At 46.0% G+C, this 144,179-nt stretch overlaps 2 protein-coding genes and 1 non-coding gene across 3 annotated transcripts; 2 read left to right on the top strand and 1 right to left on the bottom strand.

Moving 5' to 3' along the window:
- The first annotated feature begins 36,304 nt into the window (after window positions 1-36,304).
- TRNAA-GGC (transfer RNA alanine (anticodon GGC)) lies at window positions 36,305-36,376 on the top strand. Its single transcript has one exon. It is a non-coding gene; the product is annotated as a tRNA-Ala (tRNA).
- Window positions 36,377-90,567: 54,191 nt separating this feature from the next.
- POLR3GL (RNA polymerase III subunit GL) lies at window positions 90,568-110,912 on the bottom strand. Its single transcript, XM_054970294.1, has 8 exons — window positions 110,833-110,912; window positions 107,202-107,389; window positions 106,882-107,011; window positions 101,727-101,795; window positions 101,093-101,149; window positions 98,747-98,820; window positions 95,026-95,139; window positions 90,568-93,226 (listed from the first exon to the last, which is right to left on the bottom strand). Exons 2-8 carry the CDS (start codon window positions 107,325-107,327, stop codon window positions 93,140-93,142), a joined length of 657 nt encoding a protein of 218 aa, XP_054826269.1. The 5' UTR covers window positions 107,328-107,389; window positions 110,833-110,912; the 3' UTR covers window positions 90,568-93,139.
- A 22,273-nt stretch (window positions 110,913-133,185) lies between these two features.
- ANKRD34A (ankyrin repeat domain 34A) lies at window positions 133,186-134,740 on the top strand. The gene has a single exon (XM_055000349.1). It carries the CDS (start codon window positions 133,187-133,189, stop codon window positions 134,738-134,740), a length of 1,554 nt encoding a protein of 517 aa, XP_054856324.1. The 5' UTR covers window position 133,186.
- Window positions 134,741-144,179: the final 9,439 nt, after the last annotated feature.

Here is a 144,179-nt window from a genome sequence, read left to right as displayed (position 1 = left end):
GCTAAGGTTCAAAACTCCTTTCAAGAAGAAAACCAGGCACAAAGCTGGTTTAGAACCCAGTCTCCTTGCTGCACTAGTTTTCTATATTCAAAGTGGGGAGAGTTATAAACATGTAGGAGCACTCAAAACAGAGCCCACCCTCAAAAACCTGAAATGATGCAGTCCATTCTACCACCTTACTGGTTTCACTCACAGGTGACCAGGTTTCACTTGCCGTGGGCAGGACCATGTTACTCCATTTCATCTTCACTGGCAACAGCTTCTTCCCCATCTCCTCGATGGATGCTTCTTCCACCACTGCCGATTGCTTGACCGTCCATTGGTGCAAGCAAGCGGCAAAGGCAACAAGCAGCAGTGGCCAGTACTGTTCAAGATATAGCAGGGGAGGGATGGGTACGTGCTATTTTTGACCACCCTTGCTGCTCTCCCAACTATCCTCTAGAGTCAGCAGTGAGTCCTGTCAAGGCACTGGGGCCTTGGCAATTGCCTTGCAATGCTGACCTCAGATACGGTCCATGAATGCTTGCTGTCTGCACAAGCAGGGGACAGCTCCTCCCAGTTCTAGTATTATAGGAGAGAGAGAACTCTCCGTCTGTCCACCTTCTCCACCCCATGCATATAAAAGTCTGTCATGTCCTCCCCTTTGACTATCTTTTTTCTAGTGTGAAAAGTGCCCCACTCTTTAGCCTTTCCTAATGGGAAAGTTGTTCCAACCCTCTGAGCAGTCTCCCGCTAGAGATACCTGCAAAAGAGAACCCGTTTTTATCTCTTAGCACATTGACAACCAGCCTGCCTCCCCCACACCCTGCAAGAGGGATCTGTTAAAAAAAAACAACCCATGGAGGCAGAATCAAGGTCATGGTGTTGTACGCCTGGAGAGCTCTACCTGTAATTACCTTCATGTGATTCCAATTTAGCTTTAATGACTGAAATAAAAACATCACATGAATGCAAAGGAAGGCTGGGGGAGGAATGTTCCACTAAAAGACCCAGCTCCAAGTACGTAAACTAGTAGAAACCTCCCCACTGGCGCCATTTTGCCCTGCCTGGCCAACACAAACAGTTTCTGCAGACACCGGTGCTAAAGATTTGTATGCTGCAAAATGGAAGCCAGAGCTCTGAGCCAGTTTCTCAGGATAATGCGAAGTGTCCCTCTGAGCAGGGGTTATTTCGTAGAAAAAGAGCTGGAGTGACTCATTAGCATAACTCATTAGCATAACTCATCAGCATATGCCTTGCCCCTTGCCATCACCGGAAGTGGTTCATTAGCATAACTGATTTGCATATGCCACACCCCCTGACATCACCTATCCTGGCTGTTTTGGACCCAATCCTGGCCATTCAGGGCGGAAATTGGGCCCAAAATGGTAAAAAGGGCCTGAAAATGCCGTAAAGGGGCCCAAAATGATCAGTATCGGGGCGCTGCTGAGTGGGAGAGTGATCCACCACCCGTCAGAGGCCCGATCTGGGCCGTTTTGGCCCCAATCCAGGCTGAAACAAGCCCAAAATGGCTGAGAGTCAGGTGGGCGGGACCACCTGACATGTGACCTCTTTGGGGAACTGCAGGAACTGCATTCCTGCACATTCCCCCTTGAAATGAGCCCTGCCTCTGAGTATGTACAGAGTCTTTCCCACATCCCCGTGTAACAGCTGGCCCTTAATTCTGTTTTAAATCAGGCACCTAGGCAATCTAGATTTTGTACTCAAAAAGGCTGGATTCTTATTTATGAAATAAACAAAGTAGCTTAACAGTGCAGATTTCAGAACACTCTCTGCTTTTGCATAATTAGTTTACATATTTTTTTAACCAAAAAAATAATTTATTCCAAGGAGTTTATACACTAAAGCCCTTTTGCCTAAAGAAAGGCAACCTGAATTTTCCCACTGTTCTGGCTACTAAGACATTTTCAATTCCATTTTTGCAGCCATAAGGGCTAAAAACTTGCTTGAAAATAAAATAAAATGAAGATAACTAGGAAACTAAATCCAATCCCACACTTTTTCTGCCCTCCTGCAGAATCACAACAGAATACTCAACTGTCAATTATCTGAGATGAGGGGATTTTCAAGATATGGCTTCCTCTCCTTTTCCACCAGGTCTGTAGTCACCTGATTCACCCTTTTCCAGGAGATTCAGGTGAAGGCTTTCCACAATGTTGTCAGTGTGGATTGTTTTCATAGCTCTGCAATAATCAAACATTGGTGCCATCCAATGACGTTGATGGACAGCCAGCTTCTGGACACTCACAATATGAAAGAATTTCTTCGCACCACCAGGGCTTTTTTTCAGTGGGAACGCGGTGGAACAGAGTTCCGGCACCTCTTAAAAGTGGTCACATGGCCGTTGGCCCCGCCCCCTGATCTTCAGACAGAGGAGAGTTTAGATTGCCTTCTGCGCCAGCGACAATCTAAACTCCCCTCTGTCTGGAGGTCAGGGGGCGGAGCCAACAGCCATGTGACCATTTTCACCAAGGGAGATTTAAACTTTAAAAAACTCCCCCCTTGTTCCAGCTGACCCAAAGTGACATCATTGTGTAGTGTTGAGTTCCACCACATCTTTTCCCAGAAAAAAAGCCCTGCTCACAATGCTTACTTGGCTTGTGGAACTTACTGCCACAAGATGTAGTGATGGACTCTAGCTGAGATGGCTTTAAAAGAGGAATTGGCAAATGCAGAATGGATGAATCTATCAACGTCTGTAAGCCATGATGGCTGAGTTGAACTTTCATTTGAGAGGCAGTGTGCCTCTACATGCCAGTTGTGGGCGGTGGCGGGGGTATTAGGAGGAGGCTTTGGACTCTATGCCCTATTTGTTGGACCTCCAGAACATCTGGTTGGCCACTGCACAGAAACAGGATGCTGGACTAGAAGGGCCGTTTGCCTGATCTTCTGGTGTTCAAATTTTCTATGAAAATCTACAACATTTTGAAGGACATGCAACGATTGTAGACAGAGATAGCTGAGAAAGCAAGCCCAGGATACTAAGCGCCCTCCCTCAGGTCATCCAGTCCCCATTAGACAGGTTCAGAGGGGGCATTTTAGAAGGATGTATATTAAGCACACAGAAGCCTCTTGCAATTCAGAGATAGCTGTTTACTCAGACCAGCTGTTCAGGGAAGGGGGGGGGGTTAATCTATACACACATGCACACTTGCAGCCAAAGATCTTTCCTGGAAGTTGTTTACTTCCCCAGAGGCAAAATGGAGATCTGACAAGGGGTGGGAGGGCTGTGATCTCTCATCACCCTAGAAGGAGATGGCATTAGGACCCCGAGCTGGGATCAAAACCAACTTTGGCCAGCAAAGCCATTCCTAAGCAAAAACACACACAGAGAGAGGCGTAGCAGATCCCACCCTGTTGCTGTGCTAGGCAGGAAAGGGCTTACACTGAAATGAGGGCTCAGAGGGCAAAGCTTGGTCCCAAAATAGAAGCCACAAGAATAGAGGGTGTGTTCTTGAACCATGAAGGGGCAAACTTCAGTTGACATCAGAGAATGCCTACTTATTTGATCCAGAAGATTTAACTTAATGTACATTAGAGTTCAAATTTTGAGTCATATTCTAGAAAGAAAGAAAGAAAGAAAGAAAGAAAGAAAGAAAGAAAGAAAGAAAGAAAGAAAGAAAGAAAAAGGCTTTCGTAGCACACGAAAACTATCAAAAGCAGTAAGATCATTCTATCTAGGCAACAGATTTTAAAAGCAGGAGTCTCATACCGTCCAGTGTTTCACTGATAACAGAAATGTAGGTGTCTCCCACACATGAATGCACATGAAGTTGCCTTCTGCTGAATCAGACCATTGAGCCAGCAAGGTCAGTATTGTCTACTCAGACTGGCAACAGCATTCCCAGAGGACTTTTACATCACTTGTGATCTGATTCTTTAGCTGGAGCTGCTGGGGATCGAACCTGGGACCTTCTGCATGCCAAGCAGATGCTCTACCACTGAGCCAAGGCCCCTGCCTAATTCTCATCCCAGTGATCATAGCCCAGACCCGCCCCCCCCCAACTATTAACCAGTGCTCAGAGTAGGGGGATCTGCTGTTCTGTCTGCAGTGCTTGGTTACTCTCTGGTGTAGCCTGTCAATTTAAAATCAAGAGAAGGGGCTGCTTTTTAGACTAAAGAGAGAGCCTCTTCTCTACCAGACAACCCCAAGCAGGCACATAAAGAGGAATAGTGAAGGGGGTGTCAACACACCACTGTGTTTCAGCTTGCTACCATTCACTAGTAGTGTGGGAAGAGCCAGTGGGCATAACTTATGCCTGGTGTCATCATCTCAGAGCCATGCTGCTGCGGTCCAAGCCAAGTGTCCTGCTAGGGTGGCAAACCTGCTTGGGGTGGCAAAATGAGCTGAACTGGCACAGTTTAAAGATATCCATTATCCTGCATTTGAATGGCAACAGATCTCAGCAGCCTAGGGTTGCCAGCTCCAAGTTGGGAAATTTCTGAAGATATAGGGGGTGGGGGTGAAACCTGGAGAAACCTGGAGAAAGTGGGGTTTGGGGAGGGAAAGGACCTTGGCATGGCATAATTCCATAGAGTCCACCCCAAAAGTAGCCATTTTTGCCAGGTGAACTGATCTCTATGGCCGGGAGACCAGTTGTAATTCCAGGGGATATCCAGCCACTACCTGGAGGCTGGCAACCCTACAGCAGCCTCAAGGTGTGAAAGGATAGGCCATGTGCCATGTAGTGCCTTAGTATCCCAGTACACAGGCACTGACATGCATGCTAAAGAAGCTCTATCTTGCACAGATGCTCATTTCTGAGGGCTCGATGACATCGTTTATAGGTCCATACCATGTCCTTCCCAGCTGAAACTTAGATTCTCAAGCATGTGGAGGCCCAATTGGGCCTGTGGCGTAGGGGGAGATGTGGGCTCGAGTATTCCCATCCTGCCATTTTCCAGATCAGAAATGGCCCCGTTGGGGACGCTTCCCCATACTGATGGGCTACACGTTTACCAATAGGCCACATTACGTCAGTTTCCTCAGTAGGGCAAAAAGCGGCTCTCAGGAGCCATTTCAGGTTGGGGAAACAGCACTGCGGGAGGCTTAAGTCTTCTCTTCCAAGAGAAGACCCAGGGCAGACCTGTAGGAGAGGCCTGGGAGGAAGGTGAACTCTGAAGATGGATATTGCTAAGAACTCAAGCTAACAATATCCTATCAAGATAGTTCCAGGTGGTAGCCATGTTGGCCTGCAGTAGATGAGCAGGTTTTGAGAACTACTGCTACCGGACTCAAACATCCTAACAAGGCGTCCCCCAAAGGCAAAAATAGGAGATAAACAGGAGCAATGATTTTCCTGGGGCCAGGACCAGAAAACAGGATTTTTTCTTGCTAAATAAGGACACTTGGAATGTATGGCGTTTGGGTCTAATTCATCCAAGACCGTTTTGCAGCCCTACTTTGAAAGGAAAAGTGTTCCCTCTCCCTCCTATCTTGAGCTATGTGAAAATCACAGAGTTGGATTACATTTTATTGTCCGAATAAAATGTTTTATCTTGGTAATGAATTACAAGGCCTACAACTTAAAGAAAAGCAAGGTTATGAAAGAACGGCACAGATCAGATGATATGAAAAAAAATTCCACAGCTGAAAATCCTGTTAGTACAAAGAAACGCTTCTTTTGGAAGCACCTAACCTGCAAGCTTTCGAAGTATTACAGAGCTCTTCATCAAGCAGAAGAAGCCCATGAAACTCGAAAGGAAGTACATTTGGTCAAACTCTGCTGCCGCTGTCCTTTGGAAGCAAAACAGCCATCAGTGTGAACATTTTGTTAAATATTTCCACTTTTTTTATATCAGGCTTTCCAAAATAAAAATAGTCATGCCATTTCCTTGCTTATTTTGGTTTTTTAAAAAAAATATGTAGAGCAGATGACAACATTGTTTGTTGACATTAACCAGTGCCCTACTTTACTTCACTGTAGCCAACAGCAATTCCTCTCAGGACTACTGGCTCGCATTTCCCCTACTGCTGGAGGGACCAATTTTCACTGAGCATCTTTATGAAACTTTTTTTCACATAAGCACTAACTTGGGAGAAGGCGCTCCCAGCCATCTCCAAACAAATTGGCCTTTAACTGGTGGGTTGTTACGTGCTGGGCTTTGGCTTGACTTTTCACTTTTGCAGCTGTCTTCTGGGAGCCAAGCTACAAGTGACGCCTGACACAGGTTGGACACTTGTCAGCTTCCCTCAAGTTTTAATGGGAAATGTAGGCAGCTGGTCTTGCAGCTTGGCTCTCCATTTAATTGACGTTTACAGAAACCCACACATACACACCCAGCAGAGGGGAAGGGGGGCACCCGAGGAGAGCCCGACGCCTGCAATCCCTTCCCGACCGCATGTTTTCCCTCCCATAGACTGCCGCTCTGCAAGCTTCAATTAAATGGAGAGCCAAGTGGCAATACCAGGACGCCTACATTTCCCATCAAAACTTGAGGGAAGCTGACAAGTGTCCAACCTGTGTCAGGCATCACGTGTAGCTTGGCTCTGGGTTGTTCCAAGAGAATGAGTTAAAAGCTCCGAATAAGAGGCTGGAATTTTCTGCTTGCTAGTGGCCAGTAGCTGTGCCTCATGTCCTTCAAGCACAGGCAGGCTCTTCTCCTGGCCCACCAGATGCCTTCCATCACTAAACTCCACCCCCTGCTCTGCTAGGCACCATTAGTCTCCACCCCTCCACCCCCTGATCTGCCAGGCACCCTCCCTTAAGGCTCCACTCCCTCCATTTCAAGGTCTGAACATCAGACATGACAATCCTAATTGCAACTTCAAATTAGGCTTAGCCTGTTTTTAAGGAGTCTAGGGCCATTTTCACACTGCTTACCGGCCATGGAACATCACGCCAAGCTCCCACGACAGCATCTTTCTGGTGCAATTTTGCGTGAGAACGGCAGTTCTTGTGCGAAATTGCACCAGGAAGACGCTGTCGTTCCGGGAGCTTGGTGCAATGTTCCATGGCCGGTAGGCAGCGTGAAAATGGCCAACCTCTCTTGAGTATGATTACTGCTAAGCATGGTTCATGGGGGGTTTGGAGATTTACAAAAACTTGCCTGGCTAGAGAGGAAAGAGCAAGAGTCCAGTAGCACCTATAAGACTAATCAAGTTTGTAGTAGGGTATGAGCTTTCAGGAGTCACAGCTCCCTTTTTCAGATACTTCTTCAGCTCACTTCTTCATATCTTACCCTACCATAAATTTCGTTAGTCTTTTAGGTGCTCTTGCTCTTTCCTGCTGCTACGGACTGACTAACATGGCTACCCATCTTGATCTGACTAGAGGAACAAAACGGAACAAGTTGGAAAGCTATTCTGTGGACAACTAAGATTCTTTTCTGAAAGCATTTTAAGGTCTCTTAAATTTTATTGCCTTTAAAGAAAGAAAGAAAGAAAGAAAGAAAGAAAGAAAGAAAGAAAGAAAGAAAGAAAGAAAGAAAGAAAGAAAGAAAGAAAGAAAGAAAGAAGTCACCCTGCATTATCCAGCACTTAACTCCAATATGGCAGATAATGGGAGATGTTATCTCATATCCCTTTCCCTGATTCAAAGCCAATTAGGATAAGGGTCGAGAGCATTGTTTTCTCCAACAAATGACTACTGAAGTGTTTCCAACTGTGTGGACTATTTCCTTCCTCCCAAGAGACTTGCTGCCTTGCGAGGGGGCCAGATCTATTTTCCCCGTCGCAAGGCACAATTCGTTACCAGTACCCTCTGGGCTTGAGTTGGGGTATGGTCTCATCACCTAAGAGGGCCGCTCCATCACTCCATCTTTGTGTAACACGCTTGATAAGGAACAAACTTTAGTAAAAGTGGTCTCCAACACAGCCTCCAGCACAGCTCTTAACAGTTACTAGGGATGGTCAAATAATCATTGTACTAGTTCAAGAAAAAAGCCACACTCAAGGCTGTCTGGATCCTGCTGTATTAAAATTCTGCAATTTTAACCCAATTTCTCCACCTGTCCAATTCAGATACCTTTACAAATAAGTAATTTAAGCTGTCTTGCATAAGTTTTCGGGCTCTCCATAATTTTTTTTTTTTTGCAAAGGATGCTAAAGCTCCCGCTCTGCTGATCCTTGCTGGTTATCCAGATGGTCAGCTCCCATGCACCTGAAGAAATGGGCTGTATAAAAGTTTTCGCATGCAATAAAACTCATGCTCTTTAAGGTGCCATGGGACTCCTGTTTGTTTGTGATTTCACTAGGCATCACCCACAAACTTTCTTAAAGAAAGAACGAATGAAAACGAACGAACGAACGAACGAACGAACGAACGAAAGAAAGAAAGAAAGAAAGAAAGAAAGAAAGAAAGAAAGAAAGAAAGAAAGAAAGAAAGAAAGAAAGAAAGAAAGAAAGAAAGTTCAGCAAGGTTGCTGTAGCACTTGTCCTCCAACCATAAGTAAATGATCAGGTGACAAATAGACCAGGGGAGATTAAAAAGCCCCCCACTCCTCTGTCCTTTGCTCTGCCTGAACCCAGTTGCAGGTGCTTGGCATTAACAACAAGATTCATGAGGATGGGGGGGGGTGTCACAGAGCTACACAGAATGTACATTTTGGACCTCTCTGCCTGAGATTTCCAGAATCCTGAAACCCACCCTCAGTTCTAATCCTGTTTCTACTTGCAGCCCACTCTAGCTGTAACTGTTGGGCTTAAGAGGATGGCCCATCCTCGCTGAAGAGTGCCTGCTTCTTCATTGTTCCTGCCTCCTGTGTTGTTAACAACCTCCAAACAATCAGAAACTAGCAGGAGAAGCTTTTCCTATCGCTTCCCGCACCCAGAAACCTTGATCTATCAAGTGTCTGCAGTGTTAAGTGGCTGCTTAAGAATCTAAGGGTAGGACTATGTCCTGTCTTGAATCTACTGCCCATCATTTTCATTGGAGACCCTTGAGTTCAAGTATTTTCAGAGAGCGATAAAAAATGCTCCCTGTCCACTTTCTCTATCCCATGTATAATTTTATAAACCTCAATCATTCCCCTCCCTCCAATAGTCATCTCTAAACTGAAAAGTCCACTATTCTTCCTCTTTTCCTCATAGAAAAGTGCTCCAATCCCCCAGTCATCTTGGTTGTCCTCTTATGTACTTTTCCCAGCTCTGCAATGTCTTTTTTTGAGATACAGGGACCAGAACGGCACACAGTTCTCATGTGAGAAAAAAACCTCCAATTTATTTGCTTCATCTATAAACTTTCTGGGACTCAAAGCAAACTCCTGAGGTCCAGTTCTGAGTTCTGGGATTGCAAATGGGTCCTGGGGCTAACTTTAGCTTTCGCTCCAATGAAGCCCTGCCCGAAATACAGAAGGGCCTGGAAGTCAGGAAAAGTCAGCGGTGGGAAGGTATACCAAAGAGGTGTGGGAAGGAAGAGAAATTGCCAGGCACTGTTTTTAGTTTTGCTGAAACTGACACTCCCCTTTCCTGCCAACATGAGATTATGATGAAGGGTGATCTTATGCTGACTCCCACAGCAAAGGGAAGTCACCCGGATTGGCTGAAAGAGATGACAGCTGGCTGGCGATTGGAGGAAGCTACTTTTCATGTGAACATCCACGCTTCCACTGCATGCTCTTCTGCCTAAGAAGGTTGGAAAGGAAAGACTGGTGGATATTTTTTTTCACGTTTCATCAGCAACCAGCAGCTGCTTGCCCAATTTTCACAGCCTTGGGGGCGGGGATTTGCCCATCCAGGGAAAAAAAAATTATTTTTAAGCTTCCGAATGGGAAACTGACTAACTGCCCTACTCACTCTCAAATAATTCCTGTGAATTTGCCTGGAAACTGTACACTTTAAATCTAAATGTGGCGGACACAAGCTGTGTTTACTCAATGGTACTAGCATGGTACTTTGTACATGCTCAGAGAGGTCTTCCCATTTCTTACTCCCTTTGCTTGTAACACGGAAACATACAACAGTCAGCTGAAAAAAAATAAGAAGTAGGTAACCGTTGCTGAATGAAAGAATTATTTGAGTTGTTAAGTTGTTGATGGTAGTCATTCTGACGTTAAAATACACAGAGGCAACTGGGCTTGGCAAGACATTGACATATCCGTTGGCTATGATAAACAAGAATCTTCTGGCAACTTATGGAGAATTTATACATTATAAAGTCCTCCTGTTTCTCATATGTCTTGTAAACATGTGTGTTCCAGGAGTTCTGTGTTTGGAACTTAATTCCCAGCTATGAGCAGGCCCAATTCGGATTGGAACATGATGCACAGGGAAAGGCCCCCTTCCATGCTATTTTCTGAACCTCTAATAGCCCTAGGGTCACTGTTTCCTTTGTTGGGGAACAGGGCTGGCTAGGGTGGGAGATGCCAGGGCCAGCACTACTACTAGCCAGTACCACTTGGCTTAGGGCTCACTTTCTCACAGATGCAGCAGGAGAAAGTTGGAGGCTCTAGGAGCCCTCCCCCAAACTCTGTGGTGGAGACCATACATATTTTGGGGGTTCCTAGAGTGTCATGCAGAAGTTGCATCACTTCCAGGTTCTGACACAATTTAATCCCATATTTTCACCCACGTCATCTCTGGGTAAGTAAACTCTGAGCCATTGGCCAATGGGCAGACAGGCCAGCAGGAGGAAGGTGGTTAGACCAGCCCACCAAGGATGCAGAAAGCTCTTGGGCTGGCCCTGTTGGGGAACTTGTGTGTAACCTATTTGTATATTTATGTTTCCCCTACATGGAAAATAGCAGCTCCATGGGACCCTTACAGGCTGGGAAACTGAGGCAGGGGGGAAGGCTTAAGCTCCTTGGCCCAGTACTGTGGTTCCTGATCTAAAATTGAATACCTGAGTACCTGGGAATTAAGTTTGGAGAATGGAACTCCCAGAACACATCTGGATGACAGGAACCACAGTGTAGGTGAAAATTTTGTAACATGCAGTTAGGTGTGAGAAACCAGCTCAGGCAACCCCTCCCTCACAGTCCTTGGGCCACTTCAAGACCTGCAGCCTGAAGGAAAGGCAAAAAATGGCACCCAAGTCAAGGTGGCCAGTGTGTGGAAGATGAAGGCCACAGGTAACAACGAAAGCTCTCAAACCAAACAAAACATTGACGCCCCTTTGATCTGATTTCTGGTTCCTTTTTTGGAGAGTTCACCTTCTCATGGACACCCCAAGGAGGCTAAACCTCGAATTGCAGGGCAGATTCTGAAACTGGAGAACCCTACTTATCGCTTACAACCTCTTTGAAAATATTCTGGATTCTGGGAAACCCCAAACCTTGCTGATCAGAAACCATTTCTATTATGTAAGAGGTATTCTAATGGAAAGGGCTTGCCAGATGGATCTGGGTGAAGCACGCTGGAGTGAAAGAGAAATCTGCAGGATCTACACGTCATGTAGCAATTTAGTGTTGCTTGCAATTATCCTTACTCATATTGTACTGAAAGCAATTTCCCACCGAGGTCATTGCTTAAAGGAAGATTGGGATGAGTGGCATGTTTATTTATAGAATTCTTTTCATCATTATGGTGCCATTCCCCTATTCTGAAATTGTTGCTTTGTCATTTAAATTAACCAGTCATTAGAAACCCAGCCATTATAAACCATCAATACGCTCTGCTGCCCAGCCCCCATATGTTCCAACTATCTTCATTTATCACGGACGTTTTTAATGTCCTCCTGATTCTTAGAAAATCCTTATTTTTGCCTTTTGTAGACACTTTCTTCAAATCTGGATAGCGAGAGGGTCAAACTAGACGGTAACTTCTTGCTGCCACTGGGATGCCACCATTTTAAAGTGATTTAAAAACTGATTGGGACTAGGACTGGCAAGCCGAGGCATGCTTGTTTCCCCCCTGTGCCTTTTCAAGTGCCCAAACAGCCACAACTACAACCCCTACATGTCTGTTTCGGCACTTGAAAAGGGGGAGTGAAAATATTTGTAAATCACTTTAAAATGGAGGTGGTGTCTCTGTGGCTGTCATGTCTAGTTTGGCCCTGAGTGCCAAGGTTTTTGTCAGGGTTTGAGCCTTTCCTGTAGGTGTCCCTGAACCAAACTTCACATTATAGTGGCCACAGGTCCAACTGAGTGTCACTGAGAGATCCCTGTCTTTTGGTGCTACACCTCTGAAGATGCCAGTCACAGCTGCTGGCAAAACGTCAGGAAGTGACACTGAGAGATCTTTGTCTTTTGGTGCTACACCTCTGAAGATGCCAGTCACAGCTGCTGGCGAAACGTCAGGGACTACAATGCCAAGACCACAGCTATACAGCCCGGAAAATCCACAACAACCATCGTTCTCCGGCCGTGAAAGCCTCCGACAATACACTCTAATGTATAGTTTGGGTCTCTTTGTTGCTGGGTGTAGAATAGATACATCTTTTCTCTAGCACATAGCCTGGTAAATACATGCTCGTGAACATTTAAGCAGCCTGACATTTTACAGGCTGCTGAAGCTTGTTTTGAACTGTTAGTAACAGATGGTAGGATAATTATGTTTTTCTAGCATCTCTTTAACATAGAAGAATAAACAGATCTTAGGCTTTTAGAACAATACAAGGCTGGCCATGGCAGAATAAAGGAATAGATAGAGAACTGAGAAAAGACAGAGCAGAGCTCTCAGCAGCGTGTAATGAGGAAGCTCAGGCAGTGATCCTTGTTCTGAGAATAGTTGTGGCAAAAGAGTATGCCGCTCCACTCTTTCCACATACCATAGTGATTTGGGGAGTTCCTAGAATGTTGCCCAGAAATGGCATCACTTCTAGATTATGACATAATTCAACCCCATATTTTCTCCCACTGCATCTCCAGGTAAGTGAGCCCCGAGCCATTTGGCCAACGGGTGAGCAAATGTTTCTCCCCCCCCTTTTGTATTTGTTTTGTTCCCCTTTGTTTTGAACTGCCAGCCCTGAAGAAGAGCCCTGTGCGACTTGCAAGCTTGCTGTTTGCATTTTAAGCAAGTGTCGCCTCGTTGAAAAGGTTATCCTTTGTTCAGCGGGATTTGCTGAAACGCCAGTCTCCCTACCAAACTGGCTTTTCCAGCTGCCCTGGGTTTCCCAAGATGGTTTTGGAGCCAGCAGTAATCAGCATCCAGAAGCAATCCTTGGATTGTGACTCAGATGAAGGAGGGCACGGCATGTCCCTGGAACTCACAAGCGCATGAAATGTCTTCTTGAGTCAGTAGGAAGAGCAAGCCGCAGGCATCAGGCAAAGGGAGCGTGGCTGCCTTGTGAAAAGGGCCTCTGACCAATCAGGTGCTGCATGATCCAAGGAGCCAGCCAATCAGCTTTTGCCTTCCGCAGCATCTTCGGTCTGAGCTGGCTCAGCATGAACAAACTACTCCGAGCAGGAAACCCCAGCCTGCCTGTGGGAAAGACTAAAATGCGCATGAGGCTGTTGTCTTCTCCCTGAGAAATACCACATTCTCAACCTCAAGATAAATGGGCACAAATCAGGCCAAGGTGGGGAAACATTTTGCTTCTTTCCTTTGCTTCCTTGGGAACTGAGAATGTCTGAGGGCCATTCCAATCTTTCTGAACATTAAAAGCAAAGTTAACACCCTAAAGCAATTCCAGGAATGTGAAAATCACGTTTCCCATTCCACACTTCATGAGCTGGGCATTACATAACTTTTTGGGAAGTCTATAATTTCCATTCCTGAATAGATTTTGCATTTATTAAATATTTCTTTTCATCACACATAGAGCATAAGACTAGCTATTGGCTGCATTCAAATTTATTTATTTTTATTTATTTATAACACAAACAAAATCTCCATTTACTGGTGACAAGGATGAACCTAAGTCCTCCAGGTTGTGCACGTTCAATGTGAAAGCTTTAAGAAATTGCGGCAGAAAAAAACTGTGGTTCGTAGGAGATTAGGATCCTGGTTTATAAGAACATAACAAACACTTGCCTTAGATCAATCAGAGCTTTATGGTAACATGAGAATTCTCACCTGCATAGCATGACTTTCTTGCCTCTGGTCTCCTCCTGCAACATAAAATGCATCCAAAACGCTGTTCCTGGGGGTACCCTGGGGTTGCCAATGCTGGGTGGGGAAATTCCTGGAGATTTGGGGAGAGGGACCTCAGCAGGGTATAATGCCATACAGCCCACCCTCCAAAGCAGCCATTTTCTCCAAGGGACCTGATCTCTGTAGCCTGGGGATCAATAATAATCCTGGAAGAGCCCCAGGCCCCATCTGGAGGTTGGCAACTCATCCCCTGGCCCAGCATAGGAGGTATTTTGGGCTGCTGCAGGACCAGGGACGTCAGAAGTAACCCTCTGTCTGCCGAAGTCCTTCTGCACCCACAGAAAAGCTCTGGTGGATCCAACCCATAGCTTGTTAAAAGCACCGAATCTGAAATAAATTTTTGAATCAGCATCTGAAAGGGGAAAAGATAGGAGGTGGGAGCAAATGATCTAAATGATCCAGTGGCTTTGAATAGTTCTCATTTGCTTGCAGTGAGTGACTGAATGGAGGAAAGGTTTGCCATTCCTATACTCACCAAACATCATCTGCCTGCCTATAAAGTGATATCCCCGCATAACTGTCCCAACTTCCTCAAAGTATATTGATTTTGTCCTCGTACTCTGGATTTTCTGAAATTATTAGGACAGTGTCTCCTCCCTGCCCAATTCAAATCAATAAACATTTTTGCTACCACATTTATTGACTTGTTAAGTAGTTAGGTGATTCCGTACATGTTGGATAATGCACTTCCAATCCTCTTTGTAGATCATTTGGAATGGATTTTTTCGTGTGCGGAACAAAAAATCCACCTCAAACGATTGATAAAGTGCATTGCAAGTGCATTATCCAACGTGTGCAGAATCAGCTGTTATCTCACCTTCTTCCAAGCACCTCAACTGCTCCTGTGGATACCCCAACAATCCTGTCAGGTAGGTGAGGCTGAGTGAGAATGACTGACTCAAGGTCACCCAATGAAGTTTGTGGCAGGGGCGGGGGGAGGATTGAACATGAATTTCCCAAATCCTAAACTGACCCTAACTAGAACTCTACATTGGCTTTTGTATCACAACCATTTCAAGTTGTTTGTTACATTTTGTTTTATCCCACCCATATGTCAAGAAACTCAGAATGGAGTACATGAGTCTCCTGTCCTCCATTTTACTTTCAAAGCAACCCCTGTGAGGTAAACTAAGATGAGAAACAGTGGATGGCCTAAAGCCTCATCGTGAACTTCCTGGCTGAGTGAGGATTTGAACCCAAATTTCCTGTGTCTTGACCACATGACTGTCCAAGATCTGCTCAATATGAAATTAAAACAACGTTGGTGGTTATACACAGGCCTTTGTGTCCAAGAACTTCACAGGAGCACAGAAAAAGGTCAGCTTGTATTGTGATGAATTCAGTCTTCTGAGGAGAAGAAGAAGAAGAAGAAGAAGAAGAAGAATTCTATTCCTGGTGGGCTGGTGGAGGCTAGAAAGAAGTGACACCTACCTGAGCCCTGATGGCATTTGAACTGCTATGAGAGATATTATACTCATACCAAGAAGGCAATGGACTTCTGCTGCTCCCACAGGAATGTTTCCTCACAGCAGGACCATCTAAAGGATGTCATCCTCTTTTCCTCCTGCTTCCATGATTTTCCTTGCTTTGCTGCAATCAGTCCCAAACCTCATTTGATGTGATCTTCCAGGAGAAATCATCGTTAAAGCTCCTCCGCATGCTGTGTCGAAGGACAGGTGTGCATTTTTGCTGCTGCTGCTGCCCACATCAGCACTAATTTCCTGGCCTAGGTCTCCCCACAACCACTATTTTAAATTAAGACTAACCAACTTTATTGAGGCATAAGCTTTCGAGAACCACAACTCTCTTCATCAGATGCCTCAATAAAGCTGTTTAGTCTTAAAGGTGCTACTAGACTTTTTACTGTTTTGCAACTACAGACTAACATGGCTAACTTCTCTGTATCTATTTTAAATTAGCAATTGACATGTGATGTAGTGGTCAGAACATTGGTCTAAGATCTGTTAGACCCAGGTTCGAATCCCCACTCAGCCATGGAAACTTGCTGGCTGATCTTGGGCCGATCAGACACTCCGAGACTAACCTACCTTACAGGGTTGTTGTGAGGTTAAAATGGAGAAGAGGAGAACAACGTGGATCCCATTGGGTCTCCATTGGAGAGAAAGGCTGGGTATAAATAAAATCAAATAAATAATACTGCTATAGTATTAAAATCATATCCGTTCCCTATTTTGTTTTTTGAAAAAGACAGAAAGTGCCTTCCAGTGGTGCAAGGGAGGGAAAGAGGGCCACACAGGGCTGGGGAAACAGAAAACTCCCTTGCGGCTTGCTTGCTTGTTGCCTTTTCTTGTGCTGACACAAGCTAAGCAGCCCCTGCTTTGACAAGCCTGCACTTGTTATCTTTGCCCTGATCTTGCACATTGGCATCATTGCAACAGCCTTCCAGTTTGCAGCCTCTGACTTCCTCGGGCACAGATCTCCCCCTGTCTTTTATCGTAGAGGAGAAACCACCTTGCTTCTGTGAACAGGCTGTCACAAAGAATTAGACGCATCCACCCTCCTTCAAAGTACACCCTCCAACATGCCACGCAGTCCGAAAGACGGCCCTGCCTATAACACCCCAAATCTCCCGTCAAGGCTCCCTGCATGAGCTCTCCCTCACTCCCTCGCACGCATGGTTGAAGGCTCTTCCCTTCCCAGTTTCTTCTCTATGTGTTCAGTCTGCTATGGTCCTGTCCTCCGGGGCCTGAAAATCCAAGACAGCAATTCTGATAATGATATGTTTCTTCAGGACTTCGGGCTCCCAATGAGAAAGTTTTCATTTTCCCAGGCTATTTGGTGTTACGTCACGAGAACTCTTTTGATCGGTACCAGCTGCTCTCATTTTGCTGCTGTTAGAACGTCAGAAGAGCCCTACTGGATCAGACCAGCGGCCCATCTATTCCAGCATCCTGTCACATGCAGGGGTCACCGAGTTACCCTGGAGGGCCAACAAATGGGACAGAGAGGCCAAGACTTTCTCCTGATGTTGCCTCCCTAGCCCAGATATTCAGAGGTTTACCACTCTGGACGTGGACATTCCCTTTGATCCTCATGGCTAGTAGCTCTTAATGGACCTCTCTTCCATGAATCTGTCTAATCCCTTTTAAAGCCATCTGTGCTTGTGCCCATCACGACGTCCACCGGCAATGAATTCCGCAAGTTAATTTACTCATTAATTTCATTGCTATTGCCATTTCTAGTTTGATGGTTGTTTTCACTGCTTCAGTTGCTATTCATCATTGAGATATGAAAGCTCTTTGTTATTCTTGCTGAAGCCATTGACTTTTTATAACAACAACAACAACATTCGATTTATATACCGCCCTTCAGGACAACTTAATGCCCACTCAGAGCAGTTTACGAAGTATGCTACTATTATCCCCACAACAAACACCCTGGCCGTTTTCACACTGTCTATAAATCGCACGAGACTCACGGAAGGCTGCCGGGTTCCTCACGCGATTTTTAACACCATCCGATTACAAAACGCCGTAAATCACTGTGGTGTTTTGTAAACAGATGGCGTCAAAAATTGCACGAGAAAGGCAGCCTTCCGTGAGTCTCATGAGATTTATAGATAGTGTGAAAACGACCCCTGTGAGGTAGGTGGGACTGAGAGAGCTCCAGAGAACTGTGACTAGCCCAAGGTCACCTAGCTGGCTTCAAGGGGAGGAGTGGGGAATCAAACCTGGCTCTCCAGATTAGAGTCCCACGCTCTTAACCACTACACCAAACTGGCTTATATTTCATTCATGGACTGTGAGCCATCTTGAGATTTTCCTTTATGGGGTGTGCTATAGATTAAATAATACAATGTGATTCTTTTTCGCTGCACTAGCTTTAACGATTGCATTGTAAAAATGGCTTGCTGGACACTGATTGACACCTTACTGTTCATGCACAGACCATATCCTAAATAGGCACTAGAGACAAGAGGCAGCTTCGCTTCGCACAGAGGTCTCTTCATACCTGAGGAGGGGGCAGAACCCTGGAAGATGACGAATGCAGCAATTTATACAAAATGTACCAAGGCATCCTGAAAGGGCCAAAATTGGGATGAAACGAGGACACTGGTTTATCAGAAATAGTCCCTGTTTTCTGGCACCTCTCTGTTGAAACATAGGAAAGTGGATGGGGGCACTGAAGACTTTTGAGTTGTGCTTGATGGGGGGAAAAGCAAGGGCAGCACCTATAAGATTAACAAAATTAGTGGTAGGGTATGAGCTTTCATGAGCCACAGCTCACTTCTTCAGATAACTCAGGTACTCTAACCAGGGCTTTTTTCTGGGAAAAGAGGTGGTGGAACTCAGTGGGTTGCCCTCGGAGAAAATGGTCACACGGCTGGTGGCCCCGCCCCCTGATCTCCGGACAGGAAGGCAATCTAAACTCCCCTCTGTCTGGAGATCAGGGGGTGGGGCCACCAGCCGTGTGACCATTTTCAAGAGGTTCCAGAACTCCGTTCCACTGTGTTCCAGCTGAAAAAAAGCCCTGACTCTAACATTAATTTTGTTAGTCTTATAAGTGCTACTTGACTCTTGCTCTTTTCCACTGCTGCAGACAGACTAACATGGCTACCCATCTTGAGCTATCTTGTTGGGGGAAAAACCTCTTCGATTTCACAGAAGAAAACCGGGACCTGCTTGTCACAGCCCTATTCTTGTCTCACTTCCAGACTGTCCCTTCTCCTCAATCACACCTTGCTGAGGTCTTTCCACTGTCTTAAGTCTGCTGTCCTGGTTCACTATGCCATAGCTTCATTGATTAAAAAGCCAAGAAGATGTTAGGTTAAAGATATGCTAGGAAAGAAAAAAAATGTCATCCTTCAATACATTATCTGTAGTTCAGAATAGACTTCCGCAACTGCAGGGTGTGAAATGGCAGGCTGCGCACTGTGTGGCGCTTTAGTGTTAGGGCACATGCAATTTTCCCTAGGCCAATTTGACTAGGGATCCCAACAGTGTTTCGCCATCTTCTGGGCATGGAGCAGGGGGTCACTGGGTGTGTGTGGGGGGGGAGGGGAAGTAGTTGTGAATTTCCTGCATTGTGCAGGGGGTTGGAGTAGATGTCCCTGGAGGTCCCTTCCAACTCTATGATTCTATGATTCTATTATTCAACTGCATGTTCCATGCAGCTATGATACATCTGTCTCCATTTGGAGATCTAACACCCAGATGACTTGGGGAGAGCTACACATCCTGAGAAGTATCAGCAACCATAACTCATGTAAAAAAATATAACTATTTCCTCAAGAGCAAAACCAGGGACAAAATAAGGATGGCAATTTACCAGACACCAGGACGCAGAGTCTGTCCTTGGTGTCCACACCAAAGCCCCCTCTTTGGTACGTGGGGCTAAATTTCACAGTTCTTTTGGATGCTAGCCATGGTGTTGTGTTTATGCAAGTGGGCCAAAGGATAATGTGTCAGTCATTCTCAAATTGCCCAGGGCTTAAGATGTAACAAAGTAGGGGAGACTTATAGGTTAGGGAAGACGTCAAACTCATACGATATGTTGAAATTTCAGGGCAACGGGCATGGCTCAGCAATACCTCTCCTCTCGTTCCCTTTTAGTCCTAAGGACAAAGCCATATAAAAATGACTCTGATACCAGGAACTGAGCACATTTGATAGGCAGGGGCTTTGGTGACAGTAAACTTGATGGAGGCAAACAGGTTACTTGCTACTTAAGTCAAACAGACACCCAAATGTTCACATTTGGCATAGTAGAGTTTCTTAAAATGCAGGTCAACAGAGTCTCACAAAAGAATCAAAACCCTGCCTAAAGGGATCCAGATTTTGCACCAACAAAAAACGGATGTTGATTATGTAATCAAAACACATTTCCATACTTAGCCTGTTTTGCATACTGTTTCTGCTAGCTACCAGAATCAGCTTGGCAACTTTACACTACTTCTGGCCAGTAAAATCTTATTGTGTCCCCTGCTTGTCATCCGAGATTCGCTGGGAGTTCTTGGGATTTCTTTTTTATCCTCCTAGAAGTTAATCTCTTGTCTGTTGGATGTGATAATCATATAACTAATTCTTAATATGACCAAAAATCTGGATCGTTAAATCCACATATTAGGGCCATGTACAGAGAAAGGAGATCTTTCTACAAATGTGGTGGTGGTGGGGAACGGGACATCCAGCTTCACTGAAAAATCTCAAACATTAAAAAAGGAAGGTTTACAAAGAGAAATGAAAGAAGCGTTCTACCACGTAAAGAAAAAGAATGCACGGTGCTCTGTAAGATGGGCAGTTGCGATGACCACGGCAAGGCGAGGAGGAGGAGGAGACAGTGGTGGGGAGATGGGAGAGGCAAGTTGCTGGGCAGGTGAGCTAGAAAAGAAAGAGATGGCACATGGGTGAGCAAGGCAGAGGGACAGAAAGAGCAGGCAGCAGTGGGTGGGTGGGGGGCAAAGGAGGCAGCGTGCCATGCACATGAAAAAGCGAGCCAGGCAAAGAGAGATAGAAGCAGTGAGACAGGAGGGGTGCAAATGAGCAAGTCAGGGGGCAGTAGTAAATGCAGAGGGGAAAGAGAGAATAGGAGGAGTAAGGGAAGATAGCAGGAGGGGAGAAAGGGGGAGATAAAATTTGTAGGAGGAAGTAGGGACCAGTGGAGGGGTAGGGTTTCCCCCTCACTGTGAATTCCCGTGTGGGTCCCAGCTTGTAATAAAATAATTCTAATTAAACGCTGGAAGTTGACAGCTGAAATTTCTTTTAGAATCCAAAGTAGGCCACTGTTGTTCCTATTTGACAGATGGATAAATGAAGCTGATTATGACTTGCCCAAGGCCAAGTAAGCAAGTCCATGGAAGATACGTTGCTCGAACCTACATTTTAGGGGTGGGATCATGATTTTACTTTTTTGATTTAAAGGTGAAAGGATGGGAAAGAACAAGTGTGAGAAGACAGGACAAGTCCACAGGGAAAGCAAGATTGGAGAATGGGGTCTTGATAAGTTAGAAACACTTCAGTGGCTTTCTTTGGTGGTAAACCTATGTCTGGGCTGGATCACATCAAACTGTGGGAGAGGCTCAGATCATTGAATGCCCCTTCCTTTTAAAAAACAAACAAACCCTGAAGTTAGAAAACTTGCTTGTCAGGGAGAAGGGTCATACCCTAATCTTCCCCTTGACACACCAGTTTTCTGTGCACAGGGTATTCTTTATTGCACAAAAAAAGCACCCAACTGCACAGGGTTTTATCAGCAATCTGAAAACCAGACACTGATTTGTTAGCACAGCATCAACAAGGTCTTTGTTTTGGGCCAACTCTCTGAGTCAGAAGCTTTTTCAAGGCACTCCTTTCTACAATGAAAGATGAGCAATTCTGCCGTCAGAATTATAGGGTTATTTCACCTTTATTTCCTCTTCCTGGAGCTTGTGCCCCTTTGACTAAACATTGTGGAGCCTGAATCTCTTTGTCAAAGAGTCTTCTCTAACTCAAAAACTTGCAGCACCACAGAGATGCAACGATGGAGAGGAGGAAATGAGTGATACCTGTTGGATTTCTGCCCATCAAGTAGGTGTTAAAAGCACAAAGTCCTGCCAGGAAAAAGAGAAAGTGGGTAATCTTATAAGAGCCATAGTAATTTGCAGCCTTTTCATTTAGAAAAAAAATAGGACAGCTAAGAAATGTGTCGCCTTGGCCTGGATAGCCCAGGCAAGCCTGATCGCATCAGATCTTGGAAGCTAAGCAGAATTTGTCCACTCTCTTTTAAAGCATCCCAAGTTGGTGGCCATTGCCACATCCTGTGGCAGTGAGTTCCACAAGTTAACTATGTGCCATGTAAAGAAATACCTCTGTTTATCCTGTCCTTGAACTTCAGTGGATGACCTTGAGTTCCAGTATTAAGAGAGAGATGGAGAGTATAGTGGAGAGTATAGTGGAGAGTATGAATAGAGAGACTTTTTCTCCCTTGCTCATAATACTAGAACTGGGGTTCATCCAGAGAAATTCACAGGCAGGAAAAAGAATATATTGGTTTACAGAACTCAGTGCCACAATTATGATTGCTAGCTGGCCTGGAGAAAATGCCCTGGGCCTGAGGAAATGGGCAGCTGAAGCTTTTTGTAGAAACCAGGGCCATTTCCTCATGGGCTGTTTCCACATATCTTACCTTTTGTCAGGATACAGCATCTTCGTGCACAAAATCGCACCAGGAAGACGCCGTTATCGTGCGATTTCACGCGAGATCATGCTGTTATCGTGCGATTTCACACGAGATTACACTGTTATCGCACGATTTCACGTGAGATCATGCTGTTATTGTGTGATTTCGCATGAGATTACACTGTTATCGCGCGATTTCACGCGAGATCATGCTGCATCCCGGCAAAAGGTAAGCCGTGTGGAAACGTCCATGGTCTAAAAATAGCGCAAGACTCACGGAAGGTTGCTGTCTTCGAGCGATTTTTAACACCATCTGTTTACAAAACGCCACAAATCACATTTTGCGAGGAAGCCGGCAGCCTTCCGTGAGTCTCACGCTATTTATAGACCGTGGGGAAATGGCCCTTGTAAATAACATCACTTGGTAAATAATCCCTTACAAAAGGACCTGGATATTTTTCTCCAGGCCTGTTGGCAACCTTAGCCACATGACTCGAAAATGGCAGCCACTGGGTTAGATGGTTTTAAGTGGGGAGTGAGCCAAATTCATGGAGTCTGAGCAATGACTATTAGCTGTGGTTGCTGAATGGAACCTCCAGGTTTGGTGGCAGTCTACCTTTGAACAAGAAATGCTGAGGACAAGCACCGAAGGACAGCCTTCCAGTCATGCTCACGGTCTTCCCAGAAGCATCTGCCTGAAGATTGCAAGGCATTCCTTTCGGTCTTATTAGCAATAATGGTTAAATGAAGCTTCCATGTTCGAAGGAAGGATACTTCTGAATCCTAGGTGCTAAGGGGCAAATTGCTGGGAGGGAGCAGCCCTCGCGCCTTATTTGTGGGCTCCCCTGAAGCATCTTGTTTTGGAATCGGGAATGCTGGATTCCACAGACCCTTGATCCGATCCAGTAAGGATCTTCTAACATTCCTGCGTTAACGTCGTCCAGCAAAACCACGCAGGTCTGTTCTCAGATAATCTCCTAACACTCTCCCTGTTGCCCTGTGTACTCTACAAACTTCCCCTATCAATAGCCTGGGAGTTATTTGCCAGGTCACAGATGTTTAAGAGTGCCAGAAGATAAGATTACAAGCAAGAGATAAGGCAACTGGGCAGTACACGAGACGGAGTCTCAGAACATAACTCCTCATTGGATACTTTAACAGGAGGCCTCTGGGTTTCGGATGAGAACAGGTTCATATTGCAGTATCGTAAAACATATTCTGCCCCCCAAAAAACCCAGAGGACATGAAGAGACGAATATAATCTTCCCAGCAAAAATTGTTTCTCAAGCTATTTATTGCAGTTTTATCTCATTCTTTCTTCAGGCAGCTGTGTCAGGTATTGCATGCGCTGTATCCTCACAACGCCCCTGTGAGATAGGGTAGGCAGAGAGAGAGAAACTGGGCCCAGGTCATTGAAAATACATTGTGGATTCCTTAAAGAATTTACATCTGAACTCTGAAGAATTCTGAATCAAGCAATAACAATACAAGAGATCAACTATGCCATCAAAATATTTTTTAAAAGCATGTGGCCCAGACAGACTGATGGCAACGTACTATAAACGCTTCGAAGACATATTAGCAATACCCTTACAAAGAGTAATGAATGAAACACAAGACAGAAAGTATATAGCACCAATGTAGCAAGAAGCGAGTATATAACTTTAATATACAGAGAAAGGATTGATCCGTTATTACAAGCATACAGACCGATTTCATTATTGAATGCGGAGCAGACTATAATGGCAGAGAGGTTAAGAAAATGTATTCCAGAAATAATTCATGAAGATCAAACAGGATTTGTTCCAAAGAGATATATGAGAGATAACATCAAATATCTGCTTAATGCCACTGAGTAGGAGATAAAAAAAAGAAAACACATTGTAGCTGGATGATGGGATTTTGCTAAATTCTCTGCTTGTGTGTGTGCATAATGTGCCCTCCAACCCCTACACAATGCAGCTTCCATTGACCTAGTGACTAACTACAATGAAGCTCCAGCTTTCCTAATTAAAAAGGGACTGTGTTTTTTCTTTATTTCTGCTCTCAGCTTCACTAAGGACGGGTGTAGGCGCTAGAAACAGATCCCAATTACTGGCGCACGATTTTCTATTTTGGAAAGGGGAGCAGCCAGCCGCGCTTCTCTGTCCTCCTAACCCAAACTCCTTTTGACACCTAGCTGAGCTTAACCTAATTAAGGCTGCAGCGCGCCTCCTCGCCTCCCTTCGGCTGTTGAGCGGGGCTTTTTCACTCCGCCTGACATCTAGTTCTCTGCACCACCACCACCCCTGCAGATTTTTCTTTGTTTAATATTTATCCTGACGCAGACTGGGGTGTTATGTGCCATCCAGTCGCCTCCGACATATGGCGACCCTATGAATGAAAGACCAAAACGTCCTATCAACAGACTTGCTCAGATCCTGCAAACTAAACTACGTGGCTTCTTTTAGGTCCATCTCATTTTAGGTCCTCCTCTTTTTCTAGCCTAGTGACTTTTCCAGAGAATCTTGTCTTCTCATGAGACATATCCTCAGTTTTGTCATTTTAGCTTCTACGGAGAATTCAGGCTTGCTTTGATCTACTACCCACAGGCAAAATATCGCTTCCATTGCACCTAATAAAAGATCTCGCCGTCTTGTTGCAGTTCTGCAACGTTAAGGATTTCAGACTGCTGTGCATCGGTTTGGGTTTGCTGTCAGCGCATCGCGGGAAGAAATGCAGCAGAGCGCTCAGGTGCCTCTGGGGCAAAGGTTACGCGCTTCGCCCGGCGCTTGTCTGCGGCTGCAAAACACCCAGCCGTCTAAACACTTTCTTGGAAGCAGATGGAAGCCGTCCAAGCAGCGAGCACCCGCTTTGCATCCAGCAGTCCGGAGGCTGCCATTGGTCAGAGACGAATCGGGCCTTTTCTGATAGGCTAGTGAGACCCGTTCACGTGAACAGCCACTCAAAGAGCGCGTGATCCTTTTGGGTCGGCAAGCGAGGTTTCTTCTTTTCCCTGCTGGGTTCTTCGCTGGATCCTCTTGGAGATGAGAGCTCGGCGGCCGGCTGCGAAAGCAAACTTCCTCCGTTTCTCGTCTTACCACCAAGAGAAAGAAACTAGACCTCGAGAATAAATTCAAGATTTGCAAATACAACTTTTTAAAAACGTGTTGGGGGGCGGGGCGGATTGTGTCTTGCTAAAAGCCACTTTGGTGTAGTGGTTAAGCCACAGGACTCTAATCTGGAGTTTGATTCCCCACTCCTCCTCTTGAAGCCAGCTGGGTGACCTTGGGCTCCTCATGGCTCTCTCAGCTCCACCCGCCTCACAGGGTGTTTTGTTGTGGGGATAATGATGACATGCTTTGTAAACCACGCTGCGTGGGCATTGTTTATTTATTTAAGTCATTTATAGTCTGCCTTTCTCACTGAAACTTAAGGCGGATTACGCAGTATGAGATTAATACAATTGGTACCGAGTACATTTCGATACAATACCATAAGGTAAACAGATACACGTTTAAAAGACACAGCATTAGCAAGGATCCAAGACAGAGTAGAAAAAATACTGGAGCAAAACATAATCAGTTCTAGGACTAACATTAGACAACATGGAGCGCTGGTTGTACATAGAAGTACATATTTAAAGCAGCAGATAATATATAAGGCAAAAATAGTGATGAAATCTATGATCCCCAACTCGTTAGTGAAGCATCTGAGACCCCATCCCTACAATACAGCCTTCCCATTTGAGTAAAAAGCCTTTTTGAATAGTTTGGTTTTGCATCTTTTACGGAAAGCCAGGAGAGTGGGGGCTCTTCTGACTTCCTCAGGCAGGTCATTCCACAGGACAGGGGCCACCACAGAGAAAGCCCTTGTACGGGCTGCTGCTGACTTTACCCGTGCGCAGCCTGGCACCTGCAGGAGACCCTGTTCAGATGAGCGAAGCTGCCATGGAGGAACATAGGGAGGGAGGCAGTCCGGTAGGTATGCCAGACCAAAGCCATGAAGAACTTGGGATATAATAACTAATACCTTGAACTGAGCATGGTAAATGATGGGTAGCCAGTGGAGCAACTGTAGGATGGGAGTGATATTCATGCTCCTGCTTGCTCCTGATAACTATTGAGCTGCAGCATTTTGCCTCCTAGTTAACTTAGATGGGAGGCCAATGTATAGAGCATTACAATAGTCAAGCCTTGATGTTACCATAGCATGGATCCAAGTGACCAGGCCAGCAGTGTCAAGATAAGCCATCTTCCAGGCTAGAGTGAGGTTGTCGAAGGCATTTTTTTGCTGCTGCCTTAACTTGTTTTTCTAGTAATAACGCTGGATCCAGTATAACCCCTAGGCTGTTAACCGAGTCTGCAAGGGTCAGACAAACTCCATCGAAAGTGGGGAGTACAATGTCCTTCAAGATCTCTGCCTTCCCAACAAGCATCACTTCAGTCTTGTCTGGGTTCAATTTCAATTTGTTGCTTTTCAACCATTTCACCACGGCTGTCAGGCAGTGATCTAAGATTGCCACTGCATCTTGTGGAGACTTGGATAGTGAAATACAGAGTTGGGTGTCATCTACATATTGACATCCAACTCCATAGCTGCGAATGAGTTCTCCTAAAGGCTTTAAGTTGTCCTGAAGGGCGGTATGTAAATTGAATGTTATCATTATATATTATTATGATTATTAGGAGGAGAGACACAATGAAGGCTTATAAAATAACGAGATACTGAATAAATGCAAGTTGGCTGGTTAATGTGCACATCTCAGAAACTGTGCAAATGATTTCAGGTGGGTAGCTGTGTTAAGAGTCTCTATGGATCAAGTGAAAGATCTTATACTTGTTCTCCTTGAATATAAGACCACACAGGAAGTAAGTCTCTTGAGTGTCCCCGTGCAAGATGTCTCGTGTAGAGAGACTCGTAGAGGAACAAGATTTGGGTCCAGTAGCACCTTAAAGACCAACTAAGTTTCCAGGGTATAAGCTTTCGAGAGTCAAAGCTCTCTTCTTCAGAAATTGAGCATCAAAGGTCATGTGATATACTGCTGGTTGTTTAAGCAATGGAAATGGAGTGGCATCCTCAGAGACTGGAGAAATTAAACATGTCAAGTTGGTTGATGAAAATTCACCGGTGGCTGGGTGAGGGCAGCAGGCCAAGTTGGTTCATAAACATGCAGTTTCTTGATGGTGCTGTGCCCGCAGCCTGATGCAGTAAATACCCAACCGGAGTGGGAGAACTGTTCTAATGTGTTACATAACACAAAAGAAGCAATTTTAGTTAGATTAAGCGAAGAGAAGTTGCCAGCTCTAGAAAAGACATCTTGCTTTTAGCTAGCAGCTGAACTCTGGCAAAGCTTATCTTAGCACATACCTGAGGGTATCTAATGGGCAGGGCAAAATAATAATAACCACTTGCCACTATGTTAATCTTTGCAATATCCTCTGTGAGATTATTCCTTGGGTTTATTTTGCACACATACCCCTGTTTTCACGTATTTCCTGTTCTTTGCCACATTCAGCCACTGATTGCTACTGTAACAAGTGAGGAGAAAGTTAAATTTCTAGATGGGTACATGCATTAACTCTAGTTCACATATAGGGAAAAGCATATGCATGAGACAATGTGTGTAGTAGTGCTGGGCTAGGACAGGGGAGACCTGAGTTGGTCTGTTTACTTCATTTATACCTACAATTTTTCTCCAATGAGGTCCCAAAGTGGCTTACATCATATACCTCTTTTAGCATTACAACAACCATGTAAGGTAGATTAGGCTGAGACTGTGTGACTGGCCCAAGGTCAGCCAGCAGACTTCCATGGCAGGGTGGGGATTCAAACCTGAGTCTCCCAGATCCTAGTCCAACACTCTAACCGCACTGGCTCTCTCAAATCCCCACTCTGCCATGTGTCGCTGGACGAATCAGGCTCTCTCAGTCTAACCTACCTTGCAGGGTTGTTGTATAAGAGTGGGCGAGAGGAGTGCTATGTCAGCTGCCCTTAGGAATAACAGAGGTAAAATGTAATGAAATAAATAAAAATGAACAATCTGCACACAGCTGACTACTTTTCCGCAGTGCAGCTGTTGATTTCTGCATGCCACTCCGCTGTCCAAGCTGCAAGGAGCAGTCCAAAGCTTCACTCACTGATACGTGTGCCAAGCTGCCATTAGAAGCACAAGAGCAACCAATGGCAGGCTTTTCTGGTCAGCTCGGGGCCATAGACCCAGAGCAGAATCTAGTCAGTCAAGAGTCTCGCTGACTCTATAGCTTAGTAGTTTACAGATCTGCATCTTAACAAGGCTGCTAACTCTTCACCCGGCCTCAGCTGCACCTCTGAAAGTGGTTTGAAGCTCAGGAACGGGCAGGTGAAGGTTTTTATGGCAGAGATAAAACACTTGCATCACCCTCCACCGCTGATGGCTGTGGATCAGTGGTCAGGAACAACTGGTAAAAATGCTGTCGGGCAGGTCACACTCAACCAAGAGGGCATCAGATCCAATTAGAATCCTATCAAGCCTCAAGCTCACCTTGGAAACCCGATACGGGGAAACCAGAAGAACATTGCCCGGAGGAACGTTTGGTGGAGAACGTGTCCAGCCTTGCAATGCACTGAGAGCAGCTTGGGCATTCCTCTCTCCAGGGGTAAAGATTGAGCGCTGCAATCCCATGACTGCAAAAGTGAGAGAAGGCAAAAGGTTACGGTGCTTGGAGTTGGCCATCCAGAAACTCACCTATGTGAGATTTCTCAGGATTTTAGGGCTGGGGAATCCCCCCAAAGGTCATCTACTCAACCCCCCCCCCTCATCGTGCTCAGATTGACTTAGGGGTTGCCATCTTTGGAGCAGGCCGCTTAAAGCTGTGCCTGTCATAGTCGCCAGGTTGGCAAACCATCTCATTTTATCTAGAAATAGAAAAACACTGGAGTCACTCTTTTCTAACTAAAAGGAGCCCCAGGGCAAGGGGGGCATTTTGATCAGGGAAACTGTGTGGCGGGGAGGAGTGCAGTTTGCAAAATGGCAGGCTGTGCATTACATGGTGCCTTAGAGTGTGTATGCACATACAAATACATAGATGTGCATTAGAGAGAAAGATTCCAGCAATCTGGGGAGGGGGAATGCTATGAATTTGTACTAACAAAGAATCCCCCAAAGGCCAAAACGGGCAGTATTAGAGACAATAAGTTTTCACGGTGAGGGACTAGAAAGCAGACTATCTCTGCTGAGTAGGAAATATGGGAGCAGGCGCCTTTGGCTAAGCCTTTCACTACGTATTTGATATGCAGCAATTAGCAAGCGGTCATGTTTCATTTTCAGATTAAAGCATCGTCTGCTGCTTTCAAAGCTGCGTTAAAGACCCAAGAGAAAGGTTTGTTTTCTGTCCAGTTGCCAACACTACAACCACCACGTGGACACAAAACGGGCCTGCCAGCTGGCCTGGAGGAAAATGTCCCGTCCCTTTAACAGAGGCTTGACCGGATGTCATTTACCAGTTGATCTTATTTATCTCCATGCCCTGAAAAGCATCAGCTGCCCAATTCCACACACAAAGAGCAGGACAGGGTATTTTTCTCCAGGCCCGTTGGCAACCCTAGTACAAAATGCCAGGGCACTGCTTTCTTGGCAGCTACAGTAATCGTAAGAGAAAACATGGCGCTCTTCAACTAGACCATTGTTCTGTCTAGCCTGGCATTGTTTGGGCAGCTGCTCTAAGGGAGAATGGTTTCCCCCAGCCTCTGTGTAGATGCCACAGACTCAACGTGGGGATCTGCACCAACCTTGCTCCAAGCAGCACAGCAAAGTGTCCTGGGCATCACCGCCCAAGCCCTAATCAGTCCTAAACTCTAGCAAGTCTGCTGCACTCTTCCATTCCAGATTGAGGCTTTTTAAAAAGGAAATTGTTCGAGTCAGGACATTACGGTTGTACAAATTAAGTGCAGATTTAGAAAATACGGTGGGTAGCAGCTAGAGATGATGGCTCAGTGTCGCCCACCCCTCCCATTACTATGTATGGATGTGAAAGCTGACAGGAGGAAAATTGATTCATTTGAAATGTGGTGCTGGAGGAGAGTTTTGCGGATACCATGGACAGCCAAAAAGACAAATAAGTGGGTACTAGATCAAATCAAGCCGGAATTCTTCCTGGAAGCTAAAATGACCACACTGAGGCTATCGTACTTTGGTCACATCATAAAAAGATAAAATTCTCTAGAAAAGTTAATAATGCTAGGGAAAGTGGAAGGCAGTAGCAAAAGAGGAAGACCTAAAACGAGATGGCTTGACTCAATAAAAGAAGCTACGTCCTCCAGTTTGCAGGATCTGAGCAAGTCTGTTAAGGACAGGACGTTTTACAGGTCTTTCATTCATAGGGTCGCTATAGGTCAAAGGTCACTTGACGGCACATAACACACGCACAACCTTGGGAGGAATAACACATCACAAGGCCTCCCAATGTCAGCCAATTAGCTTTTTGATTGCTTCTGCTCCTGTGCCTATCGAAAGCATACACTCCAAAAAGGAAGGGGGAAAAAACAAACCATTGCATTTCGGTCAGCAAAGTGAGTTAGGCACAGCGGAGAATTGTGGCACACCACCTATCTCCTTGAAACAATCTTCTGTATTCTCATTACAGTCTCTTCAGAGTGCTGCTTGAGGCAGCTTACAATTAAAAAACACAGCATAAAACACACTCAGCTACCCAGGGCATAAACACAGTAGTCAAGGGAAGTAGACAAAGAAGGAAGAGACACTGAAAATGAAAGAAGAGTCCCAGACAACTTTTGATCTTTAGAACTCCTCCCATTAAGCTACGCAGCACATAATGAGAAGGGGTGGAAGCTAAATTCTGGTTCACAGTGGGCCAGCCCTGCACAGGAAACCGCATTGGGTAAAGGGAAAATCCTGGCCCCGCCAACAGGCACGTAGCCTGGAAATAGCTGGGTAAGGTAAGGAAAAGGAAAGGGAGGCCAGGACAAGACAGGAAACGACTGGGCTGCAGATAAGGATACAATGAGAGAAAGGAGCCATAATTCAGCATGAAAGTGCCCCCAGAAGGCTCAGCACAGAATTAGACAGAAAGTCAAAGGCTTCAATCTCAAGGACAAAATCAATGTAATACCTTTTATTGAGGACACACTAAATTGACATAAAACACTATGCAAGCTTTTGAGCTCAACAGAACTCTTCATCAGACTGGGTGCTGCAATAAATAAAAAAGACTGCAAGGTGAGAAGAACATTTTTTCAGGACATGATGCTACAATCTGTAACAGCACATTCTGTGGAGCAGGGTATAAATGCCAAATCGGGTGGTTTTTCTTTGCTTTGAGTAAACGGTCTTTTCCCAGTTTTGCTTTCACTCTTCTGACAATTCTCTCTATTTTGTGGCTGGAATAAGGTATATTTGAAGTAGAAAAAGTTGTAAACAGACATACTTGTCCATGCAAAATCCCCAAGAAGTACACATTATGGATTTTTTTGCAAAAAAATCCCTGCACACAAAAAACTAGCACACCGAGCTTCTTCTTGACATGCTAGTTTTCTATGGGTTTGCATTTATTTTTTTTGTATGGAAACATATTAGTCCTGTAACTCACCACCTGAAGTCTGAAATGATACAGCCCAGATACCAGTTTACCACCTCACTGAGACCCACACATCATACTACACATCATAGTCTTCTCAGGTCTAATCATCATCATCAGATAAGGCCTGAGAGTTCCATGTTTGGAAGTCAGGTACCTGGAGGGGTGATTCTGATCAGAACCATAGTGCACGGGGATGGGGATAGCTAAAGTTCCCACCCTCATTTTCCCAACCTGAAATGGTTCTGAAGAACAATTATTTGTTGCCCACTGTAGCACTCCCACAGTCAGTATGATGATGTCACTTCCGGAAGTGATGAGAGACCCAGCAACCCTAATTTTAGAACTCTCTATAACTGTCTTCACTAGCAAGGCAGCTAAATTATTTCTTCTTTCCTATCCAGTTTGTTAATTCTATTAATAAAGCTTTTGTTACTCTTAATCAGGTCAACGTCCTCCTGACTGTTGCATAGACACTCTGCCAACAAAACAGGCTTCTACACCTGTGGAAACTGAGTTCAAACCACAGAATTCCTAGACCTCATTTGGTCACTCAACACAAGGGTGAACCCAGGAAAAGTATAATATTTAACAAGGTTTATGTCACTGAGGTGGTAAACTTGTATTTGGCCTGTGCCACTTCAGACTGCAGATGGTGGTTAAAATGACTGAAAGCTCTTCCATACAAAAAAAAAAATCTACACCCATAGAAAACTAGCATGTCAGGGAGAAGCTATGCTATGCCTGATGTGTTATATTTCTATGTACAAGGAGTTTTTAAAAAAAATCCACCACAGGGGTCTCTACCTTCAGCCAGATACCACCTTGCCACAGGCTGATCACCATAGTAGGGCTGAAATAAGGCCATACTAATTGTTGGATCTGATGGTGTGGGGTAACCAAGCCTTCTGAAGTCACTAGGGCCAAAGATTGTGATATGGGCATTGCTTCTATTTCATGTTTGAATGGCAGAAAGGCTGCCCTGGAGCACATTTGGAGCAAATAACTCCTACGGAAGGAGGGAAGGGTGGAAAGTGGCTGCCAGTAGATTGGGTTTAGATGGAGCAATGGTCTGACTTAGTCGACAGCAGCCTGTAACATTTTTCTTTTGTTTAACAAGCTGCAAGAGACAAATCTTGTTTCTGTACAACTCTTTAAAAGCAGAGTGGTTGCAGGTAGTCACGTGGGTCCAAAGAAAAAGCCAAAAGCAAAATATGGTGACTTTTATTTATTTATTTATTTATTTCAAATTTGTATTCCGCCCTCCCCGCGAGCGGGCTCAGGGCGGATAACAACATATTAAAAATACAATTAAAATACAATTTAAAAATCATGTTAATTAAAAACAACATTTAAAACAGGATGGTGGACAGCCTTCACACAGATTGGATAACACACAATGCACTATAGCAATTGTTTGCAACTGGATTTTCCTGTCCTGTTCATAACGGTGCAAGTTTGCAAAACTCTAGAAGTCAGGAGAACTCAAAAGCTTCCATGCTATTTTATTTTGGTTAATGGATTTTTCATAGTTTTAGTTTTGGGACCAAAAGTGCAGCTGTTCTCTGCATCTGGACATGCTTGTATTCCAAACCAAAGGTACATGAAATGCTTTGTTGGCTGTGGAGAGCGTTAATAGCCCCATACCTTCTTTTGTTGTCTTGGGCTGGTCCAGCAATTTGGCAGTTGGAACTGATTGAGACAAGACAAAACATACTTTCATCTTGAATTCTGGTTCCTACTCCAGAGTTGGAGAATATTCTGCAAACTCGGAGGCCTCTGAAGAAATTTTCTGAATCAGTCGCTGGCTATGAGTCACTCACTACCCTGCTCAGAGACAGCTGAGTTGCCTTTTAAAAATAACATGCCTGCAGGGTTGACACAGCTTCTGTTTAAACAAACATCGGGTTAAATCCAGCAACTCAATCTTAAGAAAGGCAGGGCTAAATTACAAATGGACCAACGGAGTTTTTCCAAGTGGTTTAATTAAAGAAAACAAAACAGTCCATAAGTTAAAATGACAGATATACAGATACAAATGTGGGGAAATTGACTTCCCAATAGCCCTGCCATTGGAGTTTTACACAATGTTTATACCATCCATAATTAAGATGAGCAATTCATGCTCAGTTGATGTAGCAATGGCCATCTAGCTGAAAGGGTTTTTTAAAAGACGTGGGAAAATTAATGGAGAAGATGCAGAGGAGTTAGCCGTGTTAGTCTGTAGTAGCAAAATCAAAAAGAGTCCAGTAGCACCTTTAAGACTAACCAACTTTATTGTAGCATAAGCTTTCGAGAATCACAGTTCTCGTCGTCAGATGCATCTGACGAATGCATCTGACGAAGAGAACTGTGATTCTCGAAAGCTTATGCTACAATAAAGTTGGTTAGTCTTAAAGGTGCTACTGGACTTTTTTTAATGCAGAAGAAGTCTATCCCCAACTCCTTGGGAGGACAACTTAAAATGGAACCTCAGTGTACTGGGATAGTATACTTTTGCCAAGCAGGTGCTGAGGCAAGGTTTATGCATGATTTCCAGAGGGCAGCCATGGATGCTTCTATGTGGTATCCTTTCCTTAAGGACAATATTTGAACTGAAACAATGAAATGTATCTATTTGCCTTCAAATAAAACTGCAAATTCTCGTACCTATGCTGAGCTAAAGCAGATGGACATTCTTGCCAACTGACCAGAATGAAATGCCTTCCCGGCTGTTCTTGTGTGTTTAGCCCCAGCTCACTCAGCAATAACATGCAGATGCAGCTTTTCACTGCATGGTGATTAACTTTAATACATCGGTATAGGACAGCACTGCGAAAATGGCAGGAACAGAGGCTACTTGAAAAGTTGGCAATCTCTTGATCGGATATGAAAAACTAACTCTTTTTAAAAAATGAACGGTGAGCCACAGAAAACACAGGCAAGACGTCAATACTGTTATCAAAGGTTTTCCTAGAAATAAACTGCAAAATGGTTTCCCGGAGTTCACCCTGAGTCTAATTTCTTTTCTTGTTCAGTGAGACGGCCGAATGCCAGTGATAAACTCCGAGATCATAAGCCCCGTGGTGGCGGTGTGCTTTCCTGCATTTTCCATCATCAGCCGTGCCTCGTGGCAGAATGCTTCATGCCAGCACAACTTGAATTCCAGCTGTTTAGCAAGAGTTTTCAAGCAGTGAGATTCCATCCATACACAGTGCCAGTAGGATGAGGCATCGGCTCAGGTCCTGAGTTTAACAGAGGGCCCGCTGCTGACCAGAGATCCTTGGCCAATCCACTCCCGCCACGAATGGGAGATCGCTTCACCCCAAGCCCTGAAGCCCCTGGAATTTCAAACAGCCCTCTGGGACAACTTCCTATCTCAGTCTGGAAAAGGCACTTGAAGACGGAGCATGGGTTTTTTACATTCTTTTTAAGCCAAACCAGTGGACGCAGTGATGGCCACAAGCACAGATGGCTTTAAAAGGGGATTTAGACAGGTTCAGGAGAGAGGGGTCCATCAGCACCAAGTGACTAAAGTGTACCTCCATGTCCAAAGGCGGCAAACCTCTCCATACAGCAGGCAATATGAGAGGAAGCCTTCTTGTTCGTTGGCCCTGCAGGTAGGGTTGCCAACCTTCAAGTGCAGCCTGGAGATCTCCCAGAATTACAACCAACCTCCAGATGGGCTCTATGGCATTATGCCCTTCTGAGGACCCTCCCTCCCCAAACCCCACCCTCTCCAAGCTCCCCACCCCCACCCCAAATCTCCAGGAATTTCCCAACCCAGGGCTTGCAAGGCAGTGTCACTCCCGGCAGAAAACGGGACTTTGCGCCTGAGTCCTCGGTTTCCAGTGGGAGAGACTCCTGGGGAGTGGGAAGAGACCACCACGTGCCACTTCCAGAGAGATTCTTTAAGACAGGGTTCCGCAACATGGTGCCTGTGGGGACCATGACACCTGTGGACACCTTTCCTGGCATCGGCAGCTGTTTTTTAGAAAGTTGATGAAGCCAGGGCTTTTGCCCTGCAGGGCTTCTGATTGACCACTGGAGATCTGATTGGCTATACAGATTTTTCAAAATGTTGCATTGGCAGCAGCGTCCATCACAACTCAATCATCTTGACTGTATGAAGTAAGTTGTGTGTATGCAAGAGAATATTTTAAAGCATGTTCATTTTAAAAGGCAAACAGGGCTTCTACCTGAAATGTTGAAGAGTTGTTATAACAGTTATGCATTATTTCACTCCCTGATACTAGCTGCTTCCACGTGGTAAAGGTTTAGCATTGCGCACTCATTGCAGCTGCAAATGCAAAAGCATTCACAGTGGAAACTGAGCATCCACATTCTCTGTTTTCCTTTGTATCTCCATGCCACTGGAGGGCTCTATTACCAAAAAGAAAATAGTAGTTGGTGTTTTTAGAGTTACCGATATAGCAAGTACCATTTTTTTTTAAAAATCCAATGACAATCCAATGAAAAGGATGCTGGGGGTAGTGGGGGAATAGCAGGTGCAAAGGGATATAGATGGATATGGTCGCAGCGCAGGCAGGGAGGTTTGAAAATTCACACTTTCCCAACCACACAGAGGGCAAACCTGCTTAGACTACAATTTCCCCCCAAAAAGAATGACATGAAGCAAATTTGGGAAACTTCAGAACAAAACAGGAGAAACCATGGAAGGAGGGGCTGTGGCTCAGTGGCAGAGCATCTGCTTGGCATGCAGAAGGTCCCAGGTTCGATCCCCGGCATCTCCAGTTAAAGGAACTGGCAGTAGGTGATGTGAGAGACCTCTGGCTGAGATCCTGTAGAGCAACTCCCAGTCTGAGTAACTAATCCTCACCTTGATGAACTAAGGGTCTGATTCAATGTAAGGCAGTTTCGTGTGTTGAAGCGAGATGGGAGAATGACTGTACAACAACATTGTGTGGATGTGCTGGAAAAATCTGCTCCAGTTTGAGAGCCAGGATGGAGCAGAATACCTGTGTGGAAGCAGCTACCACTGCAGTTGTGTTTTAGTCCTGAGTGCGCTTGACTCACCAGACCTGAATGATTGGGGTGGGGAGGGTGCTTGTGACCATTTCTTCCTGCAGCTTTCCCTTTTCTCATAGTAGTGATTAACTCCTTAACAGACCGTTCTTCTAGGAGCAGATTTCCTGGCCCACCAAGTTTGATCGAGTCATAAGTAGACATGGGCATGAACCGCATTAAGAATCAAAAAAACCCACGAACCACCTGATCGTCTGTTTGCAATCTGGTGGTTCGTGAGGGTCCATGGCCAACAAACCAGCGTTCGTCAGAAGCCCGGTCCGTTGCGTTCACCTGCAGTTCGTGAAGCCAGACAGTCAGGCACCATCAATCAATTCCCTTGGAATCGGAGCTGGGGGAATGCCTGAACTCTGTCTGCACTCCTTCTGTCGCCCTGGAAACCTGAATCGAAGCCCAGCTTACCTTGATCGGCAGGTTTTCCTTCCAACCATGGAGCTGCAAATTGGTTACAATTGGTTACATGGGAGAAGACACCTGGGGGGAGGGAGGGGGGAGGGGGTGTTCTGTAGCCATGGGCACTCCAATCTCATCCCTGCAAACCCTGATAGGCAGTTCTGACGGCCAACCCCTTGTACACTGGGCCAACGTCAACTGGTGGCTCTAATTGTATCGAGTGGGAGTTTCCTGGGGGCCTCGGATTGGAGAGGGTATAACTCCAAGATCCCTATTGCAATCTTGACCAAACTTGGGTGCTGGCTGGAGGACAGCCTGCTAAACACTCCCTGTGAATATGGGCTCTCTAAGTGCAATGGGGGCCATTCCGACGCCCACGAACCATGACCCGCAAACTGGTTCGGTAACGGGAAATGTTTGTTATGGTTTGTTTGTTTGGGTTTGGCGGCGGCACTGGACCACGAACCACAGGTTCGTTAATTTGTTTTGGTTCGTGCCCATGTCTAGTCATAAGCCCTCTGTGGTAACCAGAAGACACCCCATGCACGCTCTGAGGCACTCTGGCCACCTGTTAGTTATTAGGAAACAGCTGGAGTCTGCTCTTGCGTTGGAGACTCAATTCTGAAGCTATCAGGCTGGGGAGAGTCCTTAGCTCAGGGATGGAGCACATGCCCATCAAAATGATCTCAGATGCTGTGTAATTGACATATGCTTTATTTTTATATGCAGAATGTTTGCCTCATGCTCGTCTCATATCCTCCAACACAACTACCAACCCATGAAAATAGGGTCATACTCGTGCAACACCGTTCTGAAGAATCACCACATAACCCTGATTCCCCATTGCCTCGCACGCTGCTGAACGTTCTACTCATAGAACTCTTGAGTGGGAAGGGAGGGCAGCGAGTCCAGGCCCCCCCCCCATTGCAAGAACGCCAAACTAGAGATTTCCAACAGATGGCTACCTGTTCTCTTAGCTGTTCTCTGTCCACAGGGCTTGTTTTCCAGACCCTCAATCCCTTCATTGCCTATTTCTGATCCTGTTCCATCCTTAAAGTGTGGCACCCTGAACTGGACCCTGTACTCCAGATGAGGTCAAACAAGTGCAAAGTAGAGTGAAACTACAGTTTCTTGGGGCTTGGATATTACTATTAATACAGTATAAGATCACATTTACCTTGTTTGCAGCCACATCACAGTGCTGGCTCAATTTCTGATTGATTGCAGTCCTGAGATCCTTTTCTTATGTGCTACTACCAAGCTAGGTATGCCATCCATCCTGTACCAATGTACCTAGGTAAATTGGTTTACTCTGCAACAACAACAACAACCACAACCAATTTATATGCCGCCCTTCAAGACAACTTAACACCCACTCAGAGCGGTTTACAAAGTATGTTACTATTATCCCCACAACAATCACCCTGTGAGGTGGGTGGAGCTGAGAGAGCTCAGGGAAGCTATGACTGACCCAAGGTCACCCAGCTGGCTTCAAGCGGAGGTGTGGGGAATCAAGCTCGTTTCTCTAGATTAGAGTCTTGCCACTCTTAACCACTACACCAAACCAGCTCTCCTTTGCACCAAACTGGCCTCTCCTCCATTGATTTAAAAGCCAAGAATGTGATTGTGCTTTTGGTTAAAAATATGTTTGAACAACAACATTGTCCTACAACAACTGAGCGCATGCTCAGTGTGGATGTGCAGGCACTTACACGGATGTGTGCTAAAGACAAAATGCATCCATTCCCCATTAGAGACCCAGAGAAGAGTGCTGAACTCTGAAGGGTGAGAATACTTGCAACCTACACCACCAACATTTTAACAAGGCATTCCTAAAAGATGTTTTACACTCCTAAGCTGTATTTTAAAAACCTTTTTCAAAATTCATTTTATTATTGTGATGTTATTTATATAGTAAGCGGCCTTGAGTTCCTACAAAGTAGAAAGGCAGCTAATAAATATTTTGATTGATGGATTGATTGATCAACATTAGTTACAAGATAGGGATAATGATATTTTGGGGACCAGATAATATAAGGGCTATATTTATAAATAGCGATAAGTGGACTACATGTTTTGTTTATTGATTAGTCAGGCAGGCAAATGACAGACAGAAAGACATGGAAGTATGACCTCATCTGCTGGGTTTAAATTTTGAGCTAGCTAGAACCTAGTCTGTTCAGACATCTGCCAAGTGGCTAGGGCATTCTTGACCAATAAAAGTTGGTTTTACCACAGCTCCTTGAACTGGGACACAAAAACGTAGTTGAGGTTGCAAAAAAGGTTGCTAGGGTCCCTGTATCCTCCTGGCAGGAGGGGAGAGGGACCTGGCACTTACTTCCAGTTTCTTCTTGCGTGCAAAGCATGCACTACCGTCACAGTGTGATGATGTCACTTCTGGGACTGACATCATCACAGAGGTCCTGAGAGTGATCCCGGGCTTTGTGCTGGACCGGTTTGAGTAACATCGTTGCACCATTCCAGGAGCGTGCGCCAGAAGGCCTGTACCCATGCCTTTCCCCCGGCCAGCCAGGTGAGTGGTGGGAGGGAGAGGAGGCTGGGAAGGAGGGATCCCCCGTCACCACTGGGAGGGTCAGCAACCCTATTGCTAACTCTAGGCTGGAAAAATGCTGGAGATTTGGGGGTGGAGCTGAGCAGAGGTAGGTTTGGGGAGGGGCCTTAAGCATAATGTCTTATAGTCCACCCTTCAAAGCAGCCATTTCCTTGTGAGAAACTGATCTCCATAATCTGGAGATTACCTGGATCTTGACAACTCTATGATATGCCAGGGTTTTTTTTTTTTAGCTGGAACACAGTGGAATGGAGTTCCGGCACTTCTTGAAAATGGTCACATGGCTAGTGGCCCCACCCCCTGATCTCTAGACAGAGGGGAGTTTAGATTGCCCTGTGTCTGGAGATCAGGGGGTGGGGCCACCAGCCATGTGACCATTTTCGCTGAGGGCAATTTAAACTTTAAAAAACTCCCCCTTTGTTCCAGCTGATCCAAAGTGAGATCACTGTGTGGTCCTGGGAGCCTGCACGCACTTTGCGCATGCGGTACCAGGGGCACTACCTCCTGCCAAGAGTTGCCCCCTGTGCTGGCAACCCACTCAGTTCCACCACCTCTTTTCCCAGAAAAAAAGCCCTGGATACAGCCACCTTCTACTCAAGGCGTAACCATGGGCCTAGACCTACACATTACGTTCTCCTTGTGCCCTCTCCAGCTCCACACAATCAAATTAGTTGCATGTTCCATGCTGGGCATTTAATTCCTCAGCATAGGGTTGCCAGGTACAGGTCCGGAAATTCCTGGAGATTTTGGGGTTGGATCCTGGAGAGGGTGGGATTTGAGGAGGAGAGGGACCTCACTGGAGTATGATGCCATAGAGTTCACCCTTCTGAGCAGCCATTTTCTCCAGGGGAACTGGTCTCTGTTGCCTGGAGATCAGTTGTAATTCCGGGAGATCTCCAGCTACCACCTGGAGGCTGGCAACCCTATCAGGCTCAGCACATGTAGGCCTGATTTGGATCAGGATTGTCCAACTCTGTGTTTTCAACCTGAAACGGCCAAAGAGCTGTTATTTGCCCTTTTGTGGAACCTTATGCACAGCCCTTCGGTACACATGGTTTCCACAAAGATGCAAATATTGGCTCTTCAGGGCCGTTTTGTGCAGGGGTGTGGAGACTTAAATCCCCTCTCCCCACCAATCCAAATCAGGCTCCCACATGCCTGGGAATGAAATTCCCAATACAGTGACCACACCATGTTTTTGTCAACCAAACCCAGAGAGGTACCTGGGGAAAGAGTTTTCTGTAGAAAGGCCCATTCAGAAATTTAATATCTTGGGGAAGGAGTTGAATCCTGAAGATTAAATAACACTAGAAAACATAATCTTTACAGTATTTTCAAGAGATAAAATGGAGAACCGACTTATTTTATTTATTTGTTACACTATTTCCTCATTATAGGGCCAAAGGACCATTGAGGCAACTTCACGATACTTTAAAAAACTCAGATACAGTTGGGATTTGCACCAGGGTCAGAGGTAAAGGCTTCTGGGGCAGAAGGTGTAGGGTTGCCAGCCTCCAGGTAGTGGCTGGAGATCTCCCGGAATTACAACTGGTCTCCAGGCCACAGAGATCAGTTCATCTGGAGAAAATGGCTACTTTGGGGGGTGGGCTCTATGGAATTATGCCATGCCAAGGTCCTTTCCCTCCCCAAACCCCACTTTCTCCAGGTTTCACCCCCCAGATCTCCAGGAATTTCCCAATTTGGAACTGGCAACCCTAAGAAGGTGTGATTTGCAGGCTATGAGCCACAGCGCCTCCTTGCATTACTACTGTGTGCAATAAGAGGAAGAAAGACTTGTCAGAGCCTGCTGGATTGCCTGCATAAATAAAATGTTCTAGTTTTGTTACTACGTCAACACCCTCCTCTCTCTCTCTCTCTCTCTCTCTCTCTCTCTCTCCACCCCCTTTGACTCCTGCTCGCTTGTTCAGTTCTCACCAGGAAAAGGTTGCTCAATCATCATGTGTTTGTGGTAGGCCTTCCTCTCAGCCACAAAGGTTTTGTAATCTACAAAGGGGAACAAAATATTTACTTGGCTTTCTCAGAGACGCCAGACAGGTGAACTGGCACCTGGACTGCAGTCTCTTTTTATTACAACCAGCTAAAAAGATACACAGTAATTAGTAAGCTTTTGAATTGCTCAGGACTCTTCTTCAGGCTGGTGGTTCAATACATAAAACAAAAAAGAGGGGTGGGGGAGATGTTTCAGGACCCAGTGCAAAAGTTCTCAAATCTGCAGTTTGTCACAGTCTGGAGAGGAGTTGCAGACTGTGTGTAAAACATCTCAGGTCCCATCAAACCGTGAGAGAGAACAGCTGTTCTGCTTATGAAAACACAATAATTCAGATCTGCCACCCACTAGTGCTAATTAGAAAACTCTGTTGCCAACTCTGGGCTAGAAAATTCTTGGATATTTTTGGGGTGGAGCCTGGGGAGAGAAGGGACCTCAGAGGGGTATAAATGTCGTACAGTCCACCCTCCAAAGCAGCCATTTTCCCCAAGGGAACTGATCTCTGTAATCTGGAGATCAGTTGTAATTCCAGGTTGGCAACCAGGATTGCTAGGCCCCCTGGGGCCAAAAAGGAGAGTGGAGGGGGCTGGTACTTAGTATTTTGGGCTGATTTTTAGAGAAATAGCCCCCAGCGTGACCTGTCAGCTGCAAATCTTGCCAGAAATTATGGCATTTTCCAGCAACGCGGAAGCACCCATGTATGCTCCATGCATGTGCTTCAGGCTTGCCTCCCCAGTTTCCTGGTCCTTCCCCCCCCCCATCTAGGTGAGTGGCTGGGGGGGGCAGAAGCAGATGGAGGTTGGGGGCAGAGGATTCCCCAACCCTGTTAGTAATCCTGCTGGGAAGACAAGGACCAGATGTTTTTAAAGAAGTGGATATCTCCTATCAATCTGTCCATAGAATGCCTCATTACCCCACATTCCTCTCTGGTTTGGCAGCCCCTTCCAACCCCGGGAAAGATCATCCTTCCTTACACACAGAGGAACTGCCCCACCCTGAGAGCGCTCCTGCTCTTTGCTGAAGGCTGATCTTGGCCCCGAACGGGCCTGTTTTGGTCTGTTTGAAGCCAAATCAGCCTGTGGCAAAACATGCGTGCACCCCACGCCTGCGCAATGACATCACTTCCTTAAAGTGACATCATTGCACAGTCACAACGGCACATGCAAGGAGGATCATGGGAAGGCCAGAAAGTAAGCACTGGCTTCACCGCCTCTCACCAGGAGGTTAGGGGGACCTGGTAACCCTAGTAGGCACTGGGCAGAGGCATAAATTGCTGGAAGATTGCCCACCATAAGAAGGCACCGGGCAAAGTCGGCAACCCAGTCCTCCTCAATGCAGATCCTGAAACCCCTGGAATGGTCACAGCAGGGGTTAGAAAGAGCTGCATGAAAGGAGACACATGTGGGCAACTCCATGTGCCTTTGACACCCAGATAGAGTATGTCCAGTAGTCTTAGCAAAGCTGAGGATGAATTTCAAGGCTAATTTTTTCAATTTAAATGATTCATTTTAATGAACTAGCTGTTCCCCTTCTATTTGCTTTTGTATATACAGTTGCCCATTTTAACTGGCCAACAGCCATCATAAAGATTAGGGCTGTACTGAAAATGGGGCATGAAAATAAGCCCCTTCCACAGTAGCAGTAACAAACATCTGGGGAATGGATAGGTATGGCGTCCACATGTCCTGGCCCTGCGCCAGTTGCTGCTGCCACCACCCGCACCCTTATGCTGTCAGCGCTATGGTTACTATGCAAAAGATGGGGCTTAGAGCTCTCCTGAAATTGCAACTGACTGCCAGACTGACTACAAAGATCAGTTCCTTTGAAGAAAATGGAAGCTTTGGAAGTCAGGCTCCACGGTTGCCAGCCTCCAGGTGGGGCCAAGAGAGCTCCTGGAATTACAACTGATCTCCAGACTACAGAGATCGATCGGTTCCCCTGGAGAAAATGGCTGCTTTGGAAGGTGGATTCTATGGCATCACATCCAGGGCCATATTAACCCATGGCTGGGCCCCTAGGCTTTCAGGTATTTCGGGCTCCCTCCGGCACTTCAATCTTTCACCCACTACAGCTCACCTTGGTACGGTAGGTACTAGACTGCAGTAGATAGCCCTATATCCATTCTGAGGGTCTCCTGAAGAATTCTATTCACAATTTTTTAGTATTTTTATTGCGCGGATAGAACTCTTCAGGAACGCACATTTTGGGGGTATAATTGTTCAATAGTGTAATATTTTGAAGTGAATATTTTTTTTATTATTTATTTAAAAATATAATTTATGGATCATTGTTTTAATATAAGAGACGATTTGTTTCACTTCAATAAGGAGGCAGTTAATTATCTTATTAATAGAGATTATATGAGAGAATCAATTAATTGTAATTTATGTGGGGGTATGCCTCAGCAAAAAAAAAATTGATGGTCCCCTAGTCCCTGTGGGCCCCCTAGGCTTCAGCCTAGTCAGCCTTACGAATAATACGGCTCTGATCACATCCATGCTAAGCCTTCTTCCCAAATCCCACCCTTTCCAGGTTCTGCCCCTAAATTTTCAGAAATTCCCCAACCTGGAGCAGGCAAGAGGAATGCCAGGTCTCCTACTTTGGCGGGAGAATGCCAGGAGACTTCCCTCCGACTGTTCCCATTGCCACTCAGCTGTTCAGCAGGAGAAGAATGCTGGCACTGACAAAGCGATGATGTCACCCCCAGCATGACTAGAACTGATGTCATTGCATCACCCACAATGCTAGTGGTAGAGCTGGTAACCCTAGTTTTATCTGAGTGTTAGAATGTTGTGGATGATGTGATGACCTCACTTGCAGTTGTAATGGAAGTGATGTCATCACCGTGCCTCTCCGCAAACCCATTCATTGTCTGTGGGTGCCTGAAAGGCTCGAGGGAGGAAACTGGGAAATAGGAAATAGGTAGCATGTGCCAGCATTGCATTGGCATGTTGCTATAATGTCTGGCCAGTTAAGAGTGGCAGGACTCTAATCTGAAGAACTGGGTTTGCTTCCCCACTCCTCCACTTGAAGCCAGCTGGGTGACTTTGGGTCAGTCACAGTCTCACCCTCATAGGGAGACTGTTGCGGGGATAATAATAACATACTTTGTAAATTGCTCTGAGTGGGCATTAAGTTGTCCCGAAGGGCGGCATATAAATCAAATGTTGTTATTATATTATTATAAGTGATAACATGATGTTGGGGGGGATGTTCTAGGATTTGCAAAAATTCTATGGTTGTGTGTCCTAGTTCCCAACCCCAAAATAATCCCAGGATTGCAGGTTGCAGCCTGGCAGTCAAAACTCTGTGGTTAAATCATACAGTTTTGGCTGAATGCTAAAGCACTGCCAGCGACGTGATGACATCACTCCCGTTTGTGCCAGAAGTGACATCATCACATACAGCAGGATGTTGCCAGCAAGGAGGGGGTCCCCCACCAGTGACTGTCCTGCTGGTTGTCAGTTATGAAAAGAAACAAAATTATATTACATAAATCAATTTAGGCCCTGCTGTAATTGAGACCCAGTACCTCTTTTCAGTGCCTTGCCTCAGGTAGCCCAGGAGTGTGTGTATGGAATAATGAACAGCCACATACAGTTCCCCACCCCACAGGGAAGAGCTACTGTTTTATGTCACAACAGTGACGTAAAACAATATAAATATTTACGAAGAAAACAAGATATTTGCATAGATAAAAAGACCGTATTTTTTTGTTTTATACATATGTAATCAGTTATATCAAATGCTGGTTTTTGTTATAACTTTCCATACATTGAATTGTTTCATTTAATGTATTGATATTTCTTAAACTTTTGGCTCTCTATAGAACAGTTAATCTAATTAAATCAGTTTTTAACATTTATCTAGCAATTCCCCCTTGCTAGGGGTAGAAAGCTTTTTCTAGTTTTATTTAATTTTTTTATAGCCCGCTTCACAAAAAAAACAAATCACAACATTGTTATCCCCACCTCCATTTTATCATCACAACAACATCCCATTGAGATAGGTTAAGCTGGGAGTGTCAGTTGCCCAAAGTCACCCAGAGAGCTTCCATGGCAGAGTGGGTGTTCGAACCTCGATCTCCCAGATGCTAGCAACAACAACATTCAATTTATATACTACCCTTCAGGACAACTTAAAGCCCACTCAGAGCAGTTGACAAAGTGTGTTACTATTATCCTCAGGACAATCGCTCTGTGAGGTGGGTGGAGTTGACAGACCTCTGACTGACCCAAAGTCACCCAGCCGGCTTCAAGGGGAGGAGTGCGGAATCAAACCCAGTTCTCCAGGGCCGTTTTCACACATCTTAAACATCACAGAAAATAAAGCAAAACTCACAGAATGTGGTGTCTTCATGGCGCGATTTGTGACATCACCCCATCATGATTCCGTTTTCGTGGTGTCATGATGTCAGGAATCGTGCCAGGAAGACACCTCGTTCTGTGAATTTTGTGCTGTTTTTGTGATGTTTAAGACATGTAAAAAAGGGCCAGATTATAGTCCTGCCACTCTTAATCATGATACCAAACTGCTAGGTAACTACTATATCATGTTGGCTGTCAATATTTACCATACACCAAACATTCTGCAGCTTTCCTACCCATGAGATTGGGGATACTTTTTTTTTTCTTCAGGCTTCAGCCTGGCACTTAAAAAAACAAAATCTGTGTTGTTTGACCTAGTGGGCACAGCCCCGGAGACTGTTTACCAAACGGCACAGCTGGGGTGGGGCAATTGTTTAATCACAAGGAAGGAGTTGTTCTGGAATAACTTCCAGAACATCCTGGCCTGGGCCAGCTTCAAAAAAGAGAAAGCTGAAGCTCTGTGGAAGATTAGGTTTCTGCTTTAAACAAGGCCATTCACATGCAAAATGCAAACACAGTGGCCAGGAAAATAAAGTGCATTGATAATCACTAGCAAGGGCCAAACTGCAGGTTTTATGCAGCTCCACCACTATCAGCAGGCCACATCTTGAGAAAATGGTGTGAGGGAGACAAGAGCCCCTCCCTTTCCCCATGCTAAATTGTGGCCCTTTAGCACACTGTTCTCCACAGCTGCTGCAAGGTTGTGAGGAAAGCAGATCAGGTTTGGCAAACCTGACTTGTTACAAACCGTAACATGTAGTTTGGCCTTCTTTTTAAAAAGAGAAGGCAAACTAACCGAGCAGTGTTAATGCTTTGGTCCATTTCCAGTAAGGAGAGCCTCCATATACAGAAGCAGTGCATCTCAGATTAATAGATATTGGGAACAAATCAGCAGGGGCAACTATTACTTTCATGCTTACCTTGTGTACTAGTGTTTGTCTAGCAACGGTTAGAAACAGGGTGCTGGTCAAGAAGTGGACCTTTGGTCTGATCTAGCAAGCCAGTTCTTAAATTCTTGTTGATAAATTCATGGCAGAGAAGTTGATCAGCAGCTGTGAGTCATGATGTTCAAGAATGGAACCTACATGTTCAGAGGCAGTCTACCTTTGAGTAATAAACCCCGAAGGAAAGCAAGTGGAGAGGGCGAGCAGGCTTTGCTTCTGGGCTTCCCAAAGGCATCAATCAGTCTGGCAATTTCTGAGAACAGCACTTCTATGTTCTTCGTCTCAAGCCATGTTTACAAGAAGAGTCTCAGCCCTTAATGGTCTTTAAATCCGTATGGTTCACAATGTTCAATCAGAGCACTTGGTGGCTGCATCTGAGAAAAAAGTGCACGGTGACACACTTCGCTGCCTGCAGCCACGGAGTCACATTCACTGCAGTATACACAATTAACCATTTGTTGGGCTGTGCAGGTGTAAAAAATTTAATAAATATGCACCCAAACAGACCAAATTCATATAAAATTATACAATGCACCAAACCGGTACAGATCAGAGTGTTTTCCATTATTTTAATTTTATTTTAGTTCTGCTGCCCATAAGAGGATACAAAGGGTGATGCACACCACTGAAGCTTTGATCATGCCTCGTTAACCACCACCCCAATCTGGGATTTCAGCTTCGATCATGTACCTTCACATCTGCCTCTGCAGCCATAAAGATGTCATTAGAAACATTACAAAACATAAAGAAAAGTGGTGGTTCTCAGGATTTTTTAAAACCTTCATTTATACATGGGATCGTAGGGTTGGAAGGTACATCCAGGGTCATCTAGTCCAACCCCCTGACCAATGCAGGAAATTCACAACTACCTCCCCCCTCCATACACACCCAGTGACCCCTGCTCTATGCCCAGACCTTTCTCCACACTGAGGACCAAAAGCAGCTTATACGATTCTCTTTTCCTCCATTTTTCCTCACAACAACCTTGTGAGGTAGGCTAGGTTGAGCGTATGTGACTGGCCCGTGGTCACCCAGCAAGCTTCCATGGCAGAGCGGGGAATGGAATCTGGGTCGCCCAGATCCTAGTCTGTCACTGTAGCCACTACACTATACTAACTCACATGGGATGATTCTTCCTAATGGTTTTTGCACAAGAAATTCAACTTAAGTCATCAAATGGAGAGCCATTTTGAGGAGGGAGTCCCACCTCACACCTGAAAAAGGACTGGTAGCTAGACCCACAGCTAGGGATCAGCTAATATTCTTCAAGGGCCGTATTTGGCTCTAGAGCCCAGCAGTTGTAGACCCTTAGAACAGTTCGGATAATGCCATGCTGATATCCCTCCCCCCCAAATCTCCAGGAATTTCCCAAACCAGAGTTGGCAACCCTAACTATCATGGCACTGCTATATTTTTAAGATTATTGTAAATTGCAAACTGGACTTTATCATCATATCTGGAAGATTCTTTTTTCACTCCTGCCTTATGTATATATTTAAGTCTAGAATGCTGAAGAATTCTGGTGAACTCTAAAGTCTGCATCCTACTTTGAATTGATTCTGATAAAAAGTATATATTACTGTTACGTTGGGAAATATCTTTCTAATGGGCCAACAGCTTCCAGCACTTTGTGTTTATTCGTCCAAGCCTCCCCTTGTTTCAGAACGTGCGGTACAAATGCTCTCGTGGTTGATCTCATGTACGCTCCTAAGATGTCCCATTCTCCTTATTTATTTATTTGTTTGTTTTCTCCTATACACATCAATGGGACGCAAGGCTGGAAGACTGGGGCTGGCTTTTTTCCCAGTGAAGCCAAGTAGCTGGGATGTAGCCAGCAGATTCTAAGAAGTACTCTGACTACACAGTACGGTTATGCAACCTTGTCAAAACAGTGAGGCCCTGGAGAAGTAAACAGCTCTGGGGATGTGGTATGTAAGGAGTGTGGCTTCTCCTGTGCCCTACCTGGGTGCAAAAAGGCAGCTATTTCTATGGGGTCATCAAAGTTTGATGCCTGAATTTCTGACTCCAGATATCTTCCCAAGACGTTATGTCTATGTATGTTGATTAACAGGGTCTCTTGAGGATTAGCCCCCCAAAAGGCACAGGGCAAAGTCTTAGAATTAAAGGGGGTGCCCAGCAGATCAAGAAGTGAAAGCTGGCGAGATAGTATAATTCCAGAGAAGTAGCTATGTTAGTTAACTTTGGTTTGGGAAATTCCTGGAGATTTGGGGGGAGGGATATCAGCAAGGTATAATGCCACAGAGTCCACCTTCCACAGTGGCCATTTTCTGATCTCTGTAGTCTGCAGATCAATTGAAATTCTGGGAGATCTCCAGGCCCTACCTGGAGGTTGGCAACACTAATCTGATGCCAGAGTCCACCTTCTGAAACTACTATTACCTCCAGGGGTACTGATCTCTGAAATCTGAAGATCGGAGGACTCCAGAGCCTATCTGGAGGTAGGCAGTGTGTTAGATGGTCACAGCAAAAAATGTATAGTCCTTCAGGTGCTACAAGACTCCTGTTTCTTCTGGCAGAGAAGAGTTATGCCTTGGTCAGGGGAGAGGGAGTGGGGACTTGAGATGATTCTTGTCAGGGGTAAAGAAGAACTGGTATAAAGAAGAGCTGGAAGAAGGGACTCTGATGGAAACGGGCAGGAAGCAGAGAATAAATAGCAAAAGCTCTCAAAATAGACAGCTGCCATCAATTCAGAAGAGCCTCAGGAGCTGGCTAAAATCTGGAGACTTCAGGTCTAGCCCCGAGCCCCACTTCAGGCCCCATTAGATGACTGTCAGGGGGTGACCCCTTCATCCCCTTGACTGTGAGTTCGCCCAGTGTAACACAGTTTGTGGTGTTAGAGACAGTGAACCAAAGCACACAAAGTAAAAAAAATGTTTTTATTCTAGAAATTTCAAGCTTTGCAAGCATCTACATAAAATAACAAATCCTTACGCAACTGAGACACTTGAATTAGCTGACTAATAATCCCACAGCTGGGCCTCACCAATACAGTCCATAGCAGGATAAGCTGGTCTTGCAATGTTCAAATCAAAGTAATGGTCCAGCAGCACCCAAAGAAAGAAGAGCTGCCTTTGTGGGCTGCAAACAGTCACATCTTAAGGCAAATTTAGCCAATCAGGGCAAAACACCACTTAACAGTTACTACCCTGAGAAACTTGTGAGAGGAGACAAGGCATGGCAACACGCAAGTCCTGCCAAATTTACACAGGTGCAGGCAATTTGCCTGCTGAAACCCCTCTCAAGTCTGTAAAGCTGACTTTACTCACAAGATGCAGAGGAGTTAGCCGTGTTAGTCTGTAGTGGCAAAATCAAAAAGAGTCCAGTTGCACCTACAATAAAGTTGGTTAGTCTTAAAGGTGCTACTGGACTCTTTTTGATTTTACTCACAAGACAGCTCTTAACGCTGACTTGTGACAATATATTCTCTCAGGCTTAAGTTCCTTTCCTGACAATATCAAAAAGAGTCCAGTAGCACCCTTAAGACTAACCAATTTTATTGTAGCATAAGCTTTCGAGAACCACAGTTCTCTTCGTCAGATGCACGGCTAACTCCTCTGGATCTATTTCCTGACAATAACATACTAGTCTACATTTGCAAAAACACAAAGCCTTTCCCACATGTTTTAAAGCCATCCTAATCCGTAGTTCAAGGCAGCTTAGACTATGCCTTCCTTCTTGAAGAATGAGGGGATCATGCAATGTACAAATCCTACCAACTCTGTGTGATAACCCACTAAAAAATTTATCTTTTCCTCTCCTTGCTTGTGGAACGAACTTGGCAAAATATCACCATCTCTATTATTTTCTTCACAACCCTGCGGTCTTCGTTTGTAAGTCCCTGCCGTTGGGAGCGTTCCTGTACCCAGAATGGCTTAGGGAGCCAACTAACTTGCCCCCTGCCCCCCAGCCTGCCAGCACAGGGACTTGTGCCCTGGTTACAACCATGCCTGTCTGTCCTGGCGGAGTGCCGGCAGGGGACCTGGGTGGAGTGGTGCTGGGCTGCTACATCGGTGTGTGGCCCATTCCAGACGGGCACAAATAAAGCGAGTGCTTTCGCTTTTCCAGCGACCTCACTCGTAAAAACCCGTAATGTCCCGTCCCTGCTTACCTCCAGTTCATGGCGCTGTGTTGCGCTCCAGAAGCAGACGGTGTGAACGCCATATTGCGGGTTTGCACACTTCTGGATGCTTCGTCGCCGTGGAGAGGCCCTCCCCTTTCCCTCCTTTCTTTGCCGGCCGGCCGGCAACAGTATTCCCTTAATTTTTTTTTTAAAACCGGGCGCCATTTGCGCAGTTTCACGTTTGCGCACATCGAACTGCACAAATGCGCACAAATGCACAAATGCACAAAAGTTGATGCTGCGTATTCGCATACCTGCATATTTGCGCATTTGCGCATTTGCGCAAAACACGTAAAAAAATTTAAAAAAAAAAACTGAAATGCAAACCAATGAAGGCCCCCGACGTCAACTGTGACGGGGAGGAAACAACCAATCCCGGGTACCTCAGTTGGCTGTGCGAACATCCGGAAGCGGGATGGCACGGCACGCTGCGAGACAAAGCGGATGGAGACGAAAGTGAACGTGTGGCCGGTAAGCGATTATTTCCGCAGAAAAACCGCAATTTCTGGCCATCTGTGTGTGGGAGGGTTACACCGGCGTAAGTCTGGAATATGCCAGTGTAACTCCTAGTCGGCTCCCAGGGCGCTTTCAGCCCCCCCCCCCATGGCACAGTTAGTTTCCTATTTAGTAACTTATTTATTAAATGCAAATGCAAAATATTAAACACAAAACATTGTACAACAAAATTCCCCAAAAGTACAGTTAAACCAATTTCCTAGTTCCAACAGTTGATCACAATGTTTAAAGAACACAGAACAAATTTCATTTGTGACAAAAATAACCTGTTTAAATTACATCAATACAAGAATATGACTCGTAATATAAATTAATACAGGAAGCCTGTCTCTGTGTTTCCTGTTTGGTCTCTATTTTACACTTAATTTGTCACAAAAATTGACTCAAATACTTTCTGCAGCCATTCTTGTTTCCTGAGACTAGATGGTCATTTCTAGTGTCTAGAAAAACAAATCTTTCTGCCACAAGATACAATACTAATTCCCATAGAGATTCCGAAACAAGTGTGCCTTTGATCTTGGGATCAAAAAGGAATTGAATTTTTAATGTTTCTTGAATGATTTTTCTAACCAGATGCTTCCCTGATCATGGGCCAGGTCAATAATTGCCCACACATGTGCATTCTCTGTTGTGGCCCCTAGTCTGTCTAAGGAGGTGAGGAAGTAAGGTTGCCAAATGCCATGTATGATGAGTAACAATTAAGGGGAAAGACCCCTCCTCCGAAGGGGGGGGAACTATTGAGATTCTTCAATAGTACATTAATAAATATTTTTGTATATTTTAAAAAATATTTCTTGTTGTGTAAAGTGCAAAGTGCTGAAATGTGCAATGTAATAATCAATGAATACCTATAAATGTAAACTTATATGAGAAGACTATGGGCCAAGCTACAAGTGACGAATTACACTTGAACAGCAAGTGGATTGAGTGGAGTGCAAGTGAACAGGGAGAAATACACTTGCCGTTCAAGTGCCATTCATCACTTGTAGCTTCGCCCTATGTAACAATTCTTCCTGTCATCACATACAATCAATGTTACAATATTACAATAAGTTAACATTACAATGAAATATATAGTCTACAAGTCCAATTGGTGAAAAAGGTGTCCTCAAAGTTAATCTTGCAGGTAAGTATTCTTCAGTATCTTATTAGTAATTTATATTCCTTCTCTTTACAGGTACAATCACCATGTGTCAACTAGATGTTCCCACTGGAATGATATTCCTCCTTCAAAATCTTGTTGAAGGGCAGACCCTGACGGGGCTTGCTCACCTATCAACTTTCGTGTTTAAAACTTTTTCAAAGGCTCATCATTCCATAATTAAGGACTTGCGTTCTTCAGACTCTTATCACCAACTTGGCTAGCTTTCCGACGGAACACGACCGTCAATGCCATGTATGATCTGGAGCTCTCCCAGAATTACAATTGATCTCTAGACTAGATCAGTTCCCCTGGAGAAAATGGCTGCTTTGGAAGGTGGACTTTATGTCATTATACCCCACTGAGGTATACCCTCCTGAAACCCTGCCCTCTTCAGGCTCCATCTCCAAAATATCCTCAAATTTCCCAACCCTGAGTTGGCAACCCTACCAGAGGTTGCGACTAAAAGAATCTAGAAGAGACAGGCAGGGCCTGGCAGTCTCCCAGAACTGATCTTCAGACAATCAAAACCAGTTCCTCTGGAGAAAATGGCTGCTTCCGTGTGTACCATATATGACAACGGGACAATTGAGATTTGTGGCTCACTGGGGAATGACCCAGAGTGCCTTCCTTTCCCTCTGTCCAATGACCCAGTATATCTATCTCAGTGCTTACCTGCTCCCTGTGATTCCAGAGAGCGCCCATTAACCACAGCTTGTGCAGCTCCTCCACTATGGTGTTATTTTGAGTCAGTCAGCAGCACTCAGTGCAAATGGGTTTCAGATCACCAACAGAGAAGGAGTAGAGAAAAATGAGGAGGAAAGGAGAATTTATGTGCCTTGATCCTCTCTGTGCAGGTTTCCTTCTGGATTCCTCCATTTTCTTCTTTCCATTTTCTCTCTCAACCCCACCCCAACACCAGTTTTCCTGCTGTTTTCTGTCCTAGAGGTGCTGGGGGATTTTAGGATTGGGGCTGCATCCACCCATGGAAGTGATGTCGCTGCCAATCAACATTCTAGGACCCCCCCGCAAATCTCGATGGTAAAAAATCTTGAGATTTGGGGAGATTCCTAGAGTGTTGCCCAAATGTGATGTCACTTCCGTGGACAGATGCCATTCCCCACCCCCTTCTCTCCCTCCATGACCATTAGCGGTAAGTGGGGTGGCACAGGCAGGTAAATGAACACTGGGCGGGGGGGGGGGGAGTGGCAAGCCCTTGATTTCACCCCACATTTTGACAGCAAAAGGGTGAAAAGAAAAACAAAGGGCAATGGCCTGGGATGTGTCATTTGGGGTATTTTTCCATCTCTCTACTTTTTTTTAGGCACCAAGCTAATTTTTTTTTAACCCAGGCTTTCAGTTGGGTGTTTTATCAGCTTTTTAATGGTTTGTTTCTGTTTTATGGATAGTTTTTAATGCTGCTTATGTCCAATAGCTACATGTTTGACAAGAACCATTTTATAGTATCAACAGCACATTTATTTTGGTCATATGCAATTGTTTTTAAAACGAAATGTTACCAGAACTGCTATTTTTATAGGGGAAGCACGCAGTTCGGCTTGAGCTAGTGTGGAACTTTAACCAATATATACCAGAGTCAGTCTTTCAGATATCTCAGACAAGAAAGTGGAGGCTAATATTCAAATAAACAATGTTTACTAAAGTGTTGCATATGCCTGTCATAGCGCTTACATACAGTAGACATACAAGAACTCAGAAATAAAGGTTGGAAAGAGTTACAGAGACATTTGCATTAGCAGGAACCCACTTGAGATCAATGGCGGAGAGGCAATACGTACCTGATCACAGTGAGAAGCAGAGATTCCAGCAGCGAGGTTGGGGATGGGGTGCAGCGCCTGGCCGAGCATGGCGCTGGGCACCGGGCATGGCGCCGAGCACCGAGCGTCAGGCAGAGCCTGCTTAAATAGCCAAAATGTGTCCTGAGGCGGGGGCCCTTCGGCCTGCCCTGGACTGGTTCCCAGGATATTTTTAACAAAAGATATGACGGGCCAGTATTATGACTTTGATGGGCCACTTTAGAGTCTAATTGTGTGATAGTGACACCCTTGGGACGGGACAAAAGGAAGGGAAGAAGTGCAGGGCGGGTTGATTGAATCTGACAGGAAGCAAGATTGCTCTTGATGCGATCAGCTCGGAATGTCAATGTTCAATGGGCATATTGATAACTGTCCATTGTCTGCCCTGTACAGTCGGCACGTCTCTCCCGTCTCTGGGCTGTTGCAAGAGATCTGAATATCAGGGTGAGGCATAGCGTCAGACATGACAGGAGCCTTGCAGTGAAATGGTGGACTCAGGGAGAACTATCTGTAGTAACTGTCTGTTGCCTAAGAACATGGCTGCTCTCTGGTTTGCTGTCTGTGGGCTTGCTGGCATGCTGCTCTGGGCATTGAGGTGGACCCAGGAATGTTCTGCAGTGGCTTCCCAGCGGAAGCGGGCCAGGGGGCGCCTAGTCCATCTCACAGAGAATCCTTCCTTCTTGCATGTCATTGCTAGTTGCCCAGTCCATGGCTCAAGGAACGTTCATGCCCAGTATGAAGTGATAGAGTCCATAGTCCAGGGAGGCAGAGGGCAGGCAGGGATGGCAGCGTCCATAAACCATAAAGGCTGGAAACAGGCACAAGTGGCAGGGTCTCTGGTTCAGGGGATAGGCAGTGGCAACCGAGTTCATAGTCCAGAAAGCAGGAGGCAGGCATTGATGGAGGAGGCTGGCACAGATGGCAGAATCCCTGATTGCTGGTAACAGAGTCCTTAGTTCCAAAAGGGGGGTAGCTGGCAACAGAAATTAAATGAACAGTGGTTTGGGGGGTGGAGTCTGTTATTTCTCTTCCCCCTGTAAGTCAACAGAACCAAGATGAGCTCCACAAGAGTGCTATATCCCATTATTGAACTCATTAAAGCTGAAATAGCTTTCTGATGCTTTTGTACTTTCTGACATGGCTGCCATAGATGATAGGGTTCCCAGGTGCCCGCCAGTGTCCTTCAACATCTCCTAGCAATATTGTCTTTTCCAGTGAGTCCTCTCATGATATGACCAAAGTACGATAGCCTCAGTTTTGTCATTTTAGTTTCTAGGGAGGCTTGATTTGATCTAGAACCCACTTATTTGTATTTTTGGCTGTCCACGTATCCATAAAACTCTTCTCCAACACCACGTTTCAAAATAATTAATTTTCTTCCTGTCAGATTTCTTCATTGTTCAACATTCACATCTGAATGCACTTGGGTGGCAGCCTAGACCCTGAATATCAGTATTTCCCTGGTCTGCAGGCAACCTGCCTTATTTTGAAGTAAGTACCACACATGCTAGCTGGTTGTGTGCATGTGTATGAAACATATCTAACATCCCAACCCTTTTCTTAAATTAAAAATACCTGATAATTTGGGATATATTTTCCATCTCTCCAGTACTTGGGAAGGAGGTAGTGGAGGAAATCTTTATGAGCACAGCTGTGAGGACCATAGCAAGATGGTTGTGCAATTTCTTAGTCCAGGAGATCCATTTAATTATTTCCTCACTCTGTTCTGATGTTCATCTAACTTATTTTGTAGCAAGTAGGTAAAGGTAAAAGTAGTCCCCTGTGCAAGCACTGAGTCATTACTGACCCATGGGGGGACGTTGCATCATGACGTTTTCTTGGCAGACTTTTTATGGGGTGGTTTGCCATTGCCTTCCCCAGTCATCTACACTTTACCCCCAGGAAACTGGGTACTCATTTTACCGACCTTGGAAGGATGGAAGGCTGAGTCAACCTTGAGCTGGCTACCTGAACCCAGCTTCCGCCAGGATTGAATTCAGGTGGTGAGCAGAGCTTGGGCTGCAGTACTGCCCCTTACCACTCTGCGCCACGGGGGTCTTACTCAGGGCCCAACTAGAAGTGACGAATTACACTTGAATGGCAAGTGAACAGACTCACATGTATTCCTCCCTGTTCACTTGCACTCCACTCGATCACATAGTGATCACTATGTGATCGAGTGCAAGTGGAGCACTGTCTACTTGCATTCCACTCGATCACATAGTGATCACTATGTGATCGAGTGCAAGTGGACAGGGAGGAATACATGGGAGTCTGTTCACTTGCCATCCAAGTGTAATTCGTCACTTCTAGCTTGGCCCTCAGATGCAGTTTGGCCTGAATCTAAAAGGTGAATCAGGAGGGAAGTGACATCAACAGTCCGTGATGGATGCTTGAGTCCCATGTTCCCTCCTCAACATGATGTTCTGAACAAAATTAAAGCATCAAAAGGAAAAAGTGACTGGAAAATCAGGTGGGGGTAGGATTTTCAACAAGCCTGAAGAAAAAAAAATGCCCTACCTCTTTTAGTAGAGGCGTAATGTGATGTTATTTACTTCCATTAAGCCTCTGTTAAAAGAATGTGATATTTTCTCCAGGTCTGTTGACAATGCTAGGTAGGGAGAAATCCAGCAATCCTACAGCGCTTGAACACAGTTTGAAAATCTTTTTCCTGATGACAGTACCTCATGATGAAGAAGGGGAAACATAAAAAAAATGAGGGAGCTCATTCTAAAATTATGGGCACTACTTTCTCTCCAACAACTAAAGAAGACGTACTGCCATTTCTTTAAAACATTTATTGGCCTTCTAGGGGCTGAAATAAAAGAGCTAAAATAAGGCTGGTACAGAAACAGCATGCACAGTGGATGCAGCTATGGAACCAAGCCTCCTCAATCAAAAGGTTATAAATCTCTAGATTTTGGAGCTTTCAAGCTCCAAACCCAAACATAAAGTCGAAGATAATTGAAATTTTCATGGATTTCCAGAACCATATCAAGAAACTTAATCTGGAAGCTCTCCTCACAAATGGTTGTCATAGCTGAGGCAGTTCAAAGAGGGAATAGTATCCATGACTGAGAAGGTATATTGATAGGGTTGCCATCCTCTAGGTAGTGGCTGGAGATCTCCCGGAATTACAACTGGTCTCTATGCCAGAGAGATCAGTTCACCTGGAGAAAATGGCTACTTTGGGGGGTGGACTCTATGGAATTATGCCATGCCAAGTTCCTTTCCCTCCCCAAACCCCACTTTGTCCAGGTTTCTCCAGGTTTTACCCCCCAGATCTTCAGGAATTTCCCAACTTGGAGCTGGCAACCCTATATATAGAAGTATTCTTCCTGAACAAAGACTTTGGGCATAAAACCATAATAGCCAGATTTATGCACCATCAAAACTAAGAACTAATCCTTATGAAGGCAAGAAGCAATGGAAATCTTCCTTTCTAAGGCTCAGCAATTGCATTTTTTTTCAAGATGCCACTCCAGAAACATTGAAAAATAAAGATGATGAAATCCACAATAGAATAGCTATCTGCAGTTGAGAGACGGTTGGGCTTTTCCTTTCAATCTTCATGTTAACTACAAAGGAACAGCTCTTTAAGCATCATGTTTGGCACAAGGTCACATTCTTCTAGGCATTTTAAAGCTACCTGCTGTGGGCTTTTCATCAGATTTCAGTCTTCAAGATAAATGACCCTCTATTGTGGAGGAAAGCACTGGATGGTAAAAATCAAGCAGTCTTCTTGAAACTACCAGTACTTGGCCTAGACCTCGCCTAAACACACTCTTGTTGACATAAATATCATCTGTGACAAAACTTCATTTTTATAGTTTATAAAGTTGAGAAGGAAAGCCTTCAGCCTCTTCCTTCACGTGTGTGAATCAGACCGCACCACACTAGTATAGCTTTACAAACCATATTAAAGACGTATGCCCTTATGGTCTTAGCTATCTAATTTGAAAGACAGTGAAGGGAGAAAATGTGGGGGAAATTGCTGGTGTGTTTTTTATTAGGCTGGTAAAGGCAAAGAGAGAACGAACATCTTTCTGCATGGATATTGTCTGCAATGCTTTATTGTCTGTCCTATATGAGATCTCATTATTATACAAATGGGTAGTAATTAAATTTTAATGATGAATTGCAGAGAGCTGAAACACCCTGTTAAAAGAGCAAAAATACCTGTATCTCTTGCAAAGGAGAATCTAGGCGTTCTCCTCCTGTAAGAAACTCACCTCTAAAATGAAGAGGTGTCAAAAATTGGTGAGAAGTATATTTCTTTTATCTGCAAATACAGAATTTTCTAAAGGAACAAAAGAGAAATGGTATAATTTTAAGAGATCTGACTTCCTTTGAGAAAAGTTTAAAAGACCTTTTCAGTGATGAATTATATTGTACTGGACTTAGAAAACAGGCAAAAGAAAACTTACTTTTTAAAATGGGAGAAAGATCTAAATGATCAAATACCACAAGAAAGCCCATACAAGGGCTTTCTCTGTGGTGGCCCCTGTCCTGTGGAATGACCTGCCTGAGGAAGTCAGAAGAGCCCCCACTTTTCTGGCTTTCTGTAAATGATGCAAAACCGAACTATTCAAAAAGGTTTTTTACTCAAATGGGAGTGCTGTATTGTAGGGATGGGGTCTCAGATGCTTCACTAACGAGTTGGGGATCATAGATTTCATCACTATTTTTGCCTTATATATTATCTGCTGTTTTAAATATGTACTCCTATGTACAACCAGCGCTTCATGTTGTCTAATGTTAGTCCTAGAAATGATTATGTTTTGCTCCAGTATTTTTTCTACTCTGTCTTGGATCCTGGCTAATGCTATGGCTTTTAAACTTGTATCTGTTTACCTTATGGTCTTGTATTGAAATGTACTTGATACTGATTGTATTAACCTCATACTGTGTAATCCACCGTGAGTCTCAGTGAGAAAGGCAGACTATAAATGACATAAATAAATAAAATAAATAAATAAGAGCTGTGGTCCTTTTTATTTAAAAAAGGGTAATTACCCCCATATCTCAAAATAAAAACAAACACTTAATATGGATTAAGTAGGGTTTATCAAACTTAATAACTTCTGAAGTGCACAAACACATTCATTGTACCCCCTTTAGTGCCAAATCCCTGACCAATTGAGTTTGCCAGCGTTGGGCAATGGGCAACCCATCCTACCTCAAAGCATGGCAAGGCCAACAGCCACGCCTTCCCTCTGCCTACATCCGAATTGTACAGAGACGATGCTCCATCATGCCACACTGAGGAGTGTAGAGTATCTAAAGATGATAGACAGCACCAAGCAATTTCCTGCAAGCCCCCTGGTATCCTCCAGCTAAGAACAGCTGGCTTGAGTGCCTCCCTTTTCTCTTAAATAACTTAGGGTGCTTGTAGGGTTGCCTGGTGTCCGGTTTTCACCTAAACAGTCTGGTATTTTGTTGGAGTGTCCAGGGAAAATGCATTCAAAATACCAGACACCTGGGGGAGGAAGGAGAAGAGGAAGAAGAGAAGGGAAAAGTGAAGAAGGGAAAAGAATGGTGCAGCATGGAGAAAGCCGACCCACTCGCGACGTAGAATAGGCAGGAGTAGACTTGGCCAGGGAGCTGGCGTCACTCACAGGCCAGGCCCACAGTGCCCGTCTCTCTTCTCCCATTGATTGACGCATTCTCTGGAAGCGTGAGCTGGACAGACTGGCTCCCCAGTACCAGCCTGTGGCTGCGCAGTCCCACCTCTGAGAGACTTGGGGGCTGGGGCCTGTGCAGCTTTGCATGATAATGTCACTTCCAGAAGTAGTAGAGTCCAGTAGCACCTTTAAGACTTTATTGTAGCATCAGCTTTCAATAACCACAGCTCTCTTCATCAGATGCAAAGGTGCTACTGGACTCTCTACTATTTCACAACTACAGACTAACACAGCTAACTCCTTTGGATCTACTTCCAGAAGTGACATCATCATAACAGGGCTGGGAACGTGTGCAAAGCATGCACATAAGGAACTCAACAACAGTGAATACTGGGGGGGCCCTCTCCCCAGGGTCTGGTTTTTTGGGGGAGACCACTTGGCAACCCTAGGTGCTTGCCAATCTCAAACAACACAAACATGATTCCTCACTAGTTCTACCAACCCTAGTAGGGACTATTTAATGTTAACCCACCTACCCCTATCTCTGCCGCTCAAATCAGTTGTAATTCTGGAAGATTGCCTGCCAGCTACAACGTGGACTCATGGAGGTTGGCGGCAACCCACCTCTGGCCACTGCACACTTGATCCAGGGTAGGCCCAGATGTAGCTTCTTCATGCTCCCCGTTTCTCTCTTCCCCCTTTATGTTACCACCATAACTCTTCAAGAAGATTTGCAATTATTTCAGCAGTCCTTTGCTAGCTCAGGTTTTTAGGGTTTTTAAAAAAGATTTTGTTTTGTTTTGGGACAGATAGGGAGATGCTGTAAAATCTTTTCCATTTCATCTAATCTGAAAACAGAATCAATTTTTTATCCCAGAAATGGACGGTGTCATCCAAGTATAGTGTTGGGCCCTGCTTCCTGTAAGCTTAAACGGACAATTCACCTCCTCTTCAATTACCTCTTTTGGTCTTCCATAGAGAAATCAGGCCAGAACTGATCCACAACTTCAGGGGATTCAGAAAGCTCCGCGAAGCTGTTCTGTCTTCAGAAAAAATCCATTCTGGTCTTCTGTGGAGAACTTCCCAAACATCTAAAATGAAAAGTTACCCGTTTAGTGTTTTCTTCCAACCCAGAAGACTGTTTTGAATTTTAGATAATAACATTCCATTTTTAAGTAGCCTGTTTAACCAAAAGAACAAGCAACAGCTTTGCTTTTAATTCCATAGAGGACAGGATGTCGCAGACTGAATAAATACAGCACAGAACAGACAAGAATAGAACTTTCTGCAATGTATAAAGGCGAGTGCTGCACTTGGAGTGAGGTCTTGGAATGGGATTGGATGGGTGACAAACATCTCTGTTTCCATGTGTGAAATATCTCTGGAAAAATCTCTGTCCTTGTTTACATGTTTAATGTGAGTGCCTAGTATTACTTTAAAAAAAATGAATTCACCTTCCCCACTCCCTAGGGCTGTAGAAAGTCAGTCTCTGAGTGGTTTGAGTGCATAAATCTTGTCTTCAGCACACATCCCTGAGAAGGCCTGCACATGAACACTAAGGTGCCATGCACACCTTCATTACAGACGCTGAAGTATATATATTACAGAACTGTGGATCGACTGCTGGAGGCAATTGCATATTTCCTAGTAAATCTTTAATACCCAGTTTGTTTTAAAAACAGAACAGGAAGAGGCTGCGGTAGAGTAAACGAATGCAGTGTACAAAAACGGTGAAGAGTGTTTAACAATGTATAAAACATGTCTCTATATTTATCTGTGACATGTTGGAAGTTATGCACTTGCTAAGTTTGAACTGCCAGATGCTGTAAAGTGAATTCTGGAAAGACAGTATGTTATAGTAGTATGAATTCTTGAGTGGGAAGAACCACTCAGTTATAGTTCACTGGGTAACCATGAACTTGCCGCTTTCTCTCAGTCTAAGCTACCTCACAGGGCTCTTGGAGGGGAGGACCAAAGCCTCCAGGTAGTGGCTGGAGATCTCCTGGAATTACAACTGGTTTCCAGGCCACAGAGACCAGTTCACCTGGAGAAAATGGCTACTTTTGGGGCAGACTGTATGGATTTATGCCATGCCAAGGTCCTTTCCCTCCCCAAACCCCTTTCTCCAGGCTTCTCCAGGTTTCACCCCCCAGATCTCCAGGAATTTCCCAACTTGGAGCTGGCAACCCTACATATATGTCACCCTGATCTCCTTAGAAGAAAGGGTAAAACTATAACTTATATGTGATTTTAGGCAGCCCAGGCATATGGACTTGGGCAGTGAGAGAGAACAGTCCTGAGCATGGCTAGGCTATGCTGGTTTGACCTTGTAGCTGGGCCCTGTTGCCACCAGGTGACCGATGGGAGTTTATTTGAGGGCACTGCTGTGGGATCAGAAGACATCTGAGGGTGGGGCCCATTTATCCCACCCAGCATATCTGATCTCTCAGAATCTTCTTGGCTGTTGCTATGGTCTGTAGATGATAGCTAGCTGATTGGTCCAGGAAGGACCAACCACCTCCCCGTGCTGGCCAGGCCTGGCAGCCGCAGTCTTCACCCACCTTGCTGTATAAGCTGATGCCTTGTCCACCTCCGACCCCGAGATGGGAGGCGGCACGCCACTGCCTCCCCATTCAGTTGGTTGAACTGGATCCAGATTTTCACCTTCCAGTGCCAGTTTGGTGTAGTGGTGAAGACCTGCGGGACTCTAATCTGGAGAACCAGGTTTGATTCCCCACTCCTCCACCTGAAGCCAGCTGGGTGACCTTTGGTCAGTCACAACTCTCTCAGAGCTCTCGTCTCAGCCCCACCCACCTCACAGCGTGATTGTTGTGGGGATGATAATAATAACATATTTTGTAAACCGCTCTGAGTGAGCGTTAAGTTGTCCTGAAGGGCAGTATATAAATCAAATGTTATTATTATCATTATTAGCAGCACTGATTGTTTGACTGTGAGTCTCTCCAGTTAACATTTGTTTCCTCTATTTCACAACTGGCTCAAGTCGGATGATTGGGTTAGTGGGCAGGGAACTATGGTTGCCAGGTCCAAGTTGGGAAATTCCTGGAGATTTTGGAGGCGGAGCATGAAGATGACAGGGTTTGGGGAAGAAAGAGGACACAGCAGGATATACAGCCATACAGTCCACCCTCCAAAGCAGCCATTTGCTCCAGGGGAACTGATCTCTATGGTCAGGAGATCAGTTGTAATTCCAGGAGATCTCCAGCCACCACCTGGAGGCTGGCAACCCTACAGGGGACATAGTCCTGGGATGGGGGGGGGTCAGTTCTTTCTCATATGGGGTCTTTTTGAGAGACTGAGGAAAGTTGGTTTTATAAGGCAGCAGCAGGTCAAGTTTTGGGGGGCTGCCCACTAGCCACAGCGCGCCCTCTCAGAATATGACAGTTGCTGCATCAAATTTCTGTCCCTCCCAGAGTCCCTCAGCAAATGGGCTGGAGGTTGGCATTACCGGAAAATGGGTTGACAGGTACCTCAGTTCCTGCATTACCAAAACTTTTAATCAATGAAGCTATGGCAACTGTAATCCATAGGGTTGCCAGCTCCAAGTTGGGAAATTCCTGGAGATCTAGGGGATGAAACCTGGAGAAACCTGGAGAAAGTGGGGTTTGGGGAGGGAAAGGACCTTGGCATGGTATAATTCCATACAGTCTACCCCCCCCCCAAAGTAGCCATTTTCTCCAGGTGAACTGATCTCTGTGGCCTGGAGACCAGTTGCAATTCCAGGAGATCTCCAGCCCCTACCTGGAGGCTGGCAACCCTAGTAATCCATAAAGAAATGTTACAAACACATCCCAACTCCTCCAAGTGGGATGAAGTTCCAGACGCTTGGTGTGTACCTGTGCTGGTTCCCTTTGGTGGAGAGAGCCCCGGAGGTTGATGATGTCTGTAATAATTGCTTATTTTACATAAACACAGATTGACCACAGGTGGAGGCTCAGAGGCACTTCTACAGAACAGGACTATCCCACACCAGATCTCCAGAAGTTCCCACACCAGAATTCCAGATCCTGTAACCCCAAGGTGGTTCAGCCAAGTCACAGCAGGAACCTCCCTCTTCCTTTCTCTGTCCCAGAGAATCTAAAGCTGCAGGCATATACCTCTTCCCTTCATCCTTGGGTAGTGTGGGCTAAGGCCATTTTTCCAAACCCTGATGGGCATTCAAACCATTAAGGAGATAACTGCAGTCATTAAAGTACATTACTATTCCCTTTGTTATTGAGCCAGACTAGAGGCATGTTAGGGGAGAAAGACTCTTCTTAAAATGCCTTCGATTGCTGCTATAAATGAACAGTGATTTGACTTGGTCTGAATCAGCCTCATAGTTTCAAGTTCTGGAATTCATCAGCGTTTGAAATTTCAAAATGTGGGTTTTCACTTTAAATGTGTTTCCTTTCAAAGGGCAGATTTAGGGCATGGGGTTAAACTGACTGCTTGCCAGTCTAAGGCCTTGGTTTCCAAGGCAACAGTTCCCCTTTCAGTTATATTAAACAACTGAGGTGTTTTTTTTTTTAAACTAAGAATAGCACCTAACACTTACAGTCTGGTTTAAAACCAGTGTTGAATCTAAATATAAATATCAAATGTAACACCAACCTTTATAAAAGAGATCAACTCAGAATCTGTTTTGAAATCCTCAACTGAGCCCTGGGGTAGGTGGATGAACACTCAACAGGGTGAACATTTGTGGGGTGCATTTGTACCACACTGAACCACAGTCAATCCTCTCACATCTGGGATTAGCCTAGCTGAGAATCGAAGCTATATGATGGTTTTCCTGTTGTTAATTCAGCAGATCTGGTCCCATAAACTGCCTGGCAAAGACACCTCCTGGGAACCAAGGTTGTGCAATTGTGCACTTGTGTGGGAGTAAATCCCATTACAGACAGCAAGACTTAAGTCTAGAGTTTCACTGCACATCACTTGGATGGATTTTTCTTCAAGAAACACTGGAGAATAAACATAATCGAAAGGATAACAAATTCATAAGAATTTGGGCTTCCAGTTCACAGAGAAAAAAGGGCATATCCATGTCATAGAAAATAGGCATGACCAACTTTTAATGGTGAATATTTGGCTATCACATAATGAGTCTAAAACACTGAATAACAAGTCATGAGGCACAGAACAGTGAATCAGAGACTAGGGTTGCCAGCTCCAAGTTGGGAAATTCCTGGAGATCTGGGGGGTGAAACCTGGAGAAAGTGGGGTTTGGGAAGGGAAAGGACCTTGGCACGGCATAATTCCATAAAGTCCAACCCCCCCAAAGTAGCCATTTTCTCCAGGTGAACTGATCTCTGTGGCCTGGAGACCAGTTGTAATTCCAGGAGATCTCCAGCCACTACCTGGAGGCTGGCAACCCTGTCAGAGACTGAAAGTTAACTATCAAATACCCAAAGCCATAAGCCCTTAACTAATTTTGCCAGAGAATCACCTTGTCAAAATAGTGGAGAATGGTGAGTCAGGTCCCCACAAATGGATGGATGCCAAAATCCCACCGTTACATACACTGGTCTTCTTTACCTCTCATTATTGGATTCTTGGGCAATGAGTTGACCCAGCTAAGTTGGTAAACCTATCTGAAAGCCCATTGGGACAGATGTGTCTCTGAGTAAGGGCAGCACACATAGTTCGCTTCTCCTCCTCTATCTTCATGACAGCCCTGTGAGATGAGGCTGAAAGAGAGTGATGGCCCTAAGACGTCTAGCAAGTCTCAGGGCTGAGTGGGGATTCAGACCCTGTTCTCACCAGTCCCAATCCAGCCACTCTACCCCATTTGGCTCTCTTTGTATTACCTTTACACATTAGGCCCTGCAGCCCTACATTTTCCTTTTGCCACAATTGCCTTCTCACGGTCCTTCCTTGAGCTGCTTTCTAGACAGCCACTGTTAAGGAGGGACCCCACTGAGCGGCATTTCCTTTAATTTTTGAAATCACTATATAATGACTCCCATCTAGATAACAGAGCGCTCACATGTCCACATAATTATCCTGGCTACGTGCTTGCAAAACCATGCTGCGGGCTTTTTTGGCAAGAAGTTTCTGGAACACGAGGAACAAGTCTGCTTAGCCAAAGGTTTCATTTTTGGAGAAAAAAAATGGGTTGGGCCAAGAGCTATTGAGAATTGGTGTGGGGGGGATCAGGAGGAAACAGGACATTACATAGATTCCTTCTGGGCTGCTTTTCCTAAGAACTCCAGACCCTGAGTGTCAATTGTATGCTAAAAATGCCTCTTGTTTATGTGTTTTTACCAGCAAGTGGCCTTTGAAAACCCAAATCTGATTGTGGGGGTTACGTGATTAGGAAGAGATCACCTTAAAAATGGGCAATACAGTGGGGTAGGGGAGAGAAGACTATTCCATAAAATCTTGCTCAGGCACCACATAACCTTCTTCAAGCATTGGCATAACCAGGAATAGCAGAAAGCTCTGACTTTGACTCCCATGCATATTCAATTTATTGCTCAGTGCATGTTTACATGAATGCACATACGGTTTTCTTTGCACGATCAAGAAATGTGAAAATGCAGCATTCCCAATGGTGTGGAGAATGCCATAGAAGTCAGGTTGCCAACCTCCAGGTCCTGATCTCTCAGAATTGCAACCTTAGTTTCCCTGGAGTAAATGACTGCTTTGGAGGGTGAAATTTATGGCATTATACCCCACCGAGGTCCTTCCCTTCCTCAAACTCTACCTCCCCATGGTTCACCCACAATTTCCAGGAATTTCCGAATCCAGAGTAAGCAACCTGAACAACTGGCTCCTCACCCCATAGTTCTGAATGTACCCAAGATTGGTAGATTACTCCCAGTGAGGGTACACTTCTAGATTGGGAAATTCCTGGAGATTTGGGGATAATGCCTAGAGAGGTTGGAGTTTGGGGAGAAGAGAGAGCTCAGCGGAGATGTGATGCCATAAAGTCCACCCTCCAAAACAACCATTTTCTCCAGGGGAATGGCTCTCTGTAGTCTGGAGTTGTGATTCCAGGAGAAATTCAGCCCCATCTGGAGATCATCCTTAACAGAGAATGACTAGTACAGGCTGTATATCACCCTAAGAATCTCAGAGTGACTTCACATGTTCCACTTCAAACATTTTCAGCTACTCTCCTACTGATGGCAAACGCATGTGAAAAACAGAAAAGTTCTAAATGCACGTGTATTAGGTTTCTGAACTGATTAACAGCTATGTAGGAAAACTGATTTAAATTATATTGCTTTCCTGCACTTCAGATTATTTAATTTGTGTGTGTATGTGTGTGGGGGTGGGGGGTGTTCACAAACATGATGGCAGCACAAACTTCTAAAGCCAACATTATTATTCTTCCCTTTAGAAGTTAGCAAGGTCCACCCGTTCATTTCTTTGGTTTTGTTCTGAAGACTGGTGGGGGGGGGGAATCTTTAAATGCTTGATGTTCAGTTTTCCACTGATTCTGATTGTATCCATGATACAAAAATCAGTGCTACTTTTATTCACAACTGTTGTTTAATCACTGGAAAACAAACTATTTGAAAACTTGGATTTAAAAAACCCTACTATATAATTGTGTTCGCGAGTTTCCAACGACTCACCAGTATCCCAGAGCACAGGCACATTAGTGTGCCCCTAGTGGGATAAGAGGACAGTCGCTCTTGGCTGCGTTTACCGCCCTACCGGATCAGGCGCCAACAGGTGCTGGGGAGGGAGCAATGTTGGGCGCAGGAGCCTCAAGGGCGCCTGGCACCAACTCCCTCTCAGCAGCTGCAGCTGGTTGCCCCCTCAGAGCCGCTTGGTGCGGGAGCCGCCTGCTCAGGGGCTCCAAAGTGCACCCAGAAGTGCTCCAAGATGGTCCAAAGGTGGGCAGGGGAGAAGCCATGCCACTGTGTTTTAGCTGCTGGCCGGCCAGGCAGGCAGGCAGGCACCCGGCTTGCTCCTCTGCCTCCCGACTGCTCAAGGTAGGCGGGCGCTGGCTGCTTCCTCTTCCTCCGTGGCTGCAGCTTCCCTGCGCGGCTCTCCCTCCACCTCAACAGGAGCATCAGCTCCCTATGCCCGCTCGCCCTCACGCGTGTCCACTGGCTGCTCACCAGCTCCCCCTGGCAGAGTCCCATGGAGCACACGCAGAGCCTGGCCCACCTCAGAACAGCGCGGGCAGGCGGGCGGGCAGGGGCCGTTCCATCTTTAACCTTCCCAGTGCTGGGGCTCCTCCTGTGCCAGGGGTGGCTAGCCAACCGAGGTGCGGCGAAGGAGAGCCCAGCTGGGGTCCCCTGAGGCTGCTCTCCCCCCCAGTGGGGGTTCAGAAGGTGGCAGGAGGCAAGCTTTGGGGTTGCCAGCTCCAGGTGGGGAAATTCCTGGGGATGGGGGGTGGAGCCTGGAGAGGGTGAGCTTTGGGGGCCTCCGCAAGGTATAATGCCATAGAGACCACCCTTGAAAGCAGCTCTGTCCTCCAGTGGAAGGGATCTCTGTCAGCTGGAGATCAATTGTAACTCCAGGAGATCTCCAGCCAGTGCCTGGAGGTTGGGAAATACGTTTGTCAGCTTCAGATGGAGTTCAGGGAGGGAAGGGACCTCAGCTGGGTATAATAGAGTCCCCTCTCCTGGGTTACCAGCTCAGGTGGGGAAATTCCAGAGGAAGGGGGTGGTGACTGAAGAGGGTGAGCTTTGAGGGCCTCAGCAGGGTATAATGCCATAGAGGCCACCCTCCAAAACAGCCCTGTCCTCCAGTGGTAGAGATCAGGTGGGAGGGAGGGGACCTCAGTTGGATATAATGCAATAGAGTCCCCTCTCCTAAGCAGCCATTTCCTTCAGGGGTACAGGTCTCGGTGGCCTGGAGATCAGTTGTCATTCCAGACCTCCATCACCACCTGGAAGTTGACAACCTGCCTTAGATGACAGCAAGTCCGGTGGAGAAGACAAGCCTTTGAGGTTGCAAGCCTTCCTTAGCTCCTCGGGCAGGCCATTCCATCAGGTGAGAGCCACATCAGAGAATGCTCAGGTAGGGGAAGTTGCAGGGTGGTACTTGCGGAAGGCTTTGCTCAGATGAGTGAAACTGTTGCAGCAATAAGTATGGGTCCTAGACTATGAAGGACTTATTACTTATAAAGAACTTGAATTGAACCTGAATATGAATAGAGCAGCTGATAAATTGGTGCAATGAGCATGCATACTCAGCCTAGAAAAACTATAGTACCATCCTAAAGAGAGTCGTGCCTTTCTAAGCCCATAGACTTCAGTGGATTTAGAAGGGTGTAACTGTTTAGGAGCACTGCTAATCTCTTTAGCCTTTCCTCTTGGGAAAAGTGCTCCAATCTCTTGATAATTCTGGATTTTTTTGGCACCCTTTCCAGCACTACAACGACTTTTGTGAGATACAGGAACTAGAACTGTACACAGTATTCCAAATGTGGCTGTACCCTAATGCTGCAGAAGAGCATTGCAATACTGCAGGACGGCAAGGCACGGTGCATCCCTCCCAACCGTTTGCTAGAGCCCGTTGCATTTTTTTTCACGCAACAGGCTTTATTGATCGTGAATAAATAATAGTTAACAGATAGGGCATTGAGAAATGCTTCCATAAAGTGAGCTTGCCATTCTTGGACCTTCCTACTCACATAGCCCAAGCCTTTAACTGCAATGCAGTCTTAGTTCTCTCCTCCTAGCCTGGATTGCCCAGGGGCCACCCAGGCTTGAAAAAAAGGATGACCTCCTCCACTGAGATCTTACCTATGGGGCAATCAGGAGAGCTGCCCTGTGCCCCGCATTGGGGGGCATCATGTGGAGCGAACAACCGCTGTGCAACCATCCTGACTGCTGCCAGCCCTCTGTGCTGCTACTGTAGCAGCAACTTGTTTCATGAGACACCCCCCCCACACACACACACACACCACCAAAGTTTCTGCAGTTGCTCTTCCTCAAGCTGAGGCAAGGACAGAGGGGGCATGCTGCTTTTTTAGGGTAGTGATTTTCCGTCTTTGGGACTGGGGGTGGGGTGGGGTTCCTAGGTGCCCACGGGTGGCAGGCAAACTCTGGGGGATTGGTCCCCTCGCCAATTGGTGGGAAGTGTCAAGCTCCTGGAGGCTGCCCGTCACCAGCAGGCATCTCAGGAACACGCGCTGTGTGCACGCTCCCAACGGGCGTGGTGATGTCACTTCCAGCAGTGACATTGTTGCGCTAGCCGCGGGAGCATTCCTGCGCTTCGTTTGGGGCCTATTTGGGCCCCAAACAAGCTGAATCTACCCCGCGTAGAGCGTAGGGAGCACTCGCACAGCCGACGTGGTGATGTTGCTTCTGGAAGTGACGTCATTGCGTCATTCCTGGGGCACGTGCGTGAAGGACCTTATGCCCGGCACAAGGTAAGTGCCGTGGGAGGGTAGAGGGACTTGGCAACCCTAGGGGGGGGGATCTTTGACTTTTGCCAAGAGCTCTAAAATCACTAAGACCGTCCCTGGCCTGGTCCTCCATTGAGAGTACTACAACAAAACAAAGAACCTGCTCTGGCTATCCTTCCGTGAATTTCTGTGTGCAGCCCTCTCTCTGCTCAGAGAGTCTTTCAAGAGGCAAAACCACAAATGTTCTGTGTTGATAAGCCAGCGTCGAGAGAGGCCTCGCCACCACAGGAGGGCCCGCTTTCCTCTAGAGTGGGTGTGCGCACTTCAGTGTGCCTCCAAATTGAAAAGCCACCTGCGGCCAACCTCTCCGGGAATGGCGTCATTTGCCTGATAGGAATTATCAGTGAACGGCACTCAAGTGGCACCCATCTGGTTGCTGGTGAAAACCCCTGCTTGTCATCAATCAAATGGCAGTGTAATAGCCTGTGGAGAGAGGAGTCCCACAAGGTTGCTTTGCAAACAGAAAGTCTCTGTGTTCCTACAGAGCTAACCCATGAGGTAGAAAATTTTAATATTTCCCTGCCCCACCCCCAGCTCTTCTGCATACACACAATAATTAACATGGGGCCCAATCCACTGGAAGCAATCCTGCATGAGCCTCATTCTGGCAACTGAGGAATCCCATATGATCCATTATGTGCAAAGATATGTAACGATATCAAAATGGCTTCTTTAAATGAGGGAAAATCTGCTTGGGGTGTGGTTAGCAGAGTTGCAGAGGTTTGTGGTGGACGGGGGAAATACCCCCACACACACACTTCAATTTCTCTGCTGCAAATCATCTCTCCTTTTTCTCACGAGTTTCTCCCTCCATGGAATTTTAAATGTGGAGTAAGGTTGCCAACAGCCAACCTGAGGGAAAATGACAACCTGTTAATAAAGGCTTAATGCGTGAGCATGGATGGTTGAATCTTTTAACTACATGGAGGTAATGAATATCACCAAGGCCGTCGTCACACGGGCTTAAAATTAGCGCGAAAATTGCGCAATCTACCGCAAAATTCCCACCTTATTCTGGCACTGTTGCGAGTCTGAGATTTCTCCTCTGGGCCGTCGTCACACGGGCGTTTATTCCGTCAAATTTCCATTATGTGGCGCTATTGTTCCTATCGGCGCTATGATGCAATCTTTTGTCAAATACCGTCTCCTCCCGCTTCAAGTTGTTCACACCGTAGCGCTCTGTGCCGTCATTTTGAACGGGCACAGAAAAAACTCCTCCCCCCTTTTAAAAAATGTTTTTTCCGCTTTATTGCGTTATAACGACATTACATCGTTATAACCAAACGTTAGCCCAACCCCAAAAGAGCAGGATAGGTTGGCCAAGTTTTCCCGCCCTAGAAGCAGCTTGAACATTGGCTAAGATTGTTTTTCTTCCTAATTTGAACATCCATAAATATACTCTTGTTCTGAGAAAAGCCCCTGTCTGACGTGATCCCCATCACCGAAGACTCAACCATGGCTCCACCGAGTGAACTTGTAGTTCTGGTGGCCCAACTGGTTGTTTTGATGGTTCAGAGCGGAAGCAGATTATAGTGCGAAAATTGAGACCAGAGGAGAAATCTCAGACTCGCAACAGTGCCAGAATAAGGTGGGAATTTTGCGGTAGATTGCGCAATTTTCGCGCTAATTTTAAGCCCGTGTGACGACGGCCCTGGTCTCAATTTTCGCACTATAATCTGCTTCCGTGTGACCATCCGGCATCGATTTCTATCCCATAATGACGGAATTTTCCCTTTCTTATCTTGACCCGTTATCCCAGACGCCCTTTCGCGCTATCCTGCAGCGAGCTCCTTTTTTTTTAAAAAAAAAACGTCCTTATATCGCTATAACGTCATAATATTATAAAAATACAAAGCAATGAAAGAGTGTTCTTTCTATGCTGCTCGAGCAGCATAGACCGAAAAAGTCTTTCCGCTGCCCTTCGCCTCCGATGGAGGGATCGCAGGTGTGCATGGCACAGAGTGAACGTGCTCTGAACCATCAAAACAACCAGTTGGGCCACCAGAACTACAAGTTCACTCGGTGGAGCCATGGTTGAGTCTTCGGCGATGGGGATCACGTCAGACAGGGGCTTTTCTCAGAACAAGAGTATATTTATGGATGTTCAAATTAGGAAGAAAAACAATCTTAGCCAATGTTCAAGCTGCTTCCAGGGCGGGAAAACTTGGCCAACCTATCCTGCTCTTTTGGGGTTGGGCTAACGTTTGGTTATAACGATGTAATGTCGTTATAACGCAATAAAGCGGAAAAAAATTTTAAAAGGGGGGAGGAGTTTTTTCTGTGCCCGTTCAAAATGACGGCACAGAGCGCTACGGTGTGAACAACTTGAAGCGGGAGGAGACGGTATTTGACAAAAGATTGCATCATAGCGCCGATAGGAACAATAGCGCCACATAATGGAAATTTGACGGAATAAACGCCCGTGTGACGACGGCCCAAGTAAATAACATCTCATTAAATTCGGATTGCCAGTCTCCAGGTGGGGTAGGGATGCCAGACCCCTGCCCCCCACACCCCGCCCCCACTTACCTGGCCAGTGGGGGGGGCACACACCTTCCATGCTCACTCCTGTGCACAGCAGCTGACTGGATCGGGCCCGTTTTGGCTCGGATCGGGGCCTGTGTGCCCTCCACAGTGGCCCCAAATGCGCATGTTTCAGCCCAAGTCAGGCTCATTTGGGGCCCGTTTGGGGCCGCTGCGGAGTGTGGGAGCACTCCCGCGCTTCACAGTGGCTCAAAACAGGCCCAATCTGCACTAAAACGGGCCCAAAATAAGCCCGATTTGGGCTGAAACGGGCATATTTTGGGCCACTGTGGAGGGCAGCAGCACTCCACAGGACCCCAATCCAAGCTCCTGCGGAGTGTGGGCATGCTCCGAGGGGCCACGTGATGATGTCACTTTGCCCACACGCACCCCCCCCCCCAACAGCAGAGTTAAGTGCCCGGAGCCAGTCCCCCACTGGGAGGTTGAGAGGGCCTGGTAACCCTAAGGTGGGGCCTGGATATCTTCTGGCATTACAATTGATCTTCAGGCAACCAGGACTGGTTCCCCTGGAGGAAATGACAGCTTCAGAGGGTGGACTGTATGGCATTATACCTCACAGAGCTCCCTTCCCAAACCCCCACCCCCAGGCTCCACTCCCCAGATCTGCAGGAATTTCCCAACTCAAGAGTTCGCAACCCTGAATGAAGCCTCTATGAGAGGATACAGAAGGCATTATCCATCACATCCCATACATCCAATGGCTAGGAACGAACCAAGCCCTTGAACGGGATCGAAGCCCTCATATTGTTCCATTGTGCCAGAGAATTGGCCTTGGTTATAAGGATAAAATGGAAGGAGGCCTACATACTCGCCTGATCTTTTTGAAGGAAGGCTGGAGCAGAAATATTCTACACAATAATAATTTGTGACCTATATAGCATACCATTTGCATATTGCGGCTTACCAGGTGATCGGAAACTCAAAACAGGAGATCCGTCAAAACTTGTGTGGGCTGTATCAGCCTTTTTTGTGGCTTGCATGTTCAGTCAGAAGGCCTGCTTCAAATCTACCCCCCCCCCTCCCCGCTGTGTTCAAAAACTAACATAGTTCCTCCACTCCATCCGGAACATTTTGTTCCCCTTTGTATTTCCTGCCCACAGAAGTTCTTCAGCAGAGTTTGCTGGGGCAGCAAAAACCAGACCACCCCCACTCCCAAAGAAGCCATTAGTAGACCATGGACACTGTATCATTTCCCCCCCAAAAGAAGAAATCCACAATTGAAAGTAAAAGGTGGCATTTGTTACATACCATACCCCCAAGTGTTAGTTGCCCTGGGCAAAAGGATCACCAGTGGGCCCCCACATGTACATGCTCACTCATATTCCTACTCTACTACGCATGTGTGTGTGTGTGTGTGTGTGTGTGTGTGTGTGTGTGTGTGTGTGTGTGTGTGTGCAGGGGGTGGGGGCGGAGAATGGAGTACTACTGCTTTTTTAGCCCTGTCAGCAACTGCTGATGTCACAGATTGTCACCCTCCAGGTGGTGGCTGGAGATCTTCCAGAATGACAACTGATCTCCAGCCACAGAGAAGTTCCCCCGGAGAAAATGGCTGGACTCTATCACATTATATCCAATCCTCTCCTGGCTCCACCCTCAAAATCTCCAGAAATTTCCCAGCCCAGGGCTGGCAACTAAGAGCAGAACCACAAGTGACAAAAGGCACAGATTGGACACTTGTCTGCTTCCCTCAAGTTTTGATGGGAAATGTAGGCAGCTTGGCGGAATGTTGGACAAGTGACAGTTGAAAAGTCCATTGGACAGCAGTCGGAGAACCAAGCTGCGAGACCAGGATGCCTACATTTCCCATCAAAACTTGAGGGAAGCAGATAAGTGTCCAATCTGTGCCTTTTGTCACTTGTGGTTCTGCTCTAAGTTTCACTTCCAGCAGGAAATGAGAGTTTGCCCCAAAGTCCTCTATTTCCAGTGGGAAAGACTCCTGGGGAATGGGAAGTCACCACCATGTACCAGTTTCAGAAAGATTCTTTTAGACAGGGTTTTCCAATGTGGCACCCATGGGTGCCATGATACCTGTGGACACCTTTCCTGACCTCTGATAGCTGTTTTTAAGAAAGTTGGTGGGGCTGAGTGGAGAGGGGGCTTTTGTCCTGCAGGGTTTCTGATTGGCCACTGGAGATTTGATTGGCTGTGCAGATTTTTAAAAAGATTGCTTTGGAAGCAGACACCACACCACAACTCAATAATCTTGATTGTATGAATGAAAGTAAGCTTTGTGTATGCCAGAGAATATTTTAAAGCATGTTCATTTTAAAAGCATCCTGTTAAACAGAGCTTCTGCCTGAACTGCTGAGGAGTTATTATTACAGTTATGCATGATTTCACTCCCAGATTCTTTTGTGGTTGGCTCCACCACTTGTGGCAGCCATTTTGAGGTTGTGCTCACCATCCAGTGTCATAATTCCAAAGGTGCCCACAGGCTCAAAAAGTTTAGGGACCCTTGCTTTAAGCTTTGTAGATCAGAGCTTGTCAATGACAGCTGCTTGAATACACCAGTCACTGCATAGCTTCCTGTCTTACAGCAATTTCAGCAAGTGAGCCACAGGTTCACCCATCCTGGAAAAATAGTAATAATAACATTTGATTTATATACCGCCCTTCAGGACAACTTAACATCCACTCAGAGCAATTTACAAAGTATGTTATTATCCCCACAACAATCACCCTGTGAGGTGGGTGGGGCTGAGAGAGCTCCGGAGAGCTGTGACTGACCCAAGGTCACCCAGCTGGCTTCAGGCGGAGGAGTGGGGAATCAGATCCCGTTCTCCAGATTAGAGTCCTGCCGCTCTTAACCACTACACCCAACTGGCTTTCAGTTTGGTGTAGTGGTTAAGAGTTTAGGTCTGAACTAGAGGTTACATCTCATAGGTGAGTGCCATGAGAGACTTGCAGTCAGGTGGCTGCTGCTCCTCTCCCCCCTCTCCCCGTGCCATTGTCCTGATCCTAACCATGCTTCAGAATTCATTTCTTGTAGGAATCTCAGCTGCCATCTGATTTCAAGTCCCCCATCGCACTCGCATGTCAAATGTCATGTCTAGTTTAATCAGAGAACACCGCTCCCAGTGCTTGAAATGGTGTGTTGTTATTGTGACGGCCATCTGATTATCATTAAACAATTTTCATAGGGTTTTCCCAGAACATTTTTCCACACAACAGCCTTATGTGGTTAGGTCAGATTACTACATGCTCAGAGCTGCTCTCTCCTTACCCATTTGTACATTTCCAGGACTGTTACCCCCCCCCCCCCCCAATATTCAATACAAGGCTTATGTTTCAGGACTAGCCCTTGCCACACCACTGTTAAGGTTGGCTTTGATAGTTTCTAAGTATGTCCTACAAGGAAGTCCAAGGGTGCTACACAGAGGCAGGGAATGGCAAACCACCTGTATTTGTCTCTTGCCTTGAAAACCCAATGGAGTCACCATAAGTTGACTGTGACTTGACAGCATTTTCTACCACCAAGTATGTCTACAAGGAGAGCACTGATCCAAGAAAGACAGCCGTGCAAAGTCTTCTGTATTTTGCCAAAGAATTGGCTTGCTGAGGTGTTCAGGCTCCTGGAAAGTTTTGCCTTGTTTAAATCTGAAGCAAAAGGAAATTGCCCCAAGGTCAGCAAACTTTATACTACTGGGCACATGCAGTAACTCACTCCCGGGTGTGGAAGGCAGAAGGAACAGGGAGAGTCACTCACAGGTACACACTTGAATTAGAAGAAAGGGTGCGCCTGGTACACAGGGTGTGAGAAAGAACAAATGAGGTTGATCTTCACACGTCCTGTGTCATTCCAGATACTACTACAACTACTACTACTACTACTACTACTACTACTACTAGTAGTAGTAGTAGTAGTAGAAGAAGAAGAAGAAGAAGAAGAAGAAGAAGAAGAAGAAGAAGAAGAAGAACAACAACAACAACAACAACAACAACAACAACAACAGGTGGGACAGGAGATGGTAACATTTCTGATTAGCTAAAAGGCATAGAAACTGCATTCCTGGATCACACGTAGATCTATCTAGTACATCCTGTTTCCAGTGGTAATGATGATACCTTTGGGAATCTCAGAAGCAGGCTCATGAATGCAACAGCCCTCCTCCCTTGCATCTGGTACTGAGACATAGCCTGCCTTGGGACATGGGAGTTCTGGTTTGCTAACAGCTAGCAATAAACTTCTCCAAGGACTCTCCCCTTCTAAAGCCATCTGAACCAGAGGACGTGGCCATGGCACTGTGTGAAGTAAGACTCTCTTGCATCTATCCTGCATCTACTGTCCATCAGTCTCACAACTACAAGTTGAATTTATTTAATTTTTTTGCATCACAAGGCTTTCAGTCTACAGCCCTATAGCATAATTTTTAAAAGAAAAATCTCTATTACAATATACAGCCAACCACAATCAAAACCCCGTCCAATCCCATAAATGCCTCAACCCAGCTATGGGAAGAAGTATGATTTAAAAAAATCACAACAGAACTGCATCTGATCAGGAAGAGACAATTAAGCCGGACTTGCTATTTTGTATGTGAAAGAAATCGCAAAATTCTGTACCCAAAGGACCCTAGATTTTGTGCTCTGAATCATTACTACTTTGATTTGTTCCAGAAGTGAGTCTCAGGGCAAAACTAGATATGACAGCATCCTCATGGCCATCACATAAGCTTACCATTTGCCTGCTTATAGTGGGAAAATTCCCAGAGGGTCTTCCCTTTCCCACTGGAAACTCTATGGTTTTACCATAGAGTTGTGGTAATTCCTGCAGCTACCCATTGTCACTTCTGAGTTGTACCCAGAAGTGACATAGTATGTCACCAATGTCAAGTGTGTGTGATTCTGGGGAAATCTTTGGGACACAAATCTGAAAGTATCAGTAGTAAAATGGGTTCAACAAGCACTTTGACCCTGTTTTGAGAATATGTTCAATCTCTTAGGGTGTTGTGGGAGGAAGAATCAACTAGCATCTAATGTGTTTGTGTGGCCATGCATACACATAGCTTCAAAAATCAGCACACTGAACAGGATCTCCAAGAGCAGGCTGGGAAACATTTCTGCCAGAGACCTTGAAGAGCTGTTTCCTCCCCTTCTACTCCCACCCCCCTTTGGAGCACATGACTTGCATGCAGAAAATCCCTGCTGCAATTGCTGCAATTCCTGCAGCTTCTGGTTAAGTATATCAGACCGCAGATGTTAGGAAGATCTTGGTTGTTATACTGCCTTGGAGAGCAGCTGCCAGTCAGAGTAGACAACACAGGGCACTAGTAGTGACCTGGTTGAATATAATTTATTATACCAGTGACCTGGCTGAGTATAATTTATTTCCGTCTGTTCTTTTTTTAATTGTTGTATTCAGTTTAAGGACTGTAGGCAGAGATGAGACTTCAGTCATGTGGAAAGTGTGGGAGGGGCAGCGCTCTTTGATATGAGAATTAAAGCACTGTATACAAGAAATGTGTCCTTATTTTCATCTGCAAACATAATAGTGGTCTTGCTCGATGAGACGGTGTTTCCAGTCTAGTCTGGTTTCCTGTTTCTAGGTTAACCCTTGGGAAGCCCTCAACGGGGTATGAAGCCTGTTATTGTTTGTTCCCAACACCGACTTTTCCAAGGTACACCACACCTGAACTTGGAGGTTCCATTTATCTCTTCTGGCTAACAGCTGTCAGTAGATTATTCATGATGGATACAAAAGAAACGGAGCCCTGGCACTCTGATTAATTTTTTTCCACTGCAGAGTTTCTGGAAAAGGGATGGATTTCTGCAATCATAGGCAATTTCTGTGTACAAGCCTTCCCTTGTTGATTCCACCTATTTCTTGTTGTTCACCTCCGCTGTAAACTTCCTGCCTTTTAGGATTTATATCAAAACAGGAAACAGATCAGGGTAATTAGTGGGATGGCCTCGCCAGCAGACAGAAACAGAGATAAGAGCCATCTGCTGCGGCCTTCCAAACAAGACAAGTTTTGCTCCAACACTTCAATCCTGTTTCCAGTTCCAGGGCTCAGACGTGCAAACAGGGGAAATATTCACAGACAGTGCCTTTGATGCTTTTTTGAAGGCAAGGCCAGGCTAAAAATTACGTACTCTCAAGTGTTACACTAGTAGAAACAGAGGAAGACTTACCACCTCTATTCACACACGCCATGGATTAATGCCTAGCCATCATAGTCCCCACCAGTGTGAGGAAATTGAAGATAACTTGGAACTCATGCCTGAGTCAGACAGTATGAGAACTTCAGCCAAGCTACAAGTGACACCTGACCCAGGTTGGACACTTGTCAGCTTCCCTCAAGTTTTGATGGGAAATGTAGGCAGCTTGGCGGAATGTTGGACAAGTGATAGTTGAAAAGTTCGTTGGACAGCAGTCGGAGAGCCAAGCTGCAAGACCAGGACGCCTACATTTCCCATCAAAACTTGAGGGAAGCTGACAAGTGTCCAACCTGTGTCAGGCATCCCTTGTAGCTTGGCTCACGTGTAATCTGAAACATGTGAGTTAAGAACTTAAAAAGAACCCTGCTGGATCAGACTCGTGGTCCATCTAGTCTAGCAACCTGTGTCACACAAGGGGCCAAACAGTTGCCTCAGAGGGCTAAAAAAAATCACACCATAGAGACGAAGGCCTGTCCCTGATACTGCCTCCTAGCACTGGTATTCAGCAGTTTGCACCTCTGCATAGGGAGGTTTCGTTTAGTTACCATGGCTAGTAGCTACTGATGGACTTCTCTTCCATTAATCTCGTCCCCTTTTAAAGCCATCTATATGCATGTCGCTATCATCACTGCATCCTCTAGCAGTGTATCCCATAATGTGACTACTTGTTGAGTAAAGTTGCTCATCAACATGTGTATACACACACACACACACACCCCAGTTCTAGTATTTTTATTTCTTACATTTCTAGATCGCCCTCCCCGTCAGACGGGCTCAGGCAGTGTAACAACACACAATTTATAACATACAGTTTAAAACAATAAAAACATTATAAATAAACATTTAAAAACATTATCCATGTGCAATAAAACTTCTCAGATGGCGAATATAGGTATGTGTCACACTTTATGAGCTCCTGCAGGAGTGGTGAACGGTCTTCAGTGGTATGGCCAGCAAGAGGACAGCCTAGCCCCCACCAAATGCCTGGCAGAACATCTCCATCTTGCAGGCCCGGTGGAAAGATAACAAATCTCGCCAGGCCCTAGTCTCCTCAGACAGCGAGTTCCACCAGGTCGGAGCCAGGACTGAAATGGCCCTGGCTCTGGTAGAGGCCAGACGGACCTCCGTGGGGCCAGGGACCATCAGCAACTGCTTATTCGTTGATCGAAGCGACCTTCGGGGAACATATGGGGAGAGGTGGTCCCGAAGGTATGCTGGATCCAGTCCACATAGGGCTTTATAGGTCAACACCAGAACCTTGAACCGGACCCGGTACTCAACTGGTAACTCGTGCAGCTGATGGAGGATGGGTGTTATATGTGCCATGATTGGAGCTCTGGCAACCACTCGTGCAGCTGCATTCTGAACCAGCTGCAGTTTCCAGATCAAGCCCAAGGGAAGCCCCACGTAGAGTGAGTTACAGTAGTCTAATCTGGAGGTGGCCATTGTCTGGATCACTGTCGTAAGGTCATGGGTCGACAAGTAAGGGACAAGTTGCCGAACCTGTCTTAGGTAGAAAAATGAGGATCGAACAACCGCTGCGACCTGTGCCTCCATAGATAGGGAAGCATCCAGGACCACCCCCAGGCATCCAACTCTCAACACCAGGGTAAGCAGCGCTCCATCGAGAGCAGGGAGCTGGAGTCCCACACCCATGGACCCCAGACTCACATGCAGGACCTCCATTTTCATGAGATTCAATCTCAGCCCTGCTTCAACCATCCAGTCTCAGCTTCGAAGGCACGTTCCAGGACATCTGGGGCAGAGTCAGGCTGGCCGTCCATCCAGAGAGAAAAAATTCTCTCTATCCACTCTTGCTATCCCATGCATAATTTTATAAACCTCTACCATGTCTCCCCTTACTCATCTCTTTTCTAAACAGAAAAGTCCCAGCCTCTTCAGCCTTTACTCATAGGAGAGGTGCTCAAATCCTTTAATTGTCTGGGTTGCCCTCTTTTTCCATCTGTGCAACATACATATTCGCTTGCACACTTTGCATGCACAGGCACCCAGAGTGGTGCGATGACATCACTTCCTGGAAATGACATTGTCGCACAGAAGCCAGTGCTCCTGTGCTATGCAGCAGGCTGATTTGGGCCCCATTTGGGGTCCATTCCTGCTGCGAAGCACAGTAGAGCTCCCAGGGTGGCGCGATGATGTCATTCCCAGGAGTGTCATCATCACACCACCCCAGGAGTGCACCTGGGAGGCCTATTCCCCCAGCTCTGCCCCCCCCATCAGCCCAGTGAGTGGTGGCAGGGGTAAGAGGTTGGGAGTGGAGACCTGAGATCCCTACTGCAACATCAAGTTTGAGATATTGTGACCAGAACTGCACACAGTATTCCAAATGAGGCTGCACCAGGAGTCATTTTGTAGAAAAAGAGCTGGAGGAACTTATTAGCATAACTCATTAGCACAACTCATTAGCATATGCCACGCCCCTTGACATCACCAGAAGTGTGTCATTATCATAACTGATCTGCATATGACACACCCCCTGACATCACCTATCCTGGCTGTTTTGGACCCAATCCTGGCCATTCAGGGCCAAAATTGAGCCCAAAATGGCAAAAAAGGGCTGAAAATGGCTGAAAAGGGGCCCAAAATAGTCAGGATCAGGCCGCTGCTGAGCAGAAGAGTGATCCAGCACCCGTCAGAGGCCCGATCTGGGCCATTTGGGCCCCAATCCAGGCTGAAACAGGCCCCAAATGGACGAGTCAGGTGGGCGGGGCCACCTGACATGTGACCTCTTTGGGGAACTACCGGAACTGTGTTCCTGCGAGTTCCCCCTCGAAATGAGCCCTGGGCTGCACCATAGATCTATACAGCAGCATTATCATATTGGTTGTTTTATTTTTCAGCCCCTTTCCTAATCATCCCCAGCCTGGAGTTGGCCTTTTTTGTTAGCATGCCCCACCCCTACCATTACATATTTCTGGGTTCTTCTCCCACTGCACAAGAATATTATGGACTGGCACTTACTCATATCTGTACATGCCCACAAACTGTATTCCTCAATTATAACATTTACAGCAATTATAAAACACAACTTTAAAAACACCATAAAACAAGTCAATAAAACTTAATAACTGTCAAAGATAAACATCTGAACTATATCCCACGGCAATAAAATAATTAGATTATTCGAACAGTGCTGCAGCTTCAAATTTCTAAGTGGAATGGAAAGGTTCTGACAATCAGCTCGGGTGTGGCCATATGATTGAAAAGCAAAGAAAACATTTGTTCTTTCGGCTGAAAAACAAAATTGTCCTGTACTCTGTTCTCCGAACAGTTCAAAAATGAACTTCATCAGCTACGGGATGTAAAATAGCAGCCTGTGCATTGGGTGTTTCCTGTGCATGCTACGTACTAGATATATCCTTTCCATGCTCAGAGATTTATTTAGGAACCCAGATGCGGGGTGTGGAACACTTTAGAAACTCACTAGCAACATTTTATAAATGAATCCCCCAAAGGCAAAATTTACCAACAAGATTCTAGAAAATGGTAAATGGGGATCATTGGATTGCAAGAAGTGTAAAATCTATGACATTCTGCCATTCTGAGCCAGGACACTGATCCATTCCAGGACAGTGTTGTCTGCTCTGATTATCAGAAGGAAGAGGAAGGTCTTCTCCAACCCCTGGAGATCGGTCAAGTTAGAGCCACTTAGGGTTTCCAACCTCCAGGTGGGGCCTGAAAAGTCTCCTGGAATTACAACTGATCTCCAGGCGACAGGGGTCAGTTCCCCTGGAGAAAAATGTGGAGGGTGGAGGGTGGGACCCTATAGCATTTACCCTGCTGAGGCCTTTCTGCTCCCCAAACTCAGCCCCTCCGGCTCCACCCACCCAACCTCCAGGTATGTCCCAAACTGCAGCTGGCAGCTCTAGAGCCACCAGGAATTGAATCTGGCACCCTTTGCATGCAAAATGGGGACTCTGCCAGTGAGCCATATTGAAGGCTGCAGAATGAAATCATTATGCCCAGACTCCTTGCTTGGGCAGGCTCTGCTTGAGTCAAAGGGGAGGCCACCCCAAGTTGCCAACTCTGGGTTGAGAAATTCCTAGAGATGTTGGGGGTAGAGCCTGGAAAGGGCAGGTTTTCGGGAGGGGAGGGAGCTATAAAGCCATAGGAATCCTCCCTCCAAAGACGCCATTTTCTTCGGGGGAACTCATCTCTGTCATTTGGAAATCAGTTGTCATTCAAGGAGATGTCCAGACCTCACCTGGAGGTTGGCAACCTTATGAATGGGATAAAAGGACTGAGTAGAGAAAATGGCAACAGCCCTTTGGCAATCACCCCATCTGTGATCATTTCATTTCAGCCGTGGTGTGGACTGATAAGAAACCTGGAATCATGTTTTCTCCCTCTCTCGATCCCTCCTCTGCCTCCTATCAGAGCAGCGTCACAAGACTAGGCTGAGCTGGGACGGGCGAGAGGCATTCTGCACGTAGGCCTTGAAGAAAACAGGAGAGAGGCGGAGGCCGCCGGGGCCTCTCTAGCCCTTGCAGGTCCCAGACGGCTGTGCGGCTTTCTCCATCTGGCTCACGCTGCCTTGGTCCAGTCGCCCCATCCTAGAAGGAGAAAGCCGTGCTGAGATGTAAGCACCAAGGCTCGTATACCCCATTCATTAAGCGACTACATTGAAACATGATCCTCAGAAAAACAAGACTTTGTTATCTGCATCAATCAAGTGAATTAAGTACATTTGCATGTCCGGTTTCTTATTTTGCCCCATTGACTTTGCAAAGGTGACTCTTTACATACATTTCACTATTCCTACTCAGCATGTAGGGCAATGAAAAATTTACTTTCAGGCATCAGAGGGTTTTTTTGCTGGCATTCATTTCACATATTCAAGCATACTTCCACAGTCATAAAGGCTAGAAACTTGATTTTTAAAAATGAAGGCTGATATTCACAAGTGATTCTGTGCCCCTATGCACCATGTGTTGGGGCCTGGAGCCGACCTCCAGACTACAAGGATCAGTTCCCCTGGAGAAAATAGCTGCTTTGGAGGGTGAAGCCCTTTTCTTTAACTTCTAGAAGTGAAAGGCTTGGTAGCATTAGAAAGCCAGAAGCACTCTGCATATGCTTTGAGGCACTCGATGCTTGTGGTCTACACTGCAGCCAAAACCTGGTCGTGAAATTGAGTTTCAGGATAGAGCTCAGATTATGTCCTTGCTCGCACCAGTCGGAAGAAATCCAGCCAGCTTAAGCGGTCCCAAGAATTCTAGCCTCTAGGTATTCTTGGAAAGAGTTCGTAGTCTCTGTAAGGCTGCCAGTGGAAAATTCCATGCAAAGCTCTGCTACCCCATCACTCCCCGGCCCTATACACACCTACCTTGAGCCTTCTTCCCACCTCCCTGCTTTGTTTATGAGCACAGACTACTCCAAATAGAAAATCTGTCCTCTTGTGTCCCCCCTGTGCAGGCATGCTGGAGACAACAGGAGAAAACCAACACAAGGTGTCCTGTTTGATTTCCACGAAACGTTGAAGGAGAATGCTTTGGAGAAGTTGTCACGGAGAGGAGCAAGAACAGTACCTCACATGGAAAGATGACGATCCAAAAGATACCCCCAGGCCAGGACACCAGAGTCCTTTCTTAACTTTGCAGTGTGCTTTTAAAAGAGCAGGTTATACAAGCTGACACTTGAAAAATGGGTTTTAGTGTTTCATGCACCTGCCAGAGGGAATAGAATGCAATTCTTGTCTCATATTAAGAACAACCAAGCAGAAGATCAGTTTATTGTGGTTGGCAGACTCCACTGGGACATTGTTCTTAGTTCATACCTTTTCCAGATTGCAGGTAGGGAGGGGTTACATGATTAAAAGTTCCAGCTGCTTGTGTACATAGATCTGGTATGTCAGAGAGAAGGCTGTTAACCTAACCTGCCTGAAAAACTAGCTTTATCTTTGCAGGGAATTGTGTTAGATTCCTTGCAAAGGAATTGTGTTAGAGAGCCAGTTTGGTGTAGTGGTTAAGTGCAGGACTCTAATCTGGAGAACCGGGTTTGATTCCTCACTCCTCCACTTGAAGCCAGCTGGGTGACCTTGGCTCAGTCACAGCTTCTAGGAGCTCTCTTAGCCCACAGGCTGTTTTGTTTTGCGGGGATAATAATGACATACTTTGTAAACTGCTCTGAGTAGGTGTTAAGTCATCCAGAAGGGCGGTATATAAATCAAATGTTATTGTTGTTGTTATAATAGATGGTGAAGCATTCAAACCCTGAAAATTCCTCCCACTCTGGTTTAAAATGATACTATATGGGGTAGATTTTGCCACGAGATTCTGGGGATGTTTATAAACTGCTCCCCCCAAGGCATTCTTTTTTATGAAACCTGAATTCTGCTAGTAGATTATCTTTGTTCACCACAACTAATGTGGGATTCATCACCTTCATTGGGCAGCCCTCTCAGTAGCTGCTTAGCAAATGAGGGCAGTGCCCTGGAACAAGCCAGGGTTAAACCAGGGTGTCTGCATTTGTACATTACATGAAACCATGCTTTGAGATCATGGGCCGTTTCCAGACGGCTTACCTGCAGCCGCTCCATGCCGCAACGTCGCGGATCGTGCCGGGGAAAACGCGAAATATCGCGTTTTCTCGCGCGAGTTTTGCGCGACGTCGCGCAAAACTCGCACGAGAAAACGCGATATTTCGCGTTTTCCCCCGGCACAATCCGCGACGTTGCGGCATGGAGCGGCTGCAGGTAAGCCGTCTGGAAACGGCCCTGGTTTGATGGGCCCTGTCAGTTGTGGTTAGTGAAGCAACCCACATTGGGATGCTCACACTTACAGTTAGTTTAATCAAACCAGAAAGATAGCATGTCCTAGTGATTAGAGTACTGGACTAAGACTGGGGAAACTCCACATCAAATCTCCATTCTAGCATGGAGGCTCCCTGTGTGACCCTGGCCTAATTATTCTCTCTCAACCTAACCTGCCTCATGGAAGTGGAAGGATCCTGCAGCTGGTTAGGCCCACTACGTGTTCCCTGGACCCCTGCCCGTTGTGGCTGGTGAAAGTCAGTGTCAATAGGTTGGGGGCCCAATTGGAGGATATTATTAATTCATCATTAAGCTCTGGGGGTTTTCCCGGTGCATTGAAGGAAGCCGTGGTGAGGCCTCTCTTTAAAAAATCATCTTTGGACCTCACCGACCCGTCCAGTTACTGCCCGTTCCTGGGAAAGGTGATTGAGCTGGTGGTGGTGGAACAATTGCAGACTTTCCTGGAACAGTCTTCTGTCCTGGACCCATACCAGTCCAGTTTCCGTCTGGGCCATGGGACAGAGACAATACTGGTCGCCCTCACGGAAAATCTCCGCAGACACCTGGATCGAGGCGGGTTGGCGCTGCTGATACTATTAGATCTTGCAGCAGTGTTAGATACGGTCGACCATGAGTTGTTGGCTCACCGTGTCGCCGATGTGGGGATCCGAGGGATGGCCTTGCAGTGGCTTGTCTCTTTTCTCCACGGTCGGGGACAGAGGGTAGCGCTGGGGGAGAGGTTGTCCATGTGCCAGTCATTGGTATTTGGCATCCCACAGGGGGCAATACTCTCCCCCCTGTTGTTCAATCTTTATATGCACCCCCTCGCCCAGCTGGTGCGGAGTTTTGGACTGGGTTGTCACCAGTATGCGGATGACACCCAGTTGTATCTGTTGATGGGCTGCTGACCTGACTCTGCCCCGGACGCCCTTTTGAGAGCTTTGGAGGCTGTGTCTGGTTGGGTGAAGCATAGCAGACTGAAGCTGAACCTGGTGAAGACGGAGGTCCTGAACTTGGGCTGTGGGCTATCAGATGTGGGGATTCATCTCCCGGCCTTTGGAGGGGGGGCTCCATTGGTGCCCGTCTCATCGGTCAGGAGTCTTGGCGTGATCTTGGATTCCTCCCTGTCTGTGGAGGCCCAGGTCACATCCATTGCCCAGACTGCTTTCTTCCATCTGTGGCAAGCCAGGCAACTTGCCCCCTATCTCTCAGCCAGGATCTAATGCCAGTGATCCATTCAACGGTCACCACCAGGCTGGACTACTGTAACTCGCTCTACACAGGGCTTCCCTTGGGTCTGACCCAGAGACTACAGCGGGTCCAGAACGCTGCTGCTCGTGTCCTGATGGGTGTTCCATACAGGACACATATTACACCAATCCTACAGCAGCTTCACTGGCTTCCCATGGAATTCCAGATGTTTCAAGGTGTTGGTTTTGACCTTTAAAGCCCTAAATGGACTGCAACCAGCATACCTGAGGGACCATCTCTCCCTATATGTGCCCCGGAGAATGCTTCATTCAGTGGTTAAGAACTTACTGGTGATCCCTAGCCCTAGAGAGGCTTTTTTGGCCTCGACCAGGGCCAGGGCCTTTTCGGTCCTGGCCCCAACCTGGTGGAACTCTTTGTCTGAAGACACTCGGGCCCACCAAGATCTTGTATCATTTTGGTGGGCCTGCAAGACAGAGATGTTCCGCCAGGCATATGGTTGAGGCCAGCTCCAGGACCATCATCAAGCCTCCCACTGGCCTCCGGTATCTGATTACATCTCGTCTGTCTTCCTCCTTCTTTGTATACTGTGGGCAGAAATGTGTAACCAACCACCTGAGGTTTCTGTGTATATATGATTTTAATTGGTGAATTTTATTGCAAAATCTGCTGTGTAACTGTATTTTATGATTGTTGTACCCCATCCTGAGCCCACTTGCTGGGCAGGCAGGTTAAACACCGAATAAACTAAAGAATTGTTGTGAGGATTAAATAATGGGGGTGAGAATTGTGTGAGCTGCTTTGAGTACTCCCTATTGGCGAGAAAATGGTGGTGGTATATAAATGGCTAAATAAATAAATTAAAACTTGGTTTCTAAATTAAACCTTGGTTTCTCATTAGGCCTCAGCTGAGCTGGCATGTGTCTGTTCCGGGTTTCTCCCAATCCTTTTTTGGGTATAACCTCTCAACCTTGCACAGAAATTTCTCTTATTTTTTTTTTCTTTTAGCCATCCTGTTGAGCAAATTATTTGAGGTAGGGTTGCCAGCCTCCAGGTGGTGGCTGGAGATCTCCTGGAATCACCACCGATCTCCAGGCCATAAACATCAGTTCCCCTGGAGAAAATGGCTGCTTGAGAGAGTGGACTCTATGACATTATACCATATAATCTGCTGAGATTCTTCCCCTCCCCAAACCCTGCCCTCTCCAGGTTCCATCCCCTAAATATCCAGGAATTTCCCAACCTGGAGTTAGCAACCCTAGGGGTCTTAGGCAAAAGGCTATCCCCCAATTCTTTTATTCCCCCCACAATCTATCTGAACAAGAATAATGTGTCTGATTCTCACAATCCCTTCAAAAATGCAACATAATTTGCCCTTTGACTTTATTTTCTAGAATCAGTTGTAGACCAATTATAGTAAGGTAGGTGGTTGTATGGCGCACAGACCTGATTACAATCGACCACAGGAAAAAGCCACAAAACTGTTCTCTGCGCAAAAAGGGATGAGTGTGTGTCTTGTTCCGCAGGACTTCAGTCTCCTAAGTACGTTCTGTTGTTTGCCTGAAATCTACCCATGTTGTCTCCCCAGGAAGGCAAGAACATGAAATCCTCAGAAGGGGTCAGCCAAGTGGGGCTCATGTGTCCACGGGCCATTGTCAAGAGCGAAGCTGCTTCGGAAAGAGAACGGTGCCAAGAATGCCAGCTTGTTTACGGAATGAAGCAAAACTTCATTCTTCCTGGCACTGGGCCGTCTGCATTACCCTCTCCTCGTTCTGCCTGTTTCTCAGCTCAGCCCTTCAGAGGGTTCCCAAAAATGACCAGGACGAGGAGTGGCTCGGTTAGTCCTTATCTTCTTACTCTATTCATCCAGGAGGCAGTACTGTATAATAGCTAGAGTGTCAAATCCTCACTTGGCCATGGAGATCACTGGATAGCTCAGGGCAACAAAATCTACCTAACAGGGCTGTTGTGAGGATAAAACGAGGAGGGGCTGAACCATGCATGCTGTCCCGAGTTTCCCTCAAAGAAGGGTGGGGCACAATTTTAATAGATAGGGCTCTGTGTACTTCACATTAAAAAAAAAATTTTAAAGGTAAAACCTTTGCCAAGAACACCAATCCTGCTGCTGGACCATACTTTGCAAATCCATATGCAGATTCTCTTTACGTAACGTGTTATGCAAATGAACTATTCTGCAGCATTCATTTGGTATCAGCTGGTCATGGGGAAGGCACAGAGACCCCCCTCTCCAAAAGGGCTGCCAGCTTTTGAATTGGCCTCTGCTCCTCTGCCTTTAACAAAAGCAGCAACCCGCTAAACAATCTCTAAATATCTGAGCATCTGTTTAAAAAGGCATGAGAGCAGACCAGGATGCTTTGGAATTAGTTGGCAGCCCTGCCCTCCAACCACTGGCAAGCTAAATCTTTAGCTTCCAGGATTTTTCTCACTTCATGGGCTGTTCCTTTCCAAGGCTATTTTTGTAGCGGTAAGGACAAAAACATGAAAGCTGAGAGCCTCAGGATTTTGTACCCAGTAATATCACATTATGTGTTTTTCCAGTACCCTCCCCCTGCCAGAATGAAGGCAGAGTCTTGCCCTCAGCACTTCCCTCTGGGCCACACACCCTCATCTGCACCCTCCCTCCCCATCCTTTCTTCAGTGCCATGCTGTAAGAACAGCTCTCGCTACTCTGTAGGAAAATCTCCCCCGGTGGAAGCACCTTGTCATTTTGCCTGCCCAGGGTCAATTTGCACTTCACAAAGAATAGATGCTGGGGACCTCCGGCTGCCGCCTGTAAACACCATCACCGTCCTATGTTGTTTGCGTGTTCTCTCTTCCTGTGCACAATGCTTCCACTCGGGATCAGATCACCCCCCTCCCCATGCCGTTACCCTGAACGGAAAACAGTCCAAGGAAAGAACTATTTGACACATCACAGAAGAACTCACAGCCATACTGTCGTTCTTCAATGGGTCAAATAACTCTCCTCTTCCATCAGACTGTTCTGTTTGGGTAACAGCGGAACTTCCTTCTGCACCATGCCACAGTTCAGATCTGGAGACAGAAGAGCATGCACGAGAAGAGAGAACAGGCAAGGAACGTATGACTGTGAAGGAGTTCACAAGTTGGTTCTGGGGTCCCTGCCCCATGAACACTGTTGTTGTGGAAATCACTCCTGTCGATGTTCTACTGCTGTTTCTCCCTGAGCAGTTAAGCAGCTGTGGAATGTCTAAGACTTTATTTTTAAAGCAGAAGAACCAATCGATATTGAAGTGGCAGGCAGGCAAAGACAACGAAATCAAGTAAGGCACACAGAAAGAAGACAAAAATCTTTATTGCAAATCAGTCTCTATATATACTTAGTAAAAAAGGATCGTTTTTTAAAAAATTGCTGACAAAATGAAGACAGATCCAAAAGGGAAACCATCTGACATGTCTCTTGCTTTCCCAATTCAGTTCATGACCCCTAACCACAGTTTTTTTTTTCAGATGATCTGGTTCCATTAAGAATGTTGTGGATTCTTGTAGAATGACACTACGGCCCAATTAGGTTCCAGCTTCCTAAAGGCATTCTTCCCCCAAAACAATATCTGGTAGGCAGTTTCCATTGGAACCCTGCTAGAGAGCGTTTCTAAAAATGTGCAGAATACCTCTGCTTTAACGTTGTTTAATCACAAAGAGGTCCTTTGCCACTAACATCAAGAATAAAGACTTTCTGAACAGACGGTTTGATATCCAAAGGACAAGGTTTATCTTTCTCATTCTTGTTTCCTGGAAACCTCAATTTAAAATATCACTTCACTTCAAAATATCCAACCAGGAATTTAGGATTGCCTGCTTTTAAAACCAGCCTTGCTCTTCTGCATTTAGTGGCAGCTGGAGGCACAGCATCTGAGCAGCTAAAGCATCTCTGTCATTTAAGATCAATGTCAGAAAAGACTTCACTTGCTGCTGAAAAGCAGTCGCAGAGCCAATAAAAGAGCTCAAGACAACTATCAAGTCATTTTAAGGGAAGAAATCCAACTTCCCACAGAGAAAACACTAGTAACTACCTTTTTTCTCTTTGGCAGGGTTTGTTTGAGTGTTTGAGCAACAGGCAGAAATTCAACAAATGCATAAAAGGTCTCCCACCCTGCAAAGCAGGAAAAAAGCCTTTTCTTTACTTGCTGTGCTGAGCTCTTGTTCCTTTACAAGCCCCCCCCCCCCATGCTTGGCAAGTATTCAAACTTCACACACAGCCAAGTCTGTTGAAAATACAAAGAGGGCCATCACCTAACTTGCTTCAAAAGCAACAAGCCCATGTGATATGTGAAGGGACAGAGTGTTGCATTAAGTTTGGGGGAACTGGGGGTCATATCTCCATTCAACCACAATACTCACTGGGTAGCCTTGAGCCAATCACTCTCTCTTGGGCCTAGCCTACCTTGCAGGGTTGTGGTAAAGAGAAAACAGAGGAGAGGGAAATCATGTATCTCACTAAATTTTCCTTAGAAGAAGGGGAGGGATTAAAAAATCTACCAGGATTAAAAATTTAAGTTGAAAAGGAAAGGAATTCTACTACTGTGGCACTCGGAATGCCTAAAATGGCTGAGGTGTGAATGTAGCAAAATGGCAGGCTAACCAAACGTCAAAGCAAAATTTAAAACCGAAGATGTCATTTACATTGGGGGGGGGGGTCTTGTAACAACAAAGAAAATAAAAACCACCCAGTTGTGGTGGGGCAAATAAGCAGAAAACCAAGTCTCTACTTCGTTTATATCCTATTGCTGCTTTATTTGTACTGTGGTAGATTGATTTTAACATTGTAACATATTTTAGGGTTCTTTTCTCATAAACTATTTTGGACAAATTTATTTATTTATTTATTGGAAAATCAAAATGTTTTAAATAAGAAAGGCTTTCCTTTAGCCTACTTTCTCTCACCAGGTTCTAAAACAAGGCATCTTCTTTAAAAAAGAGCAAGATTCGAGTCCAGCAGCACCAAAGAGATCCATTGTAAATTAAAGGTCACTCGTTCACAGCAGTTTTTGTACATTAGGACGGTCCACTTATTTACAGCACAAGAAACATGTATTAGGTGAAGGTTCCTGTCACGGACCCCGGAGGACTGTGGGAGATGCTTTCCAATTCTTGAAAAATGCTGGTAACCGCCCCCTCCTCCCAACACACACAATATTCACAGTACTGAAACATGGGAATGATACCTGGTTTTTAAAAATGTGGCATTAAAATGCTGTCTTTTTAAAAAAGATGGACACCCTTTGTTCTCCTTGGCACCCCTCACCCTTTTTACATTAGCAGAAAACAGACTTAAGAAATCACTGCACTTCAAGCCAGAGAGGCTGAAGTGAGAGGTTTTGTTGCAAATTAAATATCAAGAAATGTTTCCTTGGCTCCCCAATGAAATACATATTTGAATATGTATACCCTCAATGTTAGCGTCTGCTGGTTTCTGGAAGGTTGCTGTTTTCTTTTGAGAGATGTTCTCTTCTATTCCAAAAGGCGGCAGTGAAAGAAAACCAGGATTTCTACTTGATCCAATCTGCTTTCTCCGACACAAGGCAAGAGGGAGAAGATAGAGATACAACTCTTGTATGCTGGTTATTTTGATGGGCGCTGGCCCAGTTGTGTGATCCACACAAATGGCTGACAGGACAATGGATCAATGGCACCATCTGGAGGCCAAACAGGCAACAGGAGGTCAAGGAAAATCCTGGCCAAGGAATTCAGTGGAGACAAAAGAAACACTCCCACATCCCCAAAACCAAGTCAGGAGGATCATCTGGGAACCTCCCAGAGGTGACAGAAAAGATCAACAGGAGAGGAGTCATTTGGGTTGTGTGACAGAAAAGGCTCGCACCCGCAGCTCCACGGCACTGTCACTGTTCAGTATATGGCCTCATCCATGTTGTCGTCACTATCACCGCCAAAATCTTCGCCATTATCGAAGTAGGACATGATATAATCTGTCTCCTGTAAAGACAGAACATTATTTTACTGTATTTAGACTCTGCTTTTCAGCTAGGTTGGCACGCCAAACAGCTAACAATTCAAATCCATGATAATACACAATTCACGGAAGGGCTATCATCGAAGCAAATGGCAGAACTCTGCTTGACTGACAGGACAGCATGGAGGTTTCCCACCCCCACTTTTGGAGAGATGAGGACCCTTCTCTCTGCTGCAGAGGGGGCATTCTGCACCCCCAGGTTGATGCATTAGAAACAGGAATCCAGCTGACTGGGATGTTAGAACAGCCCTGGGATAAGCTGAGCTGGGTGGCCTCTAAACCACTAGCAACACCACACTGTCCACTCAGATCCACATAGTCACTGTCTTTGGCACTGCAGCATGAGTGAGCCGTGCAGATCCTGTGGTGCTGTCCTCACTTGGTCACTAGTAGTGACCCTTCAGGTCAACAGCCCACTGAGAAATTTTCAGGTCAAGTAAAAAGGGACTGCCTGCCCCAGATCCAAGGATAAGAAGAATGGTGCTTTGCCCATGTTCCAAACCTGAAGCGGTCAGTTCTCATTCTCTCCTCAAACCTTCCTGTCCACCATTGTTTCTGCTTTCCCACAGAGGCTAGTAGGTGGAAATGGAGCTGGGCTTCGTCACTCAGGCCAAGCCGGCAGCTCTGGCTTTCTCTTTTCCCCCTCTGCTCCCTTTCCTTTCTGACAACAGCAAAGATGCTGGGGGGGGGGGGACGGTGATGATGACTAAAGACCTGTCCCCAAGCCTCCTGTTGACCTGGTTGCTGCCACTGCTGCTGTTCTTTCGGCTTCTCCACAGATGTTAGAGGAGGTGTTAAGACAAAAATAGCTAGAGAAGACGAGGACAGATGGCTCGCTTGCACAGAGACGATTCAGAGGGCGAGGCTGGAGTTGTTCGCTGGCAGAAAGGAACTCTGCTTGACAGGGAATGGAATGAGGCAGTAGAACGGACTGTACCACTTTGGACTATGTTCACAGTTTGCCTCCACTAATAAGGGCCTGTAAACGGGAAACCACCACAATGTGCGAAGGGCCAGGCTGGAACTTTTCTCCCTGACATGCAGGTATTTTTTCACATGGGGAAAATGACAAGCGACGCTCTTCCCACCTACCGTCTGAAGTAGTACAGTCCATACCACCACCTCATTCTGTGGCACAAACCAGACCTGAATTCATAGCACTTTGCGGAGTCATTCCCATCATTTCTAGGGAACGGGAATGCTCCCTGCCAGGAATGACCCTTGCCTTGCTTATGTGATCATTTATTCTGAAGCTAAAGAAAAGTTACACTAGATTGCCGAGACAGAAGAACTGTGAGGCAAAATTCCAGGAGATCTGTTCACCCTAGCGCCCCCCCCCCCCAAGCTGGATAATCGCGTCTTCTGTTTTCATATGATGTGTGGGCTGGGGGGGGGGGGGCAGAAGGAATCTCTGTACATTAGCCCATGATGGCTCTTCACAGCCCTGACTTTAATAAGGAGTCTCTGACCTTAAAAAGGCAGTGTGTATGTTGATAGTTCATTCTCTGTAACCTGCCCTTCATCACCATGAACATGTCCAAGGTAGTTGGGGGGGGGTAGTTGTTATTTATTATTATTATTAATTAAAATGCTTCTATCCTGAAAGTTTACACAAGTCTGAAACAAACAAAATGCAAAGCGGTAGCCCTGAACCTTACAAACTACAGGTTGAATCCCTTCATCTTCCCTCAGCAAGTTCTTGCATGCCCTGAAACCCTCCCCTGTCAAGAGCTGCGGCACTCTCGCAAACAAAACACCGTACCTCTTCATATTCCTCCTCGTCGTATTCTTCCTCTTCCTCCTCCTTCCCTTCCTCCCCCTCTTCTTTCTCCTCCTCCTCTTCAGAGGTTACCTCCTCCTCCTTTTTTTCCAGAGTCTAAGGAATGGAACATATAAATGCACAGATATTTTCAAACTGGATCTTCTTTCTTATTACTTCACACCTTTCAAGAATGGCTCCTGACCCTGAAAATGGGATCTAGGGGCTAAGGTTGAATTGCAGCGTATACATGGGGGAATAATAGCACTGAATTAGCCTCCTATTTTAAGGTGGTCCAGTCTCCCCCAACCTGAGACTGGCCTTACTCTGACTGAGTAGGGAAGCCTGAGTTCTGACTAGACCATGAGATTTGGACCAGGCCAGTTCCAGAAGGAGAGCCATGTCAGCCTATTGTAGTAAAAAAAAAATGGAAGTCCAGTGGCACATTAAAGACTTAACAACATATATTCCAGTATTAGCTTTCATGAGTCAAAGCTCACTTCCTCAGATACAATGGGAAGAAAGGAAATCATTTAGAGCAGGGGTCCTCAACCTTTTTGAGCCTGTGGGCACATCTGGAATTCTGACACAGTGTGGTGGGCACAGCAATAATATGGCTGCTGCAGGAGGTGGATCCAGCCACAAAATGGGTGCTACAGCTTACCTTCAGTCACACAGTGAAGATCCCTGCACTTCCACCAAAGTACTGTTTTTAAACACTGGCACAGCCAATCAAATCTCCAACGGCCAATCAGAAGCCATGCTTTGCAAACGCCCCACCTATCCCCACCTACTTTCTAAAAACGCTCAGGGGGCACCAGAAAAGGCATCAGCAGGCACAATTGTGCTCACGGGAACCATGTTGGCAACCTATAGTTTAGTGAATTGAAATAAATGGACATATTTCTTCAGTGTAGACAGCAGGAGCACATTGTTGGTGCATGATGGTATGAATTAAACTGGATGATAGGCAATGGGATAAGCCCGAGAGAGTGTAGCTGATGCCATTAGGTCCTGTAACAGAATTACCTAAGTGTATGTGGCAACAAAGTTGGCATCTAAGCCCGTTGTAGGGCTTGGTTCCTGGGTTTGTTTCTCTGTCGGGTGATCCGTTGTGGGTTTATGTTTGGGGCGGTAAGCAAGGAAAGGCCTGCCCTGGCCTTCAGGATCATCTTGGTCCTGATTTATACACACAGCAGACCCAGTGTGGCACAGTGATTAGTGTGCTGGACTAGAAGAAGTCAGTTTGGTGTAGCAGTTAAGAGCGGCAGGACTCGAATCTGGAGAGCCAGGTTTGATTCCCCACTCCTCTGCTTGAAGCCAGCTGGGTGACCTTGGGTCAATCCCAGCTCTCTCAGAGCTCTCTCAGCCCCACCCACCTCACAGGGTGATTGTCGTGAGGATAGTAATAACACACTCTGAGGAGAATAAACCACTCTGAGTGGGCGTTAAGTTGTCCTGAAGGGCGGTATATAAATTGAATGTTATAGTGTCATCATCATCATCATCTTAGACAATCCAGTTCAAATCCCCGGGCGCTATGAAACACTGGGCCAGTCATTCTCTCTCAGCCTAACCTGCCTTACAGGGTTGTTGTGAGGACGAAACGGAGGAGGGGAGAAAACCATGGAAGGACAAGGTACAAATGTGCTAATCAAAACAAGGCTTTTCTGACCTGTACAGTCTGCAAGGCAGTGAGGCTGACGTATTTAAACGCTCTTTTGCCAACCCCAACCCTCAACACTCCTTGTACGCAGGCCTCTCGTACTCCAGGGATAAATATTCATTGCCTGTTTTTTTATGAACATGGAGCAGTACAGAATTGCCACTTGCAACAGCTGAAAGCGGCAAGGTCTGAGAAAAGCTTCCAAGCTTGATTGCAGCTGCACATATACAATAAGCCTTCAGCCTGATTGAATCATGATGCCGGTGAGCCTGAAGAGCTTCCCCGTGCAATTTTGCAAAGACTCAGAATCACACCCAATTGTGTGTTCAAATCATGTTAAGTGGCTACCTTTTTCCAAGCCAGGCCGCCAGCCCATCACGATCAGCACTGTCTATGCTGCCTGGCAGTGGCTGTCCAGCATCTCAAGGACTTTCACACCCCCGACAACCTGATCCTTTTAACTGGAGATGCTGGGGATTGAACCCGAGACCTTGTGCATGCGAAGCAGATGCTCTATCCCTGAACCACAGCTCCTTCTCGAGATCTGAGTTTGCATGCCAGAGATCCGTAATCCTTGCTGACATTGCGCAGGGGTGCTAACTAAGCACATGAAGGTACTCTGTACACATCACAGCTGATTTAGGCAAGGCACGACACACCTGTGCAAAATCACACAGGGAACTTTATTGCCTTGCCAGCTTCCCATTCAAATTGGGCCTTAGTTGAGACGTGTAAAAAAATACATCCACTCCACAGTCCCTCTTTCCTGTTCTCAGTAAACTACTGAGCCTCTCTCTGCCCTCTGGGGTTCAAATGTTGATGAGAGCTGCTAGCATCATCGTTCTTCAGGATTTAGCTAAACCTTGGAGTAGGGAGAGCCAGTTTAGTGTAGGGGTTAAGAGCGGCGAGACTCTAATCTGGGCAACTAGGTTTGATTCCCCACTCCTTCACTCGAAGCCAGCTGGGTGACCTTGGGTCAGTCACAGCTTTCCCAGAGCTCTCTCAGCCCAACCCATCTCATAGGGTGATTGTTGTGGGGATAATAACAACATACTTTGTAAACCGCTCTGAGTGGGTGTTAAGTTGTCCTGAAGGGCAATATATAAATTGAATATTATTATTATGTTATTATTAGGGGACATGGAGATTCTCTTCTCTCTTGTACATGTAATTATGCATGTGTAAGCACCAAGGTGCTACTTCACACTGTCCAACTGCTGAGGTCTATTCCGAACTATGGATAACAGATTGCGGGATAATTATGGTTTCTCTGGCGTGGGTCCTCTAATGTAAAGAGCAAGACGCAACTTTCCAAATAGGGAATGGACTATTGCCAAGCCAAGGAATAAACACGAAGCAGATGGAGCTTTCATCCATGTGTAAAGAGACTATTCGGGAAAGTAAGCCTTGGCATGAGAACAAGGGGTGTTAAAAAACATGTCATCCGCAAAACGTTGGTGTGGAACTGTTTGCTTAGAAACGTTCACTAGAAACCTTCACACTCTCTTGGCAAAAAGAAGAGATAGGGCAGTGAATAAGGCTGCCAACTGTTTTCACTGGCTTTTCTCCTACATAAATTTACCCAGGGCTTTTTTTCAGGGGGGACGTGGGGGAACGGAGTTCCGGATCCTCTTGAAAATGGTCACATGGCTGGTGGCCCCGCCCCCTGATCTCCAGACAGAGGGGAGTTTAGACTGACCTCTGTGCCGCTCGGTGGCGCGGAGGGCAATCTAAACTCCCCTCTGTCTGGAGATCAGGGGGCGGGGCCACCAGCCATGTGACCATTTTCTCCAAGGGCAACCCACTGAGTTCCACCACCTCTTTTCCCAAAAGCCCTGAATTTACCAGTGAAGCTTTTCTTGGCGATCAAGTGGCAGGTAACTTTTGGCCCATTTAAAAAAGTCATGGGAAAAGTGCATGAAGACAATTGACCAAAATTCTGGTGGACTTCTGGGAAGGGAGATAAAGCAGACTCTCCACGCGACAACTTTAAATGCTGGCTAGAAGTCGTCACCCCACCAGGCACCTGGAGGGTCTCATGCCAACACTGGTACCTACCTCCAGTTTCTTGATGGCTTCCTCCTTGTCTACTGGCAGCTGACTTTTGCGCTTGGGGGGAAGGATGGTCACTCCTGTATCAAAAAGAGAAAGATTCCAGTACTGAGCCAGACCACAAAAAGCCCGTTAATGCTGGTGCTTCAAAGGGTTGTATTGACTGCTGGTTGAACCCAAAAACCTGCTTCATTCTGAGTCAGACAACTGGTCCAACAAGGTCAGTATTGTCTACTGTGACTGCCAGCAGCTTTCCAAGCAGAGGACTTTCACATCACCTTATACTCCATCTTAGCAACTGGAGATGGCAGGAAGTAAAGTGTGTATCGTACCGCTGAGCCACAGCCTATAGCCACAATTGTAGACGAGTGATTTTCAAACCTGGAAACCCCCAAGTTTCTCAGTAAGAACAGTAATGGCAGGTTAACTTCTGTAAAAGACAGCTTGCCAAACCCCCCACTAAAACACATACAGTGTTTTAGATTAGGCTCTCCATTTAATCGAGCAAAGGTTAGACTCAGTCAGCTCCTTTCAGGAACTAAGCTGAACATGTCAGCCAATCAATGTGTGCGCTTATTTTGTTCCAGAATTCTCAAAAATGAGCAAGGGCGCTTGTGTAGGAAGCGGAGGGGTTTCTTAGCAGATGACACCACACGTGGAAAAAATGGGACGTTCATAAACCACCAACCCACATAATCCTAAATAACTGAGACCCACTATGGCTCCTGTTACGATTTCTGATGCCCTCTTAATGATACCGCAAAGGCGCAACAGGGCAGCTTCCCTGTAATTTACGGAATTCACTCCCATTGCAAGTTCTCCAAAGCTTGAGCACCCTTCCGAAGCATTTGCAAACCTATCTGATTGGGCTGGTTTTTGGAATTTAGGACTACGCCAGGAACAGATGGGGGCCGTTGCAGAGAACTGGATGAAATGTCATTTCTGGTCTGCTGGAAAAGGTGGAGTTACAGGGACAAAATTCCAGAGTGCCCAAGCAAGGCACGGCTGGTGTATGGCCATAATTTGCCAACATGGCCAAACCTAATCTCCCTCCTTTCCTCTACTTCTTTGCATATAAGAGAGCTCGATTCTTTTTGATCCACACTTGTTTTAAATGTCCAGATAGATCTGAAGAAGGTACTCTGTTCACCCACCCTAACTGGGATCCGGCTCGTGACTACATGAATCATCAATTAAGAGCAAGTAATCTGCTTCCCTATGATTGGGTCTGGGTTGAGTCTGGACAACATGAAGAGGATCCAGAGGGAATCTCTGTCTAAGTGGCTCTAAGGATGGGGTGGACACTCAAATCAACATGAAATTTCCCCCAAATCTGTGTATGTGGAGGACCAGGTAAGCAATAATCCACGAAAGGCGACTAGATATAGCTTTAGAAGCAGAAAGGAGCCTTCTTGAAACGCATCTGCACAAGTGTGGAGTGGTGCATGGGCTTGGGACCGCACAAGACCTGGGTTCAAATCACTGCTGATCCATGAAACCCCCTTTGGATGACTATGTAAAAAGTCATTCTCTCTCTCAGCCTGCCCTATCCTTGCAGGGAAGTTATGAGAATAAAAATGGGGAAAGCTGCATGTATAACAGAAGCCCAAATATGAATGAAACTGATAGATAGATCTCACTGTCCAAATGGCTCAGAGAGATGCTTTGATAAAGAGATAGGGACTGTAGAGTATACTACTGAGTACTGCCTCGTTCTGTAAGTATGCTCCTACTGAGTCGTTTCCATGTCATTTAATACATTGTGTCAAATTGCTTATGTTTTGTTTCAGGGTTGTATCGAATTTTCTGTTTTTTCACTGTCTGTCATCTATACCTTATTGTATATTTTGAATGTCTCGACTACTGATCATGTTGATTTACAATGTGTAATCCACCTTGAGTCTCAGCAAGAAAGGCAGAATATAAACAACCATTACAGTAAACCCACACTTTACCAAGAAGATCACTTTGGGCCTATCACCTGCTCAGCTTCACCTAACTCATAAGGCTGGTTGTGAGCATGAAGTGTGGGAACAGCCATGTATCCCACCACCCTCAGTTCCTTGGCAGAAGGATAAACTTGATAGGCAGCTTGGCTAGCAATGCAAGGCAGAACAGAGGGACTAGGTGTGTAGGAATGGTAATGCTGGGCAAAGGGGAGAGGGGCACAACAGAGAGGCAAGTGAGGATCTATAGTTCGGGCAGAGATTAAAAGCAAGAACTAGAAACTTGATGGTTTCTTGACCCTCTGTGCCCCAATCATGACGCATTTGAAAGTATCTCACCTAAAAGCACAAGAAAATAAAATTATTTTTAAAAATTATTTTGAATCAGATTACTGAAAGCACTTACTCTGCTTTCGAATCTTCCGCACTCGGATTTTTAATTCTTGAGGCAACCGTTTCCAGTCTACAAAGGCAAATTTAACCCATGAGGTACACATGCAAAATCTGAGTGCATTTTTTTTTATAGAATTCTTTAAAAATAAAAATTGAGGGCCACTAGCAATTCTTAATAACAGAAAGGTGTTTTTTTTAAGTTATTAAATGGCAATTTTGCTTCTACAAAACAGGATGGGGAAACGTCTAGAAAATGGCAGGCACTGCTTCCTTAGGATAGCTGTCTTAAGAAAAAAACTGAAGGGATAAAATTATAGGTATATCTGTCTGCAAAAGGTTAATCTTGTATATACATCAGTTCCGCCAAGAAATGTCACAGGCGGGACCTCATTGCATTTCATTGCCATTTACCCCTGCTGTTTACAGTCGCTTTTCTCAATACCCAAGTGCGTAGCTGACAACTAATAATAACCCTTAATGCATCTGACTCAATAAGACTCTAATCCAGGAATGATGCTGCTGCATTAAAACCTGTTCTTTTTTCCCCCCCAGGTACCACGAGATGCTTTGTTTCTGTAGCAACAAACCAGCATGGCTATCCCTCTGCGGTATTAAAATATGCAAGGCACAAATATTCCCAGACGCACCTGGACTCCATTCAATAGCGTTATCGATAGGGCCAGACATCTGGTATTTGTCAGAGTAACGCTCCACATCTAGAGGGGGGAAACAGCATACAAGCTAGCATCAACAAACTGGGAGGGCCATTCTGTTTTTCAGATTTGGAAAAGAAATGCCATAGCTCCCCCACCCAACCCACACTCACATGCAAATTAAGTGCCAGATGGGGGCCTAGAACAAATTGCAGAAGGAGGAACAATCTGGAAAGCCTGTGCCACCCCCCCCTCCAAATTAAGATCTTGCAATCTGATTTATGCCCTCCTCTCCTCCCACCACCATTTTAATAACAACATTCGATTTATATACCGCCCTTCAGGACAACTTAACACCCACTCAGAGTGGGTTACAAAGTATGTTGTTATTATCCCCACAACAAACACCCTGTGAGGTGGGTGGGGCTGAGAGAGCTCCGAGAGATGTGATTGACCCAAAGTCACCCAGCTGGCTTCAAACGGAGGAGAGGGGAATCAAACCCGGTTCTCCAGATTAGAGTCCCACTGCTCTTAACCATTATACTAAACTTCCTCCCCTTGGGTTGATTTACAAAATCACATTTTTTCTACCTGGGGAGTCCCCTGAGTATGAAGAGACCCCTACTTTGTCTGTACCTGGCTTCAGGGCTTTTTTTCAGCTGGAACGTGGTGGAACGGAGTTCCAGAACCTCTTGAAAATGGCCACATGGCTGGTGGCCCTGCCCCCTGATCTCCAGACAGTGGGGGGGGGGGGTTAGATTGCCCTCCACGCCGCTGGAGCGGCGCGGAGGGCATTCTAAACTCCCCTCTGTCTGGAGATCAGGGGGCAGGGCCACCAGCCATGTGACCATTTTCGCAGAGGGCAATTTAAACTTTTTAAAACTCCCCCCTTGTTCCAGCTGACCCAAAGTGATGTCATTGGCTTTGGGAACGAGCGCGCATTTTGCGGGCGCACATGTGGTACCAGGGGCACCACCTCCCACTAAGAGTTGCCCCCTGTGCTGGCAACCCACTGAGTTCCACCACCTCTTTTCCAAGAAAAAAAGCCCTGCCTGGCTTCATTCTGCTGCTTTCATCATCGGTACAGGGGCTGGCCAGTTTAGTGTTATATACAGTGATGCTCCCCAACATTTCATACATGAAAACAGGGACAAGCTTGTAACACCCAAGTTGTTATACCAACGTTCGCTGGTTCAGCATCTCCACCACTGTCAATGGCTGAACGCTGTCCTGCGTTGCTGTATTCCTCTACTCATCCTCCTCAGATTTAAAAGGCAAGGGGGACAGTACGGTGCAGTGGTTAGAATAGGCAGATTAGGCAGATGTCCACACTACCAATGAAGCTATGTGACCTCAGGCCACTTGCACTTTCTCTGACTTTTTTTGCAGGTTTTTCATTTGATTATCTTACTGGTTCTCGTGAAGTATTACATTTTTCCCAGTGTGACTGGGCTCATTTGTGCAAGTCATGATGAAGGCTTTGTGCCTAAACATGTTTGGCATGGTGTTTGATTTAACTCTGCATTGTGTCTAACCTTACTGAAGGTGCCCATTTGTTTCTGAGGTATCAACATATTAAATTAATAGTGTCGTGTTCTGTGCGCATCACTTAATTGGTTGTATGTGTATATTGCACCGTACTTTGGCTTTTTTTTCTGCCTTTTGTTTTCTCAGCCTTTTTGGTTTACCCTATCACTTTTAGTTGGGTATTCCACCATCCCCTTTTTTTGTGAGGGAACAACGTAGGTCAACATATGCTCCTTGGAAGAAGAGTGGGATAAAAATGCACTGCAAAAAGTGATTGGGAGCGTTAAATACAAATCAGATCTGCATTCTCCATTATGTGATTAATATGCCGCAGGACTTGTAATGCATGGAATAGTGGGCCGTGCACTACACGCTGCTTTAGTGTTTGTGTGCATGTTTTCATATGCACATTTACCGCAAACAAGACCCAACTTCTACTGGCTAACTCAGGGATCTAACTTCTTCAGACCCAGGGATAGGAGATGAACTCTTGATAACACTAGCAACTCACTAGTCAGTGTGTGTGTTTCTATTGCTCGCTCCTGAGAAATGTATTTCTATTGCTCATTCCTGAGTAAACATGCCTAAGATAAGGCTGCACAAGGGACTCGGCCTGAAATTATTATTGGATATGAGCTAGGAGACAAATTTTGTGGCATATTAAAATTCTCTACCCAGAGAATCTGCAACTTCTGTAACAAATTTTAATCACACTGTCACAGAAGGGTATTAGTGTACATAATTTAATTTGCTTCTGTGGGAAGAAGGGAAAAGTTGAACAACCTGCAGTCTATCTAGCGGAAACGTTATTTAGCCCTCCTAAGATTTCACAAGCATTGTAAGACACGCATTTTCAAGGGCATCTTTCAGGGCTGGATTGACAGGGGGCGGGGGGGGTAGTCTACCCCCGGTGCCGCCAAAGAGGGGGCACCGGGCACAGCTGTCAGCCGCCGGGAGTGCACCATTCACCTGCCCCACAGGACAGGGAGCACACGGCAAGCCGGCCGCCCCCTCAGCAGGGCAGGCGAATGGCATGGGTGGCCTCCCAGCCACCCGCACTGCCACCGCTCCACTAGCAGCACGCTCCGCCCCTGCGTGATGATGTCACAGAAGTGACGTCATCACACAGTGTCGGGAGTGCGTGCCCCGGGTGCCGGCAACCCTAGATCTGGCCCTGCCAGCTTTTTAGCCATGTGCTAGGAATTTTTTTAAAAAGTTTGCATTCTCAGGATGTTGGATTCTCTGCTTCGTATCAAATCTTGTGCGCAGTTAACTATGGAATCTGCACAGCCATAGTTATTATTTACACAACTTTATGGGCAGAACTAGATGTTATAAAAACCATAAGGCTGCAAATGGCAACGGTGATCTCCCCTCCCTACCCTGTAAACATCAATTTCAAAACTGGACAACTGTTAAGCGTACCATCGGAAACATATTTATTAAACCACCAAAAGCTTTTATAAATACAAATTAACCATCCACGGAGGAAGCGGCCCACTGGGTCTATGGATGATTCACTGCTCTAGCCATGCCCCCTGCTGATTTGGATATGCTGGGAGTCAATAATTCTGTTCCATCTCTGCTTCAGGAGTAATTGGCACTGTGCTACGAACTCACATAAAGCTGCCTTATTCTGAATCAGACCATCAAGGTAAGTATTGTCTTCTCAGACTGGCAGGGCTCTCCAGGGACTTGGGTGGAAGGCTTTCACATCACCTCCAACCTGGTCCTTTTTACCTGTAGATGCCAGGGATTGAACCTGGAGCCGTGTGCATGCAAAGCAGATGCTCTTCCACTGAGCCACGGCCCTTCCCTCACTGTAGGTCCCTACAGTGCTTCTTGGTTCAGATCCGGGCCATGGCAAGGGTCACAAGAGGCACTGCAAGGCCCCCTGGCTTAGCATGATCCTGGCTGCTAGTGGCCTCCAGGGCAATGGCCCCCTGGAAATTTTTCTGGCGAGTTAAAGGGCCAGTCCACCTCAAGTGTTTTACTGCGACGCCTGTCTGCAGCTTTGCTCTTCCATAAAGAGAGATTCCACTGTGGGGTTGGGCAGGACTGGACCCCAAACTATGGGAACATTCCCTGTTGTGTTTCCAAGAGATTCCACTGCAGGTGCACAAACTTCACTTGTGTACGTTCTAAAGACAACCGGTGCTGGATGAAAACGTTTTTGTGCCTCAAGTCTGAATTTAGAACAAAGTGGGACATGCCTGGCTAGCAGAAGTTTGGGGAAATACCTGACCAGAAGGACTTGCTTCACCTCCTGGCAGCCTTACACCAAACGTTTCAGAGAACTGGCTAGGCAATGAGGGAAGCTCTGGCAGATGTTACAAAAGGAAAGCTCTACATGTGACTGCCATATTCTGTGCTTTATAACACCTAGTTCTGCTCTGTAAGGTTTTGTTTTACAATTCTCAAATAATTACTCAGACAGGAATCCCATCAGAACGGTTACAATGAGATGGAGTGATTTGCCTCAAGACACCCCAACTGCTAAATGTAAACTTGAACGTTCTCCAGCATCCAAGATCAATATTTTACCCCGGTGTTGATGTGACTCAAAAGAAAACTGTTGCCTTCTGACCAAAGTAGCTAATTTTCTTTTCTGGCAATGTCCTGTGCTTTACGTAGTTGAGCGGTGTGCAGAAATTCAAAAGTTCCTGGTCTTCCTTAAATAAAAATGTCCCGGCCTATAGCTTTTCAACCTATAGGATTCCTGATAGGAAGAAAAATTACAGAGGCAACCCCCAGAACCTCTTCCCATAACTTCCCTCCAGCAACCTGCTCCCAATTGACTTTGCCCCCATTTCTGCCAACAGGCCACTTCCACAAGTTCTGCTCTGTCTCCTTTCCATCTTCAAACCTGTTTCCTCTTCCTTACAGCAATCGCACTAACCCTCCACATAGCCCATTAAAACACTTGCAGACATTCTGTGACATCACAGTTGGTCAACCAGTCACTGACAGCTTGAAAAGGGAGAGTAGAGACTGCTGAATTGCAACTGTTAACAAAGCTCAAGACTATGCATCCACCAGGGCCGTTTCCAGACGGCTTATCGGCCCCCGGAACGTCACACCATGGTGTGGGGAAAATGTGAAATATCACATTTTCTCACGCGAGTTTTGTGCGACGTCGCACAAAACTCGCGTGAGAAAACGCGATATTTCGCGTTTTCTCCACACCGAGGCGCGACGTTCCGGGGGCCAGTAAGCCGTCTGGAAACGGCCTAGGACTGAATCAAGATATAGGCTTCCTGTCTCATTACCAATGCTAATTTCACAACACCCACTACCCCGCTGCATACTCCACTCTATTCAATCACGCCTGCCATTGTCATTCACCGGCTATTATCATTCGGCTTTTGCAATCAATCCACTCTCCAAGATATAAGGACAGATGGACTCACATTCTAGCTGTATCTGGAGAAGTGAGCTGTGGCTCACGAAAGCTCATACCCTATCACAAATGTTGTTAGTCTTATAGGTGCTACACTGGACACTTGCTCTTTTCTACAGCTTGAAAAGTGACACCCTGCCTTTGTCTAGTGTAAAATTCAAGTATGTCTGTCTCCAGCCTCTTGCATAGAAGCCCTTCTGGATTCTATTCAGTCCTTCTTACCTTTCTTAGGAGCAGACGGTTTGATGAAGTATGGCAGGTTCTTCATAGCGCCCCTCAGTTCTTGCTTCAGGGCCAACATATATTCTACCTCTTCACCAGTTTGTAAGGGAACTGGTTTATATTCCAAGGGCTACAGGGACAGGCAAGGAGAAAGATGAAAGCTTGTAGGAAAAAAATATAGTCACATATCAAGGGGGTCAGGAAACAAAGCATTTATCCGATACCACATCAGTGTGCAAATAGTACAAATCAGCAGGAAGAAATTTGAAAAGCCGTTGCATGAAGGATAAAAACGAGGGGGAAAAACCTTTGGGACTCACAGGAAACAGTGGAGAGGGCTGCAGAGTGGGCGGGGGCAAGGCCTCACCCTTTCCAATGCCCACAGCTTCAACATTGAAGGTCATGTGACCACCCCGGCCCCTTCCTCTGCCGCCTCTTCCAGCCATGAATTGCCTTCTGGGAAGGAATTAGCATAGATCTTGGGATAGATGCAGTTGGGAGGCAAAACCTGTGGCATCAAAGGGACGACAAAGATAATTTATTATTGCATCCTAATCCTCAAAGCAACAATTAATCTAGCTAGTGCATTATTACTCTGCTCTTCCTCCAAGGTGATATGGGGGGAATATTCCCTTTCCCTCCTCACAACCCTGTGAGATAGGTTAGGCTGAGAGAATTTGACTGAATCAACAACATCCACCCAGAATCATGCCAGAGGGGCAGGAAATCCAAACAGTGGCATGGTAGACAATTTTGCCTGGCATACCAGGCTGGTTCTCAACTCAAATGGAAAATGGGTAACCAACTAGGAGAATAACTCCACATTTACATATGCGTAACACATTTTTGTATATTTTTTGTTAGAAGTAAATTTTCATGCATTTAAAATGACAAAGTGCATTTGTGCAGATTTAAAGTGCTCAAAACCTTATCCAATATATCTCTATCATATCATAAGTACTTCAATAAATACATCAATACATCCCTTCAATAAATACACAATAAATACATTCAATAAATATTATACAAAATCACTGATTTTGTATAACAGTGGCACCGGCTGTGCCATTGGGTCTGGAAGAAGCATGGCTCATGCGCGTCATCACCTCCCAGACCTGCACACCACCAGCTGGATTCCAGATGAGCGCCTGAGATGCCGGAATTTGCTGTAGGGCCTGAATTTGGTCCTAGTGCATCTAGCCAAGTCTAACCCCTTGCCTCTGCTTTTCTCCTTTTGATTGTTTACTGGCACACCAGAGGTGGACACTATGTGTACTCCCCCCTCCCCTCCCAAGACTTACACTGAAAAGGTTGCCTAGATTTTTATTTGTTTAATTCTTTTATACCCTACCTATCTCCCCAATGGGGAGCCAAGGCAGCTTACACTATTCTCTTCTCCTCTATTTTATCCTCATGACAACCCTGTAAAGTAGGTTAGGCTGAGAGAGTGTGACAGGCCCAAGGGCACCCAGCAAGCTTCCATGGCAGAGCGGGGGCTCGAACCAAATTCTCCCAGTTCCTTGTCTGACACTCTAAACACTACACATGCTGGCTCTTTCCAATTAAAAACTGAGTCGGATGTTTTCTGCAATCAAACCAAACACAAGAGTTCAACATTTTTTGTTCTCCTTAAAAAAATTATGTAAAGACAGAATAGATTTATAACCATAACAAGAAGAATTGAACTTTTAAAATAAGTTAGTAGTCATAATTTCGAATCCCCCCCAACCTCAAAATAATCTAGAACAATCTACCTATAGATCCAGAGGAGTTAGCCATGTTAGTCTGTAGTAGCAAAATCAAAAAGAGTCCAGTAGCACCTTTAAGACTAACCAATTTTATTGTAGCATAAGCTTTCGAGAATCACAGTTCTCTTTGTCAGATGCATAATCTACCTATAATTACTGTTAAAGCAATATAGATTATATATTACCATTGTAGCTAACTACCTTACATATACGAATCCAAAAGTTACACAAAAGTTACCTCTTTGTGACAGATTGTGTCTAGGGCTGCACATTTCATTAATTTAATTGTTTGCCATGCTTTATTTCACCTCTGGTGTGGTCCTGAAGGATTCCCCCACCCCAGGGTTTTCATTTCGTTGCAGTTGTTAAAAGCATACTTTCTAGTAACCATTAGATTTGTTTTTTAGGCAAGTTTCTAGTCCTTATAGTAGCAGCAAAATGCCTTGAGACCTGCAAAGATGCAGTTAGGGCGTATGAGTCCCTTTGTCCCTCCCTATAAAGAGAAGATCGGACCAAGACTGCACGCTTACTCGGGAGTGTCTGCAGAAGGAAGCTCTGACTCTCAAAAGCTGACACTGAAAATCTTGTTGGTCTCTTAGGTTCCACTGGGCCCAAATCCTTTTGTTTTATTTGGGAATTATCACCGGACACAGTGGGCCAGACTCCTGAGTTAATTTGTATAAAATTTGACTACAAGTTATGAAAAATATTTGCAAACATATCTTATTCATGCAGCATAATTTAGTGGCTAAGAGTGTAGGATTAGAATTTGGAAGACCTGGGTTCAAATCTCCTCCCTACTATAAAAGCTTGCTGGGTGATCTTAGGCCAGACTTCCTCTCAGCCTTACTGACCTCAAAGGGCTGTTAGAAGGATAAAAGAGGAAAGAAATACATACAGGGCATTGATTTTTTTGGAGGAAGGGCAGCCTAAAACATTAAAGAATTTGGCTGTTTCTTTGTACAGGATTCTTTAAAAATCTTTGTTAGGTGTCCACATAATCACCTAATAAACAATTAAAACCTAATAAACATTACCCATTTGCCTCTACAAGAATCTCATTCGTCACTGCATTCTCACTACCCAAAGCACTAAATATGAAGGGCTCGCTGTTATCCTAATCCTATTAAAGGTTTGTAGAAGTCAGAGAAATACAGAGGGAAAGGATAAAGAATTCCCCCTGCCTCTTAGAATTTGGAGAGAGAAAGAGGGTCACTCACCAAAGATTAGTGACAGGGGGTTCAGATAAAATAAAAAACACCTAATTAAATGAATGCTATTCACTTCCACAAGAAGCAGGGATAGCCCCTGGCTTAGATGGCCTTTTAAAAAAATTAATTCAAGGTAGGCTCAGAGGCAGAACTAGGAATACCAGACTGTGAGATAAACAGCATGAACTTTTCAGAGGAACCCAGCGGGTCACTATTAGGGAAAAGATGCTGGGCCACACTGGCCTTTGTTCTTCAGATCCAACAAGACATCCGTATGTACGATGCAACACCTATGCATCAAAACACAGAACTTAAAACCAGTGCTAACCACTCTACTGAATGAGATGGCGGAAGTGTACTCCCTCTGACTGCAGGGGGGAAATCTACCCGTATACATGCATCTAGACTTTTTTTTTTTAAAAAAAGAGCATTTAAAATGCGAGCACCGATCTGACACATCACGGAGAGTGAGTCTACCCCAGCCTCTCAAAGTTGTGCCTTTTTTCTCGCTGGGTATTTTTTAAAAAAGTGCATTCAATCGTTTTAACGATTTAATGATGACACAGGAGGAGGGGGAGGTCTGTCCTAGCAGAAACCCAGGACCCGAGAGAAAGCGCAGCAATCTCCCCGACGCGCTGCTTTTCTAGTTGCCGGGAGTTCTGTTTATTAAACTCAAAAGAGAGTCCAAAAATGGACCTTCCTAGCTACAATGCTGGTCCATTTCACCACATCTCTCCGCTGCATGTAAAAATCTATAACCTAATGCATGACAAAACCAAGCTTGCATCTGCCGACTGCCACTAAACCGCCACCAAGGCCCACTTTTCTTCTTTTAAGCCGCCACGTATCAGCAATTCTCCTCCCCCCCCCAGTGGGCGGAGCTCTGCTGGCCTTCTTCCTTCCCAGGCCTCTAATTGGGTTATTGAGCGAATGAAATAAACAGGACGGAACCGATCGGCCAATCAATCCCCCCTCCCACCCTTCGGCTTTACCTTGGCTAGAGCTCCCTTTCCTTTTTCAAACGCACGTGGGACGGGGACAGCACGCAGTTCGCGGTGTTCCAAAGCCGGATACACAACATTCGAAAGGGGCGGGGCCTGTGGCTTCGCAACCAATAGGAAGGAAGAATTGCCTGGCGTGGGGCGTGGAACAAGAGAACTAGTGGGGAAGGGCAATGGAATAGGAACGAGAGGGAAGCGGAGCAGATTTCTGCGGGGTTAGCGAGGTTGGCAACTGGTCAGTTCGGTGAAATCCGTACAGGGCCATTTTTATGTTCGTTAAAAGAAGCTGAGGTTGCAGTCCTCGGCGAACAGTTCTGTAACTCCGGTTTAAGTCAGTAGGATTTACCTACAATGAAAAATACAAAGGACCAGGCCATGCAACTCTGTATTTTTAAATACAGGAATACCAATGAAGTTAAGATGTGATGTCCAGTACATATGCACGCTACTATTACAAAACGTGGCTCGATATCAGATCATGCACCCAAACAGCACTAATCATTCAAAGTAAAGTTGCAGCTGTAAAATATGTGTGCAGGGTCTCAGACTTTGAATGTCATGATGTAAAACTGCATGTGTGATGTAGGTATAAATATATTAAAACCATACAGGCATATGTGCATGGTCATGCATCAATAAATTCAATTCTGTATTTATGTCACCTGTTTATTCGTAGTCAGCATCAACCTTTCTCACTGAGACTCCAGGCAGGTTATACAGAGTAGGGAACAGAAATGGGATTACAAAAATGAGAAATGGTGCAAAAAGGTATCAGATGTTATATCTCAAGCAACACAGGATAATATTTACAATGGACAGATAATGCATACCATATGCAGTGGCGTAGACTTCTGTCCCCTTCATAGAAGCGCTTTCCTGAACTGTTCATTTCTTTATGGTCATTTGACCAATCATGTAACACTGTTGCACTAAAAAGAAAATTCAAAGCATAGAATAGAGTAAAACAAATTGGAATGAGATCTAGTTACAGTACAATATGATTTCCGAGACCTGAGTATCACCAAACTATATCTGGCTCTGTGTGTGTGTGTTATGTGCTGTCAAGTCGCCTTCTACCTATACATCTGATGATGTGGTTCTTGAAAGCTTATGCTACAATCAAGTTGGTTAGGCTTAAAGGTGCTACTGGACTCTTTACTATTTTGCGACTACAGACTAACACAGCTAACTCCTCTGGATCTTCGACCTATGGCGACCCTATGAAGGAAAGACCTCCAAAACATCCCGTCCTTAACAGACTTGCTCAGTTCCTGCAAACTGGAGGACGTGGCTTCTTTTATTGAGTCAAGCCATCTCATTTTAGGTCTTCCAGTCCTGATAGGTAATCTTTGCATTCTTATCAGACAGAAGGTAATCAATTCTAGTTTTTCCAGTGAGACCAGAAATTTTACCTAATACAGTATGATCATCTCATCATATGCTTCCTTATAATAGCAGCTAAAAAACATATGCTCGATAGTTCACCTCTCTTAACCAACAGAAACAAAGCCTTTCTAATACAGGCCTATCACCTTCTGTACAATTCTGTTTTACATAGTTTGCAGAACAACAGAAGTGTGGGGAGCCTTCCTGACCTCCTCAGGAAGGTCATTCCACGAGGTTTGGGGTTACAAGAGGAGAATGCACGGGTACAGGCAACAGGTGATCTTAACCATTAGCAAGGTGGACTGCAGTTACTTGGGATAAAGTCCTGCGCATTTAGAGAAAGCATCTAAACAGAAGTAACCAAAGGCATATGAGGTTGCAAAACATGATCATAAGAAACTACTGCGGGCCAACCTTTGGACTCTCTGGCTTGGGACTGCCTACTCTGAAAGGTGGTGGCTTTCCAGGCTCACAGAGCAAGGTAGAGCTGGGCTATCCCTAAGACCTGCTGCCTGAACTTTTAACTGAGGATGATGGTGACTGAAGCCGTGTCCATAACAAAGCATGAGTGCTAGCCGTGAGCCACAGGTCAAGTCCAGGAGCACTGAACTCTGCATTTACAACATCTGGAACTGTAATATGCAGATGGTACAAGCTTCTCTCCACATATCTTCCCACGCTGCTAGTGGTGGTTGTTAATTTATAGTCTGTCTTTCTCACTGAGATCCAGGGTGGATTAAAAACTCAACAGCTAGGACATGCCAGCTAGGACATTCACTGAGCAAAGGATAATAATGAACAATGCTTAGGACATTCAGGAAAACGGATACAATAGGACAGGGCCCCCCAACCTTTTTGAGCTTGCGGGCACATTTGGAATTGTGACACACACTGATGGGTGCAGCAACAATATGGCTGCCACAAAATGGCTGCTGCAGGAATTGGAGTCAGACACCAAATGGCTGCTACAGCTTACCTTCAGTCACATGGTGAAGATCCTTGTGCTGTGGAACCAGCTTCTTCCAAAGCAATGTTTTTTTTTAAATCTGCACAGCCAATCAATAATTCAATGGCCAATCAGAAGATAATGCTTTGCAAAAGCCCCACCTGGCCTGACCCACTTTCTAAAAACACTTGGCAGGCACCAGAAAAGCTGTTGGTGGGCACAATTGTGCCCATGGGCACCACGTTGGGGACCCCTGCAATAGGGTATGATAGCAGAAAATTTGAAAACAAGCATGAAGCCAAAGCACAGAGATGAAATCTTTCTAAACTATAACTAATTTACATGGCCTGTTTAGCAATGTGGAAACTCCTTAGTAGGCGCATGTCTGCATCAGCAGACAGTACCCAACAGAGTAGCGTATAGTCCCTGTCACTATCAATGCATCTCTCTGAGCTACTTCTTATGACCCAGCTCTATAATCTGGGTAGAAAGCCCTCCCGAATACATTGGTCTTGCAGGGTTTGTGGAAAGCCAGAAGAGTGGTTCCAATGTTTCCAGAACCTGGGGCTAAAAGTTCCCTTTGGACAAATTGAAAAGAGTGGCTGTTTGCTCAAGTGGGGGACAGAGAGATTCTTGGTGTATGCTGACTTCAAACTGACTTGGCCAGGCTAGGGGCCTAAAGGAGCACCAGAACCAACCCACACTGTAAGATGGGAGCGGGCGGAAAGAAACCTTGAAGTGTCCTCATTATCTCCCCACCCCACCCCCACCAACCTCCATGAACTCTAAGCCAGACATGCTGGCTGCAGAACAGCAAGGAAATCTGAATATTAAGTAAAACAAACGAGTCTTTTATTTTTAATCATTTTGATTATAACATTAACCAACAAAAATTTGTCTCATTATTTGATTAGTTAATATCCAAATTCACATCACCAGTACTGGCAAACTATACCATGCAGGCTCATTATAACTTTGTAATATTATATTTGCCTCTGAGCGTGCACAGAGTTGCTTTTCACTCACTGTGGAATAACCACAAACAGTCCCCACACAAGTCATAGAGAGTGAGGGCAGCATCAGTGTGTGTCTCTCTCTTTTAGCATTAACCACAATTGTCACAATAAAGTATTCCAGCCATTTTTGGCATCAGCTCCTCCAGATTTTGTGGACATCTTCTCCCCCCCCCCCCGCCACTAAGCTCTCTGTTGTGCTGAAGTGACTCATCCTTCTCCCCCCTGCTCAGAGAGGCCTTAAAATTGTACCGACTTAAAATAACCATTTCCTCAAACCTCCAAACAATATTAATAGCTGTGGCATTAGCACGTGGAACGATTCCACTGGGGTGGGGGAGGGCAAAGGAGCAAGAGAGATGCAAATATTGAATGCTTTTTCTTTCCTCTTCTCCATCTGCAAGGAGTCGAAACTCATCACCCTGGGATACCTAGTCCTTTGTGCCCAGCTGGGAAGTTGCCATGGCAACAGAGTGGGGGATGCAGAAGAAGGAGATGGAGAGGAAGAGGTGGACATGGAAAAAAAGAAAAGGGACTGGGGGGAGCACCAAATAACACCCCCCCTCCATATTTAGCCAGTGTTTCCTGTTTCTCTTAAGTACCTATTTCTTAATGCTCCCTTTGCACAGACATTTTTTGTAGAAACCCCCAAACTTTAACTTACAGTCAAAGCAAACCAGATACTGGAAGATCCGCAAATGAATTTCCAGCGTGGGTTTTCTTGGTAAATAGCAACCTGGGGTGGAGAGAAAGGAATTAGATCAGGGCCCTGGTGAGGCGGGAGGGGGAAGTGTTAACTCTTCTCCCCGTGTCATTTTCAAGACTTCGATTTTCGTCTTCAAGTTGCTGTTTGGTCTGTTGGGAGAAAAACATACAAAATACATGGGGCAACTTGCATTTTATCTCTGGTGGGGCAAACAAGACCTCTTGGGGCACTTTGAGGGATAATAGTGCAGAGGGAAAAGAATTAAACCACCTCTCTCAGCATTGCAGTACCAGTCTGAGTTGGGCCCTTGCTATGTGGCCAGAAAAACATGTTGGAGAAAATCCCTTCATATGTTTTCTAGCATCGTGCCAGGTTTGACCATCAAGGTGGAGGGGAAATGTACTTTCGCACATGCTCTGAGGCACCTTTATATGTACTGTTGAGAGCTAATGAAGCATAGTGTCCAACAGGTTCTCTTGTGGACTCTGTTGGATGTCCCATCCTGGTGATTGTATCGATTTACTCTGTGTAATCTGCCTTGAGGCTCAGTGAGAGACATTTAAAATCAATAATAATAACATATAACATTTGATTTATATACTGCTCTTTAGGACAACTTAACACCATATTCAGAGCGGTTTAAAAAGCCAATGTTATTATTATCCTCACAACAATCACCCTGTGAGGTGGGTGGGGCTGAGAGAGCTCTAGAAGAGCTGTGACTAGCTGGCTTCAAGTGGAGGAATGGGGAATCAAAACCTGGCTCTCCATATTAGGGTCCTGCTGCTTTTACACTACACCAAACCACTACACCAATTATGTAAACAAACAAGCAAACAAATCGTGCTAAATGGAATCCTTTGCTAAATACCTACACTGGCTGCCCATCTTCTTTCTGGGTATAATTCAAAGTATTGGTTATCACTTATATGACCCTACCTAACATGGGGCCAGGGGTAACTGAAGGACCACCACCTCACAAGCTGTGCAGCCAAGTCCCATATAGGCCTGTGGTGTGTAAAGTGCATGTAGACATTTGTGGCACCAGAAGATGATATTTCTGGTACAACCGAAGCAACAGGTCGTGTTGGGGGCAACCTCAAAATTGGCTCAAAACTTAGTTTGGGGCCGATTTTTCGAGAATCGGCCCCTGGCTCAACCAGTTGCTTCTGCATCACACTAGAAATGATGTCATTTTCTGGTGCTGCAGGTGGCCATGCGCATGTGCCTGTTTCCGAGTGCCCTTTCACACTGCTGGCCAGATGAGTGATGGCGGGGAGTGAAAGCTGGAGGAGGCTGGCGGTTGGGGATCCCCTGCTACAGTGGAAGATATAGCTCAGTCCCTGTTCCCAGAGCCCCAACTGCAGAGACGAGGCAGGAAGCAACCAGAGACAGGGCTTTTTCCGTGGTGGCACCTTGCCTTTGGAATGCCCTCTTCCTTGAGGCTTGCCTGGCACTTACTTTACTGTCCTTTAGGCGCAAGACCCAAATATTTCTCTTTACCCAGGCTTTTGAAAGATGCCATTGTAAGCTGCTGAATATTGTCTTCTGATGTTTTTAACCACTTCCTTAATTGATGTAAAAATAGCTAGGAATAAAAATCCTTACCCTGGTATTAAAAAGAGCATCACGACTGTGTTTACAATCCATTCCTTATTGTCCTAGAGTTTGATGTTAAAAGCAAAACTTATTCTGAAGTTTAAACATTACAAAGAAATTCCCTATCCCTGCTTACACCCGCCTTCTTCCTGACCTGCTGCAATCTCAGCCCTGGGCAGACCATGTTACCATAGAAACCACAGGAGAAAATTCTAAATATCTTTAGCAATGAAAATTGCACTGTGGCCATTTTGAGCCAGAAGCTTTTGCTGCTCTGTACAGAGCCAGGCATTTAGATATAAATAATATATAATAATCAACTATGCCAGTTCCCAGCCCTGCAATATGGGGAAGATAAAATTAGAGTGCCTCTGAGCATGCACCAAATACTTTCCCTCCCTTGTTCTATAACAGCCACTTTCCACCTTCTTCATTATTAGTGCATGAGCTATGAGCCTGGTAGATCCAGGTTCAAATCTTACTTGACCCATACATTTGTTGGCTGGCAAGCCACTTTCTGTAAGTTTTAAAATTAAGATCTGTCACATGGGGACCATAATACTGGGTTGTTGTGAAAATCTGGGCTTTGGCCACTCAGATTAAAAAAGAGCTAGATAATGTTAGGGATCTTTTCTCCGAGGAGCTCAGGGCAGCAGCTTTCACCTGCTCCCTTTTATCCTCACAACAACACCCTTGTGAGGTAGGTTAGTCTTCAGGGTCTCCAGGGGAAATAGTGAAATCTCAAGGTGAGGGGACAGAACTGAGACGGCAGGCTCTTTCTCTTTGGCTAAGCTGCTTCTGCTAGATTTGGTGTTCCCCATATTCATTATCTCTAAGCTAGGTTGCCCAATCTTGGAAGCTAAGTAGGGTAAGCCTTGGTTAGTAATTGGATGGGAGCCCTCAAAAGAAGACCAGGTTTTCAGAGGCAGGCAATGGCAAACCACCTCTGTTTGTCTCTTGCCTTGAAAACTCCAGCAGGGGTCACCGTAAGTCATGTTTCCTTCCTAAGGCACCAGCCACAGCCAAGTTCTCCCTTTGGTTCTAAGCCCTTTCCACCTGGTGCCACTAAAAGAAACAATTTTGTACCCACGCCCATCCCCTGGCAGGCACCACCCATGACCCACAGGACATGGCAACTCTCCTTTTTCTCTTGCACCACTTCCAAGAAACTTGCCCCTCCATGGATGCCCCTCCCCGTGCCCCATTCCCTTCCCAGTTTGACACATCTTCAGCATCAGGTGGCCATCCAGGCCCTGTCCCTCTGTGATACTCTAGACTAATGGCAAATGGCTGTGGCTCAGTGGCAGAGCATCCACCTTCCATGTACAAGGTCCTGGGTTCAAACCCTCCAGTCTCCAATTTTTTAAAAGATCGGGTAATAGAATCATAGAGTTGGAAGGGTCCATACAGACCATCTAGTCCAACCCCCTGCCCAGTGCAGGATCAGCCTAAAGCATCTCTGACAAGTATTCATCCAGCCTCTTCTTGAAAACTGCCAGTGAGGGGGAGCTTGCCACCTCCCTAGGCAGCTGATTCCACTTTTGAACTACTCTGACCGTGAAAAAGTTTTTCCTAATATCCAGCTGGTACCTTTCTGCATGTAATTTAAGCCCATTGCTTCGGGTCCTACCCTCTGCTGCCAACTGGAACAGCTCCTTGCCCTCCTCCAAATGATAGCCTTTCAAATATTTAAAGAAAGTAATCATGTCCCCCCTCAACCTCCTCTTCTCCAAACTAAACATTCCCAAGGCCCTCAGCCTTTCCTCGTAGGGCTCAGTCTCCAGACCCCTGATCATCCTCGTTGCTTTCCTCTGCACCCTCTCGATTTTGGCCACATCCTTTTTGATGTGAGGCCTCCAGAACTGCACACAATACTCCAGGTGTGTATAGAGGCAGTATAGAGAGGGGCTATGACCTCCTGCGATTTCGACGCTATGGCCCCTTTGATACAACCCAAGATTGAATTAGCCTTTTTTGCCACTGCATCACACTGACTGCTCATATTTGGCTAAATAGGAGATGTGAAAGGTCTGGAACCCTGGAGAGCTGCTGCCAGCCAGAATAGGCAATACTGACCGTAACAAACCAGTGGTCTGACTCCGTACAAGATGGCTTCATGCTTCTGTGTTCAATGTCGGTCTACCCTAGCAATTCCCAAAAGGGCACCTCATGATGTGTCTTCTGGTATCCTCTTCTTGAGTCTTGGGTGGGAGGAACACAAAGGGTTTTGAATGGAACTGGGGAGGGAAATGCAGGGGGCTTTTGGTTTCTCCCAACTAGGTGACTGACTAGCAAAGATTACTTGAACTGATCAAGGGCAGGCACATCACAGCTGTGCATTCTCATCTCGGCCACAGACACAAGTTTCCTATGTATCTGAATTTGGCATCCTTTCTCTATGGTTGCCCATGCTGCAAACTCTCCCTTTTCTCTGGAAACAAAGCAAACGGTTGATCCCAATCCCTACGGCAGCCACCCTAGCTGCAGAAACTTTGTGTTGGATTCTTCCTGTCCCATGGCAGCCATCCGTCATTTCTCAGAATCCCCAGAGTGCCTGCAGGTCAACAGGGCTGGGGAATCCACTCAGTCCCAATGGACATAACAGAGGTAGAGACCTGGGGAGAGATATCTTGCAACTCTCTTGATGGAAAAGGAAAAATCAGAAGCCCTGATATGCTGCACGCACCACACCCCGTCGCTCTACACTAATAAATATGGAATTACAGTTAATGAGTTCGACGACCCAAATCTAACTGGAGGCCCATTCCAGCACGAGAACAGCAAAGCAAATGCTACGCTTTCTCCCCATTTGATGACCTGTGTTTTGAGCTGGGAGGGGAAAGCACTTTTGGAGAATATTCTCTCTCTTGTGGCGGGTGAATGCATATTTGTATACAACTTTGCGCAGTAATCCAGATCAATAGGTGGCTGTGGCTCAGAGCATCTGCTTGGCATACAGAAGAATCCAGGTTCTATCCCCGGCATCTCCCGTAAGGCTTAAGTTGTAGGTGATATGAAAGACCCTGGAGAGCTGCTGCCAGTCCAAGGATACAATATTGACCTTGATGGACCAACGGTCGGATTCAGTATAAGGAAGCTTCATGTGTTGGCATTATTGACCTTTAAAACTCTATATGGCTTGGAGCTCATCTACCTGAAGGACCGCTTTCTTCCATAGGAACCTACTCACCTGCTCAGATCATCTTCATTGGCCCTGCTTTGGATGGCCCCAGGGCTTTTTTTCTGGGGAAAAAGGTGGTGGAACTCAGTGGGTTGCCCTCGGAGAAAATGGTCACATGGCTGGTGGCCCCGCCCCCTGATCTCCAGACAGAGGGGAGTTTTGATTGCCCTCTGCGCCAGCGGCACGGAGGGCATTCTAAACTCCCCTCTGTCTGGAGATCAGGGGGCGGGGCCACCAGCCATGTGACCATTTTCAAGAGGTTCCGGAACTCCGTTCCCCCACGTTCCCCCTGAAAAAAAGCCCTGGATGGCCCACAGCTGAGGCTAGGTGGTTGGGTGGGAACCTGTGGGGAACCCCCCCCCCAAGCTTTCTCTTTGGAACTCTCTCCTCAGGGAAGTTCATCCATCTCCCTCTATTGTTGTCTTGTACCAGCAAAGACAATTTTGTTTTGTTTGGCGTTCCCCCAGTGACTGTTATAACAACAACAACAACAACAATTTATTTATATACGGCCCTTCAGGACAACTTAATGCCCACTCAGAGCGGTTTACAAAGTATGTCATTATTATCCCCACAACAAAACACCCTGTGAGGAGGGTGGGGCTGAGAGAGCTCCAGAGAGCTGTGACATCCAAAGTCACCCAGCTGGCTTCAAGCAGAGGAGTGGGGAATCAAACCCGGCTCTCCAGGGCCAATTCCAGACGACTAACCTGAAGGCGTTGCATGCTGCCATGTTCCGGATCGTGACGGGGAAAACGCGAAATATCGCGTTTTTCCCGTCGCGATCTGGAACATGGCGGCATGCAGCGCCTTCAGGTTAGTCGTCTGGAATCGGCCCAGATTAGGGACCTGCCACTCTTAACCACTACACCAAACTGGCTCTCTTATGTGTGTGTTTTAATTTTATTGTTTATATATTTTATATATACTACATTAAATGCTGTTTTAATGCCTTAAATATTCCACTGTTGAAGTATTTTAATGTTCAGTGCATTGGGGATCCTATATTTTAGATATTTAAAATAAAATAAAATATGTTGCTATTGCTGCTGCTGCTGTTTTAATTCGGAGCCATTTTGTGGAACTTTACAGAGTGCTGTAAGGAAGAAAACCCACCCCAAAACAGAAGAAGTCTCTGCCCTGAGGAGTTTCCAATCTAAATGTCAGATGGTATGCAAGACAATAGCGGGAGCAGGGAAAAAAAAGGAAAGAGGGACTGAAGAGTAATAATGAGGGATTAGAGCTAGCAAGCGCAATTATTCATGTGGGCTTTGTTTCCATTTGGAGTGAGGAGGACTAAAAAATTAAACAGAAGGATTCATAGGAAAAAAATGTCCAGAAGTCCTTCTTTATATATTACAATCATGTATGAAAGAGAGGACAATGGAAGGGGAGAACTGTTAAATTAATACAGCCAGTCTAAAGACTGAATTGAGACGATAATTTGCTAGATTGGGGGGACGGCCACTAAATTGCTGTGGAAGGTGGGGGTTGTAAAATGTACGGCTGCTGGAAGACCATGGGAGGTGGAAAGAGAAAAGGGGGCAGTCCTCCCTCCCCCCACCCATGTGTATATTGGTGCAGTGTATTTTGATGGTCTATCTTACTTGCATTCGATGGGTGAGGGAGCTAAAAATAGAAGAGAGACAGGAATATCCTAGCATCAGTGACTGTGAACCAAAAACGAGCAGAGAGATAGATAGACAAATAGACAGACAGGACTAGCTTAAGGGAATCCCATTTTCTTATGAGATTGCTTTGCAATGGCTGGTCCAAGCTAAACCTGTCTTGCTTCTCTCATGTTCCTAAAGCGACAGAGAATGTTATCATTCCAAAACACAAAAATAACTCTGTGCAAAAGGAAGACACGTGTTTCGTGCGCCAAGGAGACGGCAAGGCATGCGATATCACCAGAGCCTCACTCGCTTTCTCCAAGAGCATAGAAGCATGCAGCCCGGGTGAGCAGCAGCGCAGTGCCAGCCCACGCCAAGAGACCTGAAGACGATCGGAAGATGAAGCCAGGTACTATTGAAAAGAAAATGATTGTCTTGTGTGATGGTGGCATGAAATAACAGCTGTTACTGTAATGGATTGTTAAGGCTGACCGTCTGGATGATCAACTTTGATTTCGTCTGATTTTGAAAAATAAAAGAGAAAAGAGAAAGGATTGTTAATATATAAAGTCATGTAGCAATGCATGCATGTGCAAACCAGTCGTGCTCTCCAACAAGGTGGCAATTTAACGGTGTGGGGGGGGGAGCAGTGACAATTAACAGAGTATTATGCCAGGGTTGTGAATGTTACAACATCAGAAAGAATCTGGTCTCTTTTAGTTTTAGAGATAAAGCCCATAGAGTAGCCAAGAGCAGGGACCTCCCTAATTCTTTGAACATCATTCCTGCTAAAATCAGCTGAATAAAGCCCTTTTTGCCAGATCTCCCAGCTCTATCATATTACTAAATTTGAAAAATGCCCTCCTAAACACACACACACATTTTGCCTATCGCCAGATTCTCCCTTTTCAGTCCCTGCAGTGTCCCACTGCACTCCAAATTTGGCACTGCCTGTCTGGGGCAATTTAATCCATTCTTCTTTCACTGTGTGCATGTGTGTGTGTGTTTATTGTCTGGCTAAATTGAGAAGCTGTGCCTTGCTTCACCCACCTCTGTTTCAGTTTTCCAATCCAGACGGGGGGCTATTTCTGGTGTTTTCAAAAGTATTCCAATACAGTCATGCATCATAGCCTATTCCTTTTGAAACCACCCACACCGCACCTGTTCAGGAAGGCTCAAATGCTGTTGGTTGTATGGCTTGTTGAAATGCATGCATTCATCCCTCTGCAGAAAAGTAAAACAAATTCTATGTAATTCTCTGAATGAAACAGCTTTTTTGGGTTCACTTTTGAGTGGTTATGTAACTTAAATGGAGGTGACCCCACCCCCCACCCCCCAGCCCCACGTACACACTACTTTAAACTGCTGTGTTCTGCCTGCACATTCCCAAATATCCAACGCCAGAAGGCCTAAAACCCTACATGGAAACAAACCTCAGATGAATATAGTTTGGAACCATTTTTGCCACTAATGTCAGAGAGCTTCTCTTTTGCTGGGGAATCTTTAGTCAACATTCAGCTTGCCAGCAATCTTCCAAACAGGTTCCGTTTCATGTCCTAAAATCCCCTAGGCCGTCCACAAAACTGACAAAATAAAAAGTAAAAGAGGGTTTATATTCCTATTCTTTTCCTGTCCTTCAAGCATTCATTTTAACATCACAGACGACAACTCCTTCTTTTTTCTGCTCTGCTTTAAAGAAATAGCAACAAAAGTCAATTATTGGGGGGGGGTCCTGAGGGGGGATAAGAGAATTTAAAAGAGCTTTGCATTTTCCATGATTTTACCTACCAGCCAAGTCAAGAGCTCTTTTGACGGCTCCCAAAATAGAATGGCCTTTTAAACACTTTTCAGTCTCCAGGTGGAAGTGTGCATATAGAGATGGGGGTAGAGGCTGGAGGATACACAAGCAAAATGTCATTAAAATTATTGCTCTGCTCACTGAGAATAAATCATGCAGTTTGCTGGGAATCCCAGTACAGATGAAACTGTATGGCTTATTACACCCCCAGCATGACATATGGATTTTGCTGATATTTGATATATGGCTCTCACAGTGCCCCTAGAGGGATCGGGAAGGAAAAAAAGCCCGCAAGGATGAGAGAAGTAATTCTTCATTTATTCACTGGTTCCTTCATTCTCACGGCCCTAGATATGCACATGGAAGTCAGTCTATATCCTTGCAATATAGCTTGATCTGAGCCTCTGCCACTCTTTGGGTCTTGGCTAAACCCTGGAATACATGGGATGCCTCTGTGCGCATGCAGAGTTTCCCCTACGAATACCAACATCTTCTTGCATGTCTAGCCCACAGCAGAGACTGCGCCTTGCACGTAACCTCCAAAGCCTCAGCAGTAACTAAATTAAGGAAGAGCCTGCTTTTGTATATGCAAAATAAGAGAGGAGGAGAAAGAGCTCAGCGTGTTGTTCTGCAGTTCAAACCCTCCCCAAATCAGCATGTTATGCCAGGGTAACCCAGATTCTGTGCTAAGAATAGACAGACCCTGCAACCAGTGTAAATGAAGTATTGGAGGCACTCCTGTCTTTCTAAAGCCCCCATGCACAGAAGTAGGGTCTCTGGAAGGAGATGGGAGAAGATGATGGAGAAAGGGAAGTACAGACTGATATGACCCTAGAATTGGTAACCTGGGTATGTATATTTAGATCCCATGTGGCCAGCCCAGCAGAGGAAGAATAAGACTGTTGTGGTAAGATAGCCTTGAACTTGACCTGGGGTGAGGCCTTTGAAGACCTGCTAGTGGAAGGGTCTGGGATATTTTGCCTCCTGCCTCAGCTCCTACACGTACCATTGGATCCTGCCCCATTGCTCACCAGAATTCTTGGTATTTTATCTAAGAGAATATGGTGTATTAAAGTGTAAGATGACAATGGATCAAAACATGTATTTGTGACAGAGGGGAACACTTTCTCAACCAAGTCAGTTTGGTATAGTAGTAAGAGTGTCAGACTAGGATGTGGGAGACCCAGGTTCGAATCCCCACTCTACCATGGAAGCTTGCTGGGTGACCTTGGGCCAGTCACGCTGTCAGTCTAGCCTGCTTCAGGTTGTTGTGAGGATAAAATGGAGGAGAGAACAACGTAAGCCACTTTGGGCCCCCATTGCAGAGAATGGCATGGTATAAATAAATGATGGATTAAATATTATTCATTATTGTAAAAGGGAATCATTACTGATCAAACAAATTTTGGTCAGACTTGAGCTGGCTGTAAAATGTGTCCTTGGAAGACTGAAAGGGAGGCTTAGGGTTATCCTCTAGGCCTGCCCCCTAACTGCAATGGATCCTAAGCCAAACACAGTGAGGTAAAATCTTTCTTTATATCAGAATGGATTGGGCAGGCTTACAATTAGTTCTGCTTGGTGTTGGATTTGTTGTAAGGAGATAAAAGGAATGGGGAAGGCTTTAAGAAACAGTTCTGCAGAGAAAACACCAGGGCCGTTTCCACACTACTTACCTTCTTCCGGAACCCTGCGGAATGTCGCGAAAAAAACACGGAAGTTAGCGACATGATGCTATCTTCCATGGTTTTTTTGTGATGTTCCGTGGTGTTCCAGATGAAGGTAAGTAGTGTGGAAACGGCCCAGGCCTGGGGAAGGAGTTCAGTGTGTTCAATGAGCACCAGTTAAAATTTCCAAGCGAGATGCCACAGGATATAAATGTTCTGTGGCAATTACCACGGGGTAAAGGCCTAGCCTAGCAGTGATGTGAGGCAAGTCCTTAAGGGACGAATCATTCCTGAGCGAGTTGTGGAGAAGGCCCACAGACCACACCACACCCAGACCCGTGAGACCGTAAAATGGGCAGCAAAAAAAAACCTTTGGCAAAAGAATCTTTGGCAAAGAATTTGGAGCAAAAGAATCTTTGGCAAGATACTTGGAATCTGAAGCAGATGCTCAAGAGAAGACGCAGCATCCTATGGCCTTATCCCCTTGTAAGAAAAGACAAAGTGCGTCTATCAGACACTGGCTCAACTCTGATGGGTGGGGGAAGGAATTAAGGGACATTGAACAGGTGATGCAGGTGGCACTTCATTTGCAGGGGATTAGGAAAATGTCACAAAGGCAGCAAGCAACAACAACATCACTGGAGAATGTGAAAATGAGCCAGGTTTGCCAGTGCAAGCTGAAAGGCTCCTAAATGAGGCCGTTGAGCTGGTTTCCGGAGCTTCTCCCTGAAGTGTGTGATTTCTTGTAAAGGGTAGCGGCAGGCAGCCCCCAACTTTGAAGCTGCCCCGACCCTCTGAACACTCTTGGAAGCCCTGTCTTTCTGTACGACAACCTAGTCTTGAGGAAATCCAGCTTGTGAGTAAGGGTCTGCTCTCAAGGAAGGCAAAAGATCCAGACGAGGGGTGTGGTTGGACAGCCACATAGAAAAAGACAGGGGTAGAGGAAGAAGATATAGGGAGTCTTATGACTCCCCTCGGGCTGAAATCCTGTGTGTTGGAAAGCACAGGAAGTTGGTTGTGTGACTAGATAGAACACAGCCTTACTGTGTTCAGAAACCCAAAAGAAACCCAATCTTTCTGTTTCTCATAAGCACATACAAGGCTGCTTTTTTGGTTGTCACTTGTGGACTGGACACCAACAGGGAGAGAAGGGCTGAAAAGTATTTTATGCAGGTACGGTGAATTCAGCCACTTTCCTGGCCATCAGAAGTAGTTTCGGAACTGATTTTTGGTGTTTTTGCGCCCACACTGGGAAAGGAGTGAAATGACACACGTGAATTCTGTGTAACCGAGAAAAGCTTTAAGGGAGAACCTGGTGGCACTCTCCTGTTTTCCACCATCTGCAATCTAAGAGGTTCAACCGGGCTTGTTCCAAAACCCTTTTCTCATATTAGGGAAAGAAGTGATACTCAGTGGCTCGGAAGCCACACGTGGCTTTTTGGCGTGCCACATGTGACTCTTCTGAGGACTCTTTCCCAATGTGACTGTGAGCCTCTCTGAGGTACAGGCCTCATACTAGAGATGGAAGTAAATATGGCTTTTTTGAATGGGTAGTAACTATGAACGTGGCTCTCTGTGAGTTGCAAAGCAAGTACCTCTGATATAAACTGATCAAATGTGAATGCATTTGCTTATTTTACTTTGCTAACTGGGGGAGGAGGGGACAAGGAACTGTGAAGGGCAGAAGGGCTCCATCTATCAATTAGCGGAAACTCAGCAAACCCTCAAGCTTCTGAAAATTATTAGGAGTTGTCGTCAAGCTTACCTTCATAGTCAAAGGGACTAGAAACTTAATTTTTATAAAAAACAAGCAAGTTGGGCTCTCAGGTAACTGGATTCATTGCCCAAACTTATATTCTTTTGCATGTCTGGGACTATGAGAGGATCTAGTCTTGAGCTTCCTTCCCAATGCCTTCTGCATCTTAGCTTTCCACAGGCTAGGTTGGAAAAACCAAGCCACGGTTATAACAGGGCCGATTCCAGACGGCCCTCTGCCTCCCGAAACGTTGCGCGTCGTCGCGCGTCGTCGCGCGTAAAACGCGAAATATCGCGTTTTCTCGCGCGAGTTTTGCGCGACCTCGCGCAAAACTCACGCGAGAAAACGCGATATTTCGCGTTTTACGTGCGACGACGCGCAACGTTTCGGGAGGCAGAGGGCCGTCTGGAATTGGCCCAGGTGTGAACATCACTGAGATATTTGCTGTGTATTTGTGTTAAAAAAGCATTTTTGCAAGTGCACATACCTTCACTTGCATCCATCCCCCATCTTTATGTTTCACTGTGTGATCTTGATCTGGGAATATGTAGAAATAGCTCAGTGGGAAAGCACTCGCTTTGAATGCGTAAGGTTCCAGCTTCCATATCTGCATTCCATTTCAAGAATCTCTTCACCTGTTACCCTGGCAAGACTCTACCAGGCAGACTGGACAATTCTGAGATGGACGTACCAGTGACTCACACATGATAAACTCTTTGGAGGGTTGCATTTTATTTTGTACTGTGAAGTACTTTGTGTTTTGGAGAAGTACAATATGTGGAACAAACTAGGGTCTGGGGAAAATACCAAGCAAAAGCCCTTGTAAGGTGGAATTTCATTTGCAGGTTTCCAAACACCACAATTCAATCCACTCTAATTTGGGGGTCAACTGGTGGACTTTACGGATGGTCTACTATGATTTGTGGGCAGGAGACAGCTCCTGCTAAATTAGCCATGGATAGTAGTCTGGAATAGAATTTATGAGCCAGGGTGCAAATTAACTCAGCCATCTAGAAATTATTTTCTCCACAGCAATCCCATTGAACCCTCCCCCCATTTTGTTAGTAAAACATTCCAAAGCAATTTGGAATGGGAACAGCCCAGCTATATTATCACGTGTGCTCCCCTTGCAGGAGAATGTAGCCACTAGAAAGGAAGACGCTCCCAGTTTGCTGGGTCCCCTCAAAGAACCAGATTTCAGGCTGCTTTTCCTTTGGGTCTCTCCAGTAAAAAAACGTACAAACAGAAGGGCAGTATGGGAGTGCCAGGTTTTCGGAGGATGTTGATCTCTGGCACCTGTTCGCCCACGCCTTGCCTTTCCCAGGTCTGGATCCGAGTTTGTCCGGGTTCTATCAGGCTGATGTGTGCTGGGAGTTCTTGGGTGCTGGAAGGGATTGATTTGGATGGGTCCTGAGATTATGGTTGCCAGCTTTTAGGTGGGGCTTGGAGATCTCCTAGAATTACAACTGGACAACAGAGATCTAATCCCCTGAAGAAAATGGCTGCTTGGGAGTAAGGTTGCCCAGTCCCGGGACCTGGCACTTACCTCCTTCATGTTCCCCACATGTTTCTTGTGCACACACAAAGCATGTGCACAATCCTGCACTGGTGCAATGACATCACTTCCAGGAAATGACATCATCACACAAGGCGGAGAAATGCACGTGCACACTTTGCAGCGGGCCGATTTGGGCAGGAGTGTTCTCGGGGTGGTGCAATGATGTCAGAGATGTTGTCACGCCATCCTGGGAGCACACCCAGGAGACCTGTTCCCTGCCTCCCACCCACCCACCCCCGCTGGCCAGGTAAGTGGTGGCAGGGGGTGAAAAGTGGGAGCAGGAGATCCCCCGCTCCCCCGCTCCCACTGATTGAATGGGAACCCTACTTGAGAGGCGAACTCTATGGCATTATACCCTGCAGAGGCCCTTGCCCTCCCCAGGCTCCACCCCTCAGAGCTGGCAGGAAGAGGGAGCCTAAACTCTGCCTCCCCAGCTATTTGCCAAACCTAAAATGGCCCAGAAGAGCCATTGTTTGCCCACGGTGGCTTCAGACTGGGGAAATGTTGCAGGGGGAAGGCTTAAGACCCTTCTTTCCACAGGCTGTAGTCCCAATCCAAATATTCCGCCGCCCCCCCACATGTATCTGGGGATCAAGTTTCATATATTTGCTCGACAGGTACAATGTTAAATTTATGATGTCCAAATGACATCTGGAAGTCTGTAACCACCCGTTCTCAATTTTTCGTCTTACAACCTTCCCTTCTTTAACCGTATAGGTAAAGAGATGAGGCTGTGGCTGGCACATACACTTTGATTTTCCTTGTGCGAGGCGCAGTTTGCTTGAGGAATAACTTTGCACAAGATAAATAGCTGCACGCCTGTGATTCTTCAGCAGTCTTTCCTGCAAAGGAAACGAATCCTTGCAAATGGTCCCCTTTCCCAAATCCCACCCCCACCCCGTGTTCAAGAAGAGGATACAAATCTCTAGAATATGAATTAATTACCCTTTTCCTTTTTGGCTCCAGCTGATGGGATTATGAGTCAAAGCAGGCTGCTTTGGACACAGTACCCGGAAAGATCTGACAGTTGTACCCACATAACAGCATGTGGATTGAATGCTTTGCCTGCCAGCTCTGGCAGGCGCCACGCCTCAGTGGGGGTAGACAACTGGCAACCTATAGAAGGGATGAGAGGGCCTTCTCCTGCTCTAGAAAAGACAAGCAGAAGCTGGAAAAAATCCGGAGGCTTGATTACTGTATCAGTCGGATCAAACCTGAAAAGCTCTCCATGCAGGATCAGAGACTGAGCTGCCTTAAGGTGCAAGTCTAACAACATATAACCTAAGGACGCTTGCCGAGGAGCTGAGGTCCTTTGCAACACTGGCAGAGGAGCTTTCCTTCCTTGCAAAATGCTTGGCATGGATCCACCAAACTTAGATTCCAGAAAAGCGTATCTTAATTGCTGGTCATCTCATGGCACGGGAGGTGATTTCAGATCCCTCCTGTGTACTTATCTCTTCATTTTCAACTGTCTCTCCCCCCTTCCTGAGTTTGCTGTTTTCTCCAGCCTCCGCCTCCATTTCCCAGGACCCTGAAATTTCTTCATTCCATTTACTAACTTCCACTTGCATGTGCCTGCACGACAGGCATGTTCCTGCAATGAAAAGGTTTGGAGGAAGGCTTCATGAGCAGTAGGATGGAACGACAGGCTCCATGGAGCTGCCTGATCTTGACCAGATCGTTGGTCCATCTGGCTAAGGACTGTCTGCTCCCTGGCCAGCTGTGGCTCCCAGGATCTCAGGCAGAAAGAGGTCTTTCCCAACACCTCCTACCTTGAATCCTTTTCATGGGGGATGCTGCCAGGTAGTAGACCTGGGATCACAGAAAACAGATGTTCTTCCGCTGAGGGACAGCCTCTCCCGAAAACGGTTGTGGGAAAGTGTCTTGCTCAGTATTTCCATCTCTGGCAGGGCTTCCAAGTTTTAAGACAGAGGCCCCTTTCTTAGTCCTGCCACCAGAAATTCATGGGTGGCTGGCTTATTCCTTGGCAACCTACTCCACAAATATGAACCAGTGGTATGTCTAACCCAGACCTGTCTACTTGCAGCTCTCCCAGGATATCAGGCAGTGGACTTTCTCAGCAATGCTGTTTGGTTTTGGATGTGCCAAAGGTTAAATTCAAGATCTTCTGCATGCAACGCCTGCATTCAATCCCCTTAACATGACAAACAGAAGGGAAACTGTCATGCAAGCGAAATAAGGTTGGCAGGTCCCATTAGCCTCCCAGCTGAGAGGGGTGGGGAGACCTGGCACTTACCTTGGCGATCTTCTCCCACATGCACGCAGCAGGCACACTCCCAGGAAGTGTGATGACATGACTTGCGGAAGTGACATCATCGTGCCCGCTGGGAGCGCACCTGCTGCACATTGGCCGCGGGGGTTTCTTGTCTCTCTGGCCTGTCCCGCAGGGACTTTTCCCCTTGCTGGCCAGGTGAGTGGCAGCAGGGGGCAGAGGCTGGGAGTGGGGGAACTCCCGCTCCCACCAGGGGACCTGGCAGCTCTAAAGTGAAACTAAGAGCCAAGCTACAAGTGATGCCTGACACAGGTCGGACACTTGCCAGCTTCCCTCAAGTTTTGGCGGGAAATGTAGGCATCCTGGTCTTGCAGCTGTAATGGAGAGCCAAGCTGTAAAACCAGGACACCTACATTTCCCATCAAAACTTGAGGGAAGCTGACAAGTGTCCAACCTGCGTCAGGCATCACTTGTAGCTTGGCTCTAAGTAAGAGTCCTGCGTCACCATGAAGACAGAAGAATTTATTGTGATAATCTTTTGTGGGGAAGAGCTGCCTGATGTGGTCAGTGAAGTCAGCTGGTAGATAAATTCTGAGCACAGAGAGAAAGGATGGGAAATACAGAGAGAGAAAGGTGGGGGGGGGGGTCAAAAAGCTAAGATAAGCAGGAGGGAACAGTGGGTGTGTTGCCGTACTATGCAGAGCACAAAAGAATACAGAATGAAATCAAATGAAGGATATGAACAGCCACAATAATGGTGTGTTCCAGGCACCGGAGGCTGAATAACGTACCGAAATGAGAGAGATTTTAAGAAGAATGCTCTCTGTAGCTGAAATGAAGAAATTAGCATATATTAGGCAGGCTTGTATTAATGAAACAGTGAATGGCTTGTCAATATTTTCTCAGGCTTGGGTGGAGGGTGTACCCTCTTGGAATAGATTATGTGACTGAATCCCATACCTAGTATTTATAACACTCTGTAAAAATAACTGCTGGATATTCTTTGCTCGTTTGCTGGATGGGAATTAAATTGTACCCATTTATATCTACGCTAATGTAATTGGGCCTTTTTAAATTCAAGATTAAAAAAAAAAGAACTAGAATGAGAGATCCGGGCAGCGTGGGTGTGATCTACTCCTGACTTGCAGTCAATGGTGATAAATAGGTATACATAGGAAGGTTAGACGGGATCAGTCTTTCTCAAGAGTAATTCAGCAGTGGCTTCGGCTGCCTAGAGATGTGGTGGGTTCCCCCTCAATGACAGGCTTCAAAGAGTGGCTGGACAAATACGTGCTTTAGGCTGTTCTTGCATTGGGCAGGGGGTTGGACTAGATGGTCTTTAAGAGAGCCAGTTTGGTGTAGCAGTTAAGAGCAGCAGGACTCTAATCTGGAGAGCCGGGTTTGATTCCCCACTCCTCTGCTTGAAGCCAGCTGGGTGACCTTGGGTCAGTCACAGCTCTCTCGGAGCTCTCTCAGCCCCACCTACCTCACAGGGTGTTTTGTTGTGGGGATAATAATAACATACTTTGCAAACTGCTCTGAGTGGGTGTTAGGTCATCCTGAAGGGCGGTGTATAAATCAAATGTTGTTATTATTATTCTAAGACTCCTTCCAAGTCTATAATTCTATGATTCTGTGATTTGCAATACAAAGGCTTGTTATTCGCTACCCTCATTCAAATATGCAATAGCTGCAACTTCCGCTGGAGGAAGGTGAGGACTGGTAAGCATCCAGATTTGTGGTTCCATTCTCCCTTCAGGGTTTCCCTCTTTTTAGTCCATTCCCCCACTCTGGCTTTCCTGCATTTCTTTTTATTTCCCTTCTACAATTCTTTTGCAAAGCATGGCAGCCATTTGGGGTTTGGATCCTCCTCCTCCTGTAAGCTACCATTTTGGAGTGGCGTCCACCACCCGCTCTCAAAATTCCAAAGGTTCAAAAAGATTGGAGACCCCCCTGGGTTACTTTGACTGGCAGTGCCTTGCCAGGGTCTTACACAGAAAGGCCTTTTCCAGTACCCACTGTCTGGTATTCTTTTCCTGGAGACGGCAGGGACTGGACTCGAGATCTTCTGCATACAAATGCATGTAGTTCCGTAATCCTTTAAAGCAGGGCTTTTTTTCAGCTGGAATGTGGTGGAACAGAGTTCCCGGAACCTCTTGAAAATGGTCACATGGCTGGTGGCCCCGCCCCCTGATCTCCAGACAGAGGGGAGTTTAGATTGGGCAATCTCAACTCCCCTCTGTCTGGAGATCAGGGGGCGGGGCCACCAGCCATGTGACCATTTTCAAGAGGTTCCGGAACTCCGTTCCACCGTGTCCCAGCTGAAAAAAAGCCCTGCTTTAAACCAATATTACTGTTTTTAAAAACAGAATGCAAATGCTGGGGCTGCAAATAATAGAGGAAGTCCAGAACACAGGAGGAGAATTGCTTCATCCACCCACCTGCTTTTATCCCTAGTGGAGAAAACTTAGGGGTGCTCTTATGTTTATCCCTATCAGGGACAAAACTGATCACAGCCAGAGTATCTTAAGTTTGATAATGTCCAGGTGAGGGCTGAAGTTTTCGTAGGATGACAGCTCATCCGCAGACTAAAGATCAGTTCCCCTGGAGGAAATAGCAGCTTTGGAGGGCATCACATCCCCACAAAATGAGCTCCCTCCCTAAACTCCGCCCTCCCCAGGCCCCCCACACCCAGTTGCCAACAATTTTCCAAGCTGGAGTCGGTAATCCTGAACGAGAGAGGAAACTAGCTATGTAACAAAATGTGCTTCATCACCCCCCTTTCTCTTTCTCCTTCCAGGTTGCTGCATGCTCTGAAATGCCCAGCTCCACTCCCATCTCTGTCTTGTGACCTTTCCATCCTACTCCCCCAGCCAAGCGACTCCCGCCGCCATGGTCCATACGGAAGGCAACGCTCTACTCAAGGCCGTCTGGCAAGGCAAATTCCGGCTCACCCGCTTACTGCTAGAGGGAGGGGCCTACATTAATGAGGGCAACACCCAGGGAGAGACCCCCCTCATTGCTGCCTGCATAGCCCCCTACGAGGATCCCCAGAACAAGCCCCGCATGGTGAGGTATCTTTTGGAGAATGGGGCTGACCCAAACATTCCTGATAAGACAGGGAAATCCGCGTTGATGCACGCCTGTGCTGATGGAGCCGGGGCGAAGGTAGCCACCATCTTATTAGATCATGGAGCAGATCCCAGTGCCAAGGATTATTCGGGGGCATCGGCTTTGGTTTATGCCATCAATAAGGGGGACCGGGCCACCTTACAGGTGCTACTGGATGCCTGTAAAGCCAAGGGGAAGGAAGTTATCATCATCACCACAGATACGTCTCCCTCGGGAACCAAGAAGACCAAGCAGTACCTGAATTCCCCACCATCGCCAGGCATTGAAGATAAACATTCACCTGCTCTGTGTATGTCGCCCTCAGACATTGAGGTGAGGACCGCTCAGTCCCCGGGAGGCAGCGAGAAGGAAGAGGAGCGAGACGTTTTCAACTTCACCATGGCTACCAGACTGACCTGTAACCCCATCCCACATGGCAAAGGGAAGGAAGGTGAGGAAAAAACCTCAGCGCTCCCACCCAAAGGCAGGCCCAAGCAGCTAAAGAGGCTGAACTCTGAACCGTGGGGCTTGGTGGCCCCCTCCATTTTGGCTGCTTCTCACCAGGAAAAGGCTCGGACCCCAGAGGAGAAGATGATGGCCGAGATGAACGGGTTGAGCCTCTCCAAGAGGCCACCCTTGTCACGGAGGCACAGCATGGAAGGCCAAGAGTCGTCCTCTCTCAAAATGGCTTCCCACCATGGATCAGGAGAAGAACCCTCCAGCCTGGAAGCAGCATGGGCAGAGAAAGTCCATTTTAGCCACCTCCATCAACCTCTCTCCCGGCGCAATACAGCTCCTGAAACCCAAGATGGCGGCCCGTGTCCTGGCCCACGAGGTCTGGCTCATCACAAGCTGAACTGCATGGAGCATTATGAATCTGATTCTCTCTGCCCAGACTCCATCCCTGGCTCACCTGATTCAGGCCGTGTTTCCATGGAAAGGAGGAAGTACAATGCCTCCCCGCTGACTCTGCCAGCCAGTTCCTCACGGGAGAGTTTGGAAAGCATTCCCAATGCCGTCTCCCCTAACATGATACGACGCCGGACCCCGGGCCTCCTTGAGAGAAGGGGCTCCGGGACCCTGTTGCTCGATCACATCGCCCACACCCGCCCTGGTTTCCTGCCCCCTCTCAACTTCAACCCCCACCCTCCCCTCCGGGACATCCGGGCCAATGGCAAGCCTCCCTCACCAGCACATAAGGGGCTGATTCCAGTAGCCCCCAGTTCCCCAAAGGCCAAGCGGCTTCTGAGGAGGCACTCAATGCAAACGGAACAGATGAAACAGCTGGTCAGTTTTCAGAGTCTGATCACACCCGGGGACTCCATGGCCAGTTAAAAAGGGTGGAAAGGGGAGTCTTTCACGATACCGTTCCTCCTCTCTTTGCTGGCCCCTGAGCCCATCATGTCTTTGTAGCTGGATTTCCGTGTCTTCCTCCTCTTTCTCTCTTCGGTGTCTCATCTCATAGCCACCATATTTATAATCCTAGCTGAGCTTGGACATAGAGTCGGTGCCCACAACCACCACAAGATCAACCGCAGGGTGGAAGGAATAGATCTTTAAATCCATGTTGCTGGCAGGGGTGGGGTATATGCAGCACTACAAGAGAGTTGGTCTACTAGTGAACTCACACAGCATTGACTAAATCCTTTTAACAAGCAAGATCAGGTGGGACATTGGCTTCTTTGGTTGACCCAGCCATCTCAGCCAGGCCTGTGGGAAAGCTGTCACCCATCATCTCCCATCATCCTTGGCAAAGCCAAGGAACTGAAGAGGCTGGTGGGTACTTAAGGGTGCAGCTGGAAGTGGTCGCTTCGAGGCTGAGTGGAGTAGCCTCAAACCTGAATGCATCAAGATGGAATCCAAAAGGTGAATTCACATCTGGAAAAAGAGGCATTTTGGGATTGATACCTGTTGCCAGCTACCAGAATCCCACTCTTAGAAGAGAGAAAGCACATCAGCTACTGCCTCCATCACCACCATATTTTCCCTATGGATTGTGTTGTGGTTGAGTTCTTCTGCTTGCTCGTGTTTTGGGAAGTGGGGGTGGAAGGGCAGAGGACAACTGGGTTGTATGCCCAATTCAGAGAGGAGAATGTTGTGGGCATACATACTCTAGGAAGCTGAAAACCAAGATTCCTAGGTTATGTTTGTATCCCCAGGAAAGGGGTTTAATGGAGAAGAGGGAACTGTAGCCTTGGATTGCTAATCCCTCACTGGATGGAATGTAGTCTACTTGGATTGTTTCCCGGGTCAGGCACGGATCCTGAATTGTCAGCATTCCTTTGGCCTGCAACACACATTTCAAAACATAACACAGCCTTTTGCAACCGTCAGGGCTCCCGGTCAAGAGTCTTCTGATTTTGAGATCTATGAAACTACTAACTCTTATTTTTTCCCCCTAAATCTTTCATAGCTAGGCTAATTGGAGGGTGGGGGTGGGAAGGGAGCTGAAACCCCACAGGCCTAACTGCACAAAAGCATAGTTCCCACCACACACATTTTTTTTTCAGTGCACAAAAGGTGCCTAGACCTTCAGGTCAGAATAAACTCCGGTGGGCAGGCTTCGGGAATTCCCTCACACCTGTCACCTGTACCACAAGCGCATCAGAACATGCCAGTGTGTCCTACTCCTTCCCTGGGTGACATCATTGCTCATATTTTGGTGCAGGGGTCCTGTCTGTGGCTTTGTTGTTTTGAGGGGCATAGATACATCCAAGCACAGTTCAGACCTTTTTCCAAGGGCACAAAGTCTACACATCATTCGGCTAATTCTCTGGGGCAATTCTCTCCCTGCAACCTCCCAAATCTCCACGTTTTTTGAAAGGAAGCCCTGGCAGTTCACCTGGCCTGAAATTGGTTTACATTTCTAGAACAGATACAGGGGAAAATTTCGGGATGTTCTAATTAGGGTACTGAGCACCCCGGTTCTTCCCTTCCCCTGCTTCCATGTGCCTCAATTCCTCCACGCTGCCAAACTTGGCTCTCGATACCGACTTGTGTCTGTAAATGACTTTGATCTCTCACGGGATAGCAAGGCAAAGCTGTCAGAGCGTTGATTATGAATGTACTTTCTGTTTCTTCCCGGGCTGAGTAGTCTAGACAAAGCAATAGAACTTGGAACAACACTTGAAGTTAACCCCTTCCGATCCTCAGCTGCCTCCTAATGCTCTCCAAGGTGCTGAATGAGCCAGCCCTCTTGGCAGAGAGTGACTGTAGGAAGGTGGACCACATTAGGGCTGAAAGAAAACCTTCGGGCCTAAGGCCTCATTCGCACATGCATCCAGTACTTTTCAAGGGGAGTTTGTGTATTGTTTGCCTCATGAACACTCCAAACACAACAGCTGTTATGAGTGCATGCCTTCATCCACGCTCAATTTATTGCACTAGTGACTTTTGTTTCCCAGTTTCACAATTCTTGACCATCAAAAAAGTTGTGGAAATCCCCCTCTCCTCCTCACAGCCTGTAATTTTTCAACCTCACCGTTTTCTTTTCCTAACCATCACCACCTCCATCCCTCCAATTGTACACAGCCTTTTCCAAAGTCTGCCTCAGCCCCTTATCAACCAACCTGACCTCTTTCCTCACATAAGTTTCATTATTTCTCAGCATTCTATGGCTGTCTGGTACCTTGGTCAGCAATATTGTCATAGGTTCTCTCCCAAACCCAGGTTTTCTCCCAAACCCATTTGCCAGCAAATGTTGTTTCCATAGTCCTCATTTCATAAACTTTGGCTTTTGACTTGACAACTTTTGGAGGAGACTTTTGGTCCAGGAGCCATCATTTGCAGACCATTTGGTTGGAATTTTTGTGACCATTCCGAGGCATCACATTGTTTCAGCCAACAGCCGCAATAGAGATAGTGGGGGGAGGGGGATATAGGGTCAAAATTTCATTTTAGGTGTGTGGTTAGTAGCTATCTACAAATTTTGGACCTGGGTTGTGAGGACAGCATCAGCCTCTAGGGTACATTTCTGCTTTAAATTCACACATGCTTTTCCTCCACTCCTACTTTCCTAAGCCCCCCATTAATGCCACCCCCTTTCTGCACAAATCGCTGATAGACAACCTTCTACATTCTAAAGTGATGTTGTTCCCAGCGCATTCACACAATTTTAAAATTTTTAATTTCTTATGCACTTGTCTTTCTCTTCCAACTGTGGTATAAGCACAATGTTGCCCCCTGTGGCCAAACGCACAAATTGTCGGGAGGTGATTTCCGACCGTTTAGAGCTTTTTCTGTGGTAAGTTCTGAATGGACCAATAGATATAGATAGATAGCTATTAAATTATATATAAATAATACGGTGTAAAAAAACTCAAATGTATTTCTATACTTGTGTCAGTGTGCGTGTGTGTTTGTGTACGTATGCGTGTGGAGAAGGATGTATCCAAGTGTTCTATTCCGTTCCCCTGAAATGCAATTCAGAGTATGTTGTGTCCCTTTTCATTTTTGTTCAAGGCCACCTAGCGGGGTGGGGGGTTACACTGGACTCTCTGGCGTTTTGTTTGTTTTCAGATTTATCCATCAGCAATGTAATACTCAAGGCAAAATTGGCATAAGCTCCAGAGACTGACAAGTCCAGAACCCAGGACACGGCCGCTCCCAAGACTCTCTTTTCAGGATCTCATGAAAAACACAACCAAACCAAGTCAGGAGGGCCCATGGGGGCTAGATGCCTGCAATGTATCGTATGTTTTTAGTGTCTCGCTGAGCTTTCCAGCCCTCAGTGACTCCAGATTCCCAGAAGCATGCCTACAAGGAAGTAGAAAGAGATTGCTGGTGAGGTTGCTTGTGTTATGATTTTCTTGGCTGACCCTTATTCCAGTGCTTAAATCCATGGATCCATTCTCTTTAGGTGCCCTTGTTACCATTTCAGTTCTGAAAACCAGCTGTTGAATGTCACATTTCACCAACAAATTGCAGAACTGTGAAATGTCAGACTTGAATCTCACCAATCTGTTCTGTTAATGATGTCAGTTTTCTCCAGCTCAAGGAGACATTTTGTCCTTTGCTTCAGCAGAAGGCTCCTTGGACCTGGTCGAACGCTGCTGTTAGTGGAACAGATGGGTTCCAGACTTCACTTCTTACCTCTTTGCTTTGGGTCTCTTTGCTGCGATTCTCTTGCATTCCTGCCTTCTCACTTTCTGTTGTACCTATGCATTGTGGAATGTGGATCTGTTTATTTATCTCTTGAGGGGTTTGTATTCTGCCTTACTTTTCCACTGAAGGAAGCTCACATAAAATATGGGCCCTTTTCACACTGCTTACCATCACTTGCAACGACACGGAAGATCGTGCTAAAAACGCGGAAGATCGCATTTTCTCACGCGAGAATTGTGCGGCATCGCACAAATCTTGCACAATAAAACGCGATGTTCCGCGTTTTTAGCGCAATGTTCCACGTCGTTGCGAGTGAAGGTAAGCAGTGTGAAAAGGGGCATGGTGGTGTGGAAATTGCCATCAAGTCATAGCCAACTTATGGTGACCCCTGCTGGGGTTTTTAATGCAAGTGGCTGAGGTGGTTTGCCATTGTCTGCCTCTGCATAGCAACCTTGGTTTTCCTTGCAAGTCTCCCATCCAATTACTAACCAAAGCTGCCCCTGCTTAGCTTCTGAGATCTGATGAGATTGTGCTTGCCCTAGGCACATATGAGCTAATAAATGCACAATCATTTAGCACCAAGCTGGAAAGTAAAATCAATCTTGTTAGGCAGTCCCAATTTCTCTAAGGAAGTAGGTGTTCCATAGACAACTCTTATCCAAGCTGGTTTCCTCTGTAGGGCCATTTCCGCACATTCTTATAGATACAGCCTGCTCACAAAACGCTGGTAGCTTTTCCCCAGGAATCCAGACATCTCTGTTTGCAAAATGGTTGCAGGCTGTTTCATTTCCATTTTTCGGCACCTTTTCTGGGACTGTAGGAAAGTGCGGACCCAGAATGGCACTGAAAAAAACAGAAACCAAACAGCCTGCAACCATTTTACAAATGAAGATGGCTGGATTTCTGAGGAAAAGCCACCAGTGTTCCACAAGTGGGCCATCCCTATAAGGACATGTGGAAACACTCTAGGAGAAAGCACTGGAGATGATTCTGCAGTATTTGCTTATTTACATATATATAAGTCAAGCCCAAATAGAAGCAAAGAAATACTTCTGTGGGGCAGGAGATTTACCACGCTACATTTAATCCTAGCAAAAGAGATTCTGCACCCTTCAGGTATCAACCCGTTCACAGCACGGTCTGATACTCTCTGTTTGTGTCAGAATCCAAACTGCTATTCATTCACACACACAGTGATCTTCAACCCATGAGATGACATGTTCCAAGTGTGTAAATAAAATATGCCTTCTCCTTCTTTGCACAAATGCTGACACTGTGAAACGAGGTCATTCAGCAGTGGAGAAAGTTCCATCATGGCTCTGACCCTTGGCTTGTTCTTTGCAAGGGTACACCTTGTGGTGTTGGGCTTGTGCTTCCCACCCAGTTCTTGGTCTGCTGCTAAGAATTTCCACTTTTGAAACTGTGATTGTAAGCCCAACTCCCCTTCTTCCTGTCAGGTGACTGTGATGTCACATGACTTCCTATCATGTGTTTGAAGCTGAGCGGGGCTATGCTGCTGCAGTGGGGTTGAAGTTGGGTCCCAGATGTGGAAATATTGAAGACCACTGCACACAGACACTTATCTTCCTTCAGAGGAAGGGTCACTTCCACCAAACTCTGAAGGCTGCATAGATCAGGGATTCCCAGCGTTGTGCCTGTAGGTGCAATGGCACCCGCTGACTCCTTTCCTGGTGCCTGCCAAGTGTTTTTAGGAAGTGGGTGGGGCTTCTGACTGGCCATTGGAGATTTGATTGGCTGTGCAGATTTTTAAAAACGTTGCTTCAGCAACAGCTACCACCACAGCTTTAGAATTTTCACTGTGTGAATAAAAAAGTATGCAAGAAAATATTTTAAAATCACATGTTCATTTTAAAAGGCATCTGTTACACGTAACTTCTGCCTGAAATTTTGAAGAGTTACTGCTAGAGTTAGGCACATGCACTCTGTCGACAACTGCGGCAACCGTTTTGTAGTTGTGCCCATCACCCTTTGGCAGAATTCCAAAGGGGCCTGCAGGAGCGAAAAGGTTGGAGACCGCTGGCATAGACTAATGATTTTTAAGACCCACTGAGGAGATACCTGCAGGCATTAAGACACTTCATCATTCCACCTGTGATAGGCTCTGGCTCCCCCAAGGCCTGCCACTATAAGCCAAGCCCGTAGGAGATACTCCTTCAAACTAACCAGGCTCTAAACACAACATTGCCTGCAAAAATCAGCGATTTATGGGGACGGGGAAGAGGCACAAGATAACTGAAGCTGCTGTGAAATACACTTGCCCATCACTATTTCAAACTTAGAAATAAAAAATGGAAGAGTGACAAATTCCTACTACCTTGAGTCCACTTCGGAAGCAAGATTAGGAGTGATTCCACACATGTTGGATAATGCACTTCCAATCCTCTTTATAGATCATTTGGAACGGATTTTTTTCTGTGCAGAACAAAAAATCCACATCAAACAATTGATAAAGTGCATTGAAAGTGCATTATTCAATGTGTGCGGAATCAGCATAGGATAAGTTAGAATGGCAACATTTAGGGAGAAATATAGACGAGGAGAATGTTTGAAGCATCTTTGCTAGTGGGCAAAATAATCCACTCACTCCAAATACATACTGAGGACCTCCATCAGTGTTTCGTCCTGTCAGTTCAGCTCAGCCAGTCAGGAGTTACTTCCTTGGAAATCAGTGTGAGATCTTGGTGCCTGCTTAGCCAAACTGGAACAATAAAGCTGGGCAACAGACGGTGGTATTTAAACAGCAGTTATTAACAAGCAGACACTCTGAAGTAGAAACCCAAGCAGGAGCTGGATGAAGCTCAGAGAGGGCCAAGCTACAAGTGACGAATGACACTTGAACAGCAAGTGGATCAAGTGGAGGGCAAGTGAACAGTGAGAAATACACTTGCCATTCAAGTGTCATTTGTCACTTGTAGCTTGGCCCTCAGTTAATGTCAAAGGGTGGGTAACAATTAAAAAAGGGTGGAGGTAGCTAGAAGGGTCAAGGTGGGGCAGTGGGCAGAATTTCAAGATGGGGAGACCCACGATCAAATCCCTTCTTGATTAGTTACCATCAACACATCTTGCAAGGTTGTTGTGAGAATAAAATGGGGGACCAACATTCTGCACAGAGCAGCACACATGGGCCGTTTCCAGACGGCTTACCTGCCTCCGGAACGTTGCGCCATCTTGCGGGGAAAACGCGAAATATCGCGTTTTCTCGCGTGAGTTTCGTGCGACGTTGCACAAAACTCGCGCGAGAAAACGCGATATTTCGCGTTTTCCCCGCAAGATGGCGCGACGTTCCAGAGGCAGGTAAGCCGTCTGGAAACGGCCATGGTTCTCTCCTCTGTTTTATCCTCACAACAACCCTGTGAGGTAGGTCAGGCTGAGAGAGTGATGGCCCAAGATCACCCAGTTTAGCTTCGTGGAAGTTTGGAAATTTGAGTCTGAGTCTTCCCAATCCAAGACCAACTTTCTAACCACTACCTCACCATACTGCCCCTCTCCATCTGGTCCACGTTGGCACCCTATAGACAAAATGAAGCATATTTTTTATAAATTAACCCTGCCTTCTAAAAATTTAGAAGGAGATGATATCTGAAAATATAAATAAATAATATTACACCAGCTGTGCTGCACAGTTGACAACTTTTATTTGCAGAATTTCTCCATATGAATGTCCCTGAACATATGCAGAATGGCCCCCATTAAAACAAAGTACAAAATATTTGTGAACACGAACAGCATGTCTTTCCATTGGAGACAGAAAACAGCTACTCTTTTAAATAATGGGCTTCTGAACTGAATAACTCTTAGTATGCACAGAGTCCCTTCTCTCTCTCGAATAACACCACCACCCCAAATAAAAGTGCCTTGGTATTTGGTTTGGGCAACAGCCACCGAAGAGACTACCAAATGCAAATAACAAATCTCTGAGAGTATCTTTGAGCACGGGCAGAGCGTTTTCTCCACATCAGTGCTTGACACATATTTAGGGCTTTGGGGCATCCTGACAGCCCAGAGCCCCACAGCTGGTTCCCCAGGTGGAGGTTCCAAACCAAGCCCCCATCCGATGAAAGAGACAGCAGCTTCTGAACAGACGTTCCCTCCAGATGCAAAGATGATGTCTCCTGAGCTTTTTCGAAGCATCTCTTGCACCAAGTGGATGGAGGAAAGGCAGCACTGGCTCTTTGCTTTGGGAAGAGACGCGGCTTAGTTTCCATTTCCAAAGAAAAGGGCTGGGGAAACGCTTCTGAGTACTACCGAACAAAATATAGTGAGTTCTAATAGGGGACAGGGTGCTTCCCTGTATGGCAACAGAGAGTGGCTGCCAAGCCCAGACATATAAGGAAGTCCTTGTCTACATCCAAGGTAAGGGCACATAGCTGTGGCGCACCTGTCCTGGATAGTTTCAGGTGGGTAGCCATGTTGGTCTGTAGTAGAAGAGCAAGATTCAGGTCAGCTAGCACCTTATAGACCAACTAGATTTCCAGAGTATGAGCTTTCGAGAGTCAGAGCTCCCTTGAAAGCTCATATCCTGGAAATCTAGCTGGTCTTTAAGGTGCTACTGGACCTAAATCTTGCTCTCATGATGAGCTCAGTTCTTTACCAGTGAGCTGCTGGTAGGGGGCAGCCAGAAGTTCATCGTTCTTTTCTGTCCTGTTCAAGACACTTTGGATTTTATTTCCAAGATTAAAGAAGCAGGTGAATGCCAGGAATCATGTTCATGGGCTCCACGTTGGGAATTTCTGCTCTAGCCACTATACCACGTCGATTGCCAGCCAGTATTAACCATGTGCCCAGACTGCCCTGTCAAACAACTACACTTACGTTAAAACAGGTTATTCCTGAAGAAAACGTTACCTTTATCAAGGTCACTAGACATGGATTCTGAAATAGAACCTTTGCTCAGAGTAAAGGTATTAAATGCTTTAAGGAATGGCGTTTTCATCATTAACCGTTTCAATTCCTGTTCTTGACAGTGTGAAATTTTTGCAAGCGCCTGGGTTTCGATCAGACCACCCCTTCTTGGCTAGGACGTGGGACTAAAAATCAATGCAAGACATTACGCCAGCAGAATGTTCTTCGATCTTGTGGTGGAACTTGTGGTGTTTCAGGCACATTTGGCTGGATTCTGAAGATCTGTTCTGCTAACGGCATCAGAGGAAAGGCTCCTTTTGCTGGGGGGAGGGGTGGGGGAGCCACTACCAGAACAGATCTGTGCAGAATCCAACCAGTTGCTGAAAGTAGGTCCTTGCTCCCGTACGGCAATGCCGAATCATTTTCTGTTTGCTTTGCTGGATTTGGTGGGCAGCCGAGATGCAGGATTGCCAAGATAGAACAATGCCCACCCTCACTCTTGTGCGTTCTGAATCTATGCGGTGGTGTGTGTTTGCATTGGTGACTGCAGTTACAGGAACAATGGAAAGAAAAGCCTTCCCGGAAAATTTCAGCTTGCAATTTAGAAAACAGCATGCGAGTCCTCATGGATATAGACAGAGCTTTTTTCTAGGAAACGAAGTGGAGGAACTCAGTGGTGGAACTCAGGAACCACACAATGACGTCACTTTGGGTCAGCTGGAACAAGGGGGGAGTTTTTTTTAATTGCCCTCAGTGAAAATGGTCACATGGCCGGTGGCCCCACCCCCTGATCTCCAGACAGAGGGGA

Source organism: Eublepharis macularius, chromosome 1 (genome assembly GCF_028583425.1).
Source record: "Eublepharis macularius isolate TG4126 chromosome 1, MPM_Emac_v1.0, whole genome shotgun sequence".
NCBI classification, from domain to species: Eukaryota; Metazoa; Chordata; class Lepidosauria; order Squamata; family Eublepharidae; genus Eublepharis; species Eublepharis macularius.
This window is presented reverse-complemented; position numbering and strand designations above follow the sequence as displayed.

What these genes read in the sequence shown, in the direction of transcription:
- POLR3GL (XM_054970294.1), bottom strand. Translation starts at nt 107,327, where the DNA reads ATGGCTGGAAGAGGCGGCAGAGGAAGGGGCCGGGGTGGTCACATGACC. An exon ending in ACCGTCTGCTCCTAAGAAAG is followed by an intron (nt 101,796 to 106,881) that starts GTAAGAAGGACT and finishes TCCCCCCTCTAG; the next exon opens with ATGTGGAGCGTTACTCTGAC. An exon ending in GCGGAAGATTCGAAAGCAGA is followed by an intron (nt 98,821 to 101,092) that starts GTAAGTGCTTTC and finishes TTTTTGATACAG; the next exon opens with GAGTGACCATCCTTCCCCCC.
- ANKRD34A (XM_055000349.1), top strand. Translation starts at nt 133,187, where the DNA reads ATGGTCCATACGGAAGGCAACGCTCTACTCAAGGCCGTCTGGCAAGGC.